The sequence below is a fragment of the Schistocerca nitens genome, chromosome 4 (assembly GCF_023898315.1).
Source record: "Schistocerca nitens isolate TAMUIC-IGC-003100 chromosome 4, iqSchNite1.1, whole genome shotgun sequence".
NCBI lineage: Eukaryota > Metazoa > Arthropoda > Insecta > Orthoptera > Acrididae > Schistocerca > Schistocerca nitens.
Genome location: NC_064617.1, coordinates 717,826,803 through 717,970,981, shown reverse-complemented (window position 1 = coordinate 717,970,981; position 144,179 = coordinate 717,826,803). Strand labels below are relative to the sequence as shown.

General features: G+C 40.3%; 1 protein-coding gene and 1 long non-coding RNA gene across 2 annotated transcripts; one reads left to right on the top strand and one right to left on the bottom strand.

Annotated features, from left to right (window-relative positions):
- Positions 1-82,654: 82,654 nt before the first annotated feature.
- Positions 82,655-83,353, top strand: LOC126253202 (uncharacterized). Its single transcript, XR_007545919.1, has 3 exons — positions 82,655-82,723; positions 82,827-83,003; positions 83,170-83,353. It is a non-coding gene; the product is annotated as an uncharacterized LOC126253202 (long non-coding RNA).
- Positions 83,354-88,882: 5,529 nt separating this feature from the next.
- LOC126251650 (uracil-DNA glycosylase-like) lies at positions 88,883-133,898 on the bottom strand. The gene is made up of 6 exons (XM_049952204.1): positions 133,484-133,898; positions 133,235-133,385; positions 129,595-129,637; positions 115,690-115,778; positions 115,152-115,330; positions 88,883-89,487 (listed from the first exon to the last, which is right to left on the bottom strand). Exons 1-6 carry the CDS (start codon positions 133,769-133,771, stop codon positions 89,332-89,334), a joined length of 906 nt encoding a protein of 301 aa, XP_049808161.1. The 5' UTR covers positions 133,772-133,898; the 3' UTR covers positions 88,883-89,331.
- Positions 133,899-144,179: the final 10,281 nt, after the last annotated feature.

Here is a 144,179-nt window from a genome sequence, read left to right as displayed (position 1 = left end):
CCCAAGAATTTAACACTGACCACTTCTTCTATCTGCTTGTCATCATATGTTGGGCATATACTCGTGGGACACCCCTTACAAGTTCTGGACTGAATGTAGTGTGTTTTTTCAAAGTTTAGTGACAAGGAATTGGCTAGGAACCAGTGATTAATGTCTACAAATATTTTATTAGCTGATCTTTTTAAGACTACACTTGATTTGCTATTTATTGCAACATTTGTATCATCGGCTAACAAAACGAATTTGGCATCTGGTAATGTTACTGATGAAACATCATTGAAATACACAAGAAAAAGTAAGGGCCCTAAAATGGAATCTTGTGGGACCCCACATGTAATTAGTTCCCAGTTGGATGATGCCTGATAGCTTGATACATGTCTCTTTCCTAATAACACCATTTGTTTCCTGCCAGAGATATAAGATTTAAACCATTTTGCAGCATTTCCTGTTACACTATAATATTCTAATTTACTTAAAAAGATATTGTGATTTACACAGTCAAATGCCTTTGACAGGTCACAAAATATACCAGTTGCCTCAAATTTTTTATCTAATGAATTAAGCACATTTTCACTGTAAGTGTAGATGGCCTTCTCAATATCAGAACCCTTTAGAAATTCGAACTGTGACTTTGACATTATGTTATTTGAGATAAGATTTACATTAATTTTTCTAAAATTTTTGAGAATGCTGGCAAAAGTGAAATTGGACGGAAATTTGATGCCATTTCTTTATCTCCCTTTCTAAACAGTGGCTTAACTTCAGCATATTTTAACCATTCAGGAAATATTCCACTGATAAAATACTGGTTACACAGATAGCTTAATATGTTACTTAACTCAGAAACACATTCTTTAATTAGCTGTGTTGATATTTCACCGTACCCACTAGATGTTTTTGATTTTAAAGATTTTATGATGGACATTAATTCTGCTGGGGTAGTGAGGGTCAAATTCATATTATGGAATTACTTGAAATGTCTGGTCTAAGGTATTCCATAGCAGCATCTACTGATCCTGACAACTCCATCTTTTCAGTAACAGTTAGGAAATGTTTGTTAAAAAGTTCTGCAACACTATACACATCTGTCACCAATGTATCATTTACTAAAGAAAGTAGCCATGGTCAAGCTAAATCACATGATAAAACTCATCACATAAATCGAGAGAGAGAAAATAGGCATTCCCAAGAAGGTTCTTCAAGATGAAGAGGATGATGATGTCCTTTGCCTTAGGTCCTCAAGACATTTTCTCACACCAATCCAAGTGATGAACGAATCAGTGTACAAGTTGGAGGCAATGAGATCATCTGTGAAGTGTTAAAAATGATGTGAAAAGACTTTTTATGAATATTTAAATTGTGAAGATCCTATCATGCACTTTTAAGAAGAAGACTGATGAAAATTTTGGACATATTTTTTACCAAGCTGTTATTGTAACAATGGTAACACAATTTATGATTGTAATTGTTTCATAAAGTTGTAGAAATATGTATTAAAATATAGCTTGAGTATTAATGGCGATATTTTCAACTAAACAGTCAATGTAACTGAGTTAAATCATAAAATCGTATTAGCGAACTTACCCCCACTGTTGTGCCAACTTGCCCCATGCACAGGGTAGGCTGGCCCAGGTAGTACTATTGTAGTAATTTTTTTAAATGCATAGACAGTCAGTAAGAAGCATAATTACTTAAATGTGCTTTAATAATATACTAATGTTTCCCCATAAATAGGTCAAAGGAAATGGTTAAAATACAAGCTGAAAAGAAAAACAAGGAAAAAAGTGGGCCAACCTGCTATGGACTCCTCTGCAACAAATCACTCGCAAATTTGACACTGCACAACTACAATCGGTGAATAGCCTTAGCGTCGAGGACTAATTTCTCGCTGTGAGGTACACATCACAGGAGATAGAGGATAGTATAATTGTAGGAACATCGCCATTCAGCACTAAAAGAATAGGAAATAGTCCCTGGACTGATGAACAGGTGGAAACATTAATTTTCACTGCAATCTTTTATTCATTTTTTGTATTGATTTATTTGTAAAAATAAATAAATAAATATAGTAAATGAATTTACTTCATTTTGCAAATCCTAACAATCAGCAAGAAAAGGGTAAGCTGTCGGCCATGGTCTAATACAATCAACCTACAAAGGAGAATGTATACAAAATTTTCTTGTCACTCATTCCAGAACATTGCTCAAGTGTGTGCGACCAGTACCATGTAAGACTAACAAAGAATATTGAAGGGAAACACGAACAGTCACAGGTTTCTTTGACCCACACGAGGAATCTGGGAATATACCACAACCCCTTTTGTATCGTTCTAGCAGAGATCGCGAAAACGACATTAGGCTAACTACACCTCACATAGGTAAATGGAACATGAAGAAGCCCTAATAACTGGAGCAATGGGAAGTACAATCTACCACGCTTTACAGAGTATGGATGTAATGTAGAAATATCCTGTCATCCGTCTGGACTGATGTAGGAGGAAAGCCAGAAACCTATATCTGGATGGCTGCATCGGGAAAACGACCCTGTATCCCCTTTACATGAATAGCTGCTGTATTTCACAGTGCATTTTACTGACTGTACTTTATGATTTACTGAATAATGTTAACAGTGGGTCTCCAACTTTACATAAGTGACAAAGTGGAAGTGTTACCTAGTAAAAATTGTAGTAATATACAGTAAGATCTCGACATCAGCGTGGTACAGATTGGTAGTTACCAAGTTTGAGCACTTTACGAAGCATAAAAATCTTTAAATGCACTATTCATGAGTCACAAATGGAGTCATACATATCATAAGAATACCTTAGAGTTATAACATATCGTACTATGAGATCAAAAATTATAAAGCACAGCTATAGATTAAATAACGGTTTCGTCTGCTTCGGAAGATGCTAGGAAGCTAGTTTTTATGAGAAAAGCGAGCCTATAATGGAAAGTGGATCAAATGTACATGATCCATTTTAGGTCGGAATAATATGCAACATCGAGTATTTACAATGAAGAGCAGCAAAAACGATCACTGGTTTGTCAGACTGGTGGGAGATTGCAACAGAAATGCTGCAAAATGTAGACTCATAGACACTTGAAAAAAGAAGCTTAATATTTTGCTAAAACCGCTTAGTAAAGTCTAAAGATCAGTTTCAGAACGAACGTGGCTAAAAGCAATCAACAAAATGAGGAGAATAAAAGTTTGAATTTGGCAACACTAACAAGAAACAAAAGGAATTTACGGAAAAGATTGAAATCAGGCTAACTGAATAAGCTTTCCAGAAGGTAGTGGAGATACTTTTTTGTGGAATAATTAAACAGGGTCTCTTGGATACCCTCAACAACAAGATAGGGGAAATAAAGACCAATATTTGCCTCTAGGTATTGTGGTTTCCTTGTTTTCAGATTTGAAAGAAAAAGAGAAACAAAACCGAAAGACGTCGTTGCAAGTATGAGCGATTTTTCCTCAGTGAAGAGTGAGTCCTCTGAACTACAAGCAGATTCTGGTATACACTGATTTTGCTAGGACAGACAAGTAACTTAGTAACAGTGGAATAGCAGGCCAGGTTCTGACCAAGATAACAATCCCATCACATCCGGTGTCAGGTTAGCCACTTGGGCTCCTTATATTCGAGGCCACGACCCAGTCCTTTCCTACCAGAAGCCCATTGGGAATTGATCAAGGATACCCAGGGGAATTACCTCTCCCCTCCTGCCCCATCTCCCCTCGATCAGTGAGACTGAAGCACCTGTGAAAATAATGCTACAGGCTAATATACAGTAATTCCCTTCTTACTACACACTCCAAAAAAATTTTTTTTTCATCACCTCGGTTCCGAGAGTTCTGGCATCTGTACAGAAAATTGGAATAGAGATCAACATAAACATCATTTCCGCCCTTTTTATTGCTCATGAAAACCACACATTGTATGTTGTAAAACCATACAGCGAGACCTTCAGAGGTGGTGGTCCAGACTGCTGTACATACTGGATCCTCTAACACCCAGTAGCACGTCCTCCTATACTGATGCACGCCTGTATTCGTCGTGGCATACTATCCACAAGTTATGTTGGTCCAGATTGTCCCAGTCCTCAACGGCGATTCGGCGTAGATCCGTCAGAGTGCTTGGTGGGTCATGTTGTCCATAAATAGCCCTTTTCAATCTATCCCAGCATGATCGATAGGGTTCATGTGTGGAGAACATGCTGACCACTCTAGTCGAGCGATGTCCTTAACCTGAAGGAAGTCGTTCACAAGATGTGCATGATGAGGGCGCGAATTGTCGTCCATGAAGACGAATACCTCGCCAATATTCTGCTGTATGATTGCACTATCGGTTGGACGATGGCATTCACATATCGTACAGACATTACGGTGCCTGCTGTGACCACCAGTGGCGTACATTGGCCTCATATAACGCCCCCCCCCCCCCCCCAAAACAGCAGGAAACTTCCACCTTGCTGCACTCGCTAGACAGTGTGTCTAAGGCATTCAGCCTGACCAGATTGCGTCCGAACACGTCTCTGACGATTGTCTGGTTGAAGGCATATGCGCCACTCATCAGTGAAGAGAACGTGATGTCAGTCCTGAGCGGTCCATTCGGTATCTTGTTGGGCCCATCTGTATCGCGCTGCATGGTGTCGTGGTTGCAGAATGGACATCGCCATGAACGTTGGGAGTGAATTTGCACATCATGCAGCCTATTGCGCACAGTTTGAGTCGTCACACGACGTCCTGTGGTTGCACGAAACGCATTATTCAACATGATGGCGTTGCTGTCAGAGTTCCTCTGAGACATAATCCATAGGTAACGGTCATTCACTGCAGTATTAGCCCTTTGGAAGCCTGTGCGAGGCACGTCATCGACAGATCCTGTCTCTCTGTATCTCCTCCATTTACGATCAACATCGCTTTGGTTCACTCCGAGACACCTGAACACTTCCCTTGTTGAGAGCCCTTCCTGGCACAAAGTAACAATGCGGACGCGATCGAACCACGGCATTGACCGTCTAGGCATCGTTGAACTACAGACGACACGAGCCATGTGCCACCATCCTAGTGGAATGACTCTAACTGATCGGCTGTCGGACCCCCTCCGTCTAATAGGCACTGCGCATGCATGGTTGTTTACATCTTTGGGCGGGTTTAGTGACATCTCTGAACAGTCAAAGGAACTGTGTCTGTGATACAGTATCCACAATCAACGTCTATTTTCAAGAGTTCCCGGAACTGGGGTGATGCAAAACTTTTTTGATGTGTGTATATCTTACGTTACATTTTTCTTGCTTTAGTTTCATCATACATTGAAGAGGTTATTTCAAAATGAATTTAGAAAAATTTAGTTCTTGGTATACTTATGTTTCTGTTTACATAATGTTGTTGTTATGAATGTGATTGCCATTTTCAGTTACTCAGATATTGTATACCTTCTCATTTGTTAACACGTTATTTGAATTCGCTTTCTATGGACAGAGATATACACTGCTGGTCACCGTAAATGCAACACCAAGAAAGACAAGAGGTAGCACAACAAAATTTATTTTGTAGATAACATGTTGACCAAGTATCAAATGATTACGTTTACAGACGTCTGTGACATGTGGTTCCTGCCAGAATCAGTAGCCAGAGAAGCCGCCATTGTTGGAGATCACCGCTGCCACACGTCTCGGCATTGAGTCAAAGAGACGTTGGATGTGTTCCTGGGGTACAGCAGCCCAAGCAGCTTCCACACGTTGCCAAAGATCATCTGGTGTGGCAGCTGGGGATGTAATCTGGGTCACTCGTTGAGCAACCATGGACCACATGTTTTCTATCGGCGAAAGATCCGGAGAGCGAGCCGGCCAGGGAAGCAATTCAATCTGGTTATTGACGAAGAACCTTTGGACAATGCGTGCCACGTGTGGTCGCGCATTATCCTGTTGAAATATGGCTGTGGCCGAGCCCTGAAGGTAAGGAAGGACAACAGGCCTCTAGCACCTCGGATATGTAGCGCCGGCTATTTAAAGTACCGGCAATGCGTACTAGAGGCGTGCGAGAGTAATATCCAATACCGCCCCATACCATAATACCCGGTGCAAGACCAGTGTGGCGGTGCATAATGCAGCTGTCCAGCATCCTCTCTCCACGGTGTCTCCACACTCGAATCCGACCATCGTGGTGCTGCAGACAGAAGCGTGCCTCGTCAGTAAAGACAACGTCATTCCATTCTGCCGTCCACATCCGTCTGTCATCACACCATTGGCGACTGAGACATCTGTGGTTCTGCGTCAATGGTAGACGAAGCAACGGACGTCTTGCGGACAGACCACTCTGCTGTAAACGGCGTCGAATGGTACGCGCAGACACTGGATGATGCGTTACAGACGCAATGTGCTGTGCTATGGTTCGGGATGTCACTGAGCGATTCGTCACTGCCATGCGCACAATTCGCCTATCAGCACGTGCAGTGGTGCACCGAGGTGAATGCGATCGACCACGTCATTCCGTCGTACCCTCCTGCATCCAACGGTCACATATCCGCATTACAGTTGTTTGGTTTCGTCCAACACGACTAGCGATTTCTCTGTATGATAATCCACAATCTTGGTAAGCCACTATCCTTCCTCTGTCGAACTCGGATACTTGATCAAACGATGTTCGCTGTTGTCTACGAGGCATAACTGATCGTCTTGTGAAACAACCACAAGGTAAACACACGTGCCGAACGTACACTCGTCGAAATCGCCAAGCCTTAAATGGCGCTATGAGGTGGCGCCACAGGCGCGCGTGATGTGCGTCTGCACTGAAATTCTAATCAGTTGCATATCTCATCGCTGCAAACCAATGGTGTAAATTTCACTTGATTCGGATGCTTCCTTCAGGGTGTTGCATTTACGGTGGCCAGCAGTGTATGAAACTATGATTTTGTGTAGAACTGTAAATCGATGTAATCAGAATTTTTGAAAGTGTTATGTGAAGTGAGGTGTATGAGTAAATAAATAAATGTCGTGTGACTAGAGCCTCCCGTCGGGTAGATCGTTCGCCGGGTGCAAGTATTTCGATTTGGCGCCACTTCGGCGACTTGCGCGCCGATGCGTATGAAATGATGATGATTAGGACAACGCAACACCCAGTCCCTGAGCAGAGAAAATCTCCGACCCAGCTGGGAATCGAACCCGGGCTCTTAGGATTGACAGGCTGTCGCGCTGACCACTCAACTACTGGGGGGCGGTTAGGTGCATGAGTGATGTAGAATCATATGGATAGGTCAGTAGAGACGTCATCAAAAAAGATTCGGGAGTGAGAAAAAGAGACTGGAGGTGATTGTCATACCGTGAATGTATTACTACACATTGTATTTATGGCTGGTAAAAAAAATATAAGTGTTTGGACTGTGCTACATTAATGATCTCGGTAACCCAGATTACAGAAGTAGTGACTTTATGTGCCATATTGCTTATTTGTTGTAATTGCGTTTTAGCTTATTAAGCATAAAATTTCGATGTGCTAACCGGTAAGCTGTGTGCACATTGTACTGTATTCGGCTCTAGACAGCACAAAATGTTTAGTGCATACCACAGACCGTAGATTGAAACAGAAAATATGGTAACATAATTTTGTATCATATATTGATGTGAAGAAATTTAACGGTGTATGTGTAGTGTGCCGATTGCCACATGATTGTAGTTATTGCATAGACAACTGCCCACAGCACTTACTGTTCGGTTTGACCCATGGACTAATGATATACAGTATGTTCGACTTCATTTACTTTCGTAGTGTGGACAGATGATGTCATGTTACATCACACGTCAATGGTAAAAAGCCTATTTTATTTTCATCACTGTATGCACATACAAAGATTGGAATGAATTCTGCAAACACCGAGCATACCAGTTACATTCACAACTAGTGCTCACGACCAAGGAGGTCAGTAAGTCTGGAGTAATTACTGGATTACAAGCTCAAGGATCATGGACTAACGATACAGATGTCGACAACTTGCTGGCAGCATCAGCTAAGTGGAAACTGTCTTAAAGGAATTTGGCTTAGAGACACCATGAACTCTATCGTTCAAATCAGTGATGTAAAAACTCTTTATATAGAAAGAACAATAACTTTTCTTGATCATTCATTTTACGTAATTGCGAATTGTCATACTGTACTAATATTCAGCTTTATTTTCAATAACATTCATAACAGTAATTAACAGCTGGTTTCATTCATTTAATTATTTCTTTTCATACCCATAATAACGTAGCAAACCTGTTAATTTCCGACATGGTCAGTTTTGAAAACAATAATTGCTAATACTAATGAGATAAGAACTAAGCAGTTTTGTTTTCTTTTTATTTGCTTTTAATTGCCAGTGTTTCCTTATTTACATAGTCTGTAAGTGTTTACCTACATTTGAATGTTTCGTTGTTCTGCATTTAACCTCGCATGAATTATTGTGGTCTGCCGATGAATTTTGCTTGGTGTGCCTTATCCTCTGCTGCATTAGCAGGTAGAAATACATCAGGAGTTGTTCAATTTGTTTAGGAGAATATTTTATCAGTGGTAATCTGTTTGATTTGGACTAATGGGTGATCATTCATAATGTTATAGTGTTTGGGTGATTACTTGCATGTGTGAATGTGATGTTCAGCCAAATTGAAGAAAAGTATACTATTCCTGGTTTCAGTTAACTTAAAATTTCCGAGCGCGGTAAATTCAGGGAAGATGGATCGGGATACTGTCAATTCGAGTAGTCGAACACGTCCAGTTCTAGCTAAGTTGATGTTCAAGGAGGTGCTGTTTCAGATGACACAATTGCATTTTGTAATACCTCCTGTTCCGTTCTCGCCAGATATTTCCACCAAGTACTGACAGGACAGTGTTATTTGAACACTGTCTTGATGAATCTATTAATATTAGGATCAAAGTCTGAAATTTGGTAGGAGCTGACTTGTTTTGTTTCATGTTCATTTCACTGAGTATACAAAATGACGATTAAAGAAGATGAAAGGGTAGCTAGTTTCCAGATATGAGGAACTGAATAAGTGGTAGATAGAGGTACAAGGCTAGTTATGGAAAATGTAGAAAAAGGATTAGCCATTAAATTGGAACCAGGTGTCAAAAGAGAAGTAGATGAGAAGGGATGAGTAGAAAGTATGTTTGAATTGCTATTCATGAGAATGGAGGGAGGTCAGAAAGAACTGAGACGGCTAATAAGAAGATCACGGGAGATAATGGAAGAAAGTCTGAAAGAACTGATGAAAGAATGAGTGGGCAAACAGAAACGATTAGCAAAAGGTATGTGTGTCAAAAAAGAGCTAGACCAAAAATCCAAACAAAACTTGGAGGACTTTAAACGAGAGTTGGAAGATGGGTTACAAAAGAAGATATCTGAGTTCAAGTTGGAGATAAGTAAATATACAAGGGTGGTTTGAAAAATTCTTGGAACAGAATAGAAAAAAAGTACTTACATAATTGAAACTTTTTTATTTTTCAATGTACATCTACAAATACATCTACATGACTACTCTGCAATTCACATTTAAGTGCTTGGCAGAGGGTTCGTCGAACCACAATCATACTATCGCTCTACCATTCCACTCCCGAACAGCGCGCGGGAAAAACGAACACCTAAACCTTTCTGTTCGAGCTCTGATTTCTTTTTTTTTTTTTTTTTTTGATGATCATTCCTACCTATATAGGTTGGGCTCAACAAAATATTTTCGCATTCGGAAGAGAAAGTTGGTGACTGAAATTTCGTAAACAGATCTCGCCGCGACGAAAAACATCTTTGCTGTAATGACTTCCATCCCAATTCGCGTATCATATCTGCCACACTCTCTCCCCTACTACGTGATAATACAAAACGAGCTGCCCTTTTTTGCACCCTTTCGATGTCCTCCGTCAATTCCACCTGGTAAGGATCCCACACCGCGCAGCTATATTCTAACAGAGGACGAACGAGTGCAGTGTAAGCCGTCTCTTTAGTGGACTTGTTGCATCTTCTAAGTGTCCTGCCAATGAAACGCAACCTTTGGCTCGCCTTCCCCACAATATTATCTATGTGGTCTTTCCAACTGAAGTTGTTCGTAATTTTAACACCCAGGTACTTAGTTGAATTGACAGCCTTGAGAATTGTACTATTTATCGAGTAATCGAATTCCAACGGATTTCTTTTGGAACTCATGTGGATCACCTCACACTTTTCGTTATTTAGCGTCAACTGCCACCTGCCACATCATACAGCAATCTTTTCTAAATCGCTTTGCAACTGATACTGGTCTTCGGATGACCTTACTAGACGGTAAATTACAGCATCATCTGCGAACAACCTAGGAGAACTGTTCAGATTGTCACCCAGGTCATTTATATAGATCGGGAACAGCAGAGGTCCCAGGACGCTTTCCTGGGGAACACCTGATATCACTTCAGTTTTACTCGATGATTTGCCGTCTATTACTACGAACTGCGACCTTCCTGACAGAAAATCACGAATCCAGACGCACAACTGAGACGGTACCCCATAGGCCCGCAGCTTGATTAGAAGCCGCTTGTGAGGAACGGTGTCAAAAGCTTTCCGGAAATCTAGAAATACGGAATCAACTTGAGATCCCCTGTCGATAGCGGCCATTACTTTGTGCGAATAAAGAGCTAGCTGCGTTGCACAAGAACGATGTTTTCTGAAACCATGCTGATTACGTATCTATAGATCGTTCCCTTCCAGGTGATTCATAATGTTTGAATACAGTATATGCTCCAAAACCCTACTGCAAACCGATGTCAATGATATAGGTCTGTAGTTACATGGATTACTCCTACTACCCTTCTTAAACACTGGTGCGACCTGCGCAATTTTCCAATCTGTAGGTACAGATCCATCGGTGAGCGAGCGGTTGTATATGAGTGGTAAGTAGGGAGCTATTGTATCAGCGTAATCTGAAAGGAACCTAATCGGTATACAATCTGGACCTGAAGACTTGCCCGTATCAAGCGATTTGAGTTGCTTCGCAACCCCAATGGTATCTACTTCTAAGAAACTCATGCTAGCAGCTGTTCGTGTTTCAAATTCTGGAATATTCCATTCATCGTCCCTGGTGAAGGAATTTCGGAAAACTGCGTTCAATAACTCCGCTTTAGCGGCACAGTCGTCGGTAACAGTACCATCGGCACTGCGCAGCGAAGGTATTGACTGCGTCTTGCCGTTTGTGTACTTTACATACGACCAGAATTTCTTCGGATTTTCTACCAAATTTCGAGACAATGTTTCGTTGTGGAACCTATTAAAAGCATCTCGCATTGACGTCCGTGCCAAATTTCGCGCGTCTGTAAATTTTAGCCAATCTTCGGGATTTCGCGTTCTTCTGAACTTCGTATGCTTTTTCCGTTGCCTCTGCAACAGAGTTCGGACCTGTTTTGTACACCACGGGGGATCAGTTCCATCTGTTACCAATTTATGAGATATGAATCTCTCAATTGCTGTTGCTACTATATCTTTGAATTTGAGTCACATCTTGTCTACATTTGCATAGTCAGTTCGGAAGGAATGGAGATTGTCTCTTAGGAAGGCTTCTAGTGACACTTTATCCGCTTTTTTAAATAAAATTATTTTGCGTTTGTTTCTGATGAATTTGGAAGAAACGGTATTGAGCCTAGCTACAACGACCTTGTGATCACTAATCCCTGTATCAGTCATGATGCTCTCTATTAGCTCTGGATTGTTTGTGGCTAAGAGGTCAAATGTGTTTTCGCAACCATTTACAATTCGCGTGAGTTCGTGGACTAACTGCTCGAAATAATTTTCGGAGAAAGCATTTAGGACAATCTCGGAAGATGTTTTCTGCCTACCACCGGTTTTGAACAAGTATTTTTGGTAACATATCGAGGGAACGTTGAAGTCCCCACCAACTATAACCGTATGAGTGGGGTATTTATTTGTTACTAGACTCAAATTTTCTCTGAACTGTTCAGCAACTATATCATTGGAGTCTGGGGGTCGGTAGAAGGAGCCAATTATTAACTTAGTTTGGCTGTTAAGTATAACCTCCACCCATACCAATTCACACGGAGTATCTACTTCGACTTCACTACAAGATAAACCACTACTGACAGACACAAACACTCCACCACCAATTCTGCCTAATCTATCTTTCCTGAACACCGTCTGAGACTTCGTAAAAATTTCTGCAAAACTTATTTCAGGCTTTAGCCAGCTTTCTGTACCTATAACGATTTCAGCTTCTGGCTTTCTACACTCCTGGAAATTGAAATAAGAACACCGTGAATTCATTGTCCCAGGAAGGGGAAACTTTATTGACACATTCCTGGGGTCAGATACATCACATGATCACACTGACAGAACCACAGGCACATAGACACAGGCAACAGAGCATGCACAATGTCGGCACTAGTACAGTGTATATCCACCTTTCGCAGCAATGCAGGCTGCTATTCTCCCATGGAGACGATCGTAGAGATGCTGGATGTAGTCCTGTGGAACGGCTTGCCATGCCATTTCCACCTGGCGCCTCAGTTGGACCAGCGTTCGTGCTGGACGTGCAGACCGCGTGAGACGACGCTTCATCCAGTCCCAAACATGCTCAATGGGGGACAGATCCGGAGATCTTGCTAGCCAGGGTAGTTGACTTACACCTTCTAGAGCACGTTGGGTGGCACGGGATACATGCGGACGTGCATTGTCCTGTTGGAACAGCAAGTTCCCTTGCCGGTCTAGGAATGGTAGAACGATGGGTTCGATGACGGTTTGGATGTACCGTGCACTATTCAGTGTCCCCTTGACGATCACCAGTGGTGTACGGCCAGTGTAGGAGATCGCTCCCCACACCATGATGCCGGGTGTTGGCCCTGTGTGCCTCGGTCGTATGCAGTCCTGATTGTGGCGCTCACCTGCACGGCGCCAAACACGCATACGACCATCATTGGCACCAAGGCAGAAGCGACTCTCATCGCTGAAGACGACACGTCTCCATTCGTCCCTCCATTCACGCCTGTCGCGACACCACTGGAGGCGGGCTGCACGATGTTGGGGCGTGAGCGGAAGACGGCCTAACGGTGTGCGGGACCGTAGCCCAGCTTCATGGAGACGGTTGCGAATGGTCCTCGCCGATACCCCAGGAGCAACAGTGTCCCTAATTTGCTGGGAAGTGGCGGTGCGGTCCCCTACGGCACTGCGTAGGATCCTACGGTCTTGGCGTGCATCCGTGCGTCGCTGCGGTCCGGTCCCAGGTCGACGGGCACGTGCACCTTCCGCCGACCACTGACGACAACATCGATGTACTGTGGAGACCTCACGCCCCACGTGTTGAGCAATTCGGCGGTACGTCCACCCGGCCTCCCGCATGCCCACTATACGCCCTCGCTCAAAGTCCGTCAACTGCACATACGGTTCACGTCCACGCTGTCGCGGCATGCTACCAGTGTTAAAGACTGCGATGGAGCTCCGTATGCCACGGCAAACTGGCTGACACTGACGGCGGCGGTGCACAAATGCAGCGCAGCTAGCGCCATTCGACGGCCAACACCACGGTTCCTGGTGTGTCCGCTGTGCCGTGCGTGTGATCATTGCTTGTACAGCCCTCTCGCAGTGTCGGGAGCAAGTATGGTAGGTCTGACACACCGGTGTCAATGTGTTCTTTTTTCCATTTCCAGGAGTGTATTAGCGCTTGAAGCTCAGGGACTTTCCCAGCACAACTACAACAATTTACAACTACAATTCCGACTGTTCCTTGATCCAAGCACGCCCTGTATTTGCTATGCACCCTTTGAGATTGCAGCCCACCCTGTACTTTCCCGAGGCCTTCTAACCTAAAAAACCGCCTAGTCCACGCCACACAGCCCCCGCTACCCGTGTAGCCGCCAGCTGAGTGTAGTGAAATCCTGACCTATTCAGCGGAACCCGAAACCCAGCCACCCTATGGCGCAAGTCAAGGAATCTGCAGCCAACATGGTCGCAAAACCGTCTGAGACTCTTATTCAGACCCTCCACCCGGCTCTGCATGTTTAATTGGTTTGCTCTGTTAGTCTGCTCTCAGTTCTCCTGTTGCAGCAAAGGGTCTCTGTTTTAATAAAACAAACAATTTGTTTGCCATCTATCTACATCCCTCACTCTATTCAAGAAGTCTTTGCTATTATTATTATGCCCTGTCAATCCACATCTTTCTTTATGAGGTTACTTTTCCATTAGCATCTCTATAATGTCCCTATTACTCCAAGTACTATCAAAAAGTTTCATTTTATTGATCAACGTCCACAGTGTTCTTGCATACTCTCCCTATTTCTCCTATCATACTGCAGAACTCTCTTAAAATCTTCTATAAAATCACTTTATTTCTCGTCTTTCAGTACTCTCCCAGAAAAGCTGACACAAATCCATCAAAAGTGTCATATTTATCAGGCACACCAACTCCCTAACAAACAAGCACTGGCCTTCCGTAACTTATCTTTCTCAATCCACCCTACTTTGGCCCGCAGCTCGTGGTCGTGCGGTAGCGTTCTCGCTTCCCACGCCCGGGTTCCCGGGTTCGATTCCCGGCGGGGTCACGGATTTTCTCTGCCTCGTGATGGCTGGGTGTTGTGTGATGTCCTTAGGTTAGTTAGGTTTAAGTAGTTCTAAGTTCTAGGGGACTGATGACCGTAGATGTTAAGTCCCATAGTGCTCAGAGCCATTTCAACCATTTTTCACCCTACAGTAAACTGACTTCTCAAACTATTTATAAAAGACCCACGATGTGCATTGCCTTTAGAATCAAACACTGTATTAGTAAAACCCCTACCATCTCTCACATGTGGTACCACTACTGCTTAAGCTGCACCACTTCTATCTCCTACCTATTCTCAATCTTACCAGGTGGAGTTGATGGAGGACATCGTAAGGGTGGAAAAAAGGGCAGCTCGTTTTGTATTATCACGTAATAGGGGAGAGAGTGTGGCAGATTTGATATGCGAGTTGGGATGGAAGTCATTACAGCAAAGATGTTTTTCGTCACGGCGAGATCTATTTACGAAATTTCAGTCACCAACTTTCTCTTCCAAATGCGAAAATATTTTGTTGAGCCCAACCCACATAAGTAGGAATGTCCATCAAAATAAAAAAAGAGAAATCAGAGCTCGAACAGAAAGGTTTAGGTGTTCGTTTTTCCCGCGCGCTGTTCGGGAGTGGAATGGTAGAGAGATATTATGATTGTGGTTCGATGAACCCTCTGCCAAGCACTTCAATGTGAATTGCAGAGTAATCATGTTGATGTACGTAGAGAAGGAAGAGATTGAATGAGTTCTAGGGGTAAAAGTAGAGCTCATGATCGAAAGTCAGAATTTCAGATGGGAAGCAGTACCCACAACAATGAGGGCCCACACTGGGGTGAATCAAACATTTGGGCCTACTAGTGTTACAGGTTTCCATGGTGACATAAGAAGCTTAGTAATATATAATATGGGTAACACTAGTCAAGGTGATAGGAGACGTGGAAGTGAGAATTTGGTAATTAAAGAGATAGTGCCTCAAGTTAATTGCAGAAATAATGTAGAGTCAGTGGGTTGATGTATGGAAATATTTTCCCAAATGTATGCTGGAGTTCACCAGTACAAAGTGGTGTGAGGAGGTGAGAGAGAGGAAGATAAATTACAAATTGAAAGTGTTGATAGTGAGAAAGGTGATGGTGGTTGAAGCAGTTGTAATGAAGAAGAAGATGGGGAAGAAGAAGAAGAAAGGACACAAAGGAACACATTTCTGTTATATCGTAGCTTGCAGGAAAATAATAAGGAAGAGGAGGGATAAATTTCTGAAATTGTTGGAAAGGAGACTTCTAAAAATCGTATGAACGGTGATGTAGATGCAGAAGGTTAATGTTTTCATCATTGGTAGAGATAAGGGAATGGCAGCTCGTAGGGAGGAGGAAAGAAGGTTGTACACAATTGGAAAAGTCAGGAGAAGAAGTAAATTCGAAGTTAGGTTGTAGAGATTGGGAACATGGCAGTATTGAGATATATTTATTACATGAGGAGGAGAAGAGTGATGATATTAAAGACAAAGCTGTTTTGGACACTGGCAGTAAAATTAGTGCAGTTCCTGAAGAATTTTATAATTGTGCAAAATATGATAATGAAGTTATGGATGTGTCAGTTTGTTGTGGTCTTCAGTCCTGAGACTGGTTTGATGCAGCTCTCCATGCTACTCTATCCTGTGCAAGCTTTTGCATCTCCCAGTACCTACTGCAAACTACATCCTTCTGAATCTGCTTAGTGTATTCATCTCTTGGTCTCTCTCTACGATTTTTACCCTCCACGCTGCCCTCAATTGCTAAATTTGTGACCCCTTGATGCCTCAAAACATGTCCTACCAACCGATCCCTTCTTCTAGTCAAGTTGTGCCACAAACTTCTCTTCTCCCCAATCCTATTCAATACCTCCTCATTAGTTACGTGATCTACCCACCTTATCTTCAGCATGCTTCTGTAGCACCACATTTCGAAAGCTTCTATTCTCTTCTTGTCCAAACTGGTTATCGTCCATGTTTCACTTCCATACATGGCTACACTCCATACAAATACTTTCAGAAACGACTTCCTGAGACTTAAATCTATACTCGATGTTAAGAAATTTCTCTTCTTCAGAAACGATTTCCTTGCCATTGCCAGTCTACATTTTATATCCTCTCTACTTCGACCATCATCAGTTATTTTGCTTCCTAAATAGCAAAACTTCTTTACTACTTTAAGTGTGTCATTTCCTAATCTAATCCCCTCAGCATCACCCGATTTAATTTAACTACATTCCATTATCCTCGTTTTGCTTTTGTTGATGTTCATCTTATATCCTCCTTTCAAGAAACTGTCCATTCCGTTCAACTGCTCTTCCAAGTCCTTTGCTGTCTCTGACAGAATTACAATGTCATCGGCGAACCTCAAAGTTTTTACTTCTTCTCCATGAATTTTAATACCTACTCCGAATTTTTCTTTTGTTTCCTTTACTGCTTGCTCAATATACAGATTGAATAACATCGGGGAGAGGCTACAACCCTGTCTCACTCCTTTCCCAACCACTGCTTCCCTTTCATGCCCTCGACTCTTATAACTGCCATCTGGTTTCTGTACAAATTGTAAATAGCCTTTCGCTCCCTGTATTTTACCCCTGCCACCTTCAGAATTTGAAAGAGAGTATTCCAGTTAACGTTGTCAAAAGCTTTCTCTAAGTCTACAAGTGCTAGAAACGTAGCTTTGCCTTTCCTTAATCTTTCTTCTAAGATAAGTCGTAAGGTTAGCATTGCCTCACGTGTTCCAACATTTCTACGGAATCCAAACTGATCTTCCCCGAGGTCCGCATCTACCAGTTTTCCCATTCGTCTGTAAAGAATTCGCGTTAGTATTTTGCAGCTGTGACTTATTAAACTGTCCTTCCTGTCGATCTCATTTTTGAGACGTTTGTATTCCTTTTTGCCTGCTTCATTTACTGCATTTTTATATTTTCTCCTTTCATCAATTAAATTCAATATTTCTTCTGTTACCCAAGGATTCCTATTAGCCCTCGTGTTTTTACCTACTTGATCCTCTGCTGCCTTCACTACTTCATCCCTCAGAGCTACCCATTCTTCTTCTACTGTATTTCTTTCCCCCATTCCTGTCAATTGTTCCCTTATGCTCTCCCTGAAACTCTCTACAACCTCTGGTTCTTTCAGTTTATCCAGGTCCCATCTCCTTAAATTCCCGCCTTTTTGCAGTTTCTTCAGTTTCAATCTGCAGTTCATAACCAATAGATTGTGGTCAGAATCCACATCTGCCCCTGGAAATGTCTTACAATTTAAAACCTGGTTCCTAAATCTCTGTCTTACCATTATATAATCTATCTGATACCTTTTAGTATCTCCAGGATTCTTCCAGGTATACAACCTTCTTTTATGATTCTTGAACCAAGTGTTAGCTATGATTGAGTTATGCTCTGTGCAAAATTCTACAAGGCGGCTTCCTCTTTCATTTCTTTCCCCCAATCCATTTTCACCTACTATGTTTCCTTCTCTCCCTTTTCCTACTGACGAATTCCAGTCACCCATGACTATTAAATTTTCGTCTCCCTTCACTACCTGAATAATTTCTTTTATCTCGTCATCCATTTCATCAATTTCTTCATCATCTGCAGAGCTACTTGGCATATAAACTTGTACTACTGTAGTAGGCATGGGCTTTGTGTCTATCTTGGCCACAATAATGCGTTCACTATGCTGTTTGTAGTAGCTAACCCACACTCCTATTTTTTTATTCATTATTAAACCTACTCCTGCATTACCCCTATTTGATTTTGTATTTATAACCCTGTAATCACCTGACCAAAAGTCTTGTTCCTCCTGCCGCTGAACTTCACTAATTCCCACTATATCTAACTTTAACCTATCCATTTCCCTTTTTAAATTTTCTAACCTACCTGCCCGATTAAGGGATCTGACATTCCACGCTCCGATCCGTAGAATGCCAGTTTTCTTTCTCCTGATGTGTCAGTATTGAGACTGAAAATAGTGGGTGCTTTGGATAAACTGAGTAAAGCTGTTAAATGTCAAATTATTTTGGAATTTGAACTTGGGGGCATAAGTCTGGTTCACAATCTTTTTGTGGTTCCTTGTCTGTGTGTGTGTGTGTGTGTGTGTTGTTTTAGGGATGGATTGGTTAATAGATGCAGAGCAGAGATTAATTGTGGAGACAGTTATATCAGTCCTGGTGGTGAAGGATCAGAAGTGAGAGTAAGTTTTCATGGAGTGTTAGTGGATAATGACAATTTAGTGGGACAACTAAAAATGAAAGTGATCCCAATAGAAGTAGATGCTGGGGATTTGGAACTGAACTTAGACTATCGTGGTAGTGGAGATGAGGGAGGAATAATAAAAGAATTGAAGAACCAACTGGATATAGGAGAGGAACCGAATGAGCAGAAAGAGGAGTTGAGAGATGTTTCATGGGTGAATATAGAGGCATTCACTGATAAAATGGGTAAAGTTAAGAACGTTGAGTGTAAATTAGATGGAAAGAGGATTGTAATCTGGTGAATGTGATAATTCAAGCTTTGAGAAAAGGGGGCATAACCCTTACGCTTAAAAATGTGAATCTGTGAAAAAATAAATAACCACCAGCATTAGAATTGACCCTGAAAAGATAAAAGCAACTAAGAAATGTTCATCTCCAGGTTTGTGTAATTTTCATAGCAATTTTGTGTCTGGGCAAGTGTTCAAGGTTGTGAAGTCCTAAGGTAGCTATTGTTTGGACAGGTAAGTATCAGGTAGCTTTTAACCATCTTAAGGAGGCCTTGAAGGAGGAGAGAATTTTATACTATCCTAAACTTTATCGACCTTTTCATCTATGTCTAGGGACTGACTCTAGTGTATACAGTATTGGAGTGGAAGTGTTTCAAAATTTTTGTGATGAAGAGAAGGAAGATCATAGGACAACTGTCTTTACAAGCAAACCATTGGCTAGGTATGAGAGAAATTATGCAGTAACTGAGTGTGAAATTTTAGCAATAACTCGGGGATTAAAAATGTTCAGAGGATATCTGTGAGAAAACAAAACTATGATTTACACTGATCACCAAGCACTTACATTTTTCAAGAAATTTAGACTAATGCAATTGTGGTTGACAATGTGGTCAGTGTTCATGTAACAATTTGAATTTGAAATCAAGTATGTCAAGGATACATACCACTGGGGGGAAATGGTGAGGTAGGACAAGATGTAGATGAGGATCATGAAAAACTATTTTATATACAAAAGGTTCAGGGAGAGAAGAAAATATAAGGAATATGCAAATACATGAGAAGATATCAGAATCACAATGAGATATGGAAGATGATAAAACAGGGTTTAGATTAGCTAAATGGTAATAATAAAATGTTGTAATACTACAAGATACATTGTGGAATTTTGTTTAGGTGATCAAATAAAAGTTCGGAAGATTTAAGGTATATTGGCTGAGTGAGATCATAGATGATATAATTGATTACATTCATTTCAGTTTTGGACATGTAGGTGCTAAGAAGTGTGTACCAAAACTAGGAGAGTGTGTTACTTGTGACACATGGTAATGAAGGTAAATAACCATATTGAAACGTGTGACAAGTGTCAGAGAGGCAAGGTTACCAACAAAAATTGTAGGTTTCCCATGCAAAGTGATAAACCAAATGATTTGATGGAATTGTAAGCACTGACTTTTACGGCCCTTTGCAGAAGACGAAAGTTTTTGCCTACACCTTTGTAGTGTTGGAAGTATTCTCTAGATCTATAAAAATTCTATCCTTTGTCTAAATTAATTAGCAAATCGGTTTTGACTAAGTTAGAAAAGGATTACTTTGTGAAATCTGATAAAGCAAAACCCATACTTTCTGATAATGGCTCACAGTTTAGATGTAAAAATGGAAGGAAGGTCTCACCAGCAACGGAATAAGAATATTCATTTATTTATTCATGTTCCGTAGATCTGGTATACAAAAGAATTGCATGGATATGGGACGAGTCACAATATAAATTAACACAGTAGCCTACCTGTGCATGCTAACAAATGTAAATTGCAATTGGTGTATAAGAAACAAAGTATGTTAATAGTTACTGGCTTAAGCATTTTTTATGGTAAAACAGGGGTATAAAACGATAAAATAATAAATTAAAATTTTCCATGTTACAAACTATACATTAGCAGGAATTTGATAGTGCCAATTGCCTGAACACGAATTCCCATACTGGTGTAAGATGTATTAATTTACAAAGTGGCAATAGCAAATATTACAAGTAAAGTATTACATCTAAGTTACAATATTACATTAAAGAATTGATTAAGAGAGTAAAACGCTTTTTTGAAGATATTCCTTCAATTTACTCTTAAATTTTGGCATTTCACTGTTAAGATTTTTTGTTAGACAGGAGTGCATTAAACACATTTATTCTTGAGTAGTATACTCCCTTTTGTATCAGACTCAAGTTTTTTCGGTCAACATGAAAGTCATGTTTTGTTCTTGTGTAATAGTCATAATAAGAAGTAGTGGTTTTGTACATGTGTAGGTTCTTAGCTGAAAAGCACGTAAGGGATAGGATATATTGTGAGGTCATTGTTAATATTTCGTGTGTTTTAAAAAGATTTCTGCATGAATGATTCCTGTTAACTCCGCTTATAATTCTAAGTGCTCTTTTCTGAGTTACAAATAATTTATTTGCCATTGATTGGTTACCCAGAATATTAAGACATAGGATAACAATGAATGGAAATAGCCAAAATAAGCAGCTTTAACATCATCAGTACTAGCAGTTGTTGCTATAATATGTAGAGCATAAGTTGCTGAACTAAGTCTTTTTCTCAAATTCAAAATATGGCAAGACCAATTTAATTTATTGTCAATGTGGAGGCCTAAAAATTATGTTGAATAAACTTGATGTATAGCTTGATCATTACAGCTTAGACTTACGTCATCCTGAACTTTGTGAGACCCATGGAAATGTATGAACTGTTTTTTTTGTTTTTTTTTTTGGGTTTAAAGTTAGCCCGTTGCATCTCAACAACTTATGGTGGTCATGGAACACCAAGTTGGCAGATGATGCAATATCATTTTTAGGTGTTTTTTTTTCAATTACAAAGGATGTATCATGTGTGAAAAGAGTAAATTTGATGGTAGCCTTAGAAGAGTGAGAAAGGTCATTAATAAAAATAAGAAAGAGCAAAGAGCCAAGCACCGAACCTTACGGCACACCTACACTAACTGTTCCTCAGCCATATGAAGCTATTGAGCCATCTTCATGATTCAGCAATACCCTCTGCTTTCTGTCAGTCAGGTATGATCTAAGCCACATTCCCACTGTGTCAGTTAAATCATAATATCCTGCTTTTGAAAGGAGGATTTCATGGCTCACACAGTCAAAGGCTTTGGTTAAGTCGCAAAAAATACCAACTGAAGCCAATTTATTGTTCAGTGCTTATAGAACATTATTAGTAAAGGAGAATATGGCATCATCAGTTGACAGGCCTGATTGGAAACCAAATTGGCATTGACTAAGAGCCTTGTGGAAATTTAAGTGTTCTACAATTCTCCTATGCATCAGTTTCTTGAGAACTTTGGAGAAGCATGTTAAAAGGGATATAGGGCGGTAGTTAGAAGCATCAGTTTTTCCCCCCTTCTTGAACAGTGGTTTCACATTGGCATACTTCATTCTATCAGGGACAATACCTTGTCACAGTGATTCATTAAATATATGGCAAAGTATTACACAAATGGTTTTATGACAGTGTTTCAGTACCTTAGTGGAGATATTATCGACGCCAAATGACATTTTGGTTTGCATTTTAGTGATGATCCTTTTCACTTCACTGACTGTAACTGGGGATATGAGCATTTGATTAATTTTGCACACACTAGATCCTTTCAGAAGATCCATAGCCTCATTGACTGGACCCCTACAACCAGTTTTCTCAGAAGTTGTTAGAAAGTGCTCATTTAAGACTGTTGCAACTGCATTCGTTTCTTTAATTATATATATATATATATATATATATATATATATATATATATATATATATATATATATATATATATATGAATATAATAGAGGGGAACATTCCATGTGGGAAAAATATATCTAAAAACAAAGTCGATGTGACTTACCGAACGAAAGTGCTGGCAGGTCGATAGAAACACAAACAAACACAAACATACACATGAAATTCTAGCTTTCGCAACCAACGGTTGCTTCGTCAGGAAAGAGAGAAGGAGAGGGAAAGACGAAAGGATGTGGGTTTTAAGGGAGAGGGTAAGGAGTCATTCCAATCCCGGGAGCAGAAAGACTTACCTTAGGGGCGAAAAAGGACGGGTATACACTCGCACACACACACATATCCATCCGCACATACACAGACACAAGCAGACATTACCCCACACAAATAGTATAAATAATATTAATAATAATATGAGTATGATTCTAATTTTAGTGCAACCCCAGAACAAAATCGGATCCCATTTATAATCTCCGTACAGAAATGCATTCACATTTAATGTACCCACAAAATTCTTTTCTAATTTAATGTAAGCTCGAAACAGAAAAATTCTTAAACCCCATAATAAAAAATAAATTCAGTAACCTGGTAAATTTTGGACGACAGCAGTGCTGCGTCACGGCCCTGTAACATCATTCTGAATAAAAAAAAAGGAAAAAATTCTTACCTCAATAAAGTCGCCAAATATCTGCTCTTGCAATAATTTTTTTTGACACAGCTCTGTGCAATGCTGGCCGATAGATTTGTCATTTATGAAAGGAAGCAACTGATCTTTCTTTTGCAACAATCGGAATGATCATGGATTGGAGAAATTAGTAAATTCTTTAAATTGAAATGAATGATTGTTACAAATTACTTTATATCACAAAGATTAGTATTAGGACATTTTTTAAAACACTTACATGGGAGTTCAGATACATTACTAGATATGTGCGAGGCTGCTTTTTACCTTATACAATAATACTCAGGCTCCGGCATCGCTGCACCGCGGCCAGCCCAGCCAACATGATACACTATTCCAGACCAGAGCAGACTGCAGACCAGACTAGCACAGACAAGCAACAACTTACTGCTACAGCTACACAGTTCCTACTGAGTCAACACTGCTCTCTGGTCAGCGATTCTCTTATACCTTGCATATCGCAGGCAGCGCATGAGCAATACATCGAAATTACATCTGCTCGGACCTCTTACATAAAATTACATCTGCTCGGACCTCTTACATAACCCTCCACTGGGGGGGGGGGGGGGGGGCAAAATTTTGGCAGCGATGGTTAGTCGATTGGACTTGCCATGAGCAACAAATTTTTCTTCATTAACTAAGTTTACAGTCACAGAATATATACATATATATAAGTGCAGAACATGAAATGAAATATAGTGCACATGCACTGAGTACAGAACATATCAAGCAATGACAAAATGTATATGCAATGAGTACAAAACATATTAACAAAATGACATAAAGTGCATACACACTGTCGTACAGAACATATCAAGCAATGACAAAATGTATACACAATGAGTACAAATCATATTCACAAATGACATAAAGTGCACACGCACTGTATATATTTTTTACCATTTTACAAGAACTAGTATACGCAATGAGTATAAAACATGTTAACAAATGACATAAAGTGCACACGCACTGTATATATTTCTACCATTTTACAAGAACCAGTATAAGCAATGTGTATAAAACATGTTAACAAATGACATAAAGTGCACATACACTGTATATATTTTTACCATTTTATAAGAACTACGATAGGAAAGGGAAGGATTGCATCATGGTTGTAGCACAGTAGGTTGCACGTAGTTTCACTGAAAGTCCATATCTTTCTACAGAAGCACAACACCAAGTGAGACAATCTGAAGTTCTCTTCCCAGAAGTATTAATCAGTGTAGCCAAGACACTGAAATGTCGTATTAGTATTCAATGTTAACAATTTGGTAGTACATTAGGTGCACCAAACAGTGGGACCATAATAACATCTCCATCACTCAAGGTGGTGGACAGCATGGTGTGTCAACACCACACTCCTGCAGAATCCATACCCTTTCACCAACGTAGAATTAGTGCAAAAACCAAGTATAGTGCTCCATGACCACGAGGATGGACAGGACAAACGGATATTGCAGTAATTTCTGGTAAGTAGGTCAGAAGGTGAAGGACATTAAGTCGTATGCTAGTCATCATTGAGAATTACACTAGTCTATCAACCAATTTGAGTAATTGGTGGCACTCATTGCCTAGTTACTAAATATTTCTGTACCATGTATGGAGTATTACAGAATATTATTCATAAGTCATCTGATTACAGTGAACATTGGCACTCATTGGCCAGTTACAAACCATTTTTATGATTATTCAAAAGTGATCATTCAAAGCAAGAGTTAATTAATGGCATACCATTTACATAATTCATCTAGTTATAGTAATCATTGGCACTCATTGGCCAGTTACAAATCATCAGAAGTCATCATTCAAAACAGGAGCTAATGAGTGTAGCATCAAGCTACTGGTATTCATATATAATAGCATGTAAGTGACATAAGACAAATTTAAAATGTAAGAAACACTGGCATTCATTAGCCAGTTACTAAACATATAGCAAGTATTGAATATTACAAAACATTTTTCATCATTCAAGTGACATACGACATATTTAAAAATAATTATTGGCACTCATTGGCCAGTTACAAGGTATTCATATAGTTTTATAAAACATTATTCAGTATTATTCAGAAGTCATCATTCAAAATGAGAGTTAATTATTGGCATAGCATTTATACATTGTTACAAAACATCATTCAGTATTACTCAGAACTCATCATTCAAGTGACACAGGACATATTTAAAATATAACACACTGTAACTATTACTCAAGGTCTGTGGTTAGAAAACATCATTCAGTATTACTCAGAACTCATCATTCAAGTGACATGGGACATATTTTAAATGTAACACACTGTAACTATTACTCAAGGTCTGTGGTCCAATAATACATTATTCCTATCCTGCCAAAGGTGTTTAATTTCTTTCCATACGTTGTCTTTACTCTGCTCTTGCGCTGTCTCGTAATGACGACGAAATGAAATTTTCAAATGCAACTTGTTGAATGTACATGACGCTGAAATTTGCTTGGCAGAAGTTGGTTGCGATGTCTTGCTGATTGTTGCTGAGAGAACGGCATAGTGCGTCTGCTACAATATTTTGTGTGCCGGGAATGTGAACAATCGTAAAATTAAATTCCTGTAAATAAAGTTTCCATCTGCTTAATCTGTCGTTAAATTTACCGGAAAGTAAAAACTGTATAGCTCTATGATCTGTGTAAACGGTCGTATGTCTTCCATAAAGAAAATGCCGAAATTTCGTAAATGCCCATACAACACATAATGTTTCAAGTTCTGTGACAGAATAATTGCGTTCAGCAGGTGACAGAATGCGACTCGCAAAGGCGATGTTTTTAATTACTGTACAACCATCTTCTTCAATTTCCTGAAAAATGTGTACGCCTAAAGCGGTGTTAGAACTGTCGGTGGCAATGGAAAAATTTCTAGTAAGATCTGGATGTGATAAAAGTGGTGCATTCAACAAAGCTTGTTTCAGATTGACAAATTCAGAATGTGTTTGACTATCCCAGGACCAAATAGTGTTTTTACCTGTCAATTGACATAATCTAGGGGTGTCTAAAGCAGAGTAATGAATAAATTTACGGAAAAAGTTAATTAAACCCAAAAAGCTGTGTAGTTGTTTCTTCGTCGTAGGAACAGTAACGTCACGTAAAGCCTGAAGTTTTTCCGGGTCAGGCGCAATGCCTTCTGCTGAGATTTTATAGAAGTTTTGCCAAAGTGCGATTTACTGAGATTAACTGTGAGTCCTTGTGCACGAAAAGTTCGTAACAGTTGTTCAAGAATCAGATTGTGTTCAGACCAGTTAGCTTCTGCAATAAGAATGTCGTCTACATACGTTGTGATTCTGTCTTTTAATGCAAAAGTGTGTATCGGATGTCGTCAAAAGTAATAACATTTTCGTGAACAACATTCTGCGTGTCAAAAGTAGTGCTTACGTTGCTGAAAGATGCAACCTGTACTGTATCTGGTCAAATTCTTTCTGACGTGCTGTTATTTTCGGGAGGATGCTGCGGCATTTCAACTATTTGTACTGTTCTGTTATTTCGTCCTGACGTATTAGGTTCGGGATGATATCTACTGTCTGGTTCTTTCATGATAATTTGTTGTTGCGGATGATTCTGCTGCTGGTAAGACCGACTGTTATTAAACGTACACTGAAAATTGTGCTCATTACTTTTACGTCAGTCATGATAGTCATTTCTATACGGTGCATTGCGATACGAGTTGAAATGGTGTGTTTTCGGTACGTACTAATTTTCTTGTTGCTGTGCGTTACTATTTGGTGGAGCTGACGCTATACGTGTAGGCGGCGAAACATTAAAGCTTAGTTGACCTTGCACATTACATTGTTGGTTAGGTATGCTAACTGGCTGGTTTTGTTGCTGTTGTGGTGAAAACCGTCTATTGTTGCCAAAATATGTTTGCAATTGCTGAAAATTTTGTACATACTGATGATCAAAATTTTGTCTGATATTAAAATTACGCTGGTAGTTCTTATCATTTCGGGAGTGTCTAAAGAAAAGTGTCACTTTCGGTAAAATTTGTCATATCAGGTTTTCTTTACTCATTCCTAATTCTAGATAGATCGATAGTTGAAGAGCTGTTTTGATAGATATCAAGGATAGTAAAAGAGAAGGCAGCAGTGCAGAAAACTAAATATGAAATAGAACTACTACGGCTCGGGGCCCTGTGCACGATACGGCACATATTCATCGAAGTGTAATGAATCCCCTGAGGTCTATTAGGCGCTGCAAATAAATTTTGGTTTCTGTGTTACAGGTAATACCGGTGAAAATTCAAAAGCAAGTTGTTGAATCCAGTCCAAAGCGTGTACCTGTGCTCTATCATTTTTAAATACCTTAAATTTCCTCACGGATAGAAAGTGTTTGTAATAAAAATTATCGTCTCTGTATGTCTTACCAGGTTCAGGATTGCATGAGAATCTGTTTGTCTGTGTCTCTTCGGATTCTAAGTCGCGTGGTCTCTGTAAATTTCTTAAGTTATACTGGCTGTGTGAGTGTGACATGTTCGGAACGTGGCATATGCTGTGACGTGTTAGTGACTGAAACATTTTTCATTTCTGTCACTTTAATCCTTTCGTAAATTTGGCTGATCTGTTGTTCAAATTTCTTATCGAATTCCGTATCCAGAGTGCGTGAAATTTCTGCTGACATTAATTTAAACTCGTCGCGTAACTGTGTTGCTTTTTCAGAACATTGTTCAGCGACTGCACTAATTTCGTCTCTAAGTAATTTAGTTGTGGCTGCATGTGTATTACTTCATTCTTGAGCCACAGATCTAATTTCTTCACTACTGTTCCTAGCACAAGCCTTAATTTATTCACGTAATTGTTCTTTAGTATCATGACATTGCGCGGCAACGGCTGTAATCTGTTCACGAAGCTTTTTGGAATTGTTGTCTTGTTTATCATTCGACTGTTTGGAATTGCTGTCTAGTTTTTCATTAAGTTGTTTGTAATTGTTGTCTTGTTTTTCATTTAGTTGTTTGACATTTTCATTATTTTCATTGAGTTGTTGTTTGAGATTTTCATTAAGTTGTAGCAATAATGCCATAACTTGATCCATGCCAATATTACCTACTCTATTCTCTGTGCTGTTTCATGGCGTACCTGCAATTGTCACGTTTTGTGTAACCATTTGGTCATTCTGTGATTCTCGAAAAGGTTTGCCAATCGGGTGTGCACTGTGGGTCACTACCTCGGAATCAAATAAATCTGACGTATTTTGACTACATTGTTCATCTTCGTGAGAAAAATTTATCTGTTCACAATTCAAATTTTGCAAACCGGTTGTGTCAAACTGGGCAGCGTTCATTGTATAGGAACGTGCCGCGTCATCAATTGTTACATTTACTGTGGACATAATTTAATTTGTTTGTTCATCATTAGGATCAAAATCAATATTAGTGATCAGCACGCACTGATTATCTGTAATTAGTGGATTATCACTATTAGACTGAGTGTCGCTAGTATTATCTGTCAAACTATTCGAGTCGGCAATTTCACTCATTGCACATCGCGATGTACTGTTAACAGTTTTTCGTGGCATTTTTCACAAATCAAAATTAAGCACAAAAATGAAACAACGACAAAGCAAAAAAAATTGGAACAAACACTATTACAACAAAGAGCAATAAATTGCCGACGATCTGTGAAAGAAAAAGTGACAAATTAGTAAATGTGTTGCGCCAGATGCAAACTACATTTAAGTAAATAAGAGCAGATATATGACTACTTCTCAGAGATTCACAAAGAAATACGATCCTGGCCGGTTGTTGCCAAGTGTAACCTCAAAAAAAAAATGGTTCAAATGGCTCTGAGCACTATGGGACTCAACTGCTGTGGTCATAAGTCCCCTAGAACTTAGAACTACTTAAACCTAACTAACCTAAGGACAGCACACAACACCCAGCCATCACGAGGCAGAGAAAATCCCTGACCCCGCCGGGAATCGAACCCGGGAACCCGGGCGTGGGAAGCGAGAACGCTACCGCACGAACACGAGATGCGGGCAAGTGTAACCTCCCCACACAAATAGTATAAATAATAATAATAATGATATGAGTATGATTCTAATTTTAGTGCAACCCCACAACAAAATCGGTTCCCATTTATAATCTCCGTACAGAAATGCATTCACATTTAATGTACCCACAAAATTCTTTTCTCATTTAATGTAAGCTCGAAACAGAAAAATTCTTAAACCCCATAATAAAAAATAAATTCAGTAACCTGATAAATTTTGGACGACAGCAGTGCTGCGTCACGGCCCTGTAAGATCATTCTGAATAAAAAAAAAAGGAAAAAATTCTTACCTCAATAAAGTCGCCAAATATCTGCTCTTGCAATAATTTTTTTTTTTTGACACAGCTCTGTGCAATGCTGGCCGATAGATTTGTCATTTATGAAAGGAAGCAACTGATCTTTCTTTTGCAACAATCGGAATGATCATGGATTGGAGAAATTAGTAAATTCTTTAAATTGAAATGAATGATTGTTACAAATTACTTTATATCACAAAGATTAGTATTAGGACATTTTTTAAAACACTTACATGGGAGTCCAGATACATTACTAGATATGCGCGAGGCTGCTTTTTACCTTATACAATAATACTCAGGCTCCGGCATCGCTGCACCGTGACCGGCCCAGCCAACATGATACACTACTCCAGACCAGAGCAGACTGCAGACCAGACTAGCGCAGACAAGCAACAACTTACTGCTACAGCTACACAGTTCCTACTGAGTCAACACTGCTCTCTGACCGAGCGAGGTGGCGCAGTGGTTAGCACACTGGACTCGCATTCCGGAGGACGACGGTTCAGTCCCGTCTCTAGCCATCCTGATTTAGGTTTTCCGTGATTTCCCTAAATCGTTTCAGGCAAATGCCGGGATGGTTCATTTGAAAGGGCACGGCCGATTTCCTTCCCCATCCTTCCCTAACCCGAGCTTGCGCTCCGTCTCTAATGACCTCGTTGTCGACGGGACGTTAAACAACACTAACCTAACCTAACTAACTGCTCTCTGGTCAGCGATTCTCTTATACCTTGCATATCGCAGGCAGCGCACGAGCAATACATCGAAATTACATCTGCTCGGACCTCTTACATAAAATTACATCTGCTCGGACCTCTTACAAACTGTAAACGGATGTAATAAGATTCTCTGAAATTGTTATGTGAAGCGAGGTGTATAGGAAAGTGGAATCATGTCAACAGGTAGATATAGAAGTCCTCAACAAAGAGTCAGGCGCGAGAAGATGAGTGTGGAAGTGATTGTCATGCAACGCTATAGATTGTGTTCATAGCCAGTGCAAAAATATCGGTGTTTGGACAGTGCTACATTTATGACCTTGGTGTGTAGCACAATTAAAGAACTAGTGACTTTACGTGTCACGTTGCTCATTTGCTAGAACCGCGTTTGATTGTGAAACTTCGACATGCTGACAGTTAGGATAACCTGTGTGCACGCCAGAAACATACTGTTTTCAATTGTAAACAGAACATACACTTTAGAGCGTACCACAGACTGTAACGAATCTCACTTTGCTCATTTGAGCTTATTTCGCACTGGATGAAGTTAGGTCCTTCCAGTGCATTGGCAACTCCTGTAGTTTCAGCAGTTGATTGAATACTCACCCAATGGTCAGATCGAATCAGATTACCCACGTTTTCTATATTTTCATCCGTTTTTGATGTTGAAGGATGTCCCAGGCATGAGTCATCTTCAGTGTCTTCTCAGCCATCTTGGAAAAGCTTGAACCACTCAAAAACTCGCATACGTGCTTTAAGAGTCTTTAGACCCAGACCCAGATCGGGGGGGGGGGGGGGGGGGGCAACCGGGATATCTGTCCCGGGCAGCAGTTTAAGTGGTCACCAAATTCATATTCTTGAAGAGAAAAACCTTGTTTCATAAAGCGCCTAACATCCAGTATACATTGGTCTATCGATTAGTCATATGATTTTGAAACGCATTCCTGTTAGTTTTTGAACACATTCTAAGTTGATTTCTGAACGAATCATAAGTTGATTTCTAAATGTGTGCATAATGTACGATACGTGATGTCTCTGCATGGTAATCCCCTTTGCATCAAGAAATAAAAAACGACATAGATGCTGAGCCGAATAAACCCAAATGGATGAATACCAATCGCTGTTTGTTTAAGGGATTGATGTGGATGTGCGAATGATAAGTGTTGTTGTAATTATTAGTGAAATCTATAGATGCAGACTACCAGAGTGGAAATAAACGACTAACAGGAATAACAGGTAAGAAAGATTACATATTACCTTCTAGCTGTGTCCAAGAAATGAAATTTTGACAGAAAATTTTTGCCCTGTTGCTGCACTACTAAGGGCCAGTTATACAGCCCCTGGTTAACTGCCAATTAAGTTTTATTCTCGGAATAGCGCAAAAAACACTTTATACGAACACGTAATAACGCCTAACCGGAGAATAAATGTGGGATAGCTAAACCCGTGATTCTGGCAGGGTTAGTGAACTTATATGGAGAATAAGTTTTGACAACAGCAAGAGTAGTTACAGAATTAGTGATGACGACATTGTCAGAACGAGGAAGGAGAGGAAACAGAGATATCACACAAATTACATGTAAGAATATGATGATTACAAACTTATATAAAGATTTCGTGCTACTACTACGACTTTTTGATATCATGCTTGAAAAACAGGAGCATATGAATGAAATGTGAAACTGTTTCCTAACATAAAACTTATTGCTTGTAATAGGCCTAACAGGCATTTCATATTAGTACTTCCTGAATTATATTCTGTCGTATTATTTATGTAAATGAGATAGACGAAAATGACGATTTGTGCCAAAACAGTCTCGTTTATGTGGCTTGTGTTACAATTGCTGCAGTATTACAAAGAACTATTTCATTGTATTTAGCAGACAGTGACAAAACAGACGAAATCAGATCCAGAAACCACACCACTATTGGGTATTATTCGTATTAACAGCTTTATCAGTATTAGAAAAGGATATTTTGATTTTTCATGTAGCAAAACGTCTGACGAACTTTAATGAAGTAATAGATTCTTTCGCAGGAAGGAAAGCACGCCATGTAAAGCTGTACCAAGATAGAGAAAAAAATGCTGGGTCCTAAGGATTGAACAAATGTGTACTGTCTTGCTTCTCTCTTTTGTCTTTACTGGTGTCACGGTTCCTATATTTAATTTTACGTCACACAATAGAGAAAGATATTAGCTAATAGGTAGTAATGAGTGCAAATTTTCTGAAGAGTCTTATTCTCCTGGTCACAAATAGTCCCACCCAGTTCTTTTAAGGGGGTTAGGATGTCAAACCGGCCGACTGGGAGTAGGAGAGGCACCACAGGACATTTTAATTTCCACTGTCCTGAATATAGATTTGATGGCTCCCATTACAAAATTACCCGTTTGAATTCCTTAGAGCGAAATACAGTGATGTGCGATAGAAGAATGCTGTGTGAAGAGGCGTGACACTGCACTTTGGAACACTTAAGAACAAATAACATGTCTTACATTTCCTCGAATATATACGTTTTGTATCGAAACTCTTCAGAAAATATGTGCGCTGCAAAATGAACATATTTTTCAAAAATAGATTTTAAAAAATTTGTGACGTCCTACCTTAAACGCTCGAAAGGCAGGATGGGTGGAGGAGGGGGCGTCACCATCAAGTCTTTTCCCCGGTTCGGAAATATCGTTAATCCGGGACATTCTTCGCCATACATTTCTTTTAGTAAAAGAAAGGTTTCGATAGCTGGTTTTTCATATTTCATGTGATACTGTATGACAATTTGTTGCTCTGTTATTACACTTCTCTTTTTCTGGGAAAACAGAATAACAGCGCTTACACAACGAAGGCCATAGCCCCACAGATTTGTCTACAGCCACCAGAGATACCGTATTCCACTGACAAGCGCTTCACACTTCACAGCTATTGGTCGTTTGTTTTTGGTGCATGCGTACGTACTCTGTGACAGGAACAGTCCCTTTATTTTATAGTCACACTTCATATGTAATCCTAAGCTTGTTCTACAATCCGTCTACTGAGAAATGGCTCAAATGGCTCTGAGCACTATGGGACTTAACTTCTGAGGTCATCAGTCCCCTAGAACTACGTAAACCTAACTAACCTAAGGACATCGCACGCATCCATACCCGAGGCAGGATTCGAACCTGCGACCGTAGCGGTCGCGCGGTTCCAGACTGCAGCGCCTAGAACAGCTCGGCCATTCCGGCCGGCCTCTACTGAGAAAGTACTACTCTCTTATACATTGTTAATCACATGATCATGTCTCTTTTTGGTTATGACTTCTAAAAGTATACTATGTATGAGTAAGTAGTGTATTTTTAGCTGGAAGTGTACATGTGGAAGACTGTAGTTTTGATGCATTATTCGGTAAATGCAGGATGCAATACCACCCCTTGATACTCTGCTTAAACTTCCAGTCGTTGCACCTTTTTGTATGCCAGATGTCATAAGGGGTCATCAGATACACCGGAAATAAACAGCATTCAGTTGGTTTTGTAATATACATTTTATTTATTGTTTTTTGGACACTATAATCTACGAGTGGCGTTCAGTAAGTAATGCAACACTTTTTTTCTGAAAGCACGTTGATTTTACTCAGGCTTCTAATACATCACATTATTCCCCCACTCTTTGGGCTGTAGAAACCTATTTTTCAAAATAAACTTCATTCTATGTTATGGCCTTATGCCACCTTAGTGGGAGGGCTTGTATGCCAGAATGGTACCACTCTTCTGGTCCACGTTGGAGCCAACGACTTGTTACATCAATAAACATTCCATTATCCATGTCCTGCCAGCCGTCGAGTGCATACTTCATTGAGCAAAACAGACAGAAGTCGGAAGGTGCGAGATCCGGGCTGTATGATAGATGAGGAGGAACAGCTGAGTAACCCAACTGGTGGGCGAGTGTGCTAACACTATCAGCAGAGACGTCCAGTTGTGCAGTGAGGTGTTTGAGTGTGATTCACCGATTACCTTGAATGAAAGTGTCTGTACATTCCAACATTGCAGGACTCACAGCTGTGCGTCACCAGCCAGCACATCGGAGAGTAGACGGGTTTGAGCGAGATTATTGCGATGAAGACAGATTCCTCATTCAACGACTCACCATGCTTTTGTTCACTGTCACTTTCCACACACACTCTGCAATTGCCTATGAATATCCGCAATGCTCTGGTCTTCCACCAACAGAAACTCAATTACAACTCTCTGCTTGGAACGCATCTCCGTCACGGACACCATTTTGAAGGCTACGTATAGCACCGCCACCTATCGAAACTTCATGAAACTATAAGGGCTGATGCGGCAATATTCCACTACATCATATTACAAATTTCGCTTTTTTTAAACCGATACTGGTTAAGGAAAAACAAAAAAATGTGTTCCATTACTTATTGAACGCCTCTTGTATTTCGCCATCGTGATGCATTCTTTAAAGAAGCATTACTATTTTGTTGCTCTTTAGGCAATAAGACAGTGAAGTGTAGACCAGCATCCAAAATAGTTAAACATTGTTGCATACTCTTTTGCTTGAATTCACCTGGAATTTCTAGTTTATGTTTTCGAAACCGTATCCACAACTGTCAATTTGTGATCTCTCAGTGGTTCTTCCGACAAGGGAACGCTTGTGAACCAATTATCCATGTTCATCGTAACATTTCGTCCAGCGCCTGATATCAGAACCATTAGCCACTTGACAAGAGCGTTCGTCTAACTGTCTAGATAGAAAAGTCCTTAGGGCTGTTTACCAGCATAAATCCCCAATTTTCTAGTGTAAAATGTAACAGCGTCTACTAAAGAAAACAGCTTGATTCCATATTTTGCACATTTGATTGGCGTGTATTGACGAAGGCAGGAGCTTCTGAAAACTCTCTAGCATATCATCTAAAGTAACACACTCATTGTTTCTGTGATGTTTCTCGGAATTGTGAACAGATGCTTCATATAACCACCTGTTTGGTGCCACTTAACAGTTAGATTTCTGTCTCCATGAGTTTGATGCCATCAAATCAAAGCGCTCTACCTAAAACTTTAATTCGCTGTTTAGACATGACAGCACAACAGAAATCAAGGCCAGTTCTATTGGTAATGCAAATGTTATCAATCGCAATATGTGACGATTTTTGTAGCTCTATTATACACAAAATGCCAAACAAAGCGTTCATCTCTATCAAATTTGTAAGCCCACAGTCTGGTTCTCTTTCATAATTGATCCACATTTATGTTGCTGCAATATTTCTATGTCTATGAACAACAAGCATGGTTCTAAAGGGTTAGTAACCTCATGTGCAGCACCTTGTGGACCTGGTTGTTCCGTGACTGAATTATGTAGTCGTGTTCTAATAGCCTGTGGGTACGGTGTCTTTTTCTAAGTGCAGACTCTGTCTTCTTATGACAATATAGAAAGTATGTGACGAGAAATTTGATAATGAAATGTCTTCGTCATTATTTTCTGATTCTGATGGTTGGAGCTGTTCTTGAGGATTGTCATCTACACAGGCTTGCTAGAGTCTTGTGGCACGCTCATAACTTCTTCCACAAAACCACATTCTCTTCTTCTTCCTCTTCACCACCAACTTCATCATTTTGCTCTTCCAGCCATCTCAAAATCAGTTGACACAGCCGTTCGTTCATGTCAATATTATTAGAGCACGTCTAAATAAAAGAGAACAGTACTATAGCCGCTGTAACAAAAAAGTGCCAGTAAAATTTCACTTTTGCCAGTCGTCGCGTTGGATACCTCAGAGCCTCACGCAGAAACACACGTCTATATCTAATGGAACACACGTGCGGACTGAATGTTGGCTGGCCCAAGTGTCAAGTATAGTCGTTTTTAGGGAGTTAACGAGACTAACAGATCACTGGGAAACTTTTAAAAGCATATAATTTGCATTTGGGTAAAAGCAACGTTTTTAAGGACCCTGTGCTACAGGTCGAGGGTTAAAAAAAACAAACAGTCAGCCCTATAATGAGTTATAAAACTATTTCCTGCATGTCTATAGTTTTCATTATTTAACGCGGAAACTTATTACACAAACAGCTATACTGACAGTTGTAAGTGGGGGGCAACAGGGGCACCAAGACACGTTGCATTGGTGCCAAATTTATTCAAGATTGCGGCGATGACGTCATCCAAGATGACGGCATGTAGACTTGGCAACAGCGCATGACGTCATCCAAGATGGCGGATTTTGGCGGGAAAATAGGCCAATTGTGCTACATCCACTAACCTAAGATTCCAGAAGAAAAAATGGCGGGAAGTTCCAATTCCAACAGGATAATGCATGCAAAGACCGTACTTGTCTTTATTATTACTATTGATTACCATTCATTAAAATTCATTATCGTATAACATTATTTATTATTATTGACCTGCCTCCACTAGAAAATTCCCTCCAAATTCAAATTCCAACATGATAATGGCTGCAAAACCTTACTTTTGTTTATTATTCATTATGACTCATTATCATTTATTAAGATTCATTATCATTCATTGTCATTTATTATCATTCATTATCATTTATTATCATTTATTATTATTTATTATTATTGACCTGCCTCCACTAGAAGTTCCCTCCAAATTCAAATTCCAACATGATAATGGCTGCAAAACCTAACTTTTGTTTATTATTCATTATCATTTATTAACATTCATTATCATTCATTATCATTTATTATCATTCATTATCATTTATTATCATTTATTATTATAGGCCTACCTCCACTAGAAAATTGCACCAAATTCAAATTCCAAAACGATATTCTCTCGAAAACTGTACTTCTATGTATTATTATCATTTATTATTTATTCAAGATGTCCGATTTTCTCGGTGAGGAAGCCATTCTCCTTACATCCAGAACAAAAATCTATCACAAATTCAAATCCCCAACACCATAATTGATCACATGTACGAACTTTCTCCATCATTTATCTTTTTTTTCACTGGTAGCCTATCATAATCGCGTCAAATAATAAACTGCACTTATAGTAACGTAATTCACGTGCTTTGATTTTGCAGGGGGGAAGGGACTGAAGACTTTATTTCAAGCAGTACAGTCATCACTTGCTCTCCAACACAGTCAGCACACACATCTTAGATATCGCAGTGCAGTCACCACGATGTCTGCGCTCCAACTGAATTAGTTCAAATCCTCACCACCCCCTGGACAGCGCGCGGAGACACTGCCTACGCCTGTCACGTGAGGCGACCGGTCACTAGCGCGGGGGGCGAGCCCAGCGATCACTCCCACATCGTAAACATCTTTTCGCTGGACACACTGGAACGTGTTGAGTTTGACGTCACAGCGACCCCTTGTCCGCTCAGCACGTGCATTTGTCGCCTCCGCACGTTTCCCGCCAAAATTGTCTACCTCGGAGCTGAATCACACAACGGTCGGCAGTTTCCCTGCAACACTTTCGGCACCACATTCAAACCTGTCGATGCCGACCTCACACAGCCGTTCGCCACGTGCCCCTGTGCGAGCAAGAACGCAGTGCTACACTTTTGGCGGCAAAGTTTGCTCGACAATGGAATCCGCCATGACTATATAACAGCACATTTGGACCACACTAGAACGCCCACTAATTGACTCGCTCTCGTGCGCACGTGTAATAACTGTACAATCGCTGCACCGCCGCCCCGCTTATGTCACACATCCTCCATATACGCGTCGGACATAGCCTTCTGTAAATACATGGAAAATGACTCTTTATTTCAGACATTACGGTCATGCAGGTGTGTCCCAACTTACTTCTCCATGCTCACACAGCGAAACTCCAGAGGGCAGCTGACGAACGCGCGGTCGGCTGAGCCCGCTCCCTCGCCCGCTGACGTCAAGCACACCCTCACGGCTAGTGAGCCTGGTAGGCGGTGGCGAGCGGCACCTGAGGGTCCCGCCACAAAAGGTTGGCCGCACCCGCGATGGAACCTGTCGACCGCGTGCCGTACAAAGGATACGTTTGGCACCAGAGTTTGACCGACAGTGGAATCCACCATGACCATATAACAGCGCATTTGCTCGTCGCGAGAACAGTCACTAATTCACTCTCACACCCCCAGCTATATTAAATAATTGAATTTACAATTTCATATACGTATACAAACGTGTTCAACTCCCTAATTTCAACTACTTTTCGAGGACCAGAACGCCACCTCCTCCTCCTAGGAACCAGCGCCAAGTTTGAAATCTGCCAGTAAACAAAGCTCACTTGCGCTCCCGCCACCAGGCTAAGAAAATTGTTTCAAACTAAGCGAACAGCACTCAACCTCTTCCTACACGTTTCTGGTTAACCGACTCACCCTCCACTAGGTCCACGGACCGAGGAACGAATTTACTTTATTTAGGAATGGAGTATATATATCACACCGACATGTCCCACATCATACAGACCTGCAAAACACTCCTACATAACTCATTTATAATGTTCTAGACACACGCTTGCTAATTGTAAACAGTAAAAAATAACTCATAGCACAGCCTACAGACATGCGAACCGCTCGTAAATAATGAAAAACATTTACCTCCAAATAGCCAAACAACTGCTAATTTTCGCAAATAATTTCAGTGCTTAGGCTGATGGAAGGAAGAACGAGTGTACTTTATTTATTTGCTACATATCTTTAACAAACTTATACTTCTTGTAGGTTTCGATATGTAAGGCTGACATAAGGCAGTTTCTGAACTCCAGTAGTTCACTACACTTGGCAACACAACCACACCCATCAAGATATTCATTCCATTCCAGACCTGTAACTCCTCTACAGATAAATTTGTCCAGTTATTTGTCTACTCACTCACATTCTGACCAGATTGCCGTTATTGCGCAAAAACAGCTCACACTGCGCTGTGCTGCTCGGGGAAGTAAGGAATTGCTGCACTCTATTTATTTGGAGCCCTTTTATTTAGTCGTGGAGTATATTTGTCACAAAACTCCCGTACTGATCCGACTGTGGTCATCTGACACAGGCCACAAACACGTAAACAACTCCTAATTTCACCACACAATAGCAAACAGCTCTTAAATAATGCAGTACACAGTATCAGCAGGCGAGCTCTGTACTCTTAAACTCTCCAAATAAAGCACCGCACAGTGCACAGACATGCTCGCAAAATAGTGCAACAGACGCGCCCAAACACCACCAGCTGCCAAACTGACCAAAAGTCTCTGCTCGGCCTCCCCCCAAACATGACCTCAACAAATTCGCATTCGCACCTATCACTGGAGAAATTGATATCGCCTATGCGCCATAGATTATGCTCCAAGGCAGGCCGCGCGCGCGTGCGGTCGGCGGGGAAGGGGATTCCAGAGTCTCCAGCCAAGTTCTTCTGAGCGCTCGTGACAGCCGACACTTGTGAAAGCTGCATTGTTCTTCTCATGTATACCGCCGGCATCTCAGGTCTGGACCTGCCTTCACGTCTATTCTCAGAATAGCTCATAGCTCATTGACACACTCGATTAACGCGGCCGGGAAAACATTTACTACTCGCATGCAACCGAGATGGTGACGGAAAAACCAAATCACTCTCATCTGCACTGCAGGCGCGTGTAATCATTGAGAACACTATTTATTTTTTTCGAACAACTTCTTTAACCATACAGTGTATCTATCACACTATCACAAAACGCCAATCCCAGATGTGCCCTGGACCATGTTGCACAACCCACAGACACGCACCCAATCATAATTTCAGTACGCACCATAGCAAACTGCTACTAAATAATACATCACACAGATGTGTAGATACGCTTAGCACTAGTAAACTATCCTAATAACGCATAGCAGAGCCTGCAGATCCGCTTGCGAAATAACTCAGCAGACGTGCGCAGGTACCCCCACTCTGCACCCTGCCCACTGGATCGTGAAGTCACCCATCCGTCTGATTTCAGACCTCACACAGCCCCTGCTCGGCTTCCGCAAGCGTGAGTTGGCGTGGTCAACGTGCTCGTCAGTGGTCAAAGCACACACATACGTCCGTCCAGGACCGCGATCCCGAGCCGCGACCACCAAACACGGGTGAAAGTCAACTTTATATCAACGTAGCATAATTCCAAAGCGCAGCCTCCATACGCTAGACACATCATAGCAGCACATGTCTTTACCTCCTATGACACTGTTAGCACACTGCACATTGCTCCTTACAAGACATTAAACAGCCCTTTAACTAAACATAACTACACATCCCTGCTCTCGCCTCGTCGCGTGACCAGCCATCAAAACCTTCTCTATATTATTCCTACTTTACAACTTTTTTTTGAAAATAAGATCTAATTTACACCTCCCACCACACCTAACCTCACACCCGTCCCACCATCAACATACGCATACGTCCTCAACCCAATCTTGACACTCATATATCACCCCACAAACCATGCCCATCAATCAATTTACCATTCTCATCCCCTCTTTTCGAATTACAAACGTAGCCTCTATCTAAACACCAATGAACTCATCTTCCTCACACTTTCGACAGTAAAATTAATTTTACACACACACACACAAATACGAAAGCCAATTAAAGATTCAAACTTTTATACAAAGCATCAAGCACATACGACAATATTCAAAGCCTGGTCCCTGATCTCTGCAATTGAAGTCGGAGAAAGACATATCTATTACCTTCTGCAACCTGTCTATAAACAGAACGATCTCAGTTACTACAACAGGACCTTGTTTTGACCATTCGCCGGAAATGCGCGCAATGTTGTACACCTCAAACTACGTACAAGTACAACAGATCCTCAACACCCTATCATCTTTATCCTCTACCATCAAACAGTGAAAAAGTCACGAAGGCACCAATGCGATCCACCTCCAGCGTGAACAAACGGAATTCACAATACTCCCCCCCAATAACTCAGAGTGCAACCATCCAAGAATTCCTAACAGCTCAAAGTACAAATGCCTACATGAACAAGATCATATTAAATATACACACACGCTCTAGTCATTGTCTGATTCTAAACAGGCATTAACACGGACTGATGCACGGTCTCTCACAGGAAACTATACCTTACACCTTATCAATCATATTCTTACAGTCGATAGCATAACATTGAATGATTTTAAATAAAGGACACCCACAACACAAGGAAAATAGAAGTGCCTGCTGGCGTTGTAGCCACTTCCCTCGAAAGTGATTGACCACCTCTACATTTAAACTGATATGTCACAGTGACCGAATAGTTTATAACTCTGCATTCAATTTATAGTGATTGGTCATTTTTGCACACAAGTACAGGATCACCGTTTTCAGTGCTAGCAACCCTGGAAGTTGCGGTCCATCAACCAAAATTTCTCCCCCAACTCAAGCAAGCATTGTCAGTCAATCATTATGTTGTACCCAATGCACAGATGCGATGGATAAGACAGCACCGATCTACTGTAATATAATCCATCACAGCTGATATCGCGAAAAATTTTACAGTAAGTCCAAACTGGCCAATCATGTGACAGCTTGTTTTCTTAATTTCAGTATCATAGCTAAACCATACATCCTCTACTTTGCAAGTATCATTGCGATCATTCATAGATGACTGCTCAACACGTCCATTCACAATTAATTCTCGAACACATAAAGACGATCAAATTATACCAGACAACGCTATACATATTTCTAAAACCTCGCGCATAGTACACAATCAATGTCTCTGCGTATGGTGGTCACAGAGCTATCTAGTCCTCTTACGGTAAAAGATCATCCTCACCTCGGCATTGACCTATCTACCCCACAACATCGCTACCCAATTATTCCTCAACCGAGCAGACGAATACAGCTACACTCCACCTCTCTTGACTGAATAGAGCTTTCCTAGTCCTAATCCATCCAAGTGCACCACATTTCTCGAAATGTAACCACGTCTTGGAGCTTAGCACACCATATCGATCTATAGTAACAGATCTCAAAGTGCCTTAATTTAATAGCATACAGGTAAGAAGAACAAGAACAGAGCGATATTTATACACAACGTAGTTCGATAGATTTTTAAGCAAATCAGCCAATCTATCATGTGTAAAGTATTGTTCTAGAGCCCATGATCGGTGCATCGAAGGTTCCGGTAGGTGAGTGAGTGAGAGAGAGAGAGAGAGAGAGAGAGAGAACATAAACACACACACACTCCTAAGATTAGAACGTTCAGCACTTAAAAACGGGCAATAACGTTAGATCGCTTACTTTTCCGTCCTGTTAGACATACATCTTTTGTAAGATGTCAGGCAAATCAAACACCTTCCATGAAAACCCTGACATGATAAGCAAATCCAGTAGTATGTCACATAGCTCCAAATAAATCGTGACATCAAATTAACCAAAGTAATACGAGTAACGAGTGAGCAAATGGAATACCACAGACTAACACAAGAATGCCTAAATGCATGTCATACCTTCCCACTGTGAGACAGACGCAGTTCCGAGGAGAGAAACGAGAACAGAAGCCGAGAGCAGAACCGTGTTAAGCTAGAAGGCCCTACGATAAGGGACGGACACCCACGTGGCCAGCTAACCACCAGAACCACCCCGCAGCCCATTTTAAAAGCTAGAGCCCTCCAGACGAACAGTATAGATCTTACGATAACACTAAAAGGGCCACACCAGCCGCAAGTTGTAGCGTGAGACTTTTTCGCGTCTCTGTTACGTTGCAAACGTTAAAAATATTGCCCTACCACGAAAAGTAACCGCCAAGACCACCCCCAGCCCGTGTTAAAAGATAGAGCCCTCCAGAGGAACAGTATAGATCTTACAATAACACTAAAAGGGCCATACCAGCTGCAAGTTTTCTCGTGAGACTTTTTCGCGTCTCTGTTACGTTGCAAACTTTAAAACATTGCCCCACCATGAAAAGTATAACGTTTCTCATTGGATAGACAGAATTATTGTAGTCGGAGCTTAAGGTTAACATTGAGATCCTGATTGGTCAGATGAAAACACAGCCAGATAGTTGTTTTTTAAACCAACTTCGGTAAATTGTAGTAAGAAGTCAGGACAGAGTTGCTTCCGAGACGGCGAGCTGTATGGAGCTGCGCCGGCCGCCGCCCCCTGACGAACACCGAGAAGGTAATGAACGCATGCGATGCCGCATTTTTGAGCACATAAGGCTTCACTCAGAACTGCAGAAGTCTCATCTGTTACACCCCCTTTTTACGTAATACTAGTGTCGATCGTCAATTGAAGCTCATGGTATTCACATTTGCTATGTAAGTTAAAATCTGAAACGCGATGATTTTTCTGTTATATAATTATTGAGAAGCCACATCAGCCACTGTAATTTACGACAAGTTAGATAAGTAATTAAAGATAATTGAGGGTCACTGTAGACCATTTTGATAGTTTTCTCTTTTGTGAAAGTTAATTTAAACCTAGGTTATAGATGTGATATGGCATAGGTATAGCTAACACTTGGTTCAAGAATCATGAAAGGAGGCTGTATACATGGAAGAAGCCTGGAGATACTGACAGGTTTCAGATAGATTATATAATGGTAAGACAGAGATTTAGGAACCAGGTTTTAAATTGTAAAACATTTCCTGGGGCAGATGTGGATTCTGACCACAATCTATTGGTTATGAACTGCAGATTGAAACTGAAGAAACTGCAAAAAGGTGGGAATTTAAGGAGATGGGACCTGGATAAACTGAAAGAACCAGAGGTTGTACAGAGTTTCAGGGAGAGCATAAGGGAACAATTGACAGGAATGGGGGAAAGAAATACAGTAGAAGAAGAATGGGTAGCTCTGAGGGATGAAGTGGTGAAGGCAGCAAATGATCAAGTAGGTAAAAAGACGAGGGCTAATAGAAATCCTTGGGTAACAGAAGAAATATTGAATTTAATTGATGAAAGGAGAAAATATAAAAATGCATTAAATGAAGCAGGCAAAAAGGAATACAAACGTCTCAAAAATGAAATCGACAGGAAGTGCAAAATGGCTAAGCAGGGATGGCTAGAGGACAAATGTAAGGATGTAGAGGCTTGTCTCACTAGGGGTAAGATAGATACTGCCTACAGGAAAATTAAAGAGACCTTTGGAGAGAAGAGAACCACTTGTATGAATATCAAGAGCTCAGATGGCAACCCAGTTCTAAGCAAAGAAGGGAAGGCAGAAAGGTGGAAGGAGTATATAGAGGGTTTATACAAGGGCGATGTACTTGAGGACAATATTATGGAAATGGAAGAGGATGTAGATGAAGACGAAATGGGAGATAAGATACTGCGTGAAGAGTTTCACAGAGCACTGAAAGACCTGAGTCGAAACAAGGCCCCGGGAGTAGACAACATTCCATTAGAACTACTGATAGCCTCGGGAGAGCCAGTCATGACAAAACTCTACCATCTGGTGAGCACGATGTATGAGACAGGCGAAATACCCTCAGACTTCAAGAAGAATATAATAATTCCAATCCCAAAGAAAGCAGGTGTTGACAGATGTGAAAATTACCGAACTATCAGTTTAATAAGTCACAGCTGCAAAATACTAACGCGAATTCTTTACAGACGAATGGAAAAACTGGTAGAAGCGGACCTCGGGGAAGATCAGTTTGGATTCCGTAGAAATGTTGGAACACGTGAGGCAATACTGACCTTACGACTTATCTTGGAAGAAAGATTAAGAAAAGGCAAACCTACGTTTCTAGCATTTGTAGACTTAGAGAAAGCTTTTGACAATGTTGACTGGAATACTCTCTTTCAAATTCTGAAGGTGGCAGGGGTAAAATACAGGGAGCGAAAGGCTATTTACAATTTGTACAGAAACCAGATGGCAGTTATAAGAGTCGAGGGGCATGAAAGGGAAGCAGTGGTTGGGAAAGGAGTGAGACAGGGTTGTAGCCTCTCCCCGATGTTATTCAATCTGTATATTGAGCAAGCAGTAAAGGAAACAAAAGAAAAATTCGGAGTAGGTATTAAAATTCATGGAGAAGAAGTAAAAACTTTGAGGTTCGCCGATGACATTGTAATTCTGTCAGAGACAGCAAAGGACTTGGAAGAGCAGTTGAACGGAATGGACAGTGTCTTGAAAGGAGGATATAAGATGAACATCAACAAAAGCAAAACAAGGATAATGGAATGTGGTCGAATTAAGTCGGGTGATGCTGAGGGAATTAGATTAGGAAATGAGACACTTAAAGTAGTAAAGGAGTTTTGCTATTTAGGGAGTAAAATAACCGATGATGGTCGAAGTAGAGAGGATATAAAATGTAGACTGGCAATGGCAAGGAAAGCGTTTCTGAAGAAGAGAAATTTGTTAACATCGAGTATAGATTTAGGTGTCAGGAAGTCGTTTCTGAAAGTATTTGTATGGAGTGTAGCCATATATGGAAGTGAGACATGGACGATAACTAGTTTGGACAAGAAGAGAATAGAAGCTTTCGAAATGTGGTGCTACAGAAGAATGCTGAAGATAAGATGGGTAGATCACGTAACTAATGAGGAGGTATTGAATAGGATTGGGGAGAAGAGAAGTTTGTGGCACAACTTGACTAGAAGAAGGGATCGGTTGGTAGGACATGTTTTGAGGCATCAAGGGATCACAAATTTAGCATTGGAGGGCAGCGTGGAGGGTAAAAATCGTAGAGGGAGACCAAGAGATGAATACACTAAGCAGATTCAGAAGGATGTAGGTTGCAGTAGGTACTGGGAGATGAAGAAGCTTGCACAGGATAGAGTAGCATGGAGAGCTGCATCAAACCAGTCTCAGGACTGAAGACCACAACAACAACAAAATGGCATAGGTCATCCTTCGATCCATTGTAGAACTTGGAAACCCACTCAAGGAATATTCGTTCACATTTTTGTTGAACGCAGTGTGTTTTTATCATCCTGTATTAAAATATTTCCTTTTATCAATAGTGCAATTTATAAACAATGTTTTGTGAGTAGAATAAAATTTCCAATGGTAAACTTAACTGCTTTTTCGACGTTATTTTACCAGCTTACTAAAAATAGGAAAGCCTTGAACGCCTTCCACTAAATTTAGTTAGTATTAAGATTCTTTTACAGGGAGTGCAGTGGAGCTGACTCTGAAATCATTAAGTATTTGGTTATATCCTCGCTAGTCTCACTGACCTCTTCTGAACTCTAAATATCATGTGTGGTCTGGCGCCTCCTTACCAGCAACAGGTCCCAGGTTCAAACTAGTCAATTCCCTAAAAAAACACGCTCAGAGCGTCGTTGCGCGAAAGTGGTAGGGAGACATGACTTAGAACAGACACCACGCAGAATGTTAGAGAATGGCGACCCTGCCAGGATGGTAAAATACCATGATTGAAGGTCGACCACATGTCTAACTAGGTCAGAAAAATATCTTGTTGAAAAATTTTTGTAAGAAATTTTTTTTCCTAAAGTTATAAATAGTCGAAAACAATAGCTGCAGCGATAGATAGTAAGAAAGTATTCAATAGAACGTGAGACATTCTAGCAGAGACAATAACATAATTAAGTTATGAATTTTAATATTGTTAGAATTAAGTTTTCTCTAAAAATGCAAGCGCGCAGGTGGCGGATACATCGTTGACAAGTTGGTTCTGACCCAACAAGTAAGTGAATGGATTGTCAAGTCATGTGTGCAAAAAGTTTATGAAACGCGTGAGATCGTATGAGCGCATGTTGACGCGAAGTAGGGTGCGTGAATTGCTTTTAAAACAGAAAATAAGGGATTCGGAAAGATTAGCAATGGCAGATCGAGAACATGACCGAATTGAGGTAGAGACCCAACATGAAGATGGACAGAGAATAGAGGACAGTACAACAGACGATGCAGTATCGCGAGAAATAGGACAGATAACGCACTATAACGAGGATAATGTACGCCAAGGCACAGAAAACCTAGGTCAGCATACGACGAGGAGCAGGAAAGTAGAGAGACAGCCGATGAGGATTCTAACTTGCGTCTTGAATACGTAGAACCCATAGTACAAGTAATCAGAGCTCCCTCACCACAGAGTACAAGGAATTCGAGCAGAAACGTGTCACCGCACAGTTCAATGCAATCGGTTGCAAACCAACACTTGGGCGTAAACACAGAGCGTAGGACGTCGGAAGAAAACGCAATAGGACCCACCAATCTGGCAGAATTATTACAATTAATAACGGAAACCATGACAAGACAAAATAAAGAAATTGCGAACCAAATTAAAACTCAGAATGCAGAAACGACGAAACAAATTGCAGAAACCACGAGACAAATGCGTGAGATTAAAGAAGAAAACAAAAAAATTCAGTTACACCTAAGTCATAATGAAGACGAGGCAAAAGAATCTCGAGAAGTGATAGGAAACTTAATAACAGGTCACAATCAATTGAGAACAGACATTGACAAGGTACAAGCGGACGTACAAACATTGCGTAATGACACTCAGGACGAGATCAAAACATTACGTAACAACACCCAGGGAGAAGTCAAGAAACTAGAGAAACAGATAAACGTAATTACTAGACAAGCAGCAGGTACAGCGCGTGAAATTGTTGAAAACAGTGTGCTATACAAACGTATCACAAAAGCAGCGCTGAAAAGATATGATAACCGCATAGTCAAAATAGAAGCGCAAACGAAGCGACAATTTCAGAAATAGCGAACAGAGTTGTTGCAAATCACTGAAGAGCGTAGTGAACAAGATCGAACAAGCACTGAGTCTGCAACCACATCCGTATCTGTAACAGCACCGGAAAAACAAGCAATTAACGAAGATATCATGCATTTTCGATTCCAATCACAGGCGGAAAGTAACATACGTGAAATCAGACAGCCTGCACAGCAACAAACACGTTTCGAAATTCTTGATGAACAAACGGCACCACAAACACATGCGGAACCACAAATGTATGTTTCAAGACAGTTTGGATCGTGCAATGAAGCAGCAAGGTTAGCCGGACAAGATACCGAACCAATACCTGACAATGGAAAGCCAGGTCGGGAAGAGTACAGTGCAATGCATTCAGCTACACGTTCACAACCGATGGAAGAAAATTATTGCGTACCACTCCAACGATACTACGCAAGGGTAGGCGAAAGTTACAGTGGACAATATCCAATGGATCTACCACAACCGGAAAGAACGACGGGAGAAATGATCAGAAACAAAAGTGGCGAAGAACCGCGAATTGCATATGGAACTATGACGAAGTACGACAACGATCATTTCCTCACAGTCAGAAAATTTCAACACTTTCGAGAAGGAAACTCTTTACATCCACGAACTTTTATTGATCAATTCCGAGTAGGATTACCAGAACACTGGACGCTAGCACACAAATTAGATTTTATATGTGCACACATGTCAGGAACAGTCGCAGAAACCATGCAAAATGTTGCAGCGACATACCGATCGTACGAAGATTTCAGAGAGAAGTTTCTCTCACGATGTTGGTCCAGCGAAGCACAGAACAGAGTGAAGTACGAATTATTACAGAACCCATATTTTGAAAATTCAGGAGAGAAGAGTCCGTGAAATTTTTCGAATTAATGGCAAAGAAAAATCAATGCTTAGATGTGCCATACAGTGACGGAGAGTTGATTAAATTATGCGCGATGAAGCTACCATTGAAATACCAGCAATCATTAGTAGGTCGCGGAGGCAATGACGTCGAAGCATTTAAAGGTATTCTAAGGGAACTAGAGTTCATATTTTCGGAAGATGACGCAAGAAAAAGACGAAGCGCACGTGAAAACGAAAGCAAAAAGCAGTGGAATCCACAAGACACAGTACGAAGAAACAATAATTACGAACCACCTGATAACTTCGCACCCAGAAACGACAATAGATTTCAACAAAGAACCGGTTATGGATTTAGAAGAGAATACGGCAATAACTATAATTCACCCAGGAACGGCACCAACTATTACTGAGGGAATAACGACAACCGGAACGGGTATTGGAGCGCCAATAGACCGACAAATTATCAACAAAGAAACCACTATCAACAAGCTGAACAAGAAAAGAGAATAAAGACAGAAGAGGTGGAGGTAAGACCACCAAACGCCGAAAAACGTTCGAATTGACAGCTAAGCGCCCATGCCAAAGGGAATGATTCACCGACCCAGGACAATTGCAGCACCTTGAACAGCGAAGTAAATACCTTATCACGAGAAGAGAAGAAGGAAGAAACAAATCCGCAGGGACCAGATGAAAACGAAGGCAGGAAAATAACAATATCGTGTTGGGACGAAATTAATTGGGAGAATACTGACGAGGAAGATGAATTACCAGAGGCATGCATAACGAATGTAGGAGGAAAGGACGAAGTAATGCGTATTGCAGAGCTATTTGAGATGGAAACGAGGGAAAGCGAATTCAATGAGGATAATGCGCAGTCGACAGAAGTTGAAAATAAGTTACTAGTGGGCACACAACCCAACGTATATAATGAAGGAAGTTATGAAGCGATAATTAGAGCATTTAGATGCGATTATGTGGAAGTAGCGACGAAGAAGGAGAAGATAGACGAGGATGAGGAAAAAGTAGAGGATGTTGAAGAAAGCGTAAATGAAGGAAGAAGTAGAGAAGAGGAAATAAAAGAGAGAGAAGTAGCAGTCGAAGCTTACGAGACAAACAAGGTTAACTCTTTCGTGTCAAGGTCAAAAGATCGAAGCCAACTTCGGGATTATACCTAAACTAACTGTAGATTTGATTATAGGTGCAGATTTTTTTAATGAGAGACGAGCGATAATAGATATGGGGAAAGGTAGCGTAACATTCGGGAATGTCACACTTCTCTTTGTGCAAAAGCTAAAATTAGAAGAAATACCAGTTATAAACAAACAATTAAGAATGACACGAGATAAAGAGGATGAAGAATTAGAATGGTATGCACAAAAGGGGGAATCGCCTCAACTCATGTTAGAAGTCCATAAAGAAATCGACGAAAAATTGCAAGAAGTTCAAGGTATTTCGGAACACAGTAAAAGAGAATTAGAGGGTATTTTACGAGATAAAGTAGAGGTATTTTTACCTAAGACTGGCAGTATTAAACACTTTCAGTACAAGTTTGAAGTAAAACAGCAAAAACCATTTAGAGTGCCACCCTATACAATCCCATTAAGCTACAGGAATAAAGTATTCCAGGAGATATCTAAAATGTTAGATGATGATATTATTGAACCAGCTGCCTGCACATATAACACCCCGTAAAAACGAGATGGGAGCATCAGGCTTGATTCCAGACAGATCAACACAATCATAATCACTGAGACAGATCGCCCAGAAAAATTAGAGGAATTGATACAAAACTTCCATGGTGCTAAGATATTTTCATCAATTGATTTACGGAGTAGTTTCTGGTAAATAGAATTGGCCCCACAATGTAGAAAATTTAAAGCATTTATCGTATTCGGTAGATGTTACCAGTTTAAACGATTGCCATTTGGTTTAAACATATCATCAGCAGCGTTTATTAGGGGATTTAATACTATACTCAGTCCTGAAATTTTACAAAAAATTACTTGTTATGTTGATGATGTGATTATAGCAGAACACTCTTGGGAACATCACAACGACACATTAAATCAGTTTTTACAGATCATGAAAGAGCATGGGGTCACAATAAATATAACAAAATCCAAATTTGGAAGGCGAGAGGTTAAATTTCTAGGACACATAATTTCAGAGAAAGGGGTAATGCCCGACCCAGAAAAACTAACAGCAATCTAAGAATTATGTACTCCATATAATAAGAAAACTCTCAGAGGATTTCTAGGTCTCACCGGATTCTATAAAAAATTTATTTGGATCGACTCTCTCGCAACACCACACCTATGTGCACTGACTGGAAAAAACACGCCATGGGTATGGGATCAATAAGCTAATGAAGAATTTTTAAAAGTGAAAAACGCACTAACAACAGCACCGATTTTAGCACATCCTGATCTAACACAAAATGTTTGTATGGCCACTGATAGCGCGTAAACAGGTTTAGGAGTTGTTTTATTCCAAGAATACGAACAGGCAGGGCTAAGATCATATAGAACAATTGCATTTGCCAGTCGTGTACTCACAAAAAAAGAGAAAAACTATTCAGTCACGCAGCTGGAAGCATTGGCCATTGTATGGGGCTTCCAACGTTTTCGATACATCCTATTCGGAAGAAAAACAAAAGTATACACTGACCACAAAGAATTAGAATTTCTGTTATCCGCCAAACTAACTCATGGGAGGTTAGCCAGATGGATGTTAATACTACAAGAATTTGACTTCACTATTACACACATACCAGGACCAGCGAATGTACACTCCTGGAAATGGAAAAAAGAACACATTGACACCGGTGTGTCAGACCCACCATACTTGCTCCGGACACTGCGAGAGGGCTGTACACGCTTGGCCGTCGAATGGCGCTAGCTGCGCAGCATTTGTGCACCGCCGCCGTCAGTGTCAGCCAGCTTGCCGTGGCATACGGAGTTCCATCGCAGTCTTTAACACTGGTAGCATGCCGCGACAGCGTGGACGTGAACCGTATGTGCAGTTGACGGACTTTGAGCGAGGGCGTATTGTGGGCATGCGGGAGGCCGGGTGGACGTACCGCTGAATTGCTCAACACGTGGGGCGTGAGGTCTCCACAGTACATCGATGTTGTCGCCAGTGGTCGGCGGAAGGTGCACGTGCCCGTCGACCTGGGACCGGACCGCAGCGACGCACGGATGCACGCCAAGACCGTAGGATCTTACGCAGTGCCGTAGGGGACCGCACCGCCACTTCCCAGCAAATTAGGGACACTGTTGCTCCTGGGGTATCGGCGAGGACCATTCGCAACCGTCTCCATGAAGCTGGGCTACGGTCCCGCACACCGTTAGGCCGTCTTCCGCTCACGCCCCAACACCGTGCAGCCCGCCTCCAGTGGTGTCGCGACAGGCGTGACTGGAAGGACGAATGGCGACGTGTCGTCTGCAGCGATGAGAGTCGCTTCTGCCTTGGTGCCAATGATGGTCGTATGCGTGTTTGGCGCCGTGCAGGTGAGCGCCACAATCAGGACTGCATACGACCGAGGCACACAGGGCCAACACCCGGCATCATGGTGTGGGGAGCGATCTCCTACACTGGCCGTACACCACTGGTGATCGTCGAGGGGACACTGAATAGTGCACGGTACATCCAAACCGTCATCGAACCCATCGTTCTACCATTCCTAGACCGGCAAGGGAACTTGCTGTTCCAACAGGACAATGCACGTCCGCATGTATCCCATGCCACCCAACGTGCTCTAGAAGGTGTAAGTCAACTACCCTGGCCAGCAAGATCTCCGGATCTGTCCCCCATTGAGCATGTTTGGGACTGGATGAAGCGTCGTCTCACGCGGTCTGCACGTCCAGCACGAACGCTGGTCCAACTGAGGCGCCAGGTGGAAATGGCATGGCAAGCCGTTCCACAGGACTACATCCAGCATCTCTACGATCGTCTCCATGGGAGAATAGCAGCCTGCATTGCTGCGAAAGGTGGATATACACTGTACTAGTGCCGACATTGTGCATGCTCTGTTGCCTGCGTCTATGTGCCTGTGGTTCTGTCAGTGTGATCATGTGATGTATCTGACCCCAGGAATGTGTCAATAAAGTTTCCCCTTCCTGGGACAATGAATTCACGGTGTTCTTATTTCAATTTCCAGGAGTGTATTAGCAGATGCTTTTATCACGATATCCACAGGGTGCATCCAATAACATAAGTTTGGAAGCAGCAGAAGACCAGTTTACAATGTACTATATGAAACAAGAACCTTTCGAAAACTGCATTACGACAGCATTGAAAAACATAGGCAAAGAACAGGACAAGGATTCCGAAATACTAGGAATCAAAAACAAGTGGAGAAGTAAGGATTTTCCAGGCATTCGACAGCACTATCTCGTAAAAAACAATGTTTTATTTTCTTTTAGACGAGATGTTGCAACGAATGAATGGTTAATTTATATCCCAGATGAACTAATTAATAAGTACATATGGTATACACATTTAAGTAATGGCCACTTTGGACCAAAGAAATGCTTTTTAAAAATAAAGCAAACGAGCCATTTTCCTAATATGGAAAGACGAATTAGAACAATATTAGTCAAATGCAAAAAATGTATGAGGGCTTAACACGTCACTTTCCAAACCACACCACCTATGTTTCCAATAATCCCTAAAAAAATTAAAACAAATAGCTGCAACAGATTTGATGGGGCCCCTCCCACGCACAAAAATGGATATATTTCCATATTTGTCGTTTTGGAACTTACTTCTAAATATGTTACCTTGACACCATTAAAACGGGCAACAGGTCTTACTATAAGTAAAGCATTTAGACAAGATTTTCTCAGACAAGTAGGTCGAGTGGAACGAATAATTTCAGATAATGGCCCACAATACAAATCAGTGCAATGGAAGAACACGTCAAAACAACACAAAATAAAACCCATCTACATATCTAAGTACAAACCTAGCGTAAATCCAGCAGAACGATCTATGAAGGACAACTTTATGCCGATTATATGCAGGCAAAAGACACAACACGTGGGACATATACCTTAAAGATTTTCAAGAAGTAATAAATGAAATGCCACATAGCACTACACTACTACCTCCAGTTACTGTACTTAAAAATATTGAACCCCCAAACATAACCAGAGAAAATGTTATATTTCCTATTGTACCACGTAGACAGCACAAACAAGTCATAGCAACAGCACTCTCCAACATCAGAAAGGCAGCCATTAAAAGAAAAGAAAGAGGAGATAGAACAGCAATTAAACGAACATTCTCAGTAGGCCAGATAGTATTTGTAAAAACACATCATCTCTCCAGCAAACAGAAACACAAAATACGTAAGTTTTACGCTGCATACAAAGGACCTGTCATAATTAGCCGAATTGCTCATGATGATGCTGTGGAACTAATGAACCCAAAAACAGGCAAAACCTTAGGACTTCACCATGTGAGTCATATCAAAAAGTTTGAAGATTAGTTTTATTACTGGTAAATAATCAGCACAATATTTCAAGATTATGTTGCAGATAAGATCGTCAGGAGAAAGAAGAATGAAGAGAGAGGAACGTGGGAAAAAGAAAGTAGTTTCAATAAAAACAAAAACAAAAATAACACCAATAGTACCATAGATTAAGGTGAAGGGATAAAGCGTAGATAGTCTAACAGCATGAAATACTAAAATGCTATACACCACGACACTACACAAAAATAAAAAACGAATTTGAGGATTCTTGTAGAAGTTAAGACTCAAAATATCTTAGAATTGTAACATGGAAAGGGCACCGAAATTTGTAAAGCTTTTTAAGAAGGCGTAAAACAATGTAGGTACTAGACATATGTTAGATGTAAGTAAAACTTTTTGTAAGAACCATTGTAAAAAGTCCAGCAAAGACCAGATGCAACGACCCACAAGTTGCAACGCGAGAAGTATCAAGAAAGAAAAGGACGTAATTAGCAAGACATGATTCCTACAAGGCAGAAGCGTCGAGAGAAGGGAAAGGACAGTGAGACCAACAGAGGGCTCTTGTAGCGGAAGTGGGCAGTAAATCTGCCTGCTAAGCGGAACCCTGCTAGGACAGAACACGGAACCAGAGAGTGGCGGAACATGGAAGGCCAAGAGGGTCTTGTAACGCCCCGACTCAGCGGAGCGAGCAAAAAACGGCCCGACGAGAAGACCGCTTGGGCAAGCCACCACTGGCAAAAAAATATGTGTAAAAGTCACACTACTGCTATTAAACAGCACACTGATGCACAAAACTGAAGAAAACTTCCACAAAGTAAAAATGACACGCCCAAACAATTTATAAAACTGTTACTAAGATGAGAACTTCAAAGCGACTAGTTATCAATAAATATTTGCATATCCTGCCAGAGAAGAACCAAGAATCTAGTAAGAAGCAGAGAAAAAGCAGGAAGAACAGAAGTTGAAGATTCGCAAGATTGAGACCAAGAAAGAAGATGGGTGAAGAATAGACGACATACCTCCCCAAATCCCTATCCTATTGTAAACTAGTGGTCTGCGAAGTATTACAACGAAAAAGACCGATTTCAGCGACACATAACGCTGACTTTCACGCATACAAAGCCAGTAAGCCATGAGATTCTGCACTCACAGCTCCTTTCCATTATGGGACCTCCACAACAGCAACACACACTTGCAAAGCCAACAAGGAACGACGAACGAAGCTGTACATCAAATACTTGCCCACATTCATCTCGCTCAAGTCCATCACCTTCGTGCAAAAACATTCGCCAACCTCATGCTTAAACATTCATAGGATTGTGTGACTGTGTGAAATCAAATTATGTGATGTAGGAATTGTGCAGAAGAAACGTGTGAAAAACTAAATAAATTAAGCACACGAGACAGCTAATAAACTACAAAATAACAGTCATTGACTATGGACTTAGTAAAAAATAGACTATCGATAAAAATAAATCATTAGTTCTGAAATGGACAGTATATAAAGAATAAAAGTAACGCATAATAAACACTAAAACTATATGCCACTTATTTTCTCCTCATAAAAATAAAAGAATAACTATATTTTCCTTATTTTCTCCTTATAAAAACAAAGAATAAAAAATTATCTTGCTGGATGTTTTCCCTTTTTTTAACATTTGTACCATTTGTTAGGATAATATCTCAATACTTGTGTATGTATATTTCTTTGTCAAAGCAATTCTTGGAAATAATTCTTATTTGTTAGTGTAACAATGTTGAAATGAGTGACTAGAAACAAAAACATTTTACTTGTACATGATATTTAGAAAATGTGATAGGAATAGATTTTACTTAATTACTACATCGACAAGGTAATGACGCATGCGATGCCACATTTTTGAGCGCATAAGGCTTCACTCAGAACTGCAGAAGTCTCATCTGTTACATCCCCTTTTTACGTAATACTAGTGTCGATCGTCAATTGAAGCTCATGGTATTCACATTTGCTACGTAAGTTAAAATCTGAAACGCGATGATTTTTCTGTTATATAATTATTGAGAAGCCACATCAGCCACTGTAATTTACGACAAGTTAGATAAGTAATTAAAGATAATTGAGGGTCACTGTAGACCATTTTGATAGTTTTTTCTTTTGTGAAACTTAAATTAAACCTAGATTATAGATGTGATATGGCATAGGTCATTCTTCGATCCATTGTAGAACTTGGAAACCCACTCAGGGAATATTCGTTCACATTTTTGTTGAACGCAGTTGATTTTTATCATCCTGTATTAAAATATTTCCTTTTATCAATATTGAAATTTATAAACAATGTTTTGTGAGTAGAATAAAATTTCCAATGGTAAACTTAACTGCTTTTTCAGTGTTATTTTACCAGCTAACTAAAAATAGGAAAGCCTTGAACCCCTTCCACTAAATTTAGTTAGTATTAAGATTCTTTTACAGGGAGTGCAGTGGAGCTGATGCTGAAATCATTAAGTATTTGGTTGTATCATCGCTAGTCTCACTGAACTCTTCTGAACTCTACATGTCATGTGTGCTCTGGTGTCTCCTTACCAGCAACAGGTCCCAGGTTCAAACTAGTCAATTCCCTAAAAAACACGCTCAGAGCATCGTTGCGTGAAAGTGGTAGGGAGACACGACTTAGAACAGACAGACACCACGCAGAATGTTAGACCTTCTCCCCTGTCACCTTACGCTGAGCTATCTCTACCCCAATCGTAAAACTTTTCCTTTCTATGATACGAGCCCAATATAGCCCTGCGGACACGTCTAGTGCCCAATGATCACACCAGATCATGAGTCAGAAATAATACTATTACTCCATCAGGTCTAACAGATACGTATAACAGCAGCGTCCAACATGTGAAAATTAAAAGTCATCCCGTCACCGGCTCTGTAAACACCCGTCTGTCGGGTAAGTGTGTACACAATGATTACAGCCCCTCACAAATACCCACAGCTAACTTAGTTATGACGCTGAAGTCTCGATTTAACACCAAGCATGCGACAGGGTGGGGGGCGCGTAAATAAAAGTGCATTTAGAAAAAATGGCGGGAATTTTGAATTTCGGCGCGAAAATAGTCCAATTGTGCTACGTAACTAACCTAACCCTCCTGAAGAAAAAATGGCGGGAAGTTTCAATTCCAACAGGATAATGCATGCAAAGACCGTACTTGTCTTTTTATTATTATTGATTATCATTCATTAACATTCATTATTTATTATCATTTATTATTATTTATTATTATTGACATGCCTCCACTAGAAAATTCCCTCCAAATTCAAATTCCAACATGATAATGGCTGCAAAACCCTACTTTTGTTTATTATTCATTATCATTTATTATCATTCTTTATCATTTATTATTAATATTATTATAAATAATACTATTACTCCATCAGGTCTATATAAAAATAATAGTTATTAGCAGCCGGTGCATCCTACAAGCAAACAAATACGTATAACAGCAGCGTCCAACATGTGAAAATTAAAAGTCATCCCGTCACCGACTCTGTAAACACCCGTCTGTCGGGTAAGTGTGTACATAATGATTACAGGCCCTCACAAATACCGACAGCTAACTTAGTTATGACGCTGAAATCTCGATCTTACACCAAGCATGCGACAGGGAGGGGATCGCGCAAATCAAACTGCATTAAGAGGAATGTGTCAGCCTTCATCACACATGAGAGGGAAGTCCTCTGATGACCGGCGGGTTCACCATTAACGATTGCAAGTAGACAGCGTTTTAAACCACATACCAAACACGTAGCCACATATGACTAGAATGCTGGCTATATCATGTGACTAAAGCATCCAAATACAATACTGGAAAAAAAATCTACCTTCAACAACTTGTCTTTCTCTAGAATAAATGAGTCAACGTTTGAATCGTACCTAGTTGCAGCTCTGTCTCAATCGATCATCCCGTACAGCCTCCGTTATGATTTAACACAGATGCGAGTAAGTTTAGACGTGAATGATTCTCTGTCCTCCTGAAAAGCATCAAATACAGTATTCAACTCGCGTGTATCATTGCTACCTCAGTAGACATACACTATAATACGAACTCAACGAGAAAAAATTGACTGCCTTCCTTATTGGCTCACTTCGAAGTCATCGTTTTCCCGCATTCCTCTTGCTGCCGCATGCTTGACTCCATGTACAAATTCTCCCGTGCGAACCAGAAGATAATCAAGTACCTGTACATTCTCATTTTCACCGCATTTCGGTCTATATTAGGTTAGTTTATATCTATGCGCTAATCAGTTTTCACATTTCTTTCGATTTTATGTCAGATCCATCCATGCGACCGCGACATAAGTTATTGTTCTGTGTTGGTATGTGGTTTAAAGCGCTGTCTACTTGCGATCGTTAACGGTGAACCCGTCGGTCATCAGAGGACTTCCCTCTCATATGTGATGAAGGTTGACACATTCCTCTAAATGCAGTTTGATTTACGCGATCCCTACCCTGTCGCATGCTTGATGTAAAATCGAGACTTCAGTGTCATAACTAAGTTAGCTGTGGGTATTTGTGAGGGCCTGTAATCATTGTGTACACACTTACCAGACAGACGGGTGTTTACAGTGTCGGTGACGGGATGACTTTTAATTTTCACATGTTGGACGCTGCTGTTATACGTATCTGTTTGCTTGTAGGATGTACCGGCTGCTAATAAGTATCATTTTTATATAGACCTGATGGAGTAATAGTATTATTTCTAATAATAATAATACTAATAAATGATAAAGAATGATAATAAATGATAATGAATGATAATAAATGATAATGAATGATAATAAATGACAATGAATGATAATGAATGTTAATAAATGATAATGAATAATAAACAAAAGTTAGGTTTTGCAGCCATTATCATGTTGGAATTTGAATTTGGAGGGAATTTTCTAGTGGAGACAGGTCAATAATGATAAATAATAATAAATGATAATAAATAATGAAAGTTAATGAATGATAATCAATAATAATAAAAAGAGAAGTATGGTCTTTGCATTCATTATCATGCTGGAACTGAAACTTCCCGCCATTTTTTCTTCTGGAGACAGGTTAGTGTACGTAGCACAATTGCACTATTTTCGAGCCAAAATTCAAAATTCCCGCCATTTTTTCTAAATGCACTTTTATTTACGCGACCCCCCCCTGTCGCTTGCTTGGTGTAAATTCGAGACTTCAGCGTCATAACTAAGTTAGCTGTGGGTATTTGTGAGGGGCTGTAATCATTGTGTACGCACTTACCCGACAGATGGGTGTTTACAGAGTTGGTGGTGGGATAACTTTTAATTTTCACATGTTGGACGCTGCTGTTATACGTATATGTTTGCTTGTAGGATGTACCGGCTGCGAATAACTATCATTTTTTATATAGACCTGATGGAGTAATAGTATTATTTCTGACTCGAGATCTGGTGTGATCATTGGGCACTAGACGTGTCCGCAGGGCTATATTGGGCTCGTATCATAGAAAGAAGAGGTTTTACTTTTGGGGTAGAGATAGCTCAGCGTAAGGTGACCAGGGAGAAGGACGTATGTCTGGCAGGACGGAAAAGTAAGCGATCTAACGTTATTGCCCGTTTTTAAGTGCTGAACGTTCTAATCTTAGGAGTGTGTGTGTGTGTTTATGTTCACTCTCTCTCTCTCTCTAACCTACCGGAACCTTCGATGCACCGACCATTGACTCTAGAACAATACTTTACACATGATAGATTGGCTGATTTGCTTAAAAATCTATCGAACTACGTTGTGTATAAATATCGCTCCGTTCATGTTCTTCTTAATTGTATGCTATTAAATTAAGGCACTTTGAGATCTGTTACTATAGATCGATATGGTGTGCTAAGCTCCAAGACGTGGTTACATTTCGAGAAATGTGGTGCACTTGGATGGATTAGGACTAGGAAAGCTCTATTCAGTCAAGAGAGGTGGAGTGTAGCTGTATTCGTCTGCTCGGTTGAGGAATAATTGGGTAGCGATGTTGTAGGGTAGATAGGTCAATGCCGAGGTGAGGATGGTCTTTTAACGTAAGAGGACTAGATAGCTCTGTGACCGCCATACGCAGAGACATTGATCGTGTACTATGCGCGAGGTCTTAGAAATATGTATAGCATTGTCTGGTATAATTTGATCGTCTTTATGTGTTCGAGAATTAATTGTGAATGGACGTGTTGAGCAGTCATCTATGCATGATCGCAATGATACTTGCAAAGTAGAGGATGTATGGTTTAGCTATGATACTGAAATTAAGAAAACAAGCTGTCGCATGATTGGCCAGTGTTGGACTTACTGTAAAGTTTTTCGCGATATCAGCTGTGATGGATAATATTACAGTAGATCGGTGGTTTCCTATCCATCGCATCTGTGCATTGGGTACAACATAATGATTGACTGACAATGCTTGCTTGAGTTGGGGGAGAAATTTTGGTTGATGGACCGCAACTTCCAGGGTTGCTGCACTGAAAACGGTGATCCTGTACTTGTGTGTAAAAATGACCAATCACTATAAATTGAATGCAGAGTTATAAACTATTCGGTCACTGTGACATATCAGTTTAAATGTAGAGGTGGTCAATCACTTTCGAGGGAAGTGGCTACAACGCCAGCAGGCACTTCTATTTTCCTTGTGTTGTGGGTGTCCTTTATTTAAAATCATTCAATGTTATGCTATCGATTGTAAGAATATGATTGATAAGGTGTAAGGTATAGTTTCCTGTGAGAGACCGTGCATCAGTCCGTGTTAATGCCTGTTTAGAATCAGACAATGACTTCGAAGTCGCGGCAGAGAGACGAAATGCTCGGCAGTGTGCAAAAGCGTGTTAGAAAACACTGTCTGAACAAGGGCCTGAGGAAGCTTCTCATTTCCTTAGAGTATGGGTGATCAAACTTTAAAGAGCTCTCTGCAACGTGTGTGTATATTTAATATGATCTTGTTCATGTAGGCATTTGTATTTGAGGTGTTGGATTTGGTGAGCTGTTAGGAATTCTTGGATGGTTGCACTCTGAGTTATTCGGGGGGAGTATTGTGAATTCCGTTTGTCCACGCTGGAGGTGGATCGCATTGGTGCCTTCGTGACTTTTTCACTGTTTGATGGTAGAGGATAAAGATGATAGGGTGTTGAGGATCTGTTGTACTTGTACGTAGTTTGAGGTGTACAACATTGCGCGCATTTCCGGCGAATGGTCAAAACAAGGTCCTGTTGTAGTAACTGAGATCGTTCTGTTTATAGACAGGTTGCAGAAGGTAATAGATATGTCTTTCTCCGACTTCAATTGCAGAGATCAGGGACCAGGCTTTGAATATTGTCGTATGTGCTTGATGCTTTGTATAAAAGTTTGAATCTTTAATTGGCTTTCGTATTTGTGTGTGTGTGTGTAAAATTAATTTTACTGTCGAAAGTGTGAGGAAGATGAGTTCATTGGTGTTTAGATAGAGGCTACGTTTGTAATTCGAAAAGAGGGGATGAGAATGGTAAATTGATTGATGGGCATGGTTTGTGGGGTGATATATGAGTGTCAAGATTGGGTTGAGGACGTATGCGTATGTTGATGGTGGGACGGGTGTGAGGTTAGGTGTGGTGGGAGGTGTAAATTAGATCTTATTTTCAAAAAAAAGTTGTAAAGTAGGAATAATATAGAGAAGGTTTTGATGGCTGGTCACGCGACGAGGCGAGAGCAGGGATGTGTAGTTATGTTTAGTTAAAGGGCTGTTTAATGTCTTGTAAGGAGCAATGTGCAGTGTGCTAACAGTGTCATAGGAGGTAAAGACATGTGCTGCTATGATGTGTCTAGCGTATGGAGGCTGCGCTTTGGAATTATGCTACGTTGATATAAAGTTGACTTTCACCCGTGTTTGGTGGTCACGGCTCGGGATCGCGGTCCTGGACGGACGTATGTGTGTGCTTTGACCACTGACGAGCACGTTGACCACGCCAACTCACGCTTGCGGAAGCCGAGCAGGGGCTGTGTGAGGTCTGAAATCAGACGGATGGGTGACTTCACGATCCAGTGGGCAGGGTGCAGAGTGGGGGTACCTGCGCACGTCTGCTGAGTTATTTCGCAAGCGGATCTGCAGGCTCTGCTATGCGTTATTAGGATAGTTTACTAGTGCTAAGCGTATCTACACATCTGTGTGATGTATTATTTAGTAGCAGTTTGCTATGGTGCGTACTGAAATTATGATTGGGTGCGTGTCTGTGGGTTGTGCAACATGGTCCAGGGCACATCTGGGATTGGCGTTTTGTGATAGTGTGATAGATACACTGTATGGTTAAAGAAGTTGTTCGAAAAAAATAAATAGTGTTCTCAATGATTACACGCGCCTGCAGTGCAGATGAGAGTGATTTGGTTTTTCCGTCACCATCTCGGTTGCATGCGAGTAGTAAATGTTTTCCCGGCCGCGTTAATCGAGTGTGTCAATGAGCTATGAGCTATTCTGAGAATAGACGTGAAGGCAGGTCCAGACCTGAGATGCCGGCGGTATACATGAGAAGAACAATGCAGCTTTCACAAGTGTCGGCTGTCACGAGCGCTCAGAAGAACTTGGCTGGAGACTCTGGAATCCCCTTCCCCGCCGACCGCACGCGCGCGCGGCCTGCCTTGGAGCATAATCTATGGCGCATAGGCGATATCAATTTCTCCAGTGATAGGTGCGAATGCGAATTTGTTGAGGTCATGTTTGGGGGGAGGCCGAGCAGAGACTTTTGGTCAGTTTGGCAGCTGGTGGTGTTTGGGCGCGTCTGTTGCACTATTTTGCGAGCATGTCTGTGCACTGTGCGGTGCTTTATTTGGAGAGTTTAAGAGTACAGAGCTCGCCTGCTGATACTGTGTACTGCATTATTTAAGAGCTGTTTGCTATTGTGTGGTGAAATTAGGAGTTGTTTACGTGTTTGTGGCCTGTGTCAGATGACCACAGTCGGATCAGTACGGGAGTTTTGTGACAAATATACTCCACGACTAAATAAAAGGGCTCCAAATAAATAGAGTGCAGCAATTCCTTACTTCCCCGAGCAGCACAGCGCAGTGTGAGCTGTTTTTGCGCAATAACGGCAATCTGGTCAGAATGTGAGTGAGTAGACAAATAACTGGACAAATTTATCTGTAGAGGAGTTACAGGTCTGGAATGGAATGAATATCTTGATGGGTGTGGTTGTGTTGCCAAGTGTAGTGAACTACTGGAGTTCAGAAACTGCCTTATGTCAGCCTTACATATCGAAACCTACAAGAAGTATAAGTTTGTTAAAGATATGTAGCAAATAAATAAAGTACACTCGTTCTTCCTTCCATCAGCCTAAGCACTGAAATTATTTGCGAAAATTAGCAGTTGTTTGGCTATTTGGAGGTAAATGTTTTTCATTATTTACGAGCGGTTCGCATGTCTGTAGGCTGTGCTATGAGTTATTTTTTACTGTTTACAATTAGCAAGCGTGTGTCTAGAACATTATAAATGAGTTATGTAGGAGTGTTTTGCAGGTCTGTATGATGTGGGACATGTCGGTGTGATATATATACTCCATTCCTAAATAAAGTAAATTCGTTCCTCGGTCCGTGGACCTAGTGGAGGGTGAGTCGGTTAACCAGAAACGTGTAGGAAGAGGTTGAGTGCTGTTCGCTTAGTTTGAAACAATTTTCTTAGCCTGGTGGCGGGAGCGCAAGTGAGCTTTGTTTACTGGCAGATTTCAAACTTGGCGCTGGTTCCTAGGAGGAGGAGGTGGCGTTCTGGTCCTCGAAAAGTAGTTGAAATTAGGGAGTTGAACACGTTTGTATACGTATATGAAATTGTAAATTCAATTATTTAATATAGCTGGGGGTGTGAGAGTGAATTAGTGACTGTTCTCGCGACGAGCAAATGCGCTGTTATATGGTCATGGTGGATTCCACTGTCGGTCAAACTCTGGTGCCAAACGTATCCTTTGTACGGCACGCGGTCGACAGGTTCCATCGTGTCCGGCATTAAGTGCTCGCAGGCGCGGCCGACCGTTTGTGGCGGGACCATCAGGCGCCGCTCGCCACCGCCTACCAGGCGCGCTAGCTGTGGGGCTGTGCTTGACGTCAGCGGGCCAGGGAGCGGGATAAGCCGGCCGCGCGTAAGTCAGCTGTGCTCTGAAGTTTCGCTGTGTGAGCATGGAGAAGTAAGTTGGGGCACACCTGCATGACCGTAATGTCTGAAATAAAGAGTCATTTTCCATGTATTTACAGAAGGCTATGTCTGTCGCTTGTGTGGAGGGTGCCTGATGTAAGCGGGGCGGCAGCGCAGCGATTGTACAGTTATTACACGTGCGTGCGAGAGCAAGTCAATTAGCGGGCGTTCTAGTGCGGTCCAAAGGTGCTGTTATATAGTTAAGACAGATTCCACTGTCAAGCAAACTTTGCCGCCAAAAGTGTAGCACTGCGTTCTTGCTCGCACAGGGGACACGTGGCGAACGGCTGTGTGAGGTCGGCATCGACAGGTTTGAATGTGGTGCCGAAAGTGTTGCAGGGAAACTGCCGATCGTTGTGCGATTCAGTTCTGAGGCAGGCAATTTTGGCGGGAAACGTGTGGAGGCGACAAATGCATGTGCTGAGCGGACAAGGGGCCGCTGTGCATCAAACTCAACAAGTTCCAGCGTGTCCAGCGAAATCATGTTTACGACGTGTGAACGATCGCTGGGCTCGCACCCCGCGCTAGTGACAGGCCGCCTCACGTGACAGGTGTAGGCAGTGTCTCCGCGCACTGGCCACGGGGCGGCGAGGATTTGAACTAATTCATTTGGAGTGCGGATGTCGTGGTGACTGCACTGTGATATCAAGGATGTGTGTGCAGACTGTGTTGGAGAACAAGTGATGACCGTACTGCTTGAAATAAAGTCTTCAGTCCCTTCCCCCCTGCAAAATCAAAGCACGTGAATTACGTTAATATAAGTGCAGTTTATTATTTGGCGCGATTATGATAGGCTACCAGTGAAAAAAAAGATAAGTGACGGAGAAAGCTTGTACATGTGATCAATTATGGTGTTGGGGATTTGAACTTGTGATAGATTTTCGTTATGGATGTAAGGAGAATGGCTTCCTCACCGAGCAAATCTGACATCTTGAATAAATAATAAATGATAATAATACATAGAAGTACATTTTTCGAGAGAATATCATGTTAGAATTTGAATTTGGCGCAGTTTTCTAGTGGAGGTAGGCCTATAATAATGAATGATAATAAATGATAATGAATGACAATGAATGTTAATAAATGATAATGAATAATAAACAAAAGTTAGATTTTGCAGCCATTATCGTGTTGGAATTTGAATTTGGAGGGAATTTCTAGTGGAGGCAGGTCAATAATAATAAATAATAATAAATGATAATGAATGTTAATGAATGATAATCAATAGTAATAATAAAGACAAGTACAGTCTTTGCATGCATTATCCTGTTGGAATTCAAACTTCCCGCCATTTTTTCTTCTGGAGTCTTAAGTTAGTGGATGTAGCACAACTGGACTATTTTCCCGCCAAAATTCAAAATTCCTGCCATTTTTTCTGAAGGTTAGGTTAGTGGACGTAGCACAATTGGCCTATTTTCCCGCCAAAATCCGCCATCTTGGATGACGTCGTGCACTGTTGCCAAGTCTACATGCCGCCATCTTGGATGACGTCTTCTCCGCCATCTTGAATAAATTTGGCAACAATGCAACATGTCTTGGTGCCCCTGTTGCCCCCCTACTGTTGTATTATAGACTAACTCTTGGTAGAATGCTATGTCGTTGTGCTAGATGATTGTCTGTTCGTCATAAGGAAATCAATGTTGTGTGCATATGTATTACCAGTGATGCTGTTGTAAGGAATTTTTGGTAATGTAGGAAGCTGTGGCTGTTTGTTCATTTCATCGTATAGTCAACCAAGTAACTGGCATCAGATACAAGCTACAGGATGAAGACTGGAAAGCATGTTTGTTACTTGCACTTATTAGAGCTGTCAAACGCACAACCTACCTCAGATGTTTTTGCTAGTGTGTCCTTGCTGCAGTGGTAACACTGGTCCCCGTCAGATCAGCGTACTTAAGCGCTGTTCGGCTGGGCTAGCACTTGGATGGGTGACCATCCGGTCTACCGAGCGCTGTCGTTAAGCGGGGTTCACTCACCCATTTTGAGGCAAACTGGGGAGCTACTTGATTGACAAGTAGCTGCGCCAGTTATCGTAAACTGACATATGGCCGGGAGAGCGGTGTGCTGACCACATGCCCCTCCATACAGTGACGGCGGCCGTTCGGTACCGTTGGCCTTTATGGCCTGTTCTAGCGGAATTTAATTTTTTTTAGTTAATAATATCGAAAAAACCAGTGACGGAAATTCTGATAATGTAAAGATGAGTTCTGGCTGTCTAGCTCGTTATGATATAGAACGAGTTATGCCTTGCTGAGGCAATGTTTGTCAAAGCAGACTTAGACCAAAAAAATGGTTCAAATGGCTCTGAGCACTATGGGACTCAACTGCTGTGGTCATAAGTCCCCTAGAACTTAGAACTACTTAAACCTAACTAACCTAAGGACAGCACACAACACCCAGCCATCACGAGGCAAAGAAAATCCCTGACCCCGCCGGGAATCGAACCCGGGAACCCGGGCGTAGGAAGCGAGAATGCTACCGCACGACCACGAGATGCGGGCCAGACTTAGACCATTAGCGATTAAAATATTCGTGTGTGTTCTGCAGTTTGTCAACTGGGGAAATAAAATGAGCTAAAAATGTTGATCATGCGATCATGACGTCTGTTTACTCTTATGACTCCTAAAATTAAAATACGTAAGTGTTACATTTTTAGCAAGACGTGTACGTGTTGTGGAGGATTGTAGTTTTAAGAGATTATTCGGTAATGGCACAATACAATACGTGAATACCATACCTCGATATTCTACTTAAAAAAAAAAGTTTTGTAGGCAACCTAATGGTGGAATTTTTGTCTGCCTCGTTACTTCCTATAGAATCAAGTCTGAGAAACATGCTTTATTATGCACTCACAGCTATGCCTGGCAGAATCGTAGCCTTTGGAGATCTTTTGCAGTCGTGTTTTTTAAAACGTTTGTCTGAACTCTAGATCGCTAATGAGGATCACGCGATCATGACGCCTCTCCATTTTTTTTCAGAAAACACACACTCACACACATTCTATATGATACCATGTACAACTTACAAAGACGGAGATAAAGAAAGAGAGAAGCGTCATCTGTACGAGTCCTAATTTCTCTCATCTTACATTGGCTGTCAATGCCGGTTTCTCAATAGTGTGTTTACAAAAAGGAGCGGTTTTGATTGAGTGTACTGGTAATAAGTCCAACATTATGTTATTCATTTTGAAACAAGCCTTGTCCTTAGTAGGGGATGTGTTACAGCAAGCATTTCCTCAAGCGACAAAAGATTCACTGCTACAAATTATGGTCAGCAACATTATAAAACCACATTTTTAGACTTGCTTTTCAGTCTGAGACCCATACTACATTAGATTAAAAGATGTGGGATACAATTATTATGCATCCTGTCTTAAACGTATGGCCCGTAAACAAATTACCAGCAGTAAGAAGACAACTTCACATGCAAGGATTATGGGCGTTTTACAAATCAGGTGTCACATTCACCACCTTGCTAGAAAAAAGTAGTTCAGTAATATCCAAACCACTGACTCGTCCTCTTAGCAGCATCAGGCTCTGAACTTGACTCCGATATTAGCTGATTTATGCTTCATCGATGACAGTGTCGTCCGCAGGGCATTGTCGGAGCTCTAACGATATACGAGAACCAGGAGAGAAGTGGATTCGTGGTAAAATCTTAACGTCCACCACTTTACACCTGATAATTTTATTGTATCGAGTAAATGTAGGGGTGTTTTGCTCCTAGATAATACGTTTTTGTTAATGAGACTCTATGGGTAAATCCAGCAATTCACAGACACATTCAACAACACACACGTGGCGTGTAATAAAAATAATTTCAGAACTTTTTTATGGTCAGTGGACACCGCCTTAACGTAGCACTGTCATCCTGTTTTCATCATGGAGGACTGGAATTCAGTGGTGGGTGAAGGAAGAGATGAAGATATAGTAGCCGGCCGAAGTGGCCGTGCGGTTAAAGACGCTGCAGTCTGGAACCGCAAGATCGCTACGGTCGCAGGTTCGAATCCTGCCTCGGGCATGTATGTTTGTGATGTCCTTAGGTTAGTTAGGTTTAACTAGTTCTAAGTTCTAGGGGACTAATGACCTCAGAAGTTGAGTCCCATAGTGCTCAGAGACATTTGAACATTTTTGAAGATATAGTAGGAAAATTTGGTTTAGGAATAAGAAATGACAGAGGTGAACGACTAATTAGTTTCTGTAAAGAAAATACATTAGCAGTGGGTAACATTTTATTTCAACACCACAAAAAGATCGATACACATGGATATCAAATTTGAATAGGGAAATATATCAGTTGGACTACATCCTGATACAAAAAAGGTTTAGAAACTGTTTGAAGAATGCCAAAGCTTATCCAGGAGCGGATATAAATTCAGACCACAACCTAGTAGTGGGAGAAATACAAGTGAAGGTGAAAAAAAGTCTGGAGAGGTAAAGCAAATGAAAGACTAAACATAGAAAGACTCAAAGTGGTAGGAAAGGCATCAGATTTGGAAAACAGATTTATTGAAAATGGGAAAGAGGTAGTGTTGATGAAAGTGTTAATGACAAATGGATAAAAATGAGGGAAGAACTCATGGACTCTGCCAAAGAAGTAATAGGAATTAGAGTATCCCAAAGTACCAGGAAAGAATGGATAACAGAAAACATGTTGAAAAAGATGGAAGAGCAGAGAAAGTGGAAAAATGTAGAAACTGAAGAAAGCAAAAAGAGGTACAGGAAACTGAATAATGAATTAAGAAGAGAAATTGAAGAAGCAAGGGAAAAATGGATGAAACAGAAATGCGACGAAATAGAGAAAAGGGAGGAAGAGGGAAAGTATGGAATGATGTATAGACTGGCTAGTGAAAGAGTTTTTGAACTTAAAAGAAAGAGGAATAACATGGAAATAGAAAGAGCGGATGGTACTCTAGCAGAAGAACCACAGGAGGTTTTGAACAGATGGAAAGAATATATGGAATGTCTGTATAAGGGAGATGAAATACATAGCTAAATTAAGGTTGAAGAGGAGCAATATGTGCCAGAAGATGGAAAGGGATTCACCATCTTGGAAGCAGAAGTAGAAAAGGCGCTGAAGGAGACGAAGAATAGGAAGGCATGTGGGATTGATTATTTGCCAGCAGAACTGTTGAAGAGTCTGGGAAACAAGGCAAGAAAAGAAATAGTCTACTTCCTTGCAACAGTTATGACACCAATAGAGAAAAAGAGAAACACTAAAAAATGTGAAGAGCATAAGACCATCAGTCTAATTTCTCATGCAGCTCAAGTCTTGCTGAGAGTGTTGAATAGAAGGCTATATGGCAAGCTGGATAGAGGGGCTGCAGAGGAGCGGTTTGGATTTAGAAGAGAAGGAACAAGAGATGGTATTGGCCTGTTCAGAGCTATAGAGGAAAGATACAAGGAAAAAGGTAGAGAAATCTTTGCTGTTTTTATAGATTTAGAAAATGCTTTTGACTGAGTTCAGTGGAGCAAGCTGATGGATATTTTGAAGAGGAAAAGAGTGGATTGGAAAGAGAGACGACTGATACAGAATCTATATTTACACCAGAAAGTAAGGATAAGGATTGGAAATGAAATATCAGAAGAAAGCAGCATTGGACAAGGTGTTAGACAAGGTTGTTGCCTTTCCCCAATGTTGTTTAACGCATACCTGGAGGAGATTATTGCGAAAGGCTTAGATGGGAAAAGAGCAATATGTATTGGTGGAAAGAGAATAGAATGGTATTAGTGGGAGAAAGTGAGCGGATAGTGAATAACATGCTGAAAGATCAGAATGAAGCTTGTGTGGAAAATGGGATGCAAATAAACACAGCAAAAACAAAGAGTATGGTCATCAGTACAAGACACAGACTGTCCAATATTAAAATAGGACACTCTACCATTAGCCAAGTAAGTGCATTTAAATATCTTGTAAGCACAATAACTGAAGACTTGAGATGTCACCAGGAGGTAAAAACTCGAATTGCCATAGCGAAGGAGGCATTTAACAAAAAGAGGAGACTCTTATGAGGCAAATTAGATAAAAGTCTAAGGAAAAGGTTTGGCAAATGTTTTGTCTGGAGTGTGGCACTATATAGGGCAGAAACATGGACGCTGGGACGACAGGATGAAAAAAAGGTTAGAAGCATTTGAGATGTGGATGTGGAGGAGAAAGGAGAGAATAAGCTGGATGGAAAGAGTGCGTAATGAAAGAGTATTGGAAAGGGTTGGTGAGAGAAGATGTCTGCTGAAGGTTGTAAGAGAAAGGAAAAAGAACTGGTTGGGACATTCACTGAGAAGGGAGTGCTTGCTAGCAGATGCTTTGGAAGGATTGGTTTGTGGGAGAAGACTGAGAGGAAGAAGGAGATACAAGATGATAGACGATGTAAACGGAAGAGGAAATTATGCAGACCTGAAGAGTATGGCAGAAGACCGGACAGCCTGGAGAGCTACCATGTGAAAACCTGCCTTTTGGCAGAACAATGATGATGACTTATGGTCAACATCAAATTGCATTTGAAGAGCCCGCTACCTATGTGCATCGACGCTTCTATTTCGAGGTCGTCTTAATATGCAATGTGAATTATCTGACAAAAGAAGTTGTTCATATTGCAAGCCACTGGAGGGAATTCTGGACCCCGCCCGCTTTATCAGTTTGCATAGGATGATTTCCAGCAATTGCTTGAAGCCAGTGAGATGTTGGTACACCACTAGGCTAATGGTCGCCCACGAGTATGTGGAGAGGTGTTGGGTAGCCGAAATCTGGGCAGAATAACCACGGCTTGATTCACACTCCTTTGCTCGGGGTCGGCTGCTGCTGTGGTGGCATCAGCAGTGCTGACCGATACACGCATCAATTTCTCACATATTTTATGGAGGGTTATTGACAAACGACTCGTGGATGTTCCAGCTCTCTACAACTCCATCTCATATTACAGCAGCAGAGTTGATGTGACCTTTGTTGAGTCGACAACTTGGTAAGCAGAAATCGTTTATTTATTTATTTATTGCATTTTGACCGCTGATCAGTCTCATTCGGGTGGCAGGGACACATATAAATATACCGTTTCTATTTACAAGTCTTCTAGTGAGACTGCACACTAAAGTTACAACTTACATGTCTTTTTATTCTGCCTGGGAGCCCTGGCGATCCCCAGTCAGTGTTCTTGCACGATCGTATTTTTTCGCTAAATTTTTCCCAATATGTCCAGTATGCTTAACATGGTGAATATAGCAGTTGCACAGTCCTGCCCGCATTTGAAGGGAACTCCAGACTAACGGTCCCCGTGAGATGGTCACAAAAGGATTGGTGGCTCACCTAATCGAATTTTTTACGAGTCTTCTAGCAATGACACATACTATCTAATAATTATGTATTATTCAATAGTTAATATCATGTTACATGTGTTCATTCTACCTGGAAGCTCTGGCATAATAATTAATTTTGAAAGCTTCATTCTGATTAGTCCAGAGAGAAAGGGTAGATGGTGAGGGCAGTGCTTTGCATTTAGCTGTTAGCAAGGCTTATCTGCAAAGGCGTCCACAGATTTCCGATGAAGAACATTTGTCAGCAAGTCATGACTGGCTTGCTATGGTGAGATGTGCCTTCGTGCCAGCCACCATGTTGGTCACGTTTGAGACAATTACACGTATTGTTTAAATACTGCAAATTTCTCTACCATTCCTGGGGAGATGGTCTGTCTTAGTGTTGGACAGACCTTTGAGCTCTCTCATTTGTGGATAGGGTTTTGGTGCCAGCCATAGCAGTTCCATTATCTACAGGCACCTCAGTTGGCTGTGTCGATTGCAGTGGATGGTGGGGAGTTTCTCGTAATCTAGGTATCTGTACCAGTCTTTGACATTTCCACAGATGTGTTGGGATCCATTCGCCATTATTACTGTGAGCAGAAGGTACCTCAGCCATAAGTGATATAGCAGCAGTGTCTTTTGTACTAGCAACCTGGTCAGACACAATACTACGTATTACGCAACTTTCTTGGACATTGCCTAGTTGGGGAGGGGGGGGGGGGCGGGGGGGGGGAGGGAATTGTTCGTGGCTATACACACCACACATTGGAGTTCAAGGGGTGGGCTAGCATGCAGTCAACATATTTTTCATTGGCGAGCTCTCTAGGCCGTATATTTTGTAGGGCTGTGCTACACAAACAGTATCTTCCAATGCAAAATGGTAAAAAAGCATTGATTATAGAATTTGCTACGTCACACACATTAGTAATGAAGAGGTGCTTAGCAATGAAAAATAAATTGGCCAATGCTGCACTGTATTTCGCTGAGAGCATCTTTCCGTCAACACAATGTGATGCGATGTCGAGACAGAACTCACATAATTGGGTAAAATGCTTAAATTGTGGAAAACATGAAAAAATACAAAAAGGAGTAAAATACTTAAATTTGGGAAAGAATGAGAGTATTTACAAATCTTCCTGGGTACAGTCTCTGCATGGGCCTCGAAGTATGTAATATTAAAATTGTTATTAACAAACAGAAATCAAGTGACTTAGCATATCTTGTTATTAACAAATAGACACAGCCTACAACCACTTCATATACTACCCAACTCCAGAGTGAACTCCACACACTCAAGTTCCCCAGTTATAAAAGGTGAATATGGGGAGAGGGTGCTTCAATTTCATTTCTCCAGGGGGGTGGGAGGTGAGGAGGGTTCCTTTGGGTGACCTCAATCAGTTTCCAGTGGTTCCCCAAGGGGAGGGGAGTTGATGGCCTTGAATATAAGGAGCCCAAGTGGGAAATGTGGCACCAGATGTGTAACCTGATACTGAACCCCTCCCTGCCCCATCATACTATTAGCAACATTTTTATCTATGTAAAAACGGGTGTCAATTGTTTCAAATCTGTAAGTATAATTCGCATAACAACAAAATTAAAAAGAAATACTATTGCAGAAAAAAATCCACTAGAGGTATCTTCAATGCAGTAAAGCTATAAATGTGTGCGTACAGCCCTGTGAACATAGTTGTCCTCATCTAAGATGAGAGTGGCCACAGCATACTTCTTATGGAGGTGCAGAAGAAATGCCAACACTTGGTCACAGTTAATGTTGGAGAAAATGTCGTGTCTGGTTCACATTCACAGTAACCTAAGTGAGTAGACCCAGGTATGGAATGAAAAACATCACAGAACCAACTCTGTCCTTAAATACACCCTCCCCACACTGCTCGTTAAATGCCTCATTGGGCTGTCGGTGCCGTCGATATGACCAATGACGTGTGTCGCTTTGGATCGGGGCAGATTCTGTCTGGTTTCGGGCGGCTAGCGGAAATGGTGAAGACTGCCAGTCATGCTTCCGAGATTAAAGCGGAGCTCATTTGCAGCATCGTCGATAGGATCGACTGTGGCCCTTTGGTGCAGAGCCGAGTGGAGGGTCTGAATCAGAGGTTCAGGCGGTTCTGTGACCGTGTAGGCTGCAGATTCCTTGACTTGCGCCATCGGGTGGTGGGTTTCCGGGTTCCGCTTAGTAGGTAAGGAGTCCACTACACACAGGAGGCGGATACACGGGTGGCAGGGACTGTGTCGAAGGGACTGGGCGGTTTTTTTTTAAGGCTAGAGGGTCTCAGAGAATCACAGAAGGGGGCGTTCATCAGAAAGTGGGCAGGTAAAACACAGTAAGGTAGTTGTAGAAACGATTGGTATTGTATTGTAAATTGTCGTGTGTTGGGAAAGAACCAGAGCTCCAAGCCCTAACAGAAAGCACTGAAGCTCAAATAGTTGTAGGTACAAGGAACTGGCTAAAGCCGGAAATAAGTTCAGCCGAAATTTTTTCAAACGATCTAACAGTTTTCAGAAAGGATAGATTAAATACAGTAGGTGGTGGAGTATTTATTGCTGTCAGAGGTAGTTTGCCTTGTAGCGAAAATGAAGTAGATAGTTCATGTGAAGTAGTATCGGTAGAGGTTATACCTGACAATCGGACTAAACTATTAATTGGATCCTTTTACCGACCCCCCGACTCAGAAGACATATTTGCTGAACAGTTCAAAGAAAACTTGAGTCTCATTTCAAATAAGTACCCCGCTCATACAATCATAGTCGGCATAGTCGGTGGTGACTTCAATCTACCCTCGACATGCTGGAAAAATTATATGTTTAAAGCCGGCGACATGCATAAAACATCAGCCGAAATTGTACTGAATGCTTTCTCAGAAAATTATTTTGAACAATTAGTTCATGAGCCCCCTTGAAGCGTAAATGGTTGCGAAAGCATACTTGACCTTTTAGCAACAAATAATCCTGGACAAATAGTGAGTGTTGTGACAAATACGGGGATTAGCGACCACAAGGCAGTTGCTGCTAGGCTGAATACCATAACATCTACAACCATCAAAAAGAAGCGCAAAGAATATCTAGTTATAAAAGCTGATAAAAATGCTCTTAACGCCTTTTTGAGAGACAATCTTCACTCCTTCCGATCGATCATGTAAGTGTAGAAATGTTGTGAAATGTTTTCAAAGCGATAGTATCGACAGCAATTGAGAGATATATACCACATAAATTAATAAGTCATGGTACTGATCCCCCATGGTACACAAAACGGGTCAGATCGATGTTGCACAAGAAACGAAAAAAGTATGCCAAATTTAAAAGAGCACAAAATCCACAAGATTGGCAAAGTTTTACACAAGTTCGAAATATAGCGCGTACTTCAATGCGAGATGCTTTTAATAATTTCCACAACGAAATTCTATCTCGAAATCTGGCAGAAAACCCGAAGAGATTCTGGTCATACATAAAGCACACCAGTGGCAAGACGCAATCAGTACTTTCACTGCGCGATAACAACGGTGAAGTCACCGATGACAGTGCCACTAAAGCAGAGTTATTAAACACGGATTTTCGAAACTCCTTCACCAAAGAAGACGAAGTAAATATTCCTAAATTCCGATCAAGAACAACTGCCAAGATGAGAAACATAGAAGTAGATATCCTCGGTGTAACAAAGCAGCTTAAATCAATAAAGGCATGGCCTACGGTCGTGACTGCATACCAGTCAGGTTCCTCTCAGAGTATGCTGATAAAATAGCTCCATATTTAGCAGTTATATACAACCACTCGCTCACAGAAAGATCAGTACCTAAAGACTGGAAAATTGCTCAAGTCACACCAATACCCAAAAAGGGAAGTAGTAGAAATCCGCTGAATTACAGGCCTATATCACTAACGTCGATTTACTGTAGGGTTTTGGAACATATACTGTATTCGAACATTATGAAGTACCTCGAAGAAAACGATTTATTGACACATAGTCAGCACGGTTTCAGAAAATATCGTTCTTGTGAAACACAACTAGCTCTTTATACTCATGAAGTAATAAGTGCTATCGACAGGGGATGTCAAATTGATTCCATATTTTTAGATTTCCAGAAGGCTTTCGACACCGTTCCTCACAAGCGTCTTCTAACCAAACTGCGTGCCTACGTGCCTCAGCTGTGCAACTGGATTCGTGATTTCCTGTGAGAAGGTCACAGTTCGTAGCAATAGACGGAAAGTCATCGAGTAAAACAGAAGTAATATCCGGCGTTCCCCAAGCAACTGTTATAGGCCCTCTATTGTTCCTGATCTGTATTAACGACCTAGGGGACTCTCTCAGTAGCCGTCTTACATTGTTTGCAGATGATGCAGTCATTTACCGTCTTGTAAAGTCATCAGATGATCAAAACGACTTGCAAAATGATTTAGATAAGGTATCGGTATGGTGCGAAAAGTGGCAATTGACCCTGAATAAAGAAAAGTGTGAAGTTATTCACATTAGCACTAAAAGAAATCAGCTAAATTTCGATTATGCCATAAGACACATTAATCTGAAGGCCGTAAATTCAGCTAAATACATAGGGATTACAGTTACAATAACCTAAATTGGATCGATCACACAGATAATATTGTGGGTAGAGCAAACCAAAGACTGCGATTCATTAGCAGAACACTTAGAAGGTGAAACAGGTCTACTAAATAGACTGCTTACACCACCCTTGTCCGCCCTATTCTGGAGTATTGCTGTGCGGTGTGGGATCCGCATCAGGTGGGACTGACGGATGACATCGCAAAAGTACAAAGAAGGGCAGCTCGTTTTGAATTATCACGATGACATTGTAATTCTATCAGAGACAGCAAAGGACCTGGAAGAGCAGTTGAACGGAATGGACAGTGTCTTGAAAGGAGGATATAAGATGAACATCAACAAAAGCAAAACGAGGATAATGGAATGTAGTCGAATTAAGTCGGGTGATGCTGAGGGAATTAGATTAGGAAATGAGACACTTTAAGAAGTAAAGGAGTTTTGCTATTTGGGGAGCAAAAAAACTGATGATGGTCGAAGTAGAGACGATATAAAATATATACTGGCAATGGCAAGGATAGCGTTTCTGAAGAAGAGAAATTTGTTAACATCGAGTAAAGATTTAAGTGTCAGGAAGTCGTTTCTGAAAGTATTTGTATGGAGTGTAGCCATGTATGGAAAGTGAAACGTGGACGATAAATAGTTTGACCAAGAAGAGAATAGAAGCTTTCGAAATGTGGTGCTACAGAAGAATGCTGAAGATTAGATGGGTAGATCACATAACTAATGATGAAGTATTGAATAGAATTGGGGAGAAGAGGAGTATGTGGCAGAACTTAACAAAAAGAAGGGACCGGTTAGTAGGACATGTTCTGAGGCAGCAAGGGATCACAAATTTAGCATTGGAGGGCAGCGTAGAGGGTAAAAATCGTAGAGGGAGACCAAGAGATGAATACACTAAGCAGATTGAGAAGGATGTGTGGGTTGCAGTAAGTACTGGGAGATGAAGAAGCTTGCACAGGATAGGGTAACATGGAGAGCTGCATCAAACCAGTCTCAGGACTGAAGACCACAACAACAACAAGGGGAGATAGTGTCACAGACATGATACGTGAATTGGTGTGGCAATCATTAAAACAATGGCGTTTTTCGTTGCGACGGGATCTTCTCATGAAATTTCTATCACCAGTTTTCTCCTCCGATTGCGATAACATTCTGTTGGCACCCACCTACTTAGGGATAAATGATCATCACGATAAAATAAGAGAAATCAGGGCTCGCACAGAAAAATTTAAGTGCTCGTTTTTCCCTCGTGCCGTTCGAGAGTGGAACGGTAGAGAGACAGCTTGAAGGTGGTTCATTGAACTCTCTGCCAGGCACTTTGCTGTGAATAGCAGAGTAATCACGTAGATGTAGATATCTATTATCATTTGAGAATTGTAAAATTATGATGTGTCTGACCACGCAAACCTCCAGTCCATCACTATCCAGCTTCTGTGTTGTTTTGCCCACAAAAGTAACCAACACTAGATGAGTACAGTCTGTATAATTTGTCTGTTTTAAGAAAAGACAGTTTTTCAAGCATTTCAATCTTTACGACATATTTCTTGAACTATGTTTTTTACAATGATATAATTTTGCAGCTACATTCATTGGTCTATGTGCGTACAGTCACTAAAATGTGTTGCGAAGTAATAAATTAAAACACCATGCTTGATGCTAAAGTTTTACTGATTGGACGCCAAACGTGCAGTAAGTGACAAAGTCTTTTCCTTTCATTATTTTGTGAGGGGTGTCAGTGAGAAAAAGTTCAGATTCCGAATGGCTTAAAGGTCTGGTCCAACTCTCAATTGGATGCCACCTCTGAAACTTGTGTGTCTCTAACCTACCCCAATAATTCGACCAGTGAGATGGTACCTCCAGTTTATCAAGGAATCTGAACCACCTGTCGTTCCTAGCGAATCTTCATATCATTGAGGTGTGAAGGCTACGACAAAGACAGATTGAAATATTCTGTGATCCAACCGGAATTCGATCCTGTAATTTTTCTGTTTTCTTGCAACTTCTTTATGGGTAGACGTTGGCACAGTGAAAACGTGAAGCTCCATGTATTGCTGGATGCAATGGTCTTTTGTGGGGTAGTTTGTTGTTGTGGTCTTCGGTCCAAAGTTCGGTTTGATGCCGCTCTCCATGCTATTCTACCCAGTGCAAGCCTCTTCATCTCTGAATAATTATTGCAACTTAAATCCTTCTGAAAGTGCTTAATGTATTCATCTCCTTGCCTCCCTGTACGATTTTTAACACCCCCACTGCCCTATTTTCTTCCAATACTAAACTGGAGGTATGTTGATGCCTCAGAAAGTGCCCTACCAACTGATTCCTTCTTCTAGTCAGATTGTGCCACAAATTTCTTTTCTCCCCAGTTCTGTTTACTAGCTCCTCATTAGTTACTAGAGTCCTGCATGACCAAGTAAGCGAGCACAAAATACGGGATGGGGAGGGCACACCCTAACTGGATAGGCTGCCCGCACTAAGACTAGTGACCGAGCATAGATGCCGTGACCGAATACGTAGCATGTAACTTCAAACACATAACAGGTGTCATTATCCGTGTGACACTGCAGCCAGTACGGGCTTCTCATTTGTGGTGTCTCTCTCTCTGTAATCATGCAGCGCGAGGAAGCCAGGGCAGTAAGACGTAAGATTGAAACTATTGTTTACATATTGAAGAAACGGGAAGGTCTAAAAGCCAAATGTGGAGTACATTTCTGTTGGTTGTAGACGAAAACAGTGCATCTACTGGGCACGTATCGTGCATAAACTGCTCCCAATTGTTGTGCTTCCAGTCGGGAACCACTCATTTAAAGAAACAGGGTTGCAAGAAACCTCACAAAGATACAGCTCCTTCAGGGATACCGGCAGTAATAAAAAATAGTATTACAGAAAAGTGTGTTGCAATGTGTGCTAAAGATATGAGACTTTTTAAAGTTGTATCCGGTGAAGGTTTCAGAGAACTAGGCGCATTATGGAGAAGTTAACGTGGCAGATGTCATGCCACGTCCATCTACTATAAGCAGACATGTCAAAGAACAAGCTGATGCAATACGAAACAGCATAATGCCTTCTGTTATTGCGGAGCCGCGCGGGATTAGCCGAGCGGTCTTAGGCCTGCAGTCATGGACTGTGCGGTTGGTCCCGGCGGAGGTTCGAGTCCTCCCTCGGGCATGGGTGTGTGTGTTTGTCCTTAGGATAATTTAGGTTAAGTAGTGTGTATGCTTAGGGACTGATGACCTTAGCAGTTAAGTCCCATAAGATTTCACACACATTTGAACATCTGTTATTGCGGAAGTTATTAATGAAACATGTGCTGCGGCAGTTGATATGTGGACTGATTCGCATAATCAGGTGCACTACTTGACGCTTACAATACATTACATTAACACAGATTGGTCTCTTGTGAACAATGTTTTATAAAAAACAAAATTCCCGGACGTTAAGTAAACGGGAGTAAATATTATGAAAGAAATTGAAGAGAGGATGGCTGATTGGAACATTTCGCCGGACATGTTGCACAGTTTTGTTTTTGTCTCCGACCAGGGTGCCAATGTAATAAAGACTTTGGAAAATCACGAAAGGATTCCTTGTGCTGCTCATTGTATAAACACAGCACTTAGCCATACTTTCGATGAAGATAACTTCTTGTTAAATCATGCCCCGAACATCGCATCAATAATAATTACTGCAAAATGCATTGTAAGGTACATTAAGAAAAGTGGCCTCTGCTCGTCTTTGAAATCATCGTTGAAAGGAGGTCTGCACACGCTGGAACAGCTTGTACGCTGTGATGAAATCCTTACACATTCAGTATAACGAAGTTGCTGCTTTGCTGACGGAAAAGGACTCCGCTTACAGATTGCAAGGATATGATAATCAGCTTGTAGGAAAAATTGCGCATTTTATGAGACCATTTAAGGGGATACGGAATCACCTATCCCCGCAATGTTAATATATGCCTACTATAGGGAACATTTTCTCACAAACTACTGGAGACAGAGAGGTAAAAATTTTACTGTATGTGCATTCATATGTTACAACAATACTGAAACAACAGTTTATTGTCAAAGTATTTTCTTACAGAGATATTGTACATTTATTTTTAAGTAAATTTTTTCCATCGCTTTTTACTAGACTATCACCCCTAAGTCTTTTGTAAATCAAGTAATTAAAAAATCGTTGTTTCAGTATGTAATAGGGACCTATGTCACTACGTCATAAAAATTTCAGACTTCTAGGTTGACCAGTACCTGAGATAATGTTCCTAGATGAAGTAAAAAGTAAACTTACGGGAAACGGAGAAAGAAGATTAAAACATTCCTGATCCGTAGCTAATACCCCCTTCACAGTCTTCATAATCATCTTCAAGTCTTCTTTTGGCACCCCTCTGCACCTGTCTTGCTTTTTTCACTAATGTCTTGATTATATTATCAGCATGCCTTAGTCTGTGCTGATCTAAAAAGAACATAGCACGTACCGTACGGGAACCAACACACATACCCAACTTTTGAAGGACCTGGCATTTAGTTATATTTCCAAGATTGAAGGTTGCCACAGCATCATACACACTAAAATGTAGTGTATTAATTCCGACAAACACTGTTTTTGGGAGACGATGCCATATCACACTATTCAAGCACTCGTTGGGGTTCTGCGTTTTTCCGTGAAGACATTTCATCAGAAGACTTCTGTCAGCCAGATCTCTGAAAATGGGCTTTATTTCTGCCATGATGGCTGATGGTAGACTGTGGTGGTGAATGTATTTCTCTCCTGTTGTTAGTCCCCTATTGTATTTACACCAGCTGTTTTCACCTTTGGGGCACAAACCATGTTATGGATGCTCATCCGTGGATGCGGTGTGGAAATATAAAGCCCATATAGCTCTCCTCATTTCTTCAAGATTGCCTGTATTTTGCCTGATTGCAAGGCCATAGCAGTTCTGAATGTGGTCTATTATGGAATCAGTCAATCTTCCTCTGCCATCCAAGGTTTTCCCATCATCTAGTTTTTTCCCTTTCATAACTGATTTTAACCTTCTCAGCCTGGCACCCATTCTCTTCTGCACATGTCCTATACATTCAAGTTTGCTTATATTTACACTGTTCCCATATGGTTTGCTTTCCAAAACTTCTTTGAATGCTTTAGAGTCACCATCTCCCAGATATTTGACATAGCGAACATTATACCACTTTGAAGAGCGATGAAAAATTTTCTTCACCCCAGCAACCTCCATGCCACCACTACTACCATAATAATTAGCAATACAGTCATCACTGTGTTCATTTTTCAGCCTGCCTGTGCACCTACAGTATTTAGACATTATTGCAACATCAATAACCTTGCCAGTGTCAACACTAGTTGCTGTTACAACACCATTGTTGGAGGTGTGGCCCCTTTTCTGCCACGTGCCATCAAACGCCACTGTGAGGTCACGACTGCCGTCATTTTCTTCCACTGCTTCTTCCACAGCAACCTGCATTGACTTCTGTGCTACATCTTCAACTGCAGATCCTAGTACATAATTGTAAGCTTCAAACTTTGAAGGTGCACTTGGAAGATTTAGAACACCACATAGCATATCACCAGCTGCTTTGCCCTTACCAATTGCTCGCAATCCATAAACTAACCTAATATTTACACTATAAAGTTCAGTTTTCTTGTATCCATTATTTACAGTTACTGAAACCGAACTTGGAAACTTACAGCTGTATTTACAAACACTGCATATTAAATTAAACTGGGCAGCCAGGCCAACATGGGATTCTACTTTCAGAGAAACGTTTCCATGACATTTTTTGCAGCACAAACTGTTTTCAAGAGCTTCACACAATATATTCGTATCAATGAGTTCAAAAACTTCATTCCCTCTATCAAGTAAATTATATTTCTCTTCCAAATCTCTTAGTTTTTTATGAGAAGCACTGTTTTCATTTGGTGTAAGTTCGTTCGGCAAATCAGTAATAAGTGGATTCACATTTTCCAACAGTGATGATGATGAACTGCTTTGCTTTGCTAATGAATCATTATTTCTTTTCTTTTGCCAGTTCACACGCTTTTTAAATACTTTTGCTTTAGCTCTAGGCATTTTCACTGCGAAAAATGAAGCACTAAATACGAAATAACTCAACAACAACTACTTTCTTATATCACACTGTTTACAAAACAGTCCCGCCACAAAGTCAAAGAGTAACTTGAGGAAACCAGAGAGAAACATTTTCGGGCAACTAGTGTATAAATCGTCGCTAGAAACCGGGATATTTGAATTCATGTCACTTTAAAGTTACTGCCAAAAAGTTCATGGTCAGCCACGAGAGACGTGTATAACTAAAGTGCAATACCCGATCTCACAAATATATAAAAATAAAATAGTTATAATTGTAGTAGAGCTATGTATGATACGTCATTTTAAAGAGGAAACATGGCAGAATATAATACGCCAATAAAAAAAAATTCGATTTTTTAACCCAAAATCCGATTCCGTATCCCCTTAAAGAGGCCACAGATGAATTGGAAGGCGAAAAAGAACCGACAATCCAGTTAGTTGTTCTTTGGTTTCACAAAATGCAACAAATCTGCAGTGTCAGTGACACTGACTGTCAGGTGAATAATTACTGCAGTTAAAAGCACTGTTTCATGATGATACGATAGATTTATAATTAACTAGCGTAATTGATGTGTACTAACAGATATGTATTTTTTAAAGGAGGTACAAAGGATTAAAAATCGAGCCTTGACTTTCGTTTGTGAGAAGATTGTGATCATTTCCAGACATAAAATTGCTAAGTTTCTTTGGCCGTCTTTCGTGATCTTAATATGCTTGAAATAAATGAAAAGCAGGAAATTCTTAGCAATGTGCTACAAATGTGTGCTACTTACGCAGGTACAACATGCAATCATTAACATAATCGTTTTTGTATAGTTAGCGGATAGTGTATTACAGAGAAACGGAATATTTCATTAACGTAAAACACCTCGTTTTTACGGGACCGTTTTGATGATTTCCACATCAGTTCTGTATCACTTGTCTCTCTTGTTTATTATCATAGATTCTTCGAGTACTGTGTCATCACCGCCCAGAAATAGAGATAGTTTCAAGGAGTGGGGGAACAACAGATGATCCGCAACAGATGAAGTAGATCTCTACATTTTAATGCACCCAGGAGATGATGACTTAAAGTGATGGAGCAGACATGAAACAGATCTGCTAGGCCTGGCTGCAGTTGCAAGACGTATTTTATTTCACCCAGCAACAAGCGCACCTAGTGAAAGATGCTTTAGTAAAGCCGGCATGTTACTAACAAATCGCCGCAGCCAATTAAATCCGGAACGCGTTAGTGATTTACTGCTGATCAACAATAACTATAATTTTGTTTCTGTTGCAAACAAGTGAAAAGTATGACAAGTAACGTCTGTAAATGTTTAATGTTCTTTGTATGCTTTCTTTATGAAGATGTTTGCCTTCTAGATTACAGGGAAAGCACTTATTTAATGTTTCCTATTAATGAAAGGAAAAATATATCTTCTGTTCGGAAATGAGAGTCGTTTTCTATTCGCGATTGTATTGAAATATCATTTTACTTTCCAAGTGCTTTATGAATTTAGCAGTGTCACGTACCCGTTCATGGAAACGTTACTTTTGTATTAAAAGAGAGAGACAGATAAAAATACATTATGTGTGTGTGTGTGTGTGTGTGTGTGTGTGTGTGTGTGTGTGTGTGTGTGTGTGTGTGTGTGCGGTCCCCCTGTCAACAGGCGAACCGTGTCCGGTCAAACAGAGCGTTGCAGCACTATTATTTACGTAATTTACCATCTAATCTTCAGCCTTCTTCTGTAGCCCCACATCTCAAGAGCATCTATTCTCTTGAAGATTAAAATTCCCTTGGTTGTTGTACCATGTCATTTTATAAAATACTTAAATTATAAACTTAAAACCAATAATTAAATATTTTATACAATGACGCGGATGAACACCAAGAAGAATTTTAATCATAACACTAGCCGCAAAAGGCTACGTAGTTATACTTATTCTCTTCTTGTTTAAACTGTTTAATGTGCGTGTTTCACTTCCATACAAGGCTACACTCCACACAAAAACTTCAGAAAAGACTTTCTAAAACTTAAATCTAGATCAATGTTAACACATTTCTCTTCTTCAAAAAGGCTTCTCTTGCCACTAAAAGTCTACATTTTATATCCTCTCTACTTTGATCATAACTTATTTTGCTTCCCCAATAACAAAACTCATCTATCACTTCAAGTCTCTTATTTCGCAATCTAATATCGTTAGTATCACCTGATTTAATTAGACTACATTCCATTATCCAGGTTTTGCTTTTGCTGGTGTTCATCTTATATCCTCCTTTCAAGAACTGTCCATTCATTTCAACTGCTCTTCCAAGTCCTCGGAAAATCTCAATGTTTTATTTCTTTGCCCTGAACTGTAATTTTTTCTTTGGTTCCTGTACTTCTTGCTGAGTGTACAGACTGAATAACCCTGCCTCACTCCTTTTCATCTGCTGCTTCCCTTTAATGCCCTCAGCTCTTGTAACTGCCATCTGGTTTCTGTACAAGTTGTAAAAAACCTTTTGCTCTCTGTTGATTTTTTTCTCCTTGCTACCTTCAGAATTTCAAACAAGAGGCTTCCAGTCAACACTGTCAAACGCTTTCTCTTTAAGTCTACAAGTCCTTAACCTATCTTCTAAAATAAGTAGTAGGGCCAGTATTGCTTCATGTGTTCCTACACTTCTCCAGTCCACACTTGTCTTTCCCAAGGTTGGCTTCAGCCATCTGGTTGGTTGGTCGTTGGGAGTCAAAGGGATCCGATATGTATCAATAATCCTCTGAGGAAGGATGCAAAAGCCAAAGCCTGGGAAGTCCGGTAGTAACCAAGATACAATAAGACAGAGAGAAAATCAAGGAGAAGTAGGAGGGGAGAGGGTAAGACGGGTGAGCCACTCATTCCAGAATGCAAGAGGACCACAGACCTTGTTTCTGCCAATTTTTCCATTCTCCTGTGACAAATGTGGGTTAGTATTTTGCAGCTATGACTTATTACACTGATAGTTTGGTAACTTTCACGCATTTTCTTTGGAATTAAAATTACTAGTCTTTTTGAAGTCTGGGGACCTGTGGAATGGTACATTAGCTTATTTGTTTTAGTTGTAAATATTTGTCATGTATTGTTGTTTTTCTGACATGTTCCACATCCTGGAGGACCTCCTCACTACGGATCAATTGGAACGAAAGTAAATCTAATCTTGACTGTCTTGTACACCTCACACACAAGCTGAAAGGGTTTTGTCATAGAGGGCTCTCCCAAGGTTATCAGTAGTTTTGACAGAATGTCATCTACACCTGAGGCCTTATCTTGACCTGGGTCTTTCAGTGCCCTATCAAATTATTCTCACAGTGTCATAGTTCCAATCTCTTCTTCATCTACGTCATCCAGTTCTACAGTATTGCCTTCCAGTTATTTCCCTTGAATAGACCCTCTATATACTACTTCCACCTTTCCCTTCTTTGCTTAGGACTGGTTTTCCATTTGAGCTCTTTGATATTCATATAGTTGCTTCTCTTTTTCCCAAAGGCCTCTTTAATTTTTCCTGTGGGCAGTTCCTATCTTTTCCCTACTGATGTATGCTTCTACATCCTGATGTTTGTCCTCCTGCCATTCATGCTTAGCCATTTTGCACTTCCTATTCGTCTTATTTTTCAGACTTTTGTATTCCCTTTCACCAGCTTCATATTTATATTTTCTCGTTTCAACAATTAAATTCGATACCTTGTATTATCCATGGATTTCTAGCAGGCCTTGTCTTTTTACCTATTTTATCCTCTATGCCTCCGCTATTTCATCTCTGAAAGCTTGCCGTTCGTCTTCTACTGTATTCTTTTCCCCTGTTCTACTCAATTCTTATTGTGCTCCCTCAAACTCTCAATACCCTGCAGTGTGTATGTGTTTTGTCTATTTTTGGCAAAGGCGTTGTTGGCCAAAAGCTTATTTCTGACAGTCTTTTTGTTGTGCCTATCTGCAACTCAGCATCTCCGCTATGTGGTGAGTAGTAACTTTCCTTTCATAATGTTACATTCCATCGTGGATTTTTCATTGTTTGATCTCAATAATCTCATTTTTTCAGTGTATCCAGGTTCCATCTCCTTAATTTCCAACCTTTTTGGAACTTATTCAAGTTTTAGTCTGCAGTTCATAACCAATAGATTGTGAGGTACCTGACTGCAAATGTGCACCGCAAGCAGTCAGCTTTGCAATGTTCTCTTGGAAACTGATTTGAGATGAACCTGAATCTCACTAACACCAACAATTCCTGTCGAGTTTGAACCCAACTGTCACTGGCAAGGTGTCCACTGGTCTCTGGTTCCTGTTGGTTAGGATCTTATGCCATGTTACACTATTTGGTTGTATACAAATCCTTGTAGACATGCTGATGTGGTCATGAGCATTTAAAAAAATGATAGTTCTTTCCTGCCATCATATTATGTCCCCACAACAAACCAACTTACTCAGCTGATTCCATATGACCAACTATCACACATCACCCATCTTAATGTCACGATTTACATCAGTGGTGGAGGTTTGCATGACCACTCTGTATGGCGCAGTACACAATGAGGCAATACAATATGTTAGTGTCTTGGAATTCGATGCAGAAACAACTCGCATTGTCAGAGCACATAGAAACATAGTTTAAGCTACTTAACTGGTTACATTGAGAAGACAGAGATACAACACCAACACATATCACTGTTGTAGGTATCACTTGGCGCAACATAGAGTGCTGCTCACTCTATACAACTTGTGTTGTACAATCCATGAGGGAAATTTCAGATCATGTGCATGAGAAACAAAGATGAAGCAAAGCTACATCAGTGTTTGTGTTTGTATTAGTTCTCATTAACTTTTACTTTTCATGTAAAAAATTCAAAACCACACCTTTGTAATTTGTCCACTCTCCATGATGCAGTCTTTCTCATTTGCTTTTGAGGAACTATTGGGAAAAAAAAGACGATTTCTCCATATCTTACAGTCTGACATCACAGCCTGATGGTAAACTGGTTTTCTTTTCGTTATTGCAATACTTCATAAATGAGTAAACCATCGAGCATGTTTTGAAAAGCTTACAGTGAATGATGTAGTCGCTGGCCAGTTTAAGTTTGGTGGGTTTTATGTCTAGATTACTTCGTACAAAGTATAGCTAAGATATCTACATTGTTTCTAACAGCAGAAGATGGGCAATACCTTTTTCATTCTCCAGAAAATATGAGAGTTATACTGGAGATTGCCTGCGGTGAGGTTGGCAGATACTTGCCACCGATGACACTATTGCCACCCACTATGCAAATGGCTCATGTTTCTCTTTGTATGCTGCCAATACAAACTGAAGCTGGAAATGGAAAACTTACTGTACTGAAAAGACACCAGGAGTCATCAGCTGACAATATGCTTTTACAGTTTATGCTTCATCAGGAAACTTTGAACAGGCATAAAATAGATTTGAAAGCTAAACTCTTGTTACTTCTGAATGAGCAGCTAGACAAAGCCGAGAAGGACATGTCAGGATTTTCCTCATGATCAAGGGCGCGTCTGTTTTTCCATATACACTGTCTATTCCTATGCCAAGTTCACAACCCACATCAACGTTGCCTGATCCCACTTCGCCGGCCGGTGTGGCCGTGCGGTCTAGGCGCTTCAGTCTGGAACCGCGTGACCGCTCCGATCGCAGGTTCGAATCCTGCCTCAGGCATGGATGTGTGTGATGTCCTTAGGTTAGTTAGGTTTAAGTAGTTCTAAGTTCTAGGGGACTAATGACCGCAGATGTTAAGTCCCATAGTGCTCAGAGCCATTTTTTTTATCTCACTTCCATGTCCAGCAATGTTTCTTCTGAATAAGCCACAAGCTGTATCATACATTACTGTGGGAAACTGAACAGTTCTAGAAATACTGTCCAATGTTTACTAATTTGTAAACACTTTTTATACATGTGCACATTGAATAAAGTACCATACTGTGTGGTTTTACAAAAAATTAACTTTTCATGGTGGCATTTTTAACGTCATTCACACAGTTTCACCAGCTCACAGTTATCTAATGATTAGCTACTAAGCAGGAGAAACAGCAAGTACAAAATTTATGCCCTGTTTTCACAGAGTAGTCAATATTAAACTCTCCAAAAACTGTTAGCAGCCTAGACTCATTCAATAGAATTCATGTAATTTTTTTATGTTTATAGACTTCCCTGTAATAATCGTATATGGTAGCATTCCACTGGGAACATGTCACACACCGATAAGCATCTTGTGCATGACCATGACTGCAATGTGTCATATCACACATCACATCGTCTCAGCATGAACCACACCAACCAGTTCTAGACCAACTACAGCACTCCACAGTGACCTTTATCCTTTTTTTTTTTTTTTTAAAGGGGTACTAATATTTTGTTCAGTCAGGTTATTATATCGTAACAGACACAATGCTTATGAATTTATAAAACAAATAGTTATGCACTTACTGCTGAAAATGGCCACACCAACTAACTAGTACTAGTAAAACTTCAGGCTGTGATGGTCTTCATGAAGAAGAAGTTTTAGCAGGGCCTACATTACCCACACATTTGAGACAGACAATGCCATTCAGGTGAGATATATATGACGCAGAAGTACTTATCAAGTAGAGAATAAAGCTAATGTAATGTACATCTTGATACTGACACAGCGAAGTGAAAAATATTCATGACAACACACAGAAAGTAAGCATTTATTTACACAAAGGAACATTCATTCATACAATGCATCCTATCAGCTAATACAATGCTGAGAGAGTCTTGTTTCACTAATTAGCTATCAGACTTTCAGTGCAGGTCTGTCGAGTACAAAAATATACTTCACCACTTTTCATGGTGATGGGAAAAATATTTGTACTCAAAATTTGTACTGCTGCAGGCAGGTATGGTTGAACTAACAGCCTTAAAATACTATACACTTAATACAGCTCCAGTATAGAACTTTTTCAATTTGCTACACTAATGTACATAAAAAAACAAAAGAAAACAAAATAAAAATAAAAACACGACTGTCACTGCAAAATCTATAGGTGAGGGCAGATCACAGTACTGTGGAAATTATGAACACAAGTACAGAAACTTATAATATCAAATTGGCACATAAAAATAAAGGAAGTACTGAAACACAATTTAACTGAGATCTTCAGGGAGGTGACACCAGTCAATCTCTCCACGTCCAGCCTTTCTTAGCAGCTCATTGCACTGAGAGAAATGCTTGCAGCCAAAGAACCCACGATGAGCAGAGAGTGGGGAAGGATGAGGTGCCTTTAAAAGATGATGTTTTTTCTGGAAATGAAAAACACTTTACTATAGTGGGACTTCTGCAAATGTGTGTCACCTTAATGGCCCCCTCCCCCCCATTCACACACACAGGCTTTGAAATATACATTGGCAAAAGAGAAATTACATAAAAGACAGTAGGCAGAATTTATTATCAAGAATGAGAATTTTAACTTAAAGCTTAAAACATTTGCTATGACAGTTGTAGAATTGTTCAGCCACCATCCGGACTAGTCCTGGTTGAGTTTCAGGACTTGCTTAGTATGCTTGTGTCATCATCAGATTACAGCTTTTGAACAGCACCAAAAACTAGTTGATAAGTCATTCACACCCTGTATTTTATGTTCACTCACTCAGATTGGTTTTATTACTGAAATGCAAGGTAGCATAAACAGGTGCTTTCTATAAGACTATGTCCATGCACGAAGGCTGCACTCAATACCAATAACACGATAGCTTCACAAGCAGAATTTTATCGAAAGCTTTGACAAAATGCAAAATACCACATGAACACAACAGAAACAAAGCGGCTCGCATTTCTAAAGGACTATTTGTCGTGGCACATTATTGTGCAACTGTTTCTCAACCTAAAACTGTGTCCTTATGCATAATAAGTTGCACGAAAATTAATAAATTCAAATGGCAAAAGACAAACAGTTGGTGACTTATGTTCTTGCTTGGTACTGGAAGGTCAGAATATAGACAGGTGTGCGCCCAAATTATTCCCCCTTGAAGTTGACCACCATTCATTATCACCATTTGCATCATTCAGAATTTTCTATCCATTATAGATTTTAGCAACATACATCCATGTATGTCTCCTAATGCAATCTGCCCAGCTTTCATTTAAACTGCCTCACTCTATTCTCATCACCTAAATCTAACAAAGAACACCATTGGAGTACCTACCATTCCATTTCCCTAGCTAATGTCCTGTCCACCATCCATTTCAGTGTGTTCCCTGACCAATCTGCTTTCATCTCTTTCTGCATTTCCCCCCCCCCCTCCCAAGGAGCATTTAGATGGGCCTACATTACAGCAATATTTGGCCACAATAGCACTGCTGTCAAAACTGCTTATGTTGCAGGTAATTGTCACGTGGGTGCCATGTTGTCCACCAAGGGTGGAGGCTATTCCTCCTGTGGGGCAATATCTATACTATGTGATCAAAAGTATCTGAATACCCCCCCCCCCAACAAAAAAACACACATGTTTTTCATATTAGGTGCACTGTGCTGCCACCTACTCCATATCAGCGGCCTCAGTAGTGATTAGACATCAGAGACCAGAATGGTGCACTCCCGGAATACATAGGCTTCGAACGTGGTCAGATGATTGGGTGTCACTTGTGCCATAAGTCTGTATGCGATATTTCCACACTCCTAAACATCCCTAGGTCCACTGTTTCTGATGCGATACTGAAGTGGAAACGTGAAGGGACACGTACAGTACAAAAGCATACAGGCCGACCTCTTCTGTTGACTGACAGACAGCCGACAGTTGAAGAGGGTCGTAATGTGTAATAGACATCTATCCAGACCATCACACAGGAATTCCAAACTGCATCAGGATGCATTGCAAGTACTATGTAAGTTAGACGGGAGGTGAGGAAACTTGGATTTCATGGTCGAGCGGCTGATCATACGTCACACATCATGCTGGTAAATGCCAAACGACACCTCGCTTGGTGTAAGGAGCATAAACATTGGATGATTGAGCAGTGGAAAAATGTTGTGTGGAGTGACGTATCGTGGTACACAATGTGGTGATCCAACGGCAGGGTGTGGGTATGGCGAATGTGGTGTCATCGCCAGACACCACACTTGCTAGGTGGTAGCTTAAATCGGCCGCGGTCCATTAGTACATGTCGGACCCGCGTGTCGCCACTGTCAGGATCGCAGATCGAGCGCCACCACACGGCAGGTCTCGAGAGACTGACTAGCACTCGCCCCAGTTGTACGACGACGTTGCTAGCGACTACACTGACGAAGCCTTTCTCTCATTTGCCGAGAGACAGTTAGAATAGCCTTCAGCTAAGTTAATGGCTACGACCTAGCAAGGCGCCATTTGTACCATTGCATGTATCTCAAGATAGTCTCACTTGTATCATCAAGAATGCTGTATACCAAAGGACGATATAAAAGTTAAGTGTTCTAGTAGCTACATTCTTTTCTTTATCACATTCATTACAAATCCTGTTCCAGACTTCGCACCAGTCGGCGTGTGTGTACGTGTGCCCTTTCGGCTACCCGTCACTGTGGACTGACTGCCTTGTCAGTCCACTGCATTGGCGACGAGTCTAAAAAGGGACTTTAGCGTTCGTATTGCACTAATTTGCTTGTGTCATGGCTTCGCCACATTCTCCAGATGTACTGAATCAGCAGACGCAGGCGTTATTGGATGCCCTTGGACAGCTCGTCCAGGGTCACCGTGCGCTGCACAACGATGCGGCCGCCGCCGCTTCATCGCTACCGCAGCCACAACCCGCAGTTGCACCGCTGTTCCGTGCTTTTCGTCCCGACGCCGAAAGCTGGACAGAATGGTCCCGACAATTTGGATTTCATCTCGCCGCCTACAGAATTCAAGGTAATGAGCGGCAGCCGTTTTTGCTTTCGTGTGTAGGTGTGTCCACCTACCGTGTGATAGTGAAATTGTTTCCCCGGCGCGACGTAGCAACTCTTTCATACGAAGAAATTTTGTCTGCTTTACATGCCTATTTCAAGGAAACAGTAAATGTCGTTGCAAAAAGGTATGCGTTCTTTCGTACCAAACGTACGGCCGGTCAGACTAATCGGGAGTGGGTTGCAACTTTGCAAGGACTTACTAGGGACTGTGCATTTGAATGTGACTGTGGACTCCCTTATTCAGATACTATGGTGCGTGATGCAATAGCACAGAACGTTTCTGATGTTCACATACGGGAACAGATTTTGAAACTAGTTAATCCCTCCCTTCAACAAGTGATAGACATATTGGATAGGCAAGACACACTTGACTTTGCTCAGGACTCATTTGCAACTTCGCCAGCAGTGTGTCACATTAACCGGCCCGCCGGGCGCGCAGCACAGGACGCTAACCGGCCCTCGCGCACGTCCGCGCAGCTGCAGCCTAGCTCGCAAACACGTGTGCCGCGTAAGCATGCCAATGCAGTTCTAAAATCATGCCCGCGGTGTGCAACTAGACATTCGCGTGAGAATTGCCCGTCACGCCAGGCTATTTGCTTTTTCTGTAACAAGAAAGGACATGTTCAAAGTGTTTGCCAGAAAAAGCTCAGATCAGACAATTGCAACCATTCCCGGCCCTTTGCTTCGCGCCGGAATCGCACCAAGGACACTCAGGCTCGTGAACCTTCGCCCATGGACATTCATGTAGTTAATTCCACTCCGCCCAGTGTTCCTCTCGCCAACAGTGACTGTGTTCGTCCCACAAAAAGTGTGCGTCGACGTCGACGGAAGTCCCGTCCCGTCGCACGTGATTCTGTACCAGTGACTGTTCAAGTTGCACATAACAGTCACTCTTGTCGTCAGCAGGACAATAAACTTTTTGTAGATTTGGACTTTGCCGGACAAGTGATACCATTCCAGCTCGATACCGGAGCGGCAGTTTCATTGCTCAATCACGCCACGTACAAACAACTGGGCGCACCCCTGTTGCGTGCTGCACGTGTTCAGTTAAATAGTTATTCCGGACAAGCTATCCCTGTGTTAGGACAGTGCACTCTTCTTGCTACATACAAGGAACAAACAAAACTTGTGTCATTTTACGTTCTTCTACTGCAGTGAACTTGTTTGGTTTAGATTTATTTCAATTGTTTAACTTGTCTATCGTCAATCTTTCAGTCATTCTGCAAGGCCAATGGTATTCAACATCTGACATCCGCGCCGTTTTCGCCACAGTCAAATGGTGCCGCTGAACGTTTGGTCTGGACTTTCAAGTCACAGATGTTGAAGTTGAAAGAGTCGCATTCTCGGGAGGACGCGTTGTTGCTCTTTTTGTCTTCGTATCGCTCTCAGCCCCGCGATGGTCGCTCGCCGGCTGAGTTGCTCCATGGTCGTCCTCATCGAACCTTGATGTCTTTGCTGCATCTGCCGCATCAGGTTCCTGTGCAGCGGCAGACTCCTGCTTTTGCTCCTGGCGACGTTGTCTTCTATCGCAACTATCGCGGTTCACGGCGTTGGCTCGCAGGGCGCATTCTTCGCTGCCTCGGCCGCGCGATGTATTTGGTTTTGGGGGCCTCTGGTGAGGTGCGTCGGCATCTCAATCAGCTGCACCTCTGTCGTCGCCTGGGTTCTGCCGCTCCCCGTCTGCTTTCAGCGACGGTGCCGTCCGGTCAGCGCCCTGGGGACCCATCTACTGGCTCGCCTCATCCCCAGGTGTTACCGACGTTGCCTTCAATTTTGCCTCGTGGCGCCGCCCCGCCGCCTGTTCTCCCGCTGGCGCCGTCCGCAGTGGACGCTTCGCTGCAGCCGCCCATCGCCTCCCTGGGTCACGTGCCGCCGATCGCTTCCAGTGACCAGCTGTCCTCCGCCATGGAACTCTTGCCCGCTCCGGACCAGATGTCGTCTTCGCCCGTCGGGTGCCCCGACCACATGGAGGTCGACCCTTCGGCCCCTCCTATATCTCTACGGGCGCATACACCGCATGTTGACGTGCACCCTGGACTAGGTTTTCAGGCGTTTCCTAGCTCCCCTCGGACCGAATGGCAGGGTGCGGGTGGCACAGCCTCGCCTGTTGTTAGGCTCCCCACCTCATCGCATACGTCAACATGGGGTCCTCCCCACGGCGGGCGGAAGCCTTATCACACGACTGTTCGCCGATTTGCGGGGGAGGAATGTGGTGTCACCGCCAGACACCACACTTGCTAGGTGGTAGCTTAAATCGGCCGCGGTCCATTAGTACATGTCGGACCCGCGTGTCGCCACTGTCAGGATCGCAGATCGAGCGCCACCACACGGCAGGTCTCGAGAGACTGACTAGCACTCGCCCCAGTTGTACGACGACGTTGCTAGCGACTACACTGACGAAGCCTTTCTCTCATTTGCCGAGAGACAGTTAGAATAGCCTTCAGCTAAGTTAATGGCTACGACCTAGCAAGGCGCCATTTGTACCATTGCATGTATCTCAAGATAGTCTCACTTGTATCATCAAGAATGCTGTATACCAAAGGACGATATAAAAGTTAAGTGTTCTAGTAGCTACGTTCTTTTCTTTATCACATTCATTACAAATCCTGTTCCAGACTTCGCGCCAGTCGGCGTGTGTGTACGTGTGCCCTTTCGGCTACCCGTCACTGTGGACTGGCTGCCTTGTCAGTCCACTACAGCGAATGCCTGGTAAATGTCATCTGCCAGTGTGTCTAGTGCCAACAGTAAAATTCGGAGGTGCTGCTGTTATGGTGTGGTCATGTTTTTCATGGAGAGGACCTGCACCCCTTCTTGTTTTGCATGGCACTATCACAGCACAGGCCTACATTGATGTTTTAAGCATCTTCTTGCTTCTCACAGTTGAAGAGCAATTCGGGGATGGCGATTGCATTGATCGAGCATCTTTTTATAATGCACGGCCTGTGGCGGAGTGGTTACGCAACAACAACCACCCTGCAATGTACTGGCCTGCACAGCGTCCTGACCTGAATCCTATAAAACACCTTTGAGATATTTTGGAATACTGACTTCATACCAGGCCTCACCGACCGACATCGATACCTCTCCTCAGTGCAGCACTCCACAACGAATGGGCTGCCATTCCCCAAGAAACCTTCCACCACCTGATTGAATGTATGACTGTGAGAGTAGCAACCTGTCATCAAGGCCAACACCATACTGAATTCCAGCATTACGGATGGATGGCGGCACAAACTTTTAAGTCATTTTCAGCCAAGTGTCTGGATACTTTTAATCACACAGTGTAGGTCTGTCCTTGTCCTTTTATGTTTCCATCTCGCTTTCACCTTTATATCCTACTTCTCTCACCGAAAACACAGCAGTAAGACATGTGATTAAAAACAATGTTGCTTACCTTTCCTCTCTTTCTTCATCTCCCAGTACCTACTGAAACCTACATACTTCTGAATCTGCTTAGTATATTCATCTCTTGGCCTCCCTCTAAGATTTTTACCCTTCACGCTGCACCCCAATACTAAATTGGTGATCCCTTGAATCCTCAGTACATGTCCTACCAACCGATCTCTTCTTCTAGTGAAGTTGTGCCAGAAATCTCTCTTCTCCCCAATTCTATTCAATACCTCATTAGTTATGTGATCTACCCATCTAATCTTCAGCATTCTTCTGTAACACCACATTTCGAAAGCTTCTATTCTCTTCTTGTCCAAACTATTTATCGTCCATGTTTCACTTCCATACATGGCTACACTTCATACAAATATTTTCAGAAACAATTTCCAAACACTTACATCTATACTCGATGTTAACAAATTTCTCTTCTTCAGAAACGCTTTCCTTGCCATTGCCAGTCTACATTTTATATCCTCTCTACTTCAACCATCATCAGTTATTTTGCTCCCCAAATAGCAAACCTCCTTTACTACTTTAAGTGGGTCATTTCCTAATCAAATTCCCTCAGCATCACCCGACTTAATTCGACTACATTCCATTATCTTTGTTTTGCTTTTGTTGATGTTCATCTTATATCCTCCTTTCAAGCACTGTCCATTCGGTTCAACTGCTCTTCCAAGTCCTTTGCTGTCTCTGACAGAATTACAATGTCATCGGCGTATCTCAAAGTTTTTATTTCTCCTCCATGGATTTTAATACCTACTCCAGATATACAGATTGAATAACATCGGAGAGAGGCTACAACCCTGTCTCACTCTCTTCCCAACCACTGCTTCCCTTTCATGTCCATTGACTCTTATAACTGCCATCTGGTTTCTGTACCAATTGTAAATAGCCTTTCGCTCCCTGTATTTTACCCCTGCCACCATCAGAATTTGAAAGAGAGTATTCCAGTCAACATTGTCAAAAGCTTTCTCGAAGTCCACAAATGCTAGAAATGTAGGTTTGCCTTTCCTTAATCTATTTTCTAAGATAAGTCGTAGGGTCAGTATTGCCTCACGTGTTCCAACATTTCTATGGAATCCAAACTGATCTACCCCGAGGTCGGCTACTAACAGTTTTTCCATTCGTCTGTAAAGAATTCGTGTTAGTATTTTGCAGCTGTGGCTTATTAAACTGATAGTTCGGTAATTTTCACATCTGTCAACACCTGCTTTCTTTGGGATTGGAATTATTATATTCTTCTTCAAGTCTGGGGGTATTTCGCCTGTCTCATACATCTTGCATCCCAGATATGCTCAATAATGTTCATGCCTGGGGAGTTAGTGGCCAGTGGAAGTGTGTAAACTCAGAAGAGTGTTCCTGGAGCCAATCAGTAGCAATTCTGGACATGTAGGGTGTCTCATTGTCCTGCTGCAATTGCTGAAGTCCATCAGAGGGCACAATGGACATGAATGGATGCAGGTGATCAGAGAGGATGCTTATGTTTGTGTCACCCGTAAGAGTCATATGTTGACAAACCAGGGATCCCATATCATTCCAACTGCACATGCCCCACACCATTACAGAGCCTCCACCAGCTTGAACAGTCCCCTACTGACATGCTGGGTCCATGGATTCATGAGGTTGTCTCCATACCCATACATGTACATCCGCTTGATACAATTTGACACAAGGCAACACGTTTCCAGTCATCAACAGTCCAATGTCAGTGTTGATGGGCCCAGGCAAGGCATAAAGCTTGTGTTGTGCAGTCATCAAGGGTACACGAGTGGGCCTTCGGCTCCGAAAGCCCATATCGATGATGTTTCATTGGATGGTTTGGACGCTGACACTTGTTGATGGGCCAGCACTGAAATTTGCAGCAATTTGCTGAAGGGTTTCACTTCTGTCACGCTGAACGATTCTCTTCAGTCTTTGTTGGTCCAGTTCTTGCAGTATCTTTTTCTGGCCGCAGCTATCTTGCAGATTTTATGTTTTACCAGATTCCTGATATCCACAGAACACTCATGAAATGGTCGTATGGGAAAATCCCCACTTCATCTCTATCTCGGAGGTGCTATGTCCCATTGCCCATGCGCAGACTATAACATCACGTTCAAATTCACATAAATCTTGATAACCTGCCATTGTAGCAGCAGTAACAGATCTAACAACTGCGCCAGACAGTTGTCTTACAAAGGCATTGCCAACGGCAGTACCGTCTTATGCCTGTTTACATATGTCTGTATTTGAATACGCATGGCTGTATCAGTTCTTTGGTGCTTCAGTATATATAGTCATATGTTACTTATAGTGAGTTTGCTGTGTACAGTTATGAGGAAGTGGACAAAAGACAGAACTATGAATTTTACAAATGCAATCCATCTGCATTGGAGCTGTGGGAGGTTGAATTTAATTGACACAAAGATCACAACGTGACAAAACATTTGGGAAGCTATTGCTGATGAGCTCAGGATCATGCTTGATGCAGCATACAAAAAATTTCCAAGTATTTGAACCTGTGCCAAACACAAGGCACAAAAGTTGAATAGGAAGAGGGAAAATGCATCCACATGGTTTGCACTTGGTGCCATGAGCTTTGCACTATCCCAAGACATACCCGAGGCAGGAATTAACAGTATAAACAGTGGTGTGTCCTGGTGAATAAAAATAAAAAAAATTTACTCTTATTTCAAACTTCATTTAATGAACTGATTCAGTCCTTCTACCAAAGCACTGCATACTTCTTGTACATGGGGCATATTTATGAATACTGAACTTTAAAAGCAGCTTCATTAAACTTGTGTATGAATCACTAGAAGCTAAAAATCGAAGGGTGATCACGAGCCCGGTTGTTACTGGTCTACTATCTCTCCTGTCGCTATTGGTTTTAGCAATTCTTGGACTAATTGCTTGTACCAGATATTCAAAACTTGTCTTTCAACTTTAGGATCAGTTTTTCTGAAGCTTTTCGTTTACTGTACTTAAAGAAAAAAGGAAACATCCACTGGAGTGATGTTTACAGTGCTCATGGCGTGAATGAAAAAATATAACACTTTTATAATAAAGTGCTTACCTTATTTGAACACAGTTTTACCCAAAACCAACCAAGGTTACAGCAAAGGCTACAAAGAAGCCATGGATTACTCAAGGAATAGAGGTATCTTGTAAAACAAAAAGAAAACTATACCTGTCAATCCGAAACAGTTCCGACGTTGATGCTATAGCACATTACAAGAAATACTGCAAAATATTAAAGACTGAAATACGGACATCAAAGCAAATATATTACAAGGAAAAGATAGTCATACCAGATAACAAAATAAAGACAATATGGGATATAGTGAAGGAGAAGACCAGTAGAACCAGACATGAAGAGGGGCAAATAGCGTTAAAGAGTAAATGATACATTGGTGACAGATGTGTATAGTGTTGCAGAACTTTTTAACAAACATTTTATAACTTTTACAGAAAGGATGGGATTGTCAGGTTCTGTAGATGCTGCCAGGAGATACCTCAGACCAGACATTTCAAGTAATTTCCGTAATATGAATATGACCCTCACTACCCCAGCAGAATTAATGTCCATCACAAAATCTTTAAAATCAAAAATATCTAGTGGGTATGATGAAATAGCAACAAAGTTAATTAAAGAATGTGATTCTGAGTTAAGTAACATATTAAGCTATCTGTGTAACCAGTCGTTTATCAGTGGAATATGTCCTGAATGGTTGAAATATGCTGAATTCAAGCCACTGTTTAAGAAGGGAGATAAAGAAATAACATCAAATTTCCATCCAATTTCACTTTTGCCAGCATTCTCAAAATTTTTAGAAAAGGTAATCTACAATCAGCTTTATAACCATCTTATCACAAATAACATACTATCGAAGTCTCAGTTGAGATTTCTAAAGGTTTCTGATACTGAGAAGGCTATCTACACTTACAGTGAAAATGAACTTAATTCATTAGACAAAAATTTGATCTGTCAAAGGCATTTGACTGTGTAAATCACAATATAAGTCACAATATCCTTTTAAGTAAATTAGAATTTATGGTGCAACAGGAAATGCTGCAAAATGGTTCAAATCTTACATCTCTGGCAGGAAACAAAGGGTGTTATTAGGAAAGACAAATGTATTAATCTATCAGGCATCATTCAACTGGGAACTAATTACATGTGGGGTACTAAAAGGTTCCATCTTAGGGTCCTTATTTTTTCTCGTGTATATCAATGACCTTTCATCAGTAACATTACCAGACGCCAATTTTGTTTTGTTTGCCGATGATACAAACACTGTAATAAGTAGAAAAATCAAGTCTAGTCTTACAAGGAACGGCTAATAAAATATTTGTAGATATTAATCGCGGGTTCCTAGCCAATTCCTTGTCACTAAACTTTGAAAAAACACACTACATGCAGTCCAGAACTTGTAAGGGGTGTCCCACGAGTATATGCCAGACACACGATGACAAGCAGATAGAAGAAGTGGACAGTGTTAAATTATTGGGATTACAGCTTGATAATAAATTCAACCGGGAAAAGCACACCACAGAACTGCTGAAGCGCCTAAACAAATCTCTATTTGCAATGTGAATTCTGTCAGACACAGGGGATATAAAAATTAAAAAGCTGGCATACTATGCTTACTTCCACTCCATAATGTCATATGTGATTATTTTTTGGGGCAATTCATCAAGCCAAGCTAAAGTTTTCCAGTCACAAAAATGTGCAATAAGAGTTATATGTGGTGTGAACTCAAGAACATCCTGCAGAGGCCTGTTTAGGGAACTGGGAATACTAACTACTGATTCCCAATCACTGTTCCACTGCCCACCATGCTTGTTTTTACAGCTGGTAAACAGTGACAGTGGTAACTCAAAATATAGTGTTTGGCAGTGATGAAGATGAGGAAAAAGAAAACCTGTAAGTGGTTGGTGTGGAAACCATAAAATAACAGCTCACTGAAGATGCTCCAACTGCAGTGAAACATGTTTGGCTTAAAAAACAAAATTGTGTTTTGCTTAAGGTGGACCCTATCCCAAAACATACAGATTCCCAATATATTTAAATAAGAATAATTCTCACAAGGATTTAAAATCAGTTCCTCTTGTACAAAAAGATGTGCATTATTCAGGAAAAACACATTTTTGATGACTTGCAAGTGAAATTCAGTTTAAGAGAAACCTAAAAGATTTATTGGTGGCCAACTCCTACTCCTTCGATGAATTTCTCGAGTGTGTGTGTGTGTGTGTGTGTGTGTGTGTGTGTGTGTGTGTGTGTGTGTGTGTGTGTGAGTGTGTAAGTACAATCTAAATTATGCACCATTTCAGTGCAGTAACGTGTTCTTTGTAAATAAGTATTGTAGTAATTCTATTATATGTTTATTACCTTATTAAAAAAAAAGTCTTAAATTCAGTGCATTAATGCAATGTTAGTAATGAGTGTTTGTAAAACGATTCTTTCATATAGTGTTCATTAAAAAAATAATGATGATTCCACTTGGGACCTGTGGAAGGTACATTAGCTTATTTGTTTCAGTTGTAAATATTCGTCATGTATTATTGATTGTTCTACATCCTGGGGGACCTCTTCACTACGGGTCAATTGGAAAGAAAGTAAATCTTATCTAATCACAAAGCTCAGTCCCTCTTGCCCTTTGTAACTTGATTCCTTGGGTGATGCAAAAACAGAAGAACCACACTCACTTCCAACAGCTCACGCTAATCCATTCTGCGGCAAAAACATGGCACCTAGTAAACACTTCTGACCCACAAACACTGCCACGTGAAAGTGGTCAGTAATGTTGTAGTACATGTGACAACAATTCGTGTGACTGCTAAGTTGCTTAAAAGTCTCTCAGGCATGCAGCCAGATTGACTGATAGTTGTAGTACAAATTTTTGGTGGCGTAACATGCCATCATCAAGTTACTACTGCTAGCCGACATCCTGGACCAGAGGGTGCGATATATATACCATTTGTCGCCCCCTTCCACTGCCCCGTGTATGGACCACGCGATGTAACAGAACGACAGATAGAGGTGTGAAAATATTGGTCTGTGAGAGTTTTCTTCCAGTAGACACTGTGTCCCAGTGTTCGTCCAGTTTTCTCCGAAAGAGAACATCCAAGAATGCTAGCTGACAATTTTGCTACACCTTCATGGTGAACTGAACTTGGTTGTGGACAGAGTTCACGTGTTGCAAGGGAACTTTAACTTCATTTTTCCCATGAGGCCAAATGATGAATGTATCGCCAACATATTTGTAAAAGACTGTTGCTTTTAATGGTGCAGAGTCTAGTGCCTTGTGTTCAATGTCTTCCATGTACATACCAGCCACTACAGATGACAGAGGTCTACCTATAGGCACACCTTCAGTCTGCTCATAGTAATGTCAACCAGAAAGAAAATATGTGGAGGTGAGCACAAAATTGAAAAGTTTAGTGAATGAGGGCCCAAATTTCTTTTCAATAAGTTCCAGCGACTCATCGAGGTGAACTCTAGTGAAAAGCGACGTCAAAGCTGACCACGAGATCTGAACTGGCTCATCCGAGTTCTTTAAGTGGTGTTCATATCTTCCAACAACCAGACTCTAAAGTAATGTCAACTGTTTTGCATTCCTACTGGTCTCAGGGTGTGCCCTCTTTGTTTACCTTTGTAAACTCTTAGCTTAAGTGGTGTGGCAGCACTTGTGAAGTTTCTTTGCTCTCTCTCTCTATTTTGTAAAAGTACTTTGTAGAGATTCTTTGCCCTATATCTGGAATTGGCATTCTTGCTCATCCCCATTACCTTCGAGTGGGTTGAATGTTCATCCTGTTCAGAAACAGGAAGGGCACAATGAAATGCATCTATGGAACAGTCTTCAAAATTCAACTGACTACCACAAAATAGCCAAAACAAGAGACTAGGTGAACCATCATGAATCTTAGAGGAAAACCACTGATGACACTTCATGTTCTGTCCTTGAGAATGGCTTAGACTCTGCCCCAAGCAGCACTACCTGTTGCGGAAGCCATCAGTGGAGTAGAAGAAGTTGCCTTCACTCTACCAGTGGACATGGTGGAAGAAATATGACAAAATGCTTTGTTAGTTGCGAGTCTGTTGGTAAATGTGAACACTACTTCAGAACTCTGCTCAGTTTGGGGAATGTATACAGAAGCCCAGATTCACAGACAGTAAAAGATGACCTGGGACTCTGGAAATAAGGAGTGTATTATGTACCATGGGAGTGTGGGAATGATTCTGTTGGATAAACCACTCACACAGTTAAAGAAAAGTGCACAGAACAAAAACAGCACGCTGACTTCCAGTAGCCCACAAAATCAGCAACTGCTGAATATTGCCTTGAAACAAATCACAAAATGGAATACTAAGCTGCAAAATACTACCACGAATTCTTTACAGACGAATGGAGAAACTGGTAGAAGCCGACCTCGGGGAAGATCAGTTTGGATTCCGTAGAAATGTTGGAACACGTGAGGCAATACTGACCCTACGACTTACCTTAGAAAATAGATTAAGGAAAGGCAAACTACTTTTCTAGCATTTGTAGACTTAGAGAAAGCTTTTGACAATGTTGACTGAAATACTCTCTTTCAAATTCTGATGGTGGCAGGGGTAAAATACAGGGAGCGAAAGGCTATTTACAATTGGTACAGAAACCAGATGGCAGTTATAAGAGTCAATGGACATGAAAGGGAAGCAATGGTTGGGATGGGAGTGAGACAGGGTTGTAGCTTATCCTTGATGTTATTCAATGTGTATATTGAGCAAGCAATAAAGGAAACAAAAGAAAAGTTCGGAGTAGGTATTAAAAGCCACGGAGAAGAAATAAAAACTTTGAGGTTCGCTGATGACATTGTAATTCTGTCAGAGACAGCAAAGGACCTGGAAGAGCAGTTGAGCGGAATGGACAGTGTCTTGAAAGGAGGGTATAAGATGAACATCAACAAAAGCAAAATGAGGATAATGGAATGTAGTCGAATTAAGTCGGGTGATGCTGAGGGAATTAGATTAGGAAATGAGACACTTAAAGTAGTAAAGGAGTTTTGCTATTTGAGGAGCAAAATAACTGATGATGCCCGAAGTAGAGAGGATACAAAATGTAGACTGGCAATGGCAAGGAAAGCGTTTTTGAAGAAGAGAAATTTGTTAACCTCGAGTATAGATTTAAGTGTTTCTGAAAGTATTTGTATGGAGTATAGCCATGTATGGAGGTGAAACGTGGGCGATAAATAGTTTAGACAAGAAGAGAATAGAAGCTTTGGAGATAGGGTGCTACAGAAGAGTGCTGAAGATTAGATGGGTAGATCACATAACTAATGAGGAGGTATTGCATAGAATTGGGGAGAAGAGGAGCTTGTGGCACAACTTGACTAGAAGAAGGGATCAGTTGGTGGGACATGTTCTGACGCATCAAGGGATCACCAATTTAGTATTAAGGATGTAGGCTGCAGTATGTATTGGGAGATGAAGAAGCTTGCACAGGATAGAGTAGCATGGAGTGCTGCATCAAACCAGTCTCATGACTGAAGACCACAACAACAACAAAGATACAAAATTCTGCACAACAAATCCCACTATTGGGACTGTAAATACAAGATTGCTATCGAAATCCAGCTACATGAAAACCTCATTAACAAGGACAATGGATTTCAATTTAGTCAAGTGTGGGCTCTTGCACTGAAAATTTTTCAAATGCAGTGGATACATAACACTGAGTGTGACAAAGGCTGAGTGCAGACTGAGGACCATCATTTGCCTCCCAAACACAAGCTACCCCCCCCACCAACACAGCCAGCACGTCATGCCGTCCATACACAGGGTCAATGGAGGGGGGAGACAACTGGCATATATATGGCATCCACTGGCCAGCATGTCTGTCAGAAGCCGTAAACTGATGATGATGGCATGTTACATAGTTGTTCTATGACGATCAATAAATCTGACTGCATACTAAAAAAGACTTTCAAGCGTCATCGGCAATACGCAATTTTGATGGCCCATTCAAACATATCTTTAGTAATTCACAACATGCACATCTCCCTCGCTCACTGAGCACTCCTCAATTTTTGAATGATTTTTCACACTAATGCTTCAATTTTTCACATTATACAATGCCTCACTGCTTCAAGTCAAAACTGGTAATACGCACTTCCCTTTTCACACATTGTAATATTCATTTTGGAAATTATTCTGTGTACCAATTCACCCACTCCTTTTCTTTAACTGTCCAATATACAAAAACCCTTAAATTGGTTCCATGTCATTATAAATTTGTACAATACATGTGTATAACATACATTACTTTAGTCTTCTTATAATTGCATTTCAAACCTACTGTCAGGCTTTTTCTGTTAGCAAAACTGAGGTGGTTCAAATATATGTTCCATTATTACATATTCCTTCATCTTCACTGTTTAATGAACTGGAAACTTCCTCCAGTAGGACTGCTGAGACTATACTTCGATTATAATTTTTCTGTGACTGACAGACTGTAGTGGCATGGAGCACATGCAAGGTGCAGACAGCCATGCTTCGCAAGGCGCTGCTTGAGAAAGAACTAGATTGGATGGCGGCTGCTCACTACCACTCTACTTGCTGAAATGTCGATCACAAAGTAATTTTAAATGGAGTATAATTATAGGGATTTGAAATCTTCCTGCTCGACTCCTATTTAATACTAAACTTCCCCATCTTGACAAGAATAAGGGAAACTGTATCACCAGTGCATATTCTTCTGTACTCAAACAGATTGTTTCTCAAGGTTCATTTAAACAGATTTGTTGAAGCAGAGTCACACATTTTCTCAAAATCTATTACTCACGAAGTTTTAATTTATACTCTTTGTTCCATTCTGAAATTTCATTCTTGAGTTAAACTATTCACTAAACCAAATCCACATTTAAATCTCGCTTGCTCCTTTCTCTCATTAAAATCAAATGTTTTGCTACGCAGTCAATAAGGGTTTTATTGAATGTTGTGTATATTAGAACAGGCAGTTGATACGTCATAGTCCTTAACGTCTTGCCTGTTACCAACTTGTGAAAGATAACAGTTGAGAAGAGCACAGTTCCAGGACTGGCCAGCTGTCTTCTTCTGCATTTATTTTAGAATAGTTTTGTTAATCTAAACTGCACAACTCTTCCTGCAATTCTTCTGACAAGTGTTATACCTTTCCTTCAAGAGACTGTCATAGACATTGTATTTCCTCACATTGTACAAAAACATAGGTAATTCCTTTGATATGTTTTTTACATAATTCAAACATTTCTTGAGGTGTTATTACATGATTGTCATCAGTCCCCTACAGACTTGCTTTTGTGACAGCTCGCTTTGATGTACCCCCGACACCATCACAAGCGTTCTTCCCATGGCATGAAGTGAAAAAGTGCCACTCTACATCAAACCCAAAATCTTCTTTATGAAAGGAGAAGTTAATAATTTTTTGTTTTGTTTTTATATTGACTTGCTGCCCCATCTGAAAAGTAAATCTGTTTTTTTTATGGAAGGGTGGTGCTGTTTAATGTAGTTTGTTAATTTTGGTTGAAAAATGTGCACTGTTGTAGTGTTGTGTTCAAGATAATCACTTATGACATAAAAGCTGTGGCTCATTAGTTTATCTTTATCTTTATAATAGAATACAAATGGATGAACTGCGGCCTGTTTGTTTACCCAGTGGTGCCCTTATACTTCATCTTGAACAACAAAGGAATAATTTTCCGAAAAGTCAGCAAGAACTAAGCATTCATCAGCTGCCAAGGTTTGCTTTTTGTCTTTCAAAAATTTACTTTGAGCTTTTGCAATAAAATGTTGCATTTTCAGATTTTCAATTTGTATTTTATATTGTCAGGCATCAAATCATCTTTGAATTCTTCAAACATGTCAAAATTGTAAGGCTTGTTTGCCTGGACAATCTTCACATTTCCCTTGATCATACAATTGTAACTGTCAATATTGCATACCGTAACTTCCAAAAGGTCTTTATAGTCAAATCTATGATTGGCCCCATGTATCATCAACTTTACGTTCTGATGATACAAACAAACACAAACACTATGGGTGCCAGATGCCCCTGCAACAATACACCATCTTGGTCTCAACTCGCAAAACTTTGATCTTCCTATTTTAATGTCAGGATTTTCTTTTTTAAATTCAGTGAATATTTCATTTAAATTACACAGTATTAACCTTTTTTGTCTTTGTTTCTGTGAAAGAAAATGGTTCTAAGATTCAAAGTCTTTTTTGCCAGACATCAAACTGCTGTCACTGCCATCGTCATAATACTTAATTACTTTATTAATTGTGTTATCATCTACCAAATTAGATGCACTTTTTTACTAATTGCCTGTTAACTTAACAAGACGTTCTGATACATTAATTTAATTACTAACTTTTGCACAACTCCAAGAATTCGACAGTAAACTGATAATTTTATCCTCTTTGTTTGACGTACGGCATTTAGTTTTTCTATCAAATCATCATATTCGGTTGGTGAAGTTTTAGAACTTTCATCTGTTTTACTAAAAATTTTATTTTGAAATGAGACTTCGAAATTCTTTTTGACTTTAGCTGCCACTTTCTCAATGTTTGTATTCAAGACACTTAGTCTTTTATCTTGACTTGGTTCTCTAATTTTACTAGCAGGTGATGTACCCAGGATTTCATAAGCTGTATCTACCTTTTTAATGGTTGCTGATAAGTCACAAAATTCTGTATCTGAGGTTTCACTACCCTTTCTCTTGTGAATTACAAATATCTTAGAATAACACGTTGGACAATGATTTTCCTGGTATGAGATTGACAAGGCTTTTATTTTTAGAATAATGATCAAATGTTATTTCACGCAAACATTTTGTTATAGGTTTCTTATGTTTCTCAACCCCCACGGATCTTGTCGTTGGTGGGGAGGCTTGCGTGCCTCAGCTATACAGATAGCCGTACCGTAGGTGCAACCACAATGGAGGGGTATCTGCTGAGAAGCCAGACAAACGTGTGGTTCCTGAAGAGGGGCAGCAGCCTTTTCAGCAGTTGCAGGGGTAACAGTCTGGATGATTGACTGATCTGGCCTTGTAACACTAACCAAAACAGCCTTGCTGTGCTGGTACTGCGAATGGCTGAAAGCAAGGGTAAACTACAGCCGTAATTTTTCCTGAGGGCATGCAGATTTCCTGTATGGTTAAATGATGATGGCGTCCTATTGGGTAAAATATTCCGGAGGTAAAATAGTCCCCCCATTCGGATCTCCAGGCAGGGACTACTCGAGAGGATGTCGTTATCAGGAGAAAGAAAACCGGCATTCTACATATCAGAGCATGGAATGTCAGATACCTTAATCGGGCAGGTAGGTTAGAAAATTTAAGAAGGGAAATGGATAGGTTAAAGTTAGATATAGTGGTAATTAGTGAAGTTCGGTGGCAGGAGGAACAAGACTTTTGGTCAGGAGAATACAGGGTTATAAATACAAAATCAAATAGAGTTAATGCAGGAGTCGGTTTAATAATGAATAAAAAAAATAGGCGTGCAGGTAAGCTACTACAAACAGCATAGTGAATGCATTATTGTGGCCAAGATAGACACGAAGCCCACACCTACTACAGTAGTTCAAGTTTATATGCCAACTAGCTCTGCAGATGACGAAGAGATTGATGAAATGTATGATTACATAAAAGAAACTATTCAGAAAGTGAAGAGAGATTAAAACTGAAGGAACTGCAAAAAGGTGGGAATTTTAGGAGATAAGACCTTGGTAAACTGACTAAACCAGAGGTTGTACAGAGTTTCAGGGAGAGCATAAGGTAACAATTGACAGAAATGGGGGACAGAAATACAGTAGAAGAAGAATGGGTAGCTTTGAGGGATGAAGCAGTGAAGGCAGCAGAGGATCCAGTAGGTAAAAAGACGAGGGCTAGTAGAAATCCTTGGGTAACAGAAGAAATATTGAATTTAATGGTGAAAGGAGAAAATATAAAAATGCAGTAAATGAAGCAGGCAAAAAGGAATAGAAACATCTCAAAAATGAGATCGACAAGAAGTGCAAAATGACAAAGCAGGGAAGGCTAGAGGACAAATGTAAGGATGTAGAGGCTTATCTCACTAGGGGTAAGATAGATACTGCCTTTTTTTAAAAAAAAACCCTTTGGAGAAAAGAGTACCACTTGTATGAATATCAAGAGCTCAGATGGAAACCCAGTTCTAAGCGAAGAGGGGAAAGCAGAAAGGAATATATAGAGAGACTATACAAGGGCAATGTACCTCAGGACAATATTATGGAAATGGAAGAGGATGTAGATGAAGATGAAATGGGAGATATGATACTGCATGAAGAGTTTGACAGAGCACTGAAAGACGTAAGTCGAAACAAGGCCCCGGGAGTAGACAACATTCCATTAGAACTACTGACAGCCTTGGGAGAGCCAGTCCTGACAAAATTCGACCATCTGGTGAGCAAAATGTACGAGACAGGCAAAATACCCTCAGACTTCTAGAAGAATATAATAATTCCAATCCCAAAGAAAGCAGGTGTTGACAGATGTGAAAATTACCGAACTATCAGTTTAATAAGTCACGGCTGCAAAATACTAACGCGAATTCTTTACAGACGAATGGAAAAACTGGTAGAAGCCGACCTCGGGGAAGATCAGTTTGGATTCCGTAGAAATATTGGAACACTTGAGGCAATACTGACCCTACGACTTATCTTAGAAGCTAGATTAAGGAAAGGCAAACCTATGTTTGTAGCATTTGTAGACTTAGAGAAAGCTTTTGACAATGTTGCCTGGAATACTCTCTTTCAAATTCTGAAGGTGGCAGGGGTAAAATACAGGGAGCGAAAGGCTATGCACAATTACTACAGATACCAGAAGGCAGCTATAAGAGTCGATGCACATGAAAGGGAAGCAGTGGTCGAGAAGAGAGTGAGACAGGGTTGTAGCCTATCCTTGATGTTATTCAATCTGTGTATTGAGCAAGCAGTAAAGGAAACAAAAGAAAAATTCAGAGTAGGTATTAAAATCCATGGAGAAGAAATAAAAACTTTGAGGTTCGCCGATGACATTCTAATTCTGTCAGAGACAGCAAAGGACTTGGAAGAGCAGTTGAACCGAATGGACAATTTCTTGAAAGGAGGATATAAGATTAACATCAACAAAATCAAAATGAACATAATGGAATGTAGTCGAATTTATATAAGTCGGGCGATGCTGAGGGAATTAGATTAGGAAATGAGACACTTAAAGTAGTAAAGGAGTTTTGCTATTTGGGGAGCAAAATAACAGATGATGGTCAAAGTAGAGAGGATATAAAATGTAGACTGGCAATGGCAAGAAAAGCGTTTCTGAAGAAGAGAAATTTGTTAACATCGAGTATAGACTTAAGTGTCAGGAAGTCGTTTCTGAAAGTATTTGTATGGAGTGTAGCCATGTATGGAAGTGAAAATTGGACGATAAATAGTTTAGACAAGAAGAGAATAGAAGCTTTCGAAATGTGGTGCTACAGAAGAATGCTGAAAATTAGGTGGGTAGATCACATAACTAATAAGGAGGTATTGAATAGAATTGGAGAGAAGAGAAATTTATGGCACAACTTGACTAGAAGAAGGGATCGGTTGGTAGGGCATATTCTGAGGCATCAAGGGATCACCAATTTAGTATTGGAGGGCAGCGTGGAGGGTAAAAATTGTGGAGGGTAAAAATGGTAGAGGGTAGGGTAAAAATGATAGAGGGTAGGGTAAAAATGGTAGAGGGTAGGGTAAAAATGGTAGAGGGTAGGGTAAAAATGATAGAGGGAGATCAAGAGATGAATAAACTAAGCAGTTTCAGAAGGATGTAGATTGCAGTAGGTACTGGGAGATGACGACGCTTGTACAGGGTACAGTAGCATGGAGAGCCGCATCAAACCAGTATGGACTGAAGACCACCACCACCATCACCACCATCACCACCACCACCACAACAACAACAACAACAACAACAGCAAGTTTCTCAAAATGGTTCATGCAAGACTCACCAAAAAGGCAATGAAATTTTTTAAAGTATTTCATTTCATGGTACTTGCATGTTGATTTGACCTCTAGGTCGACTCTGAACTAAAACAACACTTTTTCTTCTTAACTGTAATCTTCGATTAAAGTCATGTCTAGGATACACTCCATAAACACTTATGACATGCTTCATTAACAGTAACATCAACAGAACACTGAGTCCCCATTTCTCAACTGCACATGCGCAGTTCAAGAACTTCTAGATAAATAATTGTGAGTAGACAATTGTTGGTGTAAGAGGGAAGAGAAGTCAGACTTGTATAGGCTTGTAGATGCAACTGTTAGCCTGCCGAAACAATTACCACAGCACTGTTTAGACAAATAATCATTAGCTAGTGTAATGTGGTGTGTTACATTATGCAATTGGTATACTTAATTTAATTGGTCTACTAGGTATCGCAGATGTTAAACTTATTTTTGACTCTTGTTTGTAATCTTTTTTCCATAACTTCCAACTGAATCTCAAAGTTGAAATTTATACTGAAAGTTGATATCATAAAGGTCTATAATTTGTGAAATTTTCAGATTTTTATCTGGTCCCCAACAAAGATATTGTAGGCCACAAAATGGAAAAATTAAAAAATCCATTTTTAAAATAATGTATTCCATAAAAAGTAACTATACTATACAGTGTAATAGCAGAAAAAATAATAAAGCTTAGAAATTACTCTTTCTTTGGAAAACTACTGTTCATAAATTGAGTTTTTTTTATTTCTGGCTGATAACTTGGAACTATTAAAAATATATTACAGAATACATTCAGCTAAGTGATAATGATGTTAATTTGTAGCCCAGAATGTGTTGAACTAAATGCATTTTATCATAAAGGCTTGGGACAATCCACTACTGTATAACTGTAAAAATGTAGGTGCTTGCAAATACGAAAAAATGCATATGGCCTGCAACAAATCTGGCCGCCATTTCAAAATAATAAACAATAAATTTTTTAAAAAATATTTTTGTTACTACTAAACATTGGGGAATTTACCCAGCAAATATTTACTCGAATCTAAGCCGCACTTTTTTTCCGGTTTTTGTAATCCTGCAGCTTAGAATCGAGTGCAAACTAAGCGGACGTTCTGAAAAATGTTGGTAGGTGCCGCCATAACTAACTTCTGCCGTTAAATATATGTAGCGCTACACAGGCATGTTTTGCAGGCACAATGATAAATACTGGCGCCAAAACCTCTGCGTCAGTAAAAAAAAAAAAGGTGGAAGACGAGCTTTTTTCTCTGCCCCGAGTTTCGACCACTGCATTGCCATACATTATCCAACGAAGTAAATACAAATTCCGTATTGTTCATCTTCAAACGTAGCAGCATTTCAATGCACTACGAAAATCCGACTGGCAAGACTGTTTGGGATGTTTGGCAATATGGCCAACTCTACGTTCTGAATTTTTTCTACCTGTGAGAAGAGATGGTTGCTAATAGGAACTTTTTGAATTGTGAATCACACGCAGTATTCTCTTCACCATAAGAATAATACGAATATAAACATTTTGCCATGTATTCTTTCGTGGTTGCTGCTATCTCATTTAAATCCTGTCTGCCTAATAAACTACGAAACTAGAGTAAGACAACAGCAAACGTGGAAGAATATACATATCATGTCATGTTTATTATGCCAAATAGTGATGCAGTCAGAAATGAAGCACGGCAATTGACTAGATTTTTAAATATAAGATGACTAATTTCGGTGCAGAATGTAATGTACTAAAGAGGTGTCTGCAAAGCTTTTCAAACGGAGAAAATTTTTCACTAAACTCTCGTTCAGAACATCATCTATCATATGCAGTCTATTATTTAGCTCTTGTTGATCATTATCAAGGAAAGCAGCAGTGTAAGTAACAACAAATAGCAGTCTCTTGCCATTGTTTCGCTAATGAGACGATTTCTCTCTCTCTCTCTCTCTCTCTCAATTGTAAGCGGCGGTAGCGCGCACAAAAGCAAGCCATGCTGCTAGCGGTGACAGGCCATAAACACTCATTATCAGAATGTGACAAACAATGCATGACACAGTACAATAATGCATCTTCAGCTTAGAGTGACGTAAATACCTATAACAAAAAGAACAGCATGTATTAGATCAAAGAAAAATAAGCAAACAATTCAAACCAGACGAAGCACGTGAAAAAGGAAGGGTACCCGTATAAATATGACGGAGCGCTTGACGCATAGCAATGGCTACCTGGTGAAGCTTAACTGCTAAGCTTACGACTCGAACCAAACTACTGTAGCTGCATCGTCATTCATTCAACCTAAATTGTGTGTCGTATTACAATGGACCAACTTTGTTTTGATTTGGATGTGCGGCCTAAAACTTTTCTCTCCCCTTGAATTTTGAGTCTCAAATTTCAGGTGCGGCTCAGATTCGGGAAATTTTTTTTCCTTGATTCCGAGTCTCATTTTTCATGTGCGGCTTAGATTCGAGTGCGGCTTAGATTCGAGTAAATACGGTATAAAATTTTTCTGAGATGGTCAAGCAAGTGCTGGACCACTTGGTATGGATTGACCCAATAGTTTAACTGTTTGCTAAAATTAAAATTTGCTTTCAGACCTCAGCAAGACTTGGTATCTTTTCGCTTTCTTTTCCTTGGGTGACAAATGTTAGGATTGAGTACAACAGAAAAGAAGACTGAATGAGAAAATTACAGTACCGAATGAATGGCACCAAAATATTGTCAATTAAGACTTTATACTGTGTAAAACAATAGAGCATAGTCTTTCTTATGCATTTAAGAAAAACAAGCAACAGATTTTTATACAGATTTATTACAATATTCAATAAGATGAAGTCCCTGTTTACCAAAGCCTTCAATAAGTCTCTATTTAGTACACAGTACACTAAAGTAGAAAATTCTGTGTCAAATTCCATAAGCAAGTAACTTCTGAAATTCAGCAGCTGTTTCAATTCCTGAACCACATACAGAGAATTGCACTATAACAAGAAAATTGTAAGGCACATTAGGCAGCATATATTTGCATACATCAGTTAATCACAAATATCTTATACCTACTACCACTGCAAGGATTAAATATGGCCAATGAAATGGATTATTAAATTTGCTTCAACTCCTGACATACAATGAAATGATCTCTGTATGTAATCTCATTTACATTTAAAAACAATCATACTATACTGTTGACAAGCACGACATCCCTCCGTTCTTTGTCAATAGTGTCAGGACTGCAGCAGTAGAATCATGCACATGAGCCACAAGTTAATTATCTTATGAGGGAAAGACTCCAGGGACATTATGAGACATTAAATCAAGGGTATTCTCCTCCCCAATTACTCCTAAATGATAAATACCAGTACCTCGATTTACAGAAATCATCATTAAACTAGATGCCTGCCAATGAAATTCCTAACTCAAAACTGCTGGTGACAGTATAACCAAAGGAGTATGACAAACAGTATCTGCTTAACATAATGAGGAAGTAGATTTTTGCTTTTGCTCTGTTTTCCATCTTAAATGTAGTCTGTTTAAGTCTAACAGAATGTTCTGAGGTCAGTGATTTTCTCCACTCAGGGACTGAAATATTAATTTAATCCACTGGTTTCTTGTTTCAGAATGTTCAGTTTAGAGATCCCTAAAGATGTGGGATATACAGTGTAGGAGCAAAGTGTCATTTAATTGTAATGCAGAACGTAAGATATAGTTTTTAACAAATGGCTCCCTTATGTTAATCTTCTAAATATTTCTTTCCACAGATCTGAAGGTTCTCCTTCATAGGGAGATCTACTGGTAAACATGGTCTTATGGTGTCTGCACTTGGTGCATTTTGTGCTGATGATTGTAACAACCTGTGTGACAAACAATAGCAACCAAGTATGATGGATTGAAAGTCAGTTGTCAGTAGCCAATCAGAATACTCATTTGGAATTTTCCCTGGTTCATAAATGAAGTTGGCTAGTATTTTGTTCTACTACATTAGAATTTTATCACACTGTCAAGAAATATGATAAACAAGTAGGTTACTGCGATGAACAATATCCCAGGCTACACCAGACATCAATCTATTGTGAAAATCTTATTTTTGTGCTGAGATTCATTGCCTTCACCAACTAACAAATAACTTGTCATTTGTCACTTTTCAAAATAACGCAGTTCTCTGGATACATTATAAGTCAATTTGTCAGTTTCTTCCATTCGCATTCATTGGCTTCGCCAACTCATATCAAATTGCCACATGCAAATCTAACATAGGCCTTGGGGTTAGTTACAGACCAGTCTGCAGGACGTTAATTTTTTCCATTTACCAAATAAATATGAAAATCCGTAACCTGCATTATGATTCATAATAACCAGAGTTCTCTCCATATTGAAAACAAATTTAATTCAATTCTTATTTCCTGCCAAAAGAAATCATTAGATTCAGGGAGTGTCACTGGCTATCATATCCTATCACCCAACTGCCTACAACCCATATCAACAATTTGCCAACATCAACATGCAACACAACAGGAACTGACACAATAACTGCACTAACCCGATTTACCTAATACACAATGAATGAATGAGTCATTCTTCACCTTTAAGTCATGCATATTTTCAGTATTTCCAAGACATACAAAAAAGGAACATCAATTTCCCAATTATGACATATTTAAGTTTACAATAAATTACCTTGTCAACAACTGCTGCCTTCTTTTGTGCATATGATCCCCACAGAAGAAAAACAATATTGTTATGATTACTGCTGAGGTATTTAATAACAGCATCTGTTAATTGCTCCCATCCTTGATCCTTGTGGGAATTTGCATTGTTGCAACGAACTGTGAGGACAGCATTAAGTAATAAAACCCCTAGAGCAAGAAAGTAAAAATAAAATAAAACAAAAAAATTGGGAAACATGACTCTCAGTAAAAATATTCACAGCTATAGAGAAACAAATATAAACTTCCTCAGCAGTAATAATTTTGATGTCACTGCACAAATTTTAAGCGTACAACTAATGAAACAGATTGAAAAGGGGAAGGATGAAATTAGAGAGATCCCGTTATTGTGCAATAGCGAACCTATGAAGAAATAGCTACCTTATGGGAATACAAAGACACAATGTGGGCTAGACCCCTACAGTGTTAAATACTAACTTACTAAGTTGATGATGTATTGGTTTACAAAATAAGTGAACAACATAACAAATAAAGAAAGTCAAACAAACCTTGACGAGCCCAGCCACAGAGATTTCCATGCACAGGTGCCTTGAAGCCCGGTATGTCAGTTTCCAGCTCCTTATACATGTTCAACAGACTGCAAGAGATATTTGAATTTATTGCTTTCATTAATACTGTCAGAAGAATCACATGAAATGTATAAGCTTTATAGAAATTCTAGGGAGGAAAGAATAAACAAAAACAAAGAAAGGCAACCACTCACCTGCTGATAATGTAAGCATCTTACATGCAAACTTAACAGCACAGAAAATTTAAACTATTTCTTGAGAGTGCTACTCTTCTACTTCAGTTTAAGTAAAGCATATACTTTTCCACACATAGACATGTAAATTTTACATCGCATACCAACAATGACTGTTTATGAGCAACTGCCCACATAGACAAGTGTAAAGGTAGAAGGAAGGAGTGTGCCAAAGCATAGGAGAGGATATGGGTTATGGCAAACAAAGCATCAAAGCATGTAGATCATGTAACATGCAATGACATGAGGGGTTGAAGTGGGAGGGAAGGAGGGAAAGGGGGAGGGGGCGAGACAAACGAGTGCTGTTTGCTGCTGTTAACAATAAATATTATAATATTCTTTCTTCATATTTGATACCTTTCAATTTTCAAGAAATGGGTTATCAAACATCTAGTTTTTGCCTGGGGCTCTTAAAGATATTAGTAGAAGGAACATGTGCATTCTACACAGGTTCTGCTACACAATTGGAGTATATACTTTGGTTAAAATAACATTGTGATTGAAAATTCTGCGCGCCAAGCGGCACGGGGCTAGGTGTCAGCGAATCACAGTTCCACATTGGGTTCCATATGCTCACTGTGTTACCAGTTTTGCAGGCACAAGCAGAAATGCCAAATGCCTTGCTGGGAAGGGCAGGTTACAAGTGGGGGAGGGGGGGGGGCAGGTGAGGCAGGCTACACGTCATACTCATAGAACTACACCTACACCAACATTAGTACTCTGCCAGCCACCTGACTGTGGCAGAAGGTACTTCTGGTACCACTAACTTATCCCCCGTTGAGCATATTCCACTCGCGAATGGCACCTGGGAACAATGACTGTCAGTAAACCTTAGTTATTAGCTCTAATTTCTCAAAATTTTTCATCATGGTTATCTTGTGAGATGTATGTGGGGGGAAGTAATTTTCAATTGCATGAGCACGTGGCTTCATTGGTATGAGTTGGCACCTCCACTCTCCACAACACATGTGTAAATCATAAATGTACTTTAAGGAAAGGCATATTTACAATTGCTTTCATGTTTTCATGTTGGCACCTCAACACTCAACTCTAAGACTGATCTGACCGGTCACACATGATGACACTAATGGAGCTACATTATTCGATTTCTATACATTTCGATTACAAGCTTGAATTTGTTAGGACTTGGCATTCCTACTACCCAGTAGAAAGATACACGTTTCATTTGTGATCAAGATTTCTTATCATTTAGAAATAATTTTCTTTGGGTGATTTTAAGCTGGTGTCAAAGATAGGCTACCCAAAAGCCAAGGTTTTTGAAGTTATAAACACGCAATGTGGCTGTTTGCAAGTTTTGTGGAACAATGGTGTCACTTATTATTAGACTTTAAGAGAATGTAAGTGATGTTTTTATAGATGTTTTTAATTACCCAATGTGAGAACAGCATATAGAAAACATGCTACATAGTAATTAATTTATTAATCTCTCACATTCCAACCAAATCCAAACATCAGCATGTACAATTTATTCAAAATATTCACAGCCAGCGACTTGTGGCCAATAGCTTTAAATATACAAAAATATAAGGTAATATAATAGAGGGAAACATTCTACGTGGGAAAAATATATCTAAAGATGATGTGACTTACCAAACGAAAGCGCTGGCAGGTCGATAGACACAAAAACAAACACAAACATACACACAAAATTCAAGCTGTTGCCTCATCAGGAAACAGGGAAGGAGAGGGAAAGACGAAAGGATGTGGGTTTTAAGGGAGAGGGTAAGGAGTCATTCCAATCCCGGGAGCGGAAAGACTTACCTTAGGGGGAAAATATAAGGTAATGCAGATGATATCCTTATATAATGCCCCCCCCCCCCCCCCATGAACTATGGACCTTGCTGTTGGAGGGAAGGCTTGCGTGCCTCAGTGATACAGACAGCTGTACCGTAGGTGCAACCACAACAGAGGGGTATCTGTTGAGAGGCCAGACAAATGTGTGGTTCCTGAAGATGGGCAGCAGCCTTTTCAGTAGTTGCAGGGGGCAACAGTCTGGACGATTGACTGATCTGGCCTTATAACACTAACTAAAACGGCCTTGCTGTGCTGGTACTGCAAATGGCTGAAAGCAAGGGGAAACTACAGCCGTAATTTTTCCCAAGGGGGTCATTCCATGTCAATTCAAACAATTTGAGAAAATGTTCCAGTTGATAGTCTCAGATTTGGCTGAAATTTAGCATACCAAAGCTACCAAGTGTGGAACACTCATGTACAAAATTTTAAGTTCCCCTGCCAATTGGTTCCAGAATTATGGCTTGTGAAAGAAGGTGGCATGACCCGGAAATTGCAACCCACATCTGGCAATCTATCTTCAGACCCAACTTCAGGTCTTAATAACTTTGGAACTATTCCACACAGTCCAGTGAAATTTTTACAACCCAGTAACATCCACTTAGAGAACACACTATGAATCAAAACACCAACAACATATTTCTGAGGGAAAATAAAAAATTCCAAACTGTGATTAAAAAAATGTACATTTAAAGGTAGATATTGTAGGTGCCCTCTATGCCAAACATAATTCACTCAAAAAGGGTATAAATTTTTTTTGTAATAAGCTTAATGTGGCCAAAACACACACAGAACTCATCTTGCCTATATCAGTCACACAGAGTTACATGCTCACGAAAATACAAAAATTTGACAATTTTCCTGAAAAACATGGATTTTCTAAGTGTGGTAGCACAAAAGGGAAAAGTGATATCCAAACCAAATTTCTAACACTGCATAAGTAGACCATAATATAATATGTGGCAAAATTTCAACTTGTTATTGCAAGGCATTTGTGTACAATAAAAGTTGACAGATGTATTTGGTTACGTTTCTTTTAACACAATTTAGCAAGTAATAGTTATGATGCACACGGCTTGTTTCAGATAAAGCTGCAGCAATTGTTGGGAACCATTAGGCAACAGTTAAACAATGGTAGTTTTCAGGGACAGAATGATTCATTGTCAGGCAGGAACAACAAAGGAAACAAGCAACAATTACAGGTTACTCATGTTTTTAAGATTCTAGTTCAGACTGGTCAGTACTGTTTTGGAAAGTCAGTATGGAAGCACAAGAGTGTACTAGTGATGCTTTTGTTCAAACAAGTTGCACTATTGGTAGAACACAAGCATCTGAATGTCATAAAACAAACATATGGAACAAAATGTGGCATTCACTTTGACTGTATGATCTGGATGAATCGGACCAAGATTTGTTGCTATGGAGATGCTTCTGTGGGCACAAGAAGTACAGTTCCAGGAAACTTTAGTGTTTGTTATCATCATATGAAAGCGTTTCTGCATAAGTATTCTTTCCTACAAAGAAGTTGTTTTGATCCATTTCAGATTCATAAGAAGACAGTGAAGTGTAGCCTCTGAGAGGACAGTGAAATGTAGCCTCTGAGAAATTGATATAAAATCAGTATTGAAAGTGAATCAGTGCATGGGGGGAACACGAAAACAGGACAAAAGTTATGCTCCAGGTGTGTTACACTGCTAAAAAATGAAGGATACTCTGATAATTTACATGACAGTGACGAAGAGTATCAGCCACCTAATACCACAGCAGATCAGCAATTAAATACTCCAGTGACTGCGCTTGGTTTGTCTCCCATGAAGATACACAAAGTTGGGAGAAGGACAGGCCCAGCTATGGTAGAAGAAAACTACAAGAAGCTCAAATGGAATTAAAACACAAAACAGATGACACACTAATGGTGGGCGAGGAAGAATTATCTGCTCCACAGGAACAGAAATCATGCCAGAAATGATTTGGACAAAATTGTGCATGATTTGAAAGAAAAATGTGCCATATCCACATGCCAGGAAAAAAAAGAAGCTATTCTTACCCTTGCACCTTCCAGCTGGTCTACTGACTACACTGCAAAGGAATTCCATGTTTCTACATATATGGTAAAGCAAGCTAGGAAAATAAAAGCAACCCAAGGAGTGCTTCCACAACTTCAGCAGGCTCAGGGTAAGCAATTGAGTTCAGAAATAAAGGTGCTAGTGTCAGAGTTTTATGAAAATAATGACTACAGCCAAATAATGCCAGGAAAAAAAAAGGACTATGTAACGGTGAAAATGGGAAATGTACATGTACAGATGCTAAAAAGACTGTTGCAGGCAACATATCAGAACTATATGTAGAATTCCAGGAAAAGTATACCAATACCAAAGTAGGTTTATCATCTTTTTCAATCTTCGGCCAAAATGGGTTGTGCCTGTAACTGCAAGGGGAACACACAATGTTTGTGTATGTAAGACCCATCAAAATGCTAAGCTGATGTTTGCTGCTATAAAGGATTCTGGTCTGCATTACAAGGGTGCAATGAAGCTGCTAGTGTGACACATCAGTTCCTACCAGTGCATGATAGGTGTGAAAAGTGTCCTGGTAAGGCAAATCTTGCAGAACACATAAATAACAAACTGTATGGTGAACTCTTTATGGATAACAATGAACTTGTTTCTTATAAACAATGGACACACATGGATCGCACAAGTCTTGAAACAAAGCAAAGTACAGTGGAAGATTTTGTTGAAATATGTTGTCAAAAAATGGACAAACTGACCACACACAGTTTCACAGAAACAGCACAACCGGCTTATCTCCAGTTTTGTAAGGATAATTTGAAACAAGATGAAATTACAGTAATACTAGACTTTTCTGAAAATTATGCATTTATAGTTCAAGATGCCATCCAAGGATATCATTAGGACAGTCAAGCAACTCTCCAGCCATTTGCGATTTACTATAGAGGTGAATCAGGTGATGTGTCTGTCATGAACCTGTGCGTTTTTAGTGACTGTTTAATTCATGACGCCATTGCAGTTCATGCCCACATTTGCACTGTCATGGCATATGTGAAAAACAAACTGCCTCACATACATTTTGCGAAATACTTCAGTGATGGGGCAGCTAGTCAGTACAAAAACTGTAAAAATCTAAAAAAAATGTATGCATGCATTACCATGATTTTCATATTCACGCAGAATGGATTTTTTTTTTGCAACAAGTCATGGTAAAAATGTATGTGATGGTATTGGTGCTACCATTAAGCGCATGGCATCATGAGCTAGTCTGCAGCACCCTACAGAAGGTCACATTCTAACACCTCTTCAATTATTTACCTGGGTACAGAAAAGTATCTCTGGCATACAATCATTCTATGTTTCAAAAGATGAGGTGAAATCAGTCGAAGGGTTGCTAAAAAGCAGACCAGAACACGTTAAAACTGTTGCAGGCACAAGGAGCCACCATCACTTCTCTCCAGCGGACTCTGACAATGTGCAGATGAGCAGACTGTCCAGTTATAACTATAGGTTCATGCACAACATGTGTCTTAACAGCGAGTCTGTCTCAGGATTCAGAAGCAAAAGCACCAACATACATCCAGGTTGCTATGTTATTGCTGTTTATGATGACAAATGGTACTTAGGATGTGTTGCAGAGTGCTGTGAAGCAGAAGGTGATGTATTTGTGAACTTCATGGCACCAGCAAGATCATTTTATTGGCCACTTTTGGCAGACAGGTGTTGGATTCCTTTTGAACATATTCTTATGACAGTGTCAGGAAGAAAGTATAATTTGCCACTCAATGTACAGAGTACAGTAGCTAAAATGTGGGAGAACATCTGTTCAAAGCACAATCGACTGGTTTTTAGCAGTTACGGTGCAGTAAACATTAATGATAGGTTGTGTAAATCTGTCTATATGTTGTTGCTCAGTGATTAAACAGTTGTGGGAGAGGATAAGAAGAGGCAGAAGAGTTTATGATAGGTTTTTACAAAATTGTGTTGTGGAACAATGGCCACATCACCAAATACATCTGTAAACTTCCATTGTACACAAACGTCTTGTGCAATAACATGCTGACATTTTGAGATATATATCATTATGGTCTACTTATGCAGTGTGTGAAATTTGGCTTGGATACCACTTGTCGCTTTTGTGCAACCACTCTTCGAAAATCCATGTTTTTTTTTCAGGTAATTTTTCAAATTTTTGTATTTTTGTGTGCATGTAACTCAGTTTTTGTGACTGATATGGGCATGATGAGTTCTGTGTGTGTTTAGGCCACATTAAGCTTACCACAAAAAAAATTTATACCCTTTTTGAATGAATTATATTCGGCATAGAGGGCACCTACAATATGTACATTTTAACATATTACATTTTTTTAACCACATTTTGGAATTTTTTACTTCACTCAGAAATATGTTGTTGGTGTTTTGATTCATGGCATGTGTTCTCTAAATAGATGTTACTGGGTTGTAAAAATTTCACCGGACTGTGTGGAATAGTTCCAAAGTTATCAAGACCTGAAGTTGGGTCTGAAGATAGATTGCCAGATGCGGGTTGCAATTTCCGGGTCACGCCACCTTCTTTCACAAGTCATAATTCTGGAACTGGCAGGGGAAGCTAATACTTTGCACACGAGTGTTCTACACATGGTAGAATTAGTGTACTGAATTTCAGTCAAATCTGGGACTATGAGCTGGAGCCCCTGGTTGAACTCGCACAGAATGACCCAAGGGCATGCAGCTTTACTGTATGGTTAAATGATGATGGCGTCCTCTTGGGTAAAATATTCCGGAGGTAAAATAGTCCCCCATTTGGATCTCCGGGTGGGGACTACTCAGGACGACGTTGTTATCAGGAGAAAGAAAACTGGCGTTCTACGGATCGGAGTGTGGAATGTCAGATCCCTTAATTGGGCAGGTAGGTTAGAAAATTTAAAAAGGGAAATGGATAGGTTAAAGTTAGATATAGTAGGAATTAGTGAAGTTTGGTGGCAGGAGGAACAATGTGGTATCGATAGCTACGATGCCACAACGTAGGTGCGCTCTGCTAGCTTGGCACTACGACAGACACTGACGACAGCTCACTAGCCGGGAGGGAAGAGCTCTACGAGCTCCGCTCCAGATTCTGCCCATTTGATCAAGAGCAAATGGCTGGGACACTTCACTTCAGCTTCGCTTCATATACTTTGCTCTACTTACGACGGGTTTAAGGCTTGCTCTTCATTACAAAGTTATGTATGCCCTGTATATATTCAAGCACCAGTAAACCACTTTTACTTTCTTGCAGTATCGACTTGTATTACCCGTTCCTGCTCCTACTCACTTCCTTCATTCTGCCAACCTTCCAGTTTTCAGGAGCAGACCCACGGGCCGCCTTCCAGGTGGGATACAAAGAACAAGACTTCTGGTCAGGTGAATATGGGGTTATAAATACAAAATCAAATAGGGGTAATGCAGGAGTAGGTTTAATAATGAATAGGAAAATAGGAATGTGGGTAAGCTACTACAAACAGCATAGTGAACACATTATTGTGGCCAAGATAGATACCAAACCCACGCCTACCACAGTAGTAAAGTTTGTACGCCAACTAGCTCCACAGATGACAAAGAGATTGATGAAATGTATGATGAGATAAAAGAAATTATTCAGATAGTGAAGGGAGACAAAAATTTAATAGTCATGGGTGACGAATTCAGTAGTAGGGAAAGGGAGAGAAGGAAACGTAGTAGGTGAATATGGAATGGGAGTAAGGAATGAAAGAGGAAGCCGCCTGGTAGAATTATGCACAGAGCATAACTTAATCATAGCTAACACTTGGTTCAAGAATCATAAAAGAAGGTTGTATACATGGAAGAAGCATGGAGCTACTGGAAGGTCTCAGATAGATTATATAATGGTAAGACAGAGATTCAGTATTTTAAGACATTTCCAGGGGCAGATGTGGACTCTGACCACAATCTATTTGTTATGAACTGTAGATTAAAACTGAAGAAACTGCAAAAAGGTGGGAATTTGAGGAGATGGGACCCGGATAAATGAAAGAACCAGAGGTTGTAGAGAGCTTCGCGGAGAGCATTAGGGAACGATTGGCAAGAACGGGGGAAAGAAATAAAGTAGAAGAAGAATGGATAGCTTAGAGAGATGAAATAGTGAAGGTAACAGAGGATCAAGTAGGTAAAAAGACGAGGGCTGATCAAAATTGTTGGGTAACAGAAGAGAGACTGAATTTAACTAATGAAAGGAGAAAGCATAAAAACGCAGTAAATGAAGCAGGCAAAAAGGAATACAAACGTCTCAAAAATGAGATCGACATGAAGTGCAAAATGGCTAAGCAGGGATGGCTAGAGGACAAATGTAAGGATGTATAGGCATATATCACTAGGGGTAAGATAGATACTGCCTAAAAAAAAAAAAAAAAAAAAAAAAAAAAACTTTTAGAGAAAAGAGAAAAACTTGTATGAATATAAAGGGCTCAGACGTAAACCCAGTTCTAAGCGAAGACGGGAAAGCAGAAAGGTGAAAGGAGTATATAGAGAGACTATACAAGGGCAATGTACCTGAGAACAATATTACGGAAATGGAAGATGATGTAGATGAAGATGAAATAGGAGATATGATACTGTGTGAAGAGTTTGACAAAGCACTGAAGGATCTAAGTCAAAACAAGGCTCTGGGAGTAGACTACATTCCATTAGAACTACTGACAGCCTTGGGAGAGCCAGGCCTAACAAAACTCTATCATCTAGTGGGCGAGATGTATGAGACAGTCGAAATACCCTCAAGACTTCAAGAAGAATATAATTCCAATCCCAAAGAAAGCAGGTGTTGACAGATGTGAAAATTACCGAACTATCAGTTTAATAAGCCATGGCTGCAAAATTCTAACACGAATTCTTTACAGATGAATGGAAAAACCGGTAGAAGCCGACCTGAGGGTAGATCAGTTTGGGTCCGTAGAAATGTTGGAACACGTGAGGCAATACTGACCCTACAACTTATCTTACAAGGGAACCTCCCCATCGCACCCCCCTCAGATTTAGTTATAAGTTAGCACAGTGGATAGGCCTTGAAAAACTGAACACTGATCAATCGAGAAAACAGGAAGAAGTTGTGTGTAACTATGAAAAAAATAAGCAAAATATACAAACTGAGTAGTCCATGCCCAAGATAATCAACATCAAGGATAGTGTGAGCTCAGGAGCGCCGCAGTCTCGTGGTTAGCGTGAGCAGCTGCGGAACGAGAGATCCTTGGTTCAAGTCTTCCCTCAAGTGAAAAGTTTACTTTCTTTATTTTTGCAAATTTATGATCTGTCCGTTTGTTCAATGACGTCTCTGCCGCACCGCAAAACCGTGCGATTAGTAGACGAAGGAACGTGCCTCTCCAATGGGAACTGAAAACATTTGATCGCAAGGTCATAGGTCAACCGATTCCTCCACAGGAAAACACGTCTGATATATTCTAGACGACACTGCTGACAGACTGTGCGTCACATGACAGGAATATGTTGTCGACCCATCTAACTTTTACACTTGGCGAGTGGGTAAAAAGATTCTTCTACCTTGCCCGATTTAGGTTTTCTTGGGGGTGTGATAATCACTCCCAAAAAAGTGATGAAAACATAGAAGTTTGTCACATAAACTGTAACAAATGAATGCAACAATTTCACAGTCGCACAGTTTTCCCTGTGCTCTGTCAAAACATATGTTAACGTTTTCAAATTTTTCCGTGTGTAGACCGTCAAATCCTGCATATGTCCAAGCAAATCTGAACATGTCCTGGAATTTTGGAGAGCGAAGTTGATTATGTGTGAGTGCCTGAACTTTGATAACTGACACACAATCACGTCAACAATACTACTCTGTGTACCTGTGCAGCTTCGCAAAATCATAGAATCTTTTCACAAAGTATTTCACTTGCCGAAAAACAAACACATCTAACAGTTGCACAAGAGGTGTACAACCTGGAGGAATGGTAATCATGTCTACTCCCACACTAAAATTGTACAATGCCTGATCCTTCTGTATAGCAGTCAAGGAGTAAGGCAAAATCTTTGTACGCGTAAGGAGCAATCACACGCTCATTAATGTCTCACTAGTCTTTTCTCCATTTTTCCTGATGCACTGCAATCCACAATGACATTCGTCATTTGCGCAAGTACACTATTCACCTGTTGCTGAACTTGCGGTCCAAATACACCATTTTTTTTTCCTGCAAACATAAATAAAATGTGGGTAAAAGAAATCCTGCTTTGTTCAGAGCATATTGTATGGTATAACTATGTGAAGTGGCATGCAGCTGGTATACAGTACATTCCGTGTCGCCTTCTCCAACTAACGATAACGTGCGGGTCGATTTCATTTCATAGTTAAAACCGGACTGATCTGTGTTGATAATGTATGCGTCTTCATACTGTTGGAATCTGACGTTAGTTTCTGTAACAAACGTCTTGGAACACACTAAAAGTTCTTCCAGTTTATTCGCGTAGTTCTTGCTTACATATTTCGTAATCTTCCTGCTTGTAATTTTGTATTTTCTTTTGAATGTGACAAGCCAATGAGATGAAGCCTTGAATTCCAGGCCAATTTGCTTAGTGTAATGCAATCCCCAAATCTGTAAGTCTGTACCAAGCACTGCACTTAATTCATTTCTGGCTTTAATAAATTGTCAGTATACATTGTTTTCTAGATCACTGAATTTCTGTCTTCGGGTTCCACGACTTCTTTGCAATATTTAATTGTGCTTTTTTCCTCCATCCTTTTAAATTTCTTAAATTTATTTGTTACTTCAATCCATAATCTATATTGGTGTCTTAATTGGTTTGGACAGTAACCTGTATTGGAGCATTTCCTTCATGTAACCCAAAGGAATACCATCAGATTGAAGTCGCAGTATTTTCTCTACATGTTCTTCGTACGGATCGTCAACAATCTCATCATCTGGTACATACAGCCCCGCAGCAATCAGCAAGGTATCGTCATCACCACATGTACTGCTTATCAACAAATGTAGGAAATAATCATACAAATGTTCGACAATCATTTGATCCCTTAAGGAACTTTCCGATTCCTTACAGTTCGGAAAATATTCATTGACCTTGTTATTGAAGTCGCGAGCTATATCTGCTGGATTCATTTTGCCCACGGAATACATCTCATGTATTTAATGCACTCTCGTCCAAAGTAGCGAACAGTCAACTGCCAGCCATGGAGCCTCGTTAGCAGGAATGCTCTCTCTTCTGTGCGCTTTAGTTGACTGACGTGTGTTTCGATGTTTGTTTAGGTGTAGCGTCCCCATACTACTGCACAGTTACCTTGCATCGGACGGACGGACAGATAATAATTGTCTGAAAATAAAAATTTAAACTTTTCACTCGTTCCATACCTACTCACGCTAACAACGACATCATGGCGCTCCTGAGTTCACACTATCCTTGATGTTGCCTATCTCGCAAATGGACTACTCAGTTTGTATATTTTGTTATTTTTTTTCATAGTTCCACACAACTTCTTCCTGTTTTCTCGTTTGATCTGTGTTCAGTTTTGCAAGGCCTATCCACTGTGCCAACTTATAACTAAACATGAGGGGGGTGCGATGGGGAGGTTCCCTTGTTAGAAAATAGATTAAGGAAAGGCAGACTTAGAGAAAGCTTTTGACAATGTTGACTGGAATACTCTTTTTCAAATTCTGAAGGTGGCAGGGGTAAAATACAGGGAACAAAGCGCTATTTACAATTTCTACAGAAACCAGATGGCAGTTGTAGGAGTCGAAGGGCATGAAAGGGAAGCAGTGGTTGTGAAAAGGAAACAAAAGAAAAATTCGGAGTAGGAATTAAAATCCATGGAGAAGAAATAAAAACTTTGAGGTTCGCTGTTGACATTGTAATTCTGTGAGAGACAGCAAATGAATTGGAAGAGCAGCTGAACGGAATGGACAGTGTCCTGAAAGGAAGATATAAGATGAACATCAACAAAAGCAAAACGAGGATAATGGAATGAAGTTTAATGAAGTAGGGCGATGCTGAGGGAATTAGATTAGGAAATGAGACACTTAAAGTAATAAATGAGTTTTGCTATTTGGGGAGCAAAATAATTGATGATGCTCGAAGTAGCGAGGATATAAAATGTAGACTGGCAATGGCACAGAAAGCGTTTCTGAAGAAGAGAAATCTGTTAACATTGAGTATAGATTTAAGTGTCAGGAAGTCGTTTCTGAAAGTATTTGTATGGAGTGTAGCCATGTATGGAAGCGAAACGTGGACAATAAATAGTTTAGACAAGAAGAGAATAGAAGCTTATGAAATGTGGTGCTACAGAAGAATGCTGACAATTAGATGGGTAGATCGCATAACTAATGAGGAGTATTGAATAGAATTGGAGAGGAGAGAAATTTGAGGCACAACTTGACTAGAAGAAGGTATCGGTTGGTAGGGCATATTCTGAGGCATCAAGGGATCACCAATTTAGTATTGGAGGTCAGTGTGGAGGGTAAAAATCGTGGAGGAAGATCAAGAGATGAATACACTAAACAGATTCATAAGGATGTAGGTTGCAGTAGGTACTGGGAGACAAAGAAGCTTTCACAGGATAGAGTAGCATGGAGAGCTGCATCAAACCTGTCTCTGGACTGAAGACCACCACAACAACAATGCAGATGATTAGGTAAAACAAACCCTTAACATTCAAATGCAGCATTAGTAGCCCTGTTTGACACAATCATGTCGTCTAAATATCTGGACGTAACTATGCAAAACAATATGAAATGAAATGAGAATTGTGATGGGGAAGGCAAATGGTCAACTTTGGTTTATTGGGAGAATTTTAGGAAAGTGTGGTTCACCTGCAAAGGAGACCACATATAGGATGCTATTGTGACCTATTCTTGAGTATTTGAATCATGCACATGGTCACATTAAACGCAGACATTTAAGCACTTCAGAGGCGAGCTCCTAGATTTGTTACCATAGGTTCAGGCAACATTTAGTATTAGGAGATGATTCAGGAATTCAAATGGGAATCAATAGAGGAAAGGTGATGTACTTTTCGAGAAATACTATTGAGAAAACTTTGAGAATTGGCATATGAAGCTGAATGCAGAAAGATTCTACTGCCGCCAACAAACATTTCTCATAAAGACCACAAAGATAAGATATGAGAAATTAGAGCTCATTCAGAGGCACATGGATGATCATTTTTCCTCCTTCTACTGTCCATGGAACAGGAAAGGAAACAACTAGCAGTGGTATACGGTACCTTCCACCAAGCACTGTACAGTGGCTTGCAGAGAATGTACGTAGATCTACGACATAAATGTTGAATTTGCTCACTTTGGTAGTATTAATTTGCAATCAACACTCATGTACCAACCTAAACACAACAACAGATAAACTATTGGTGTGAAAAGCTTTCCATTTCACAGTAAAAAAAAAAAAAAAAAACTAAGTGCCTGTTTATTCAGTTGTACAAGACATAATCAATGTTTTAATTCCTCTCAAAAAAATAAAGCGATGTACTCGATGTTTTGTTTACTGGTAGGTAAATGTCTGCAGTCCTGGTACACACTTAACTGCCGGTGCCACAATACCTTGCATGCCTATATAAAAATAATGATTTTTTTTTTTGTTTGAGCTCCTCTAGTGGTGTGATGAAGTATGTAACCTTTTTTCCCAAGGTGATAATCGGAACTATATGACTACCACTTAGTTTATTACCTGAAAGTATTCATACTTTGGCTACACAAAAATGACATGCCGCCCGACTTTTAGTATGGGAAAAGTTTTGAGAATGGCATTGGCTCTTTTCTTAACACCAGAACACAGTAAACTTTACTGTTACATACCTGGGTGGAGGTGGTACCCCACGAGGTACACTAAAACACAGTCCTAAAAGCAAACAAAATAAATTGTGTCAGTACAATTAAATTATCACTGTTCTGTATAGTTTTTTAAATTGTGGAAGCAGCTATTGCACTTATCAAGAATACTAGAGGTTTGACATTGAGATATTCTGAATGAAGAAAATGGTTCAGACAGGCAGACACACAAATAACAAATTAGAAAGGCTTAAAATTACTAAGCTAATAAGTTGTTTTAATAAGAAAATGTTTCAAATGAGTCAATAAATTAATGTGCGCAATATACTTGCCCAAAGGCCACAGACCGACTGCTGTTTGTGTGGCCAACGCAGTAAGTAATATATTTATCTATTTCATCACATCTTACTGCTACATGAAATGATCTTAGATTTTCTCAATGTGACTCAGGGGTTAAGGTACAAGACGTCAGTTGAGATGACAACAGTTGAAATTTCCATACAGCTATCCCCACATATGTTTTCTTGGCCCACTTAAGGCATATGTCAGGATAGTTCCTTTTGAAAGTTGACTTCCTTTCCTTTCAGTGATAGTGCTCAACCACTAATGATCTTGTCATGTTGCCATTAATGCCTAGTCTGCATAACTTTCTTTTCTTCATAAGATGTGCCTGCTTCCAGGTTGGTTGAAGATCGCAGATCAAGTCTGGGGGGGGGAGGGGGGGGGGGAGGGGGGGGGGGAGGGGGGGGGGAGTGGAAGGCTGTCTACAACAGAGATTAGTTTCAACAATACAGTTACTTCCTAAACATTCTCCAACTGAGGGTTGTCTGCCCTTGCCTTCCTTCAATCTTTGACGTGAATTATTCATGCAGTTGTTGGACGCCGATAGTTTAATGGCGATGAAGTGGTTGTGCAGCTTGGCATTTATTTTTTTGTATTTTTCATGGACAGATCATTGCCAGAGGTGAAAGAAACAACAAGTGGTAAAAAATCCTTGAACCAACAAAGGATTGAACCCGGGATCCTTGGTTTTGTAATCTGACATTAACTTTATCATCAAGCCACATGCTATGTACAAAAACTGAATTATAAACAAAATTTAAAATATGTGAATAGGATAGTTGCTACTCACCATATGGCAGAGAAGTTGAGTCATAGATAGGCACAACAAAGAAGAGTCAAAGTGAGCTTACAGCTAACAAGGCCTTCATCATCGAAAGTAGAGAACATATCTGCACTCTCACTCTTACACGTGCACACGAAAGCAGCTGACACACGACTTCAGTCTCTGGCTACTGAGGCCAGACTGCGAGGCACCAGTCCATGATGGGAGAAGAAATTGGGTGGTGATGTGGAGAAGGCTGGGACAGGGAGGGAGAGGGATACCAGGGTAGGGGTGGGGGGATGGGAAAGCACTGCTTGTGGGAGCATACAGGGCAAATGGAGAGAAGGTAGAACAGCTAGGTGCACAGTTTGGAGGTTAAATGGAGGGCTTGGGTGGGAGGGTTTGGGTAGCAGAAAAGGAGAGAATAAAATGACCGTGGGTGTGTTGGTGGAACAGAGGGCTGTGTATTGCTGGAATGTGAACAGGGAAGGAGCTCAATGGGTAAGGGCAATGGCTATGACAGTACCTCCGTCCATATCAAACCTACCAACCACCAGCAATACCTCCAATTCAACAGCTGCAATGCATTCCATACCAAAAAGTCCTTTCCATACAGCCTAGCCAAGCTGTAACCAATGTGCTGCATTCTATGTGGGCATGACAACCAATAAACTGTCTGTCCACTTGAATGGTTGCCGACAAATTGTGGATAAACAGCTGAACCACCCCATTGCTGAGCACACCACCCAACATTATGTTCTTCATTTCAAGGGCTGCTTCACAGCCTGTGCCGTCTGGATCCTTCTCACCAACAGCAGCTTTTCTGAATTGTCCAAGTGGGAATTCTGCTTGTAATATATCCTCTGTACCTGTAACCTTTCCGGCCTCAACCTTCGTTAGCCATAGTCCTTACCCATCTAGCCCCTTCACTGTTCCCATTCCAGCACTACACAAGCCCTATATTCCACCGATCCACCCAGTGTTTGAAGAGAAAAAAATGGAAATGTTAAATTAAATGTAGACGGCACCTCTATAGACTGTGTAACAAATGCAAAATTTCTAGGAATGAATATTGATTCGCAAGTGGTGTAACCACACAAAGGTACTTGCAAACAGAATATCATCAGCATGTATGCCCTTAGAATCTTATCATCAGTGTGTATCATGGAGTTTCTTTTAGTTACATATTATTCATATGTACACTCAGTTCTTAGCTATGGAATTCTTTTTTGGGGAACAAATGCACAAAATATGAACACAATATTCAAACTTCAGAAAAGAGCCATAAGAATAATAACCAAAAATACTAGTCAAGCTCATTGTAAAGATCTGTTCAGGGCACTAGGGATTTTAACTGCTCCATGTGAATACATTTACCAGTCAGTTAAACACATCAAAAATAGCATTGGTAATTACTTCACAAACAGCTGTGTCCACGACCACACAAGAAGAGATAGACTCAGCTTACATTTACCAAGAAAAAAAAACATAAAACTCGAAACAGCATTTTCTACCAAGGAATAAAACTGTACAATTACCAAAAGAGATTAAAGAAATTGCCAAAACACACTTATTTGAAAAAGCAGCTAAAAAGTACCTGTTATGCAATACAATTTATACAATGAAGGATTACTTAGCTAAAACAGAGTAGGGGTTTGATTAAAAATGTTATACAAATAAATAATAATAATAACGATTATGAAATATCCAAGATTCCACATAACACCTTCACTTTATGTTTTTTCCCTTCTTTTTTTCCTTTCTAGAAATACTTACCCCCAAGACATGCATAGCACAATACTAACACCTCTTCCTCTTTCTGTGCTCAACAGCTCTCTCGGTATGGAGGGATGCTGACTCAAGTTTTCCAGGATAGCAGATGGGAAGTTGCAGTACAGAAAATGGCGCAGAGATCACCAGTGTGTATGTTATGAAACAATGTGTGTATAGTGTGTGCAGTGACATAGTGAGATGAATGAACAATGTGGCATTACATTACTTAATATGTTATTTGTAAAAAAAGAAAAAAAAAGTATTTTATACCAGGAGTAAATCTAATTATTGTCTCTAACTAGAAGTCTATAGCTAAATATATGCGTATACAAATTAGCTTTTTTTAAATTGATCTAAATTTGTAAATATTTTGACATGTCCTATATCCTTGTAAAGATAGATCTACGGATGAATAAAGCTGCTGCTGCTGCTGCTACTACTACTACTACTACTACTATCAACAGAGGTTGCAAACCAGAAACAAACTTCTACACTGTTTAGTGCAATCATCATCGGGCAAGTAACCCATGTCATAACAATATGGGTCAACAGATGCATATTGAAAAAGAGCTCAAATACACTTTTGAGGACCTTCGTTTGTAATAAACGATATAGAAATTTCCCACAAATTTAAAAACTACAACTAATCGAGACAGCCAAAATAAATATTAATGAAAACAAAAAATTTTAATGCGAATGCAAGCAAAAATTCTCTGTGTTAAGAATAACTGCCTGACTATTGTTGCTAACTTTACATCACGTAATACTAAAAACTGTTATAACACTTGCCATGCGCTTGCCCAGGGTTGTGATACGGATCCTGTCCAAGGATTACAACTTTCACATCTTTAACGGAGCACATTTGCGTCCATGTCCATACCTTATCCTCTGGGGGGAAAATTCGGCTTTTCCCACGCTCCTGTTGTAGGAATTCGCTAAGCTGCAAAGGAAAAATGGCTTAAAATTAGTTTCCTTCTAATTATTTCCAATGGCCTACTGGAATAAATAAAGTACACCATACACACACACAATTTATACCTTCTCAAAATACGGACTTTTAAATTCCGATTCCAGGGCCTTGAACCACGAGACACCAATACTATGATGTAGCGCAGGATACCTCTTACTGGTAAGCTTAATTTTTGCAATCACAGCATTCGGCCACTCTCGTGGTGAAGAAGTGGGCGACTCCGTTTTCGATTCTACACCTTCATTTGTGCTCTCTTTAAATTTCTTCGTTTGTGTCTCATTTTCTGAAACAGATGATAGTGGCCTTTTGATCTGAACCGGTTTAATGAAATTCAGAATACTCCTCTGCGCCGGCATCTTGACTTTTTCCGAACTCCACAGAACAAAGACACATGCGCATTAAAATGGCATACTACGGTCACAATACATTTGACGCGTTCCAAGTTACCCGCGCAAACACAACCATAAACAACTGTTGCGTGCCTTGGGGTAGCTTCCAGAGGAGCTGAAAACATGCACACCGCCATTTGTGCCAGTAACAATGCAGGAGGGAAAACCCACAGTCGACTGTAATGCGGCCCCTAGAAGGTCAAAATTCAAAAACATTGCGCAATATTACTGTCTTTCGGAATTGTGGACGATAAAAATGCTGCTGCTGTGATAATTACTCTACTTTGTTGCAAGCAGAAAAAAGATAGGTAAAAAATTGGTTCAAGGAGTATCAAAAGTCACTCACGAAAAATCGTTGAGAGAATTGAGATTGAACGAAAAAACAACCTCATAAATTTATGTGTACATATGGTACAACGTTCTTATCCACTACCGAACGAGGTGGCGCAGTGGTTAGCACACTGGACCCGCATTCGGGAGGACGACGGTTCAATCCCGTCTCCAGCCATCCTGATTTAGGTTTTCCGTGATTTCCCTAAATCGTTTAAGGCGAATGCCGGTATGGTACCTTTGAAAGGGCACGGCCGATTTCCTTCCCAATCCTTCCCTAACCCGAGCTTGCGCTCCGTCTCTAATGGCCTCGTTGTCGACGGGACGTTAAACATCAACCACCACCACCACCATCTTATCCACTACGCGACGATACCTTGTTACTGCCAATTCATTCAAAGACTTGAAATTTACAAGTGGAGTTTCACCTTGCAGTATTTGAGACATAGGTTTAGTTGTGGAAACGTGTCATACAATAAAACATGCTCTAAGGGACTATATTCGGGTAAGTAATGTATACTTAGAGACAAATTTCTACATGTACTTTTATCCATAACTATGAATTTAAAAAATCTTTCTTCATGGCCATTCCCTGGATTTTCTGAGCGATAAATCATACAGTTTACAATTGGTGAGGAAGCAATAGAGATTCACTGAGCATAAAGAAAACAAATACCATGAAATTCAGTTTCAAGAGGACCATAAGAATAACAACAAAAACTATTAGTCGAGCTCAATGTAGAGATTTGTGCAAAACAGTGTGGATTTTAACTGCACTGTGTGAGTACGTTTAGGCAGCTGGCAGAAGTAAAGCTGAGAGGACGGGGCGTGAGTCATCTTTGGGTAGCTCAGTTGGTAGAGCACTTGCCCGGAAAAGGCAAAGGTGTCGAGTTCGAGTCTCGGTCCGGCACACAGTTTTAATCTGCCAGGAAGTTTCATATCAGCGCACACACCGCTGCAGAGTGAAAATCTCATTCTACATTTAGTATAAATTGTAAAATCTAAAATAACACTGATAATTACAGCACAAATAGTTCCACCCATGACCATGGAACGAAATCTAAACTGAACTTAAATTTACCAAGAAAGAATAAACAGGAAAAACAAAATAGCATATTCTATCAAGGAATAAAACTGTACAGTGAAATATTAAAGGAGATTAAAAACATTGCTAAAACAAACTTATTTTAAAACGCAGTTAAAAAGTGCCTGCTGAGCAATACATTCCATACATTGAGGGATTACTCAGATAATGCGGATAAGAGAATTAGTAAAAAAGGTAACACAAACAAACGATAATAATAAGAAAACGTAAAACAATCCACACAATAATATCAAACAATATTTTTTTTCCTTTTTCCTTTTCTGGAGAAACTTACTGTCAGGGCTATGCAACGCTCTTTTTCAGCTCATCTAGCTCTTTATAGACTGATACTGACTCACTTTCTCATGCTGCGATGGGGAAGTTGAGATGCACAAAATGGTTCTGACATTAGCTGACTGTGTGTAGTCTTATGAAGCAATGTGTGTACAGTGTGTATAGTATGAACAATAACTAGGAGTGGGAAATGAATTTACAGTTTCTGGAGAAACTTACTGTCAGGGCTATGCAACGCTCTTTTTCAGCTCAACATCTAGCTCTTTATAGACTGATACTGACTCACTTTCTCATGCCGCGATGGGGAAGTTGAGATGCACAAAATGGTTCTGACATTAGCTGACAGTGTGTAGTCTTATGTAGCAATGTGTGTACAGTGTGTATAGTATGAACAATAACTAGGAGTGGGAAATGAATTTACAGTGTAGCATTAGCCTCTTTCATTATTAAATAGCTTATTTGTAAAACAGTATAAACCGAATAAGATAGCACTGTTTTAAGCACAGTGGCCTTGTATTCAGAAGGGCAGCAGCTCCAATCTTCATCCAGCCATCCCAATTTAGGTTTTCTGTGGTTTCCCTAAATTACTTCATCAAATGCCAGAATTGTTACTACTATAACACCACAACTGTCTACCTATCCATTCTTATCTTACTATACCTCTGAGTCTGCAAATGTCTGTATATGTTAATTTCTTTATTTTTGCCATTCTTCAAGTTGTAACGTTCCCTGGCAAACTCACGCTATTAATGAACAAAAGTTTAATTGTACCATATACGCAACTCTGAGCAAGTTGTACATACCGTAATTAATGAACAAAAATATTATTGAATTTTGTGTAAAAGACATTTGTTATTATCGTAATATTTTTTGTAGTAATATTCTCTCTGTATTTAGGATAGTAATTTTTCTATATTTATTATGTGATTGTGAAATGTGTCAGTTTCTGCGATAACAGAGATGTGAAATTTAGCCAGAGGAGAATAATATTGTCAAATTACAAAGAAATGTTAATAGTCAGCAGTAGTATAAAACAACCATGTACAGCGTATTCTTTGGTCTTCTCTGTGTAGAGCTGAATGCGAGAGGAAGCTGTGTCGAATTGATTTATGAATGGGTAGGCTTCTTTTGTCTCTGTCTAGATTTAGCCGCCATTAGAGGAGGCGTTACAAATTAATGTGAGTTGAATTATTGTTGGATCTAAATATATCAGAATTTATCAAAAGTGTGTATAATTAATGTAAATTAGCTTGCCCATGTCATCTATAAAATTTCTTTAAAGAATTTTCAGCATTTTTAGCGGTGTTGCTGGGCTGTGCCGCGACCGATCGATTTGCAGCGGCGGCACATTTAAAAAATTGTTCCGCTAAAGGAAAAATCAACCAAACCCGTAAATCGGGAACAAATAGATAAAAATTAACAGTGAATTAAGAAATTGTTCTTCTTTTACAGTGATCCTGAGACTGATGAATTTTTAAACTAATTATACGTTTGTGCATTCGTAGGCGGATAGTTAACGTTAGTTAACATTGAAATTTAACAATTTTGGTTCTTTCAAATAACTTAAATGTATAGCGAAGTAGGTTTGATCAGCGATAATTAAATGTTGGCTTGGCAATAATTAACCATTTTCTATTAATAGAGATAATCTTGTGTTCCATAGCTAGCGCCGGGATAGAATTCAGTAAATATTTAACAAAAAACCCACTGCATTTAGAAAATGTGTGCCAAGGCCGAATTATGTAAAGGATTTAATTCTCAACTGAATATGCTTAATCAGTTAATATGAGTTCACGTAATTCTTAAATGTACGTAATTCTTTTGAAAGTGAATGTTTTATTACCACACGTAAATAAGAGAGAGGTTCTACAACAAAGTTCGTACTTACAGAAGACAGTTAAAGAGAGAGGCAAATTAAGTAACTAAAAGCAATAATAATTAATAATTATTCTTTAACGAAAATAAAACAGCGATTTCGTTAAAAATTGTAATACCAAAAGATATCCAGCATCCTTGTAAAAGAGATCTATAGATGAATTAAACTACTACTACATTCTTAACACTTCTGTTTTTGTACTCCGCTGACCTAACATCACACAGTGCCAGCAATGATTTATAAATTTCAGTGCACTGTAATAATAATGCTCTTTCATCTTGTTTTGAACTTATTTTCCATGCAACAGCAAACCTAAGCTCCCTGCTCTGTGAGGCATTTGAGCTCACAGATGGTACAATACTTCCAGGCAACACGATATACTTCCAAAGTTTTTGAAGTTCTCGGTACTCTTACACAGCCTCTCAATCTCACTCCTAGGAAGTCAATATTATTGTCAATCTGGGAAACATTCAATATTGTTGACCATCTAGAGGGCCCACAACACAAGCTGGAGTCATAAGAAGTGGCAACGCTTCGAGGATAGCCTACTGTGGATGAATAGCACTGTGCTATCGGAAATACAAACTGGAAACAAAGTGCCAACAATGAATCAAGTGCTACACACAACCAAATTTTTTTCCAAATGGATGGAGCTGGAAACAGAATATAAAAACGTAAAAACTACTGATAAGTAAGGACAAGATACAATAGGACAAAAATGTATGAAATTCTAACCAGAATGTATGATTTCTGGTAAAACAAAATTTGGCGTCATGTGACCACAGGCAAAATGACACCAGTGTCAATAGAGACAACGTTTAGGACCTGGTGCATCTATTAGCGAAGTAATATCCTGTTCTCTGAGGACATTTGGCAAGAATGAAAATGGTCTAAAAACATTTAATTTACTTATATGTCACCAGAAATTCAAAAATAGTTTATAAAATTTCAGGGAAAAAATTATAGATCAGGCTAAAAATGCAAGAGACTCCACAGTACTTCCCATAAAGACCAAACAAACTGAATATTACAATGTCTGATGACTGAAAAATGGGGAAATATGAATAGCAGAATCTGTCACTGAAGCGAGAAGCAAGGGAGCCATTGGTATTAGTGAGATGATACTACATAAGTTCAATGCTGATAGATTCGATATCGCGAATTTTAGTGGACAAGTTTACGATACTACGGCTATAGTCTGTCTGTAAACTCAAGAGCGAGCAGCGCTTTTGGTGGGGGAAGTGGCCTTTCCCAGAAGAACGCTGCCACCGGCCTACAGGGGCACCCAAAATCTGTTGCCCGTTACCTGTCTAGAGGTGTAGATCGGCGTGCAGTGATATACGTCGTTTCTGTTCATATGATCTTAGTTGCCAGTGTCACTCAGTTAACTTTGTATACTTACTGATATACTTCGATTTCCGGAAGTGATGGATAATCATCTAGGATTGCAAGAAAATGTGCAGAATACCAGAAAGAGGACGTACTTGCGGAGTAACGAGCGTTCGATCGTCTCTAATGTTATTACATCGTGTATTAAAGAGGCGACCCAAAAAGAACAGTTGGCTAATATTACCAGTCCCAATCAAAGGGCTGCAATTTATGCAAACGTCAGCCGCGTACAATAGGACGCATAAGGAAGGAACGCGCGAATAAGCCGCATGGTTTAGTGGAATTGCCACGAAGGAATACTAATAATCTTGGGAGGAAACCGATCGTTATAGACAGTTTCTGAATCACCTAAAACCTTTGATGCTTATGGAACACTAAATCTCTATTTCGGTCACTCTTCACCTGATTCTGAGACATATTGCTTGAAATTTGTGCGCAATAGCTATTCTAAACACTGCTGAAATTTTCTTCGAAACATGTACGTGGATTCTGGAATTCAAAAAGCTTGACATACGAGGTGCGTTCACATATTAATTTTTATTTTTTGGTAAGAACTTTATTTGTTAATTTACAGCAATGTTATCCTCTTCAAAATATTCCCCATTACATACTATACACTTGTGCCAGTGCTTTTTCCAATTTCCGAAATTCTTTAGGAACTGTTTCTTTGGGGTAGTTTATAGGTCTCTTAACTGTGCATTTTCAATCTCATCCATGCTTGTAAAACCGCTGTCCTTTAAGGCCTGCTTTGAAATGTTTATACCACTTGTATGCCCTTGGTTCATGTAACAGGCTCACCAAAAGCAATATTTGACATTTCTAAAAATTTCATACACTTCATTCCATTCCTATAACAAAATTTAATACAGAATCTCTAATCTATTTTTATACAAAGCAAATTATCGTTGATGCTACCAAAACACATGTAACCTTTTTGACTGTTGACAACAGAGTAAATGCCCTATATGCATAACATTGTACACACACTTTTGAGACATGTTTACGAAGACAGTGACAAAAAGTAGTGCAAATCTGACTAATACAACAAGCAAAATTATAAATTTCTGCTTACTTTTTAAACACTCTTCGTGTTGCAAAAATTTTAAGTTTCAATGCAGTCCTTCAAAGAAGACATCTGCCTTTTAGTAGAAACACAAAGTAAGAACAAGCCTCAAATTCTACAGATTGATTGCATTTTGTGGGGTTCGTTTTAAGAATAGCAATAGAGGAACATACAATACATTCACATGAACAAGCATTCGGTTCTCTGTTTGTGGTATAATCCTGACTTCCAGTCTTATCTTAATATCATTTACTCTATAATATTGTATTTCGGAAGAAGGTATCGTTTTTGTATTCCTTATAGTCTTAATACATTTGTCTAAAAATTAACGCAGCCGAGACGTATCTGTACACGGCGTCGCCACAGATTTAAATCGTGCGTCGCGGCAGGGCCGGTACTGCGTTCTGAAATGGCCTGTAGAAGCGCCTTGTGACGTAGCTGGATTGGCAGAGTGGGGACTCGCTAGCTCGCTCTTCCATTAACCGACAGACTATATAATGGCTGGAAAACAAATAGGTATGCAGCTACAAGTAAAATCAATACAAATGCCAAATTTATGTCCTGCTCAAATCACTCCCTAAATCTGGTTTGCTTGCAAGGGCCTCGATGAATGTGAATTCAGTGAGTTCTTTGGCAAATTGGTCTGGTCTTATGCTTTCTTTTCTACGTCTGCACATCGATGTAAAGTTCTGATGATGCTACATGCAAGAGTTTGAAGAGAATTCAGGACACGGATTGGAGCGCAAGAGGCACTGCATGCAAAAGCACAAACACCCTAACGGACAAAGAATCTTTGTTAATCGTAAAGCAGTTTCTTGGGTCTCCAGCAACTGGTGCTGCATAAAGAGAATGGTACCCAAAATTATCTGCAAATGAAGGGATTTCACATACCTCATCATACTCTGAAAATCCGCATCTTACAGATGGTACTGGAAGGGAAACGAGAGGAATTCGTAGATGAGGCTTGTGCCAAATGCCTAGATTGTGCCAAACTAGGCATTTCTACTGAGCCTCTAAGACGAGTTAGGAAGAGGCACATTTCTGGCAACAGAAGCAGAGATGTCACCTTATCGCATGAAAACATTTTAAAACTAAAAATGTTTTCTTCATTAAATAAAGTAACTGCTGAAATTCAAGAAAGGTTCCAGAAGCTCCATAATTTGGTTGAAAAAATGCCTTCCTAAGGCTTGCAACGATAATTGGTGTTGATGATGGGGAACGCAACCTTGACCAAGCTGCTCAAGATATTGACAGAGAAGAGTTTACACTTAAGTGGGTGCATCTACAGGCTTTCATAGCTACAACAGACTGTAAGAAACAACTTACTGTTCCAGCCCACTGCATTTACTAAAGTTTATTTTTGAGTCCAAACTTGAAGGGTCGTTACCTAATATAGTTATAATGCTGAGGTAATCCTCATAGCTGCCACAAGCAATGTCAGTTGTGAGGGAATCGTTTGTACATTGACGCTGATAAAAAATTATTGAGTATCTACAATGACCACTTGGGTTTAACGAATCAAGCTATTTTTGCTATCGAGAAAGAGGCAAAAATTAACACTGACACTGACTTGCAAAAGAAACCCAGAACAAAATTTTATTTTAAGAAAGACATTTTATTTTTAATCCATTTGAAATATTGTCAGAATATCACTTTTTTTTGCTTTCCATTTTTTCATGCATTTTACAGCTAGTGTAAGGTAAGTTAGTGCTTCCATGAACTTTGGAACTTTATACTGATGATGAATGTGTTTGAGTGATTGTTGTACTTCAGACTAATTTATGAATATATGCATAGCGAGCATAACTCCTTCCAGAATCTTACTCATAGTGCGAAACACTCTTTAAGCAAATAAATTTATCTGATATAAATTAACCCCTTACCGCATAATGTGCCAGATATGGCACATACCACTTTTCTCTTTGTCAATCTCATATCTGAGAATATATTTCCAAACTGCATGTTGGGACAGATATGGCACACAATCAAGAGCAGCTGTGCAAGTAGTGTATGCCATCTGTTGGGAGAGTAAGGAATTACGTGTTATGAATCTTTGCTTTGTGTTGCTAGCTGTTTACATCCAAGTTTGGTCACACAAACAGTTGCAATCAGGTACAGTAAACGATTGATTTCAGTGTTTATATTATTTGCAGAGGAAAAAGGGCATCTGTGGACAGTTATAAAGAGGTAAGTTTATATATTTGTTCATTAGAATACATATAATACTGAAAAATAGGTCTGTGACGGATATGGCACAACATGCAGTCCGGTCCAATCGAGTACGTGGTTGCATTTTACCTAAGGAGGCAGTAATGAAGAAGAATGGTCGAGGCAGCATGGAGGAAAAGATAGCAACAGTAGACGGTGTGCAACTATCAGTAGTCTCCTGGTTTGATAATAAGTAGTCAACACTTTGTCAACTTACATTGGATGCAAACCAGAAGGCGAGATCAAGAGGCTTTTCAGGGAGGAAAAAGAATACAAAATGGTACCTTGTCCACACACTGTGATGATCTACAATGACTACATGGGGGGTGTCGATCTATTAGATTCTATGCTAGGATATTATAGAATTCAAATCAGATCAAAGAAATGGTACTTGAAGATATTCTTTCATCTAGTTGACTTGGCTTGTGTGAACAGCTGGCTGTTATGGAGATGAAGAAATACGGACTACATGCCTCTTGTTGATTTCAAGGTCACAGTTGCAGAGGCCCTCTGTAAAATTGGGAAATCCTTATCCAAGAAACGTGGTAGGCCAAGCAATGAAATACAAAAACAGCTTGACTGCAAGAAGAAGAGAAGCCCTACAGCAGATCTTCCACAGCGTCAGGTGCGACTGGATGGGATACATCACATGCCTATCTGGCTGGAAAACCGTGGTCATTGCAAGTATCCAGAATGCAAGGGAAAACCCTATATAGCGTGTATGAAGTGCAGTACAACATTGTGCTTGAATAAGGAGAGAAATTGCTTCATCAAGTTTCATAATGTATAGAGAAAAATGGAAACAGAATGTGTGTTATTTTCTCAAAATATGTGTATTGTAATGAATAGAAAGTGTAATTGTTTTACATAAATACAGTTCTGCTAGTTCATGTACGTATCTTATTGTGTATTTTCCACATTGTGCATCATCAATCCCAAAACTGGTATCACATGGTATTAGTCGTTACTGCATGCTGTCCCATATATGGCACAAACCCTTAATTCTAAAATAACCGCCCCTACATAAGATTTAGAATTTTTAAGCATTTTTTATGAAATAAGAACATCGAACATAACATGTAACATTTTTTTGAGAAAAATAAAAAAATCATGCAGTAAGGGGTTAATGAAGAATACGATAAAGCATTCCATGCAAAAAAAGTATAAGAGTTATATGTTATAAAGTATATCATAAAGTATAAAGTATATTATGAAGTATTTATATTATAAGTATAAAAGTCATTCAAAGAAAATTATACATACAGTATTATGTGCTTTGTTACTCATGATACATAACTAATTCTTTTTTACTAGGAAGTTATATGTAGTCATTTGTTTCTGACAACACTTCAACATTTGGGAAAAGATAAATTTGCAGTGCGCGTAGCCACTGCTTTATTGGGGGGATGATTTTCAGTGTACAATGCAACTGATTCCCATGCTTTCAGCATCTCTCTTATTGCACCAGGAGATCGCTGCTTTGCTGTTACTGCCTCCTCCACCTCTTCTGAAGAACTCCTCTTCACAACTTCCTGTTGTGAAACACACTGCTACTCCACAAGCTCTTCAGTGGTCATTTTTTGACTGTGCTCTTCCACAACCTCATCAATATAATTGTTATCCACTTCTAGTCCCATTCATTTGGCTGAAGACACAATCTCATTGACTATAGTCTCCACATGTACTGACTACATTGCCTTAGAGTCACATTCAGCAACACATTCCGGCCACTTCTGCTTCTTTCAAGAAGTGAGAGTTCTCTTGGTAACCACTTCCCACACCTTTTCGATCATCTGGACACAGGATACAATGTTGACGTGTTATTTCCAAAACTCTCTGAGAATGAGATTGATAGTTTCAGTCAACTCAAAGAAATGCTCGAAGAGTGTTTTGGTGTGAGCTTCTTAAAGTTAGGAATAATCTGCTGGTCCATAGGCTGGAGTAATGGAGTGGTGTTGGGAGGCAGAAATTGGATATTGATGAATTGAAATTTTTCAAGGAGGTAGTCTTGTAGGCCTGGAGAATGGGTAGAATCGTTGTCCATAACAAGGAAGACATGGAGTGGCAGATTCATATCAAGCAAACATTTTTTCACCAAAGGACCAAACACTTCATTGATCCAATCATAAAA

Coding starts and splice junctions, on each gene's coding strand:
- LOC126251650 (XM_049952204.1), bottom strand. CDS start 133,771: ATGCCGGCGCAGAGGAGTATTCTGAATTTCATTAAACCGGTTCAGATC. Junction 115,331..115,689: donor CTGTGGCTGGGCTCGTCAAG/GTTTGTTTGACT, acceptor TTCTTGCTCTAG/GGGTTTTATTACTTAATGCT. Junction 89,488..115,151: donor AGGCAGCAGTTGTTGACAAG/GTAATTTATTGT, acceptor TTTCATTTCCAG/AAAAAACATCATCTTTTAAA.